This window comes from Dermacentor silvarum, chromosome 8, assembly GCF_013339745.2.
Source record: "Dermacentor silvarum isolate Dsil-2018 chromosome 8, BIME_Dsil_1.4, whole genome shotgun sequence".
Taxonomy (NCBI): domain Eukaryota; kingdom Metazoa; phylum Arthropoda; class Arachnida; order Ixodida; family Ixodidae; genus Dermacentor; species Dermacentor silvarum.
In genome coordinates this window covers 82,832,733-82,935,765 of record NC_051161.1, presented here as the reverse complement: position 1 = coordinate 82,935,765, position 103,033 = coordinate 82,832,733, and the positions used below count along the sequence as shown (strand labels likewise).

Here is a 103,033-nt window from a genome sequence, read left to right as displayed (position 1 = left end):
GTTGCTCTGTCATCTTTCATGCCCTGCGTTTACACTACTAGCTGCGGGCTCCATAACTCATTTCACCTCAACGCTGATTTATGCTAAATGTTTCATGCTGCACAGTGTGCACTGCAGCGGCTGCCTCGTGTGCCAGTGGTCACACTTTGCATTGTAGTATGCTGATGTTCAGGTGGCACATTTGGTTCGAGCACCAATCTTCAGAAAGGAAGGATTCACGTTGGTGGCCTAATAAATCTCGTAACAGTTACCAACAGAGCAACAACACAGCCAGTGGTGCACCGACGGGGGGGGGGGGTTCGGGTGTTGTATCCCCCCCCCCACGCGTCCAGCCACCAGTCCAACGTGTAGCTTCAGTGCTCTGTTCACATTGCCATTACAATTCAGGAGGTGGCTTCAGGTCGAATTTTCCTCAATAACAAAAACACTCTATCATTGTCTTGTATTTGTTCATTCACTCTTACATTACTTTAAGTAAAACACTGAAGAAATAAACATCGTCAACATCCTTGGCATCGTTATATGATTATAATAATTAGGCATTTTATTTGATGTTGGATTCCTCTGGCTAAAGCAAGGAAATTGCACACTATGCAAAGTGCTTATTCCCCCCCCCCCCCCCCCCTGGCAGAGATCCTGGGTGCGCTACTGAACGTAGCCATAGAGCAATCGTAAAATGGTAACCATGCCGCAGCATCCCTAATATCTCATTTGTCTCACTTTTATTGCCAGTGCCATGCTAAGGTTTCGATTGTAAGTTGACCCCCCATTTCGGATTTTCAAATTTTAAATATACATCCTCTTATAATTGTGTAAATGCTGTAATGCCTGTGGACCCTTGAGTTTGAATGGTAACATCTCGTAGCAGATGCACAATCATTACGAGATGCTTACACAAGTGGTTTCTGTGATATCCACCATCTATGAAAGTGACCACACTGTGGCTTAGAAGGACAACGCTAGGGGCAAAAACAGAATCAGTCTAGACAGTTCAACGCTTTAAGTAAAACTGATATTTTCTGGATGTATACACAGACTCTGGAGACACAAACACTTGTTGCTAATCAACAGAAAGCTCACACTTCATATAAACACAATGTTTTCATTTTGTCAGACCTGTATTCTGCCTGAAGACCTCACATTTTACTTCCACATCACTTCAAACAGCCAACTAGCCAAGTTTTTCAATGTAGGAGTAGAAGATCTAACAGTAAGTTACCTGTTGTAAACTGCAGTGAGGACCCGTGTGTACAGATGACTAATGAGTGATTCTCAGATGAACTTGAAACACTTTTGCTGGTTGTGCGGTATGCGGGTTTTGAACAGGATGGAGTCAAGCCTGAACTGGGTGTACAGCAGGGGCATGTAGCCGTACACCTTGACGAAGAAGTTGAGGCAGATGTCTCTCTCATGGTAGTGCGAGTCATCAGTTGACAGCGACACTGTGCAATTCGAGCACCGAAATGTCCACCGTGTTGTGACCTAGTATGGAGGGTGAACAGACACAACTTCAAAAAACTGCACAACACCTTTTAAAGAGAGTGTGGGATGCCATGTGGTATTAATGGGCATTACCAAACAAATATTTTAAGGTGACATTTGAAAAATGTCGCAGCTTTGCCCGAAAGGCGAGCATCAATTTCGATAGCAAATTAGTGGATAGGTATACAAAGTAACGATAGTTTTATGGGTTGTATAAACTTGTAAATATAGACACACTAACTAAATTACCAGCCATGATGTCACACGCGCACAAGCAAACATGAACGCATCTCATTTGATGACCGCGAAAACTCGCTGGGAAAATGCTGGACTGAGTCAACGCAGCAGCAGCAGCGAGCGAATTGAGCTTCGTGCCGGCGCTCGTATCAACGCAATCTTAGCCTCGAAAACCCAGGGAGGACGGACTCTGCCCCCGCCGCGGATGCCTTTCAAGATACAGCCACGTAGGTGGGCACTCGTGGCGCAGAACGTGCCCCCCTGGAGGCTTCCATACCGGCGAGACCCCGCGGCCGCAGTAAATCATAGCTCCTCCATCTGCCGCCCACCCTCCCCCCGCAGACTTCCGGCCCGGCGGGAGCGCATGGCCGCAGTATAACGCAGCCCCTTCACCTCCCTACCCTCCCTCCAGAGCATTGTGCATGACTGGAAAACTGCACGCTTCCTTCCTGCATTTGTGTGCGCGAGCCACGAGTGCATCACATGCTTTCACTCGCATATACGGCACGCGGTGACGATTTATAAGGAACCTCACAGCGATGACTACAGCGGAAATTCGCCTTGACTGTCCATATAATTGCTATCGCAATAAAACAACATGTTTTTTAATGCTTTTTAGAAAAATTGGCAGTAAGGTGCTGACGCTTCCCCTCCTATTCAACAATGCAACTGTGCGCAAAGCTGTGCCGACACAGCACAATGTCCATGTTGCTGCAAGTTGTGTGTGAATGAGCCCTGCATGTCTGTTACAATGTGCCACCTAAATGGCCGATCGCCATTCTTTGGCAGTGAGGATCAACAGAGCAGTCCTACCTTGAGGGGTGGTTTCCGGGTGATGTGTGAGACTAGGAAGTTCATGGCAATATCCTCGCAGTTCATGTACTCGTCTACCTTGTCCCGGATGGCTTGAGGCATCACGTAGGTGTACACGTACGAGTAGTACTGCGCACGTACAAATGGGAGAGATATTTCACTCTACGGAAACACCAGTGCACGGAAATGCGTGTGCACACTCACATTTCACTTGAACTTGCATGCAACCTTGATATGCCAGAAAAACGATGGGTCACCACATAAACTGCACTCTACATTTTGTGCTCACACTTGGTCTGACTATACAACACGCACACTTATGAACTGTGATATGGACGAATTGCCCAACATAGTTGAGTAGACAATTAATGCAAGCCTCGAATATCTGTGTGAGTGCAGCTACTGGCCATTGCGTTGACATGAACTGGCAACATACCACTGACTGAGGCCATCCTAGTGGACCTTCAAAATGACTTAATAAAAATAGGATTTTGATATTCGAGGGCTTAGAAAGATTCAAAGCACCGCTATGAAACTTGAATGCATTTAAGTTGCTTATTTCTGTCTCTTGCCTTATTGCTTGCTGCAAGCATAAACGGAAAAGAAAAAAATACAAAATTTAATTTATCAAAGGCAACATTTTTTAAATTGCTTTCAGCATCATATACTTCATTTGTAACTAAGGACTTCATTCTATCTAGTATTAGTGCTGAGACATACATATGCTAAACCTGGGTAGCACAACACAAAACCAGCAAGAACCAAAAGCAACTTTTTTTGGTAGCCACATGGGCTGCACTTTAGTGAGAAATGTTGCACCTTTTGCTTATGTGGTCTTAGCGTTCGTAACTTGATGAATACGTTCAGTAGCCATACGCATTTCTCATCGGCTCCCAACATCATACACTGTGTTTGGCAAAAAAACTGTTTTTATCGTTTTATGGCCACACTCCGATTGCAATACCGGCGCGATCGGAGATCATTGTTCAGAGTGTGCACTTGGTTTTGCCACGCCGATGCACGGACACATTTCTGGTGACGTCAAAATGATGACACGCTCCTGTCAATCATTCTGAAACCGAGCACGTCGTCTGCTAGGAGCAGAACACGACGAGAGATGTGAAGTTCGAGCGGTCATGTACTTGTTACGTGACCGCTTTGCATGGCACGTCTGGTGATTGGATTGGATCCAAACGGCGGCTGCGGAATGGCATGTTCGGATCCAATCCACAGTCTAATTCGAGAAAATGGTGCTTGCAATGGGAGCTTCGGTTGTTGCGTTGGCGTTGCTTTGACTGCCGAGATAGAATTCGTTGCCGAAAGTGTCTGTATCTGGGGTGTTCGTATCAGACAAAGTTGGTAGGTGCATCACGTCGAGCATAGTGGTGACGTTGCATCCGTAGACCAGACGAAAAGGAGGAAACCCGGTGGTTTCTTGAAGCGCAGTGTTATATGCAAATATCACATACGGGAGCAGTTTGTCCCAATTTTTATGATCCGTGTCGACATACATGGAAAACATATCTGCAACCGTTTTTTTGAGATGCTCAGTTAACCCATTGGTCTGGGGGTTATATGCAGTTGCCGTACTGTGCGTTGTACCACTCGGCTGCAGAATATCTCGGACCAACTGCGCGGTAAAGGCTGTACAAGGGTCTGTGATGACAACAACTGGAGCACCATGTCGCAGGATGATATTTTTGACAATGAAGTTGGCCACATCTGAAGCAGCAGCTGGCTGAACAGCTTAGGTTTCGCAGTATCTAGTCAAGTAATCGGTGGCGACAACAATCCAGCAATTATCAGCCGAAGACTTGAGAAACGGGCCGAGTAAATACATCCTGACCTGTTCAAAAGGTGAGCAAGGAGCTCGTACAGGCTGAAGCAGACCGGCTGGTTTCACAGGTAGAACTTTGCGACGTTGGCAATCTCGACAACTTCTCACGTACTGCTTCACGGTTTTTGTAAGCTTCCGCCAGTAGTACTTCTGCTTCATCCTTGCCAGAGTACGCGTGAAACCAAGATTCCCGGACGTTGGTTCGTTGTAGCATGCACGTAAAATGTCGTTGCGGAGAGAAGCCGGAACAATGAGCGCGAAAATGGTTTCCATTGGATGAAAGTTCCACTTGTAGAGGATGTCGCTGCATAGCCAGAAAGAGGACAAGTGATGCGCAAACTGCTGCGGGGGTTGTTGGCGGCGTCCTTCAAGGTATTCAATCGGGGATTGCAGCTCTGAATCTTGGCATTGCTGTTGAGCTAGGTTTAAAGATCGAAGAGTACAAAGAAAACCACAGTCCTCGTCAGTATCTTTTGGTACGGGTTCGACGAGGGCACGGGAGAGACAATCAGCGTCAGCGCATTTCTGACCAGACTTATGGACAATTCTCACATCAAATTCCTGCAGCCGAATGGCCGAGATGGCCTGAAGGTTCTTAAGATTCGCCAGCCAACAGAGAGAGTGGTGATCACTGACGACTCGGAAGGGGCATCCGTACAAGTATGGCCGGAACTTCTGGATAGCCCACACGACCACCAGACATTCTTTTTCAGTTGCTGAGTAGTTTTTTTTTCACGAACAGACAACGTGCGGCTAGCATAAGCAATAACACGTTTAATACCAGCTTGAAATTGTATGAGTGTCGCTCCGAGACCGACATTGCTAGCATCAGTATGCACTTCTGTGTTGGCCTCTGTGTCAAAGTGACCAAGGATCAGCGGGGTCTGTAGACGTCGCTGAAGGTCGTGGAAAGCGTCATATTGTGCCGCGCCCCAAACAAATGTGATGTCATTCTTAATGAGTCGTTGCAAAGGTTCAGCAATCTCAGAAAAATTTGGCACAAAACGCACAAAGCCCTAGAAATCGGCATATATTGTGCTTTGTCTTCGGTATTGGGAACAAAGCAACTGCCATGGCCTTGTCAGGGTCAGGGTGAACACCGGCTCTGCTGACAATATGACCCAGAAATTTAAGCTCCTCGTATCCAAAGTGACATTTTTCAGGCTTCAGAGACAGGCCAATGGTGTGAATGGCCTGAAGAACCACCTCAAGCTGCTCGATGTGTTGCTGAAACGTGGTGGAAAAAACAACTACATCGTCTAAGTAGACTAAACACGAGTGCCACTTGAGGTCGGATAAAACTGCGTCCATCATGCGGTGAAATGTGGCGGAGCGGAGCACAATCCAAAAGGGAGGACATTAAATTCATAGAGACCGTGAGGTGTTATAAACACCACTTCTTTCCGGTCCCATTCGTCAACTTCAATCTGCCAGTACCCACTACGAAGATCGATTGCAGAAAAGAAACGGTGATCCAAAGAGTCGTCAATCCGAGGAAGGGGATAAACTTATTTTCTCGTGACCTTGTTCAGTTTGCGATAATCGACGCAGAATCGTAGTGAACCGTTTTTCTTCTTAACTAGTACAACAGGTGATCGAGAAGCTGGCGTGCGACGCCAACTTCTCAAAATGGTGAGGTCACCTTCGGCGATGCCTATCTAGTTGGTGTAATGGGCACTAAACTAGGACGAAATGCTACTTAGAGGCGGTAAAGTTACACAGTCATCGACCACATGTAAAGCCACGTGATGCTGTTCATCCTCCACATCCGAATCCAAAGAAACATAGAAAAAGACATGAAAAAGTCACGCAGATTAAAGGGACACTAAAGGAAAATATTAAGTTAACGTGGAATGTTAAAATACGATCACAGAAAACGTGCCAAGAAAAGACCTACTTTATGAGAAAATTGCCTCTGAAGCGTCCACGTACTGCTAGCGCCATTCAAATGCCCTCCCACCCTCCTGAGTGGTGACGTCACGGTCTCACAGTGACGTTGTGCTGCCAGTAAGTTAAATGTTGCCCGCAGACGGCGCTACAGTTTTTTTGCGGAAAACGCAGACACGCGGCCTGAAACAGAGCCAAGACAGAGCCGACGGAAATGCGAACGCGGGCGTCGTTGCATACGACGGCGGCCTCGACACTGGCTTTTCCGAGCGCAAATGCAGCGGACCGTTCGGCCATCCCGCGACATCTCGTGGACTTTCTGCTGCTTCCAATTTCAAGTGCGAATTTAGCAAGCCAGTAACACCTGCGCAGCACTACGCAATGATGGAACTACTGAAACTTGAAAGCGCATAGCACAGAGTAAAGGAAAAACAAAATCTCTACACCCCCCATGTCGTTACAAAGGGTAACGCTAAAAAGTTATTTTTTCTAAGAATCTAATAGAAGTAGACAAGTAGCATTTTCTTCAGTCTTATAATCCAACGAATGATCTTTTTAATCCGAGTGGTTGAGTACTAGCCGGATAATTTTTTTTTTTTGAGGAAAGCCTTTGTCATTGGGTAAGTACCTGAATGTCCCTGGGGAATCTCTTATCGTATCGTGCATTTACCTCAATTTCTCGATTACTAAAGCTCTGTTCGCGATTATATTGATGCCTTAGACATTTTAGAGCATTACTCTATTACTTTGGCTTGAATTTTTATTTGCCTTTAGTGTCCCTTTAATGATCACCCCATGTTCTTGAAAAAAATCCATACCCAATACAGTATAGACTACTTATAACGTAACCGCTTATAGTGCAGGACCGGATATAGTGCGGTCTTTTCAGACTACCGTTAATTTTCCCATAGCACTCTATGTATACACGTATCGCTTATAGTGCAGCTGCCTGGGAGCAGCGGAGACGGCGAACGCTTCCCTCAAACGGGCGCCCCAAGGAGTGCTCGAGGAAGAAAGAGACGAAGTGGAGGAGAAGGGCACGTGGTGCAAACGAACAGCCAGCGAGGCTGAAACCAGAATCTTGAGTGCGAGTCGTGAAATATCACGGTGCGCATAGCGAGTGAGGGCCACTAAACTGCCAACGCCGGCCAACGCTCGCTTCATGGTAACAGCAGTAAACGAAACTTCAGGGAGCGGGCGGCGCCGGCACGGCACAGCGAAGGGCGCATGCGGAGACCGTGGAATGTGAGGAAGGAGGGCGGCAGGGAAGCGGATTTCGCCTCGGCAACTCCGCCGCTTCGGTGGCTCCCCTCGCCCTCCCTCGTAGTTCCCTCACTTTCGACTGCCACCGTGCGCGCCTGCCGCTGTGCAGGTGCCGCCGCTCCAGCCGGCCCGGCGCCAGCTCCCCAAAGTTTCATTTTCTGCCGTTATCGGGAAGCGGGCGTTTGCCGGCGTGCGCAGTTTCGTTGGCCAGCCTGGGACACCGCCGCTGCTCCCTCTGCACCGTAGCCGCAGCATGCAAGGTCAACACGTGACTAGAAAGTAGAGGAAGCATAAAAGAGAAAGAAGGGTTCACTGCCATTTTCTACGCGTGGCTACGGTAGTGTGGCTGAGACGTCGGCACGTACACGCATGTTCTGGCGCAACGCAGAACCGGCGACCTTGCCATTTGAGAGCGGGCGAAATTTCCGCCGCATTTTTTTTTTCTTTTTTTTTGTTTCGTTCGCGCGCAACATTGAGGGGTCTCTCCTAACCTTTTACTCTATGGCAGTGCCGGAGCAATGCTGGTCGGAGGCGCTGCCGCGTGATTTGGTTCGAATTAACGAGATTCAACTGCAAATTGAATACAAACGTTCTAGCCGCATTCCTCGACTGTTGCATACATGTGGCGGCTCGGTGCACATGTTTTGCATATGTGCGGCCTTGAAAATTGTTGCTTGGGTTATAGTGCGGTACCGCTTATAGTGCGGACATTTGCGACTCCGGCGACTTACGTTATAAGCGGTCTACACTGTATAACCAGCCGAGAACACTTGGGCAGCACAAGGAAAGACGCTACGAAGGTCGACGTACAAATTGTAAGTCTGGCGGTACATCGTCCAATGGGTGACACGAGGTGTCCTCCAGCCGTGATCAGATGTGAGCCGTCCCAGGCTGTCAGCACCTTGCGTAGTCGAGTGGCCAGTGAGGCACTCATAACTGAGTAAGCTGCTCTCGTATCGACAAGTGCAGTTACCGGATAACAGCCGACGGAAACAGTCGGCGGAGGATATTTGATAGTTCGCATTACAACGGCCTCGTCCCCTGAGGTCTTCGACCCCTGCAGGTCGTTGAAGACCTGGCCGTCGGTACTGGTAGCCGCGATACAAGTGTTCAGCCTCTCCGCAGTGGTAGCACAACGGACTGTTGTCAGGAGCACGCCATACCGTGGACGTCCCAGACTGAGACGAAAGTCTGCGTGCAGAGTTGTGCGGTGGATTAGACTTGTGAAGCGTTGAGGTAGCCCTGCTGGTGGCTGCGAGAAACGGGCCGTCGACGGCGTCCGAACCCGAAGAGCATCTGCATATGAGAGCGTGGGAGGTTCGGTTCGCGTTGGTGGTGAGGGATGAACCATCTGCTTCATTTCCTCCCAAATGAAGTCCGTAAGAGCCGCGGCACTCGGATGTGCAGGTGCCGATGCATAATGCTTCTGGAGTTCTTCTCGAACAACCTGCCGTATTAGTTCAGTAAGGGACTCCTTGTCATCATTTGGTGGTACAAGCGAGCATACAGCAGTCATGGTGACCTGATGTTCATACTGCAATAGCTGCTGCCAAAGCATGCGTTCCATGACTGTTGATTCATGGACGAACTGAGACACTGTTGTAGGAGGATTGCGCACGAGGCCCGCGACAAGTTGTTCTCTTACGCCTTGCATTAACAGACGCACCTTCTCGTCTTCTGGAATTAGCCCAAATTGAGTCATGTCTTCCACAAACATGGCAACGGTTTCGTTCAGCATTTGCAACTTCGAAGATAGTGCCTGTTCGACTTTTTCTTTCCTTTCGGGGGTGCTGAAGGTGTCGCGAAGCAGTCGGTAAAACTCCTGCCAGCTGGTAAATGAAGCTTCATGGTTCTCGTACCACACTCTTGCTGAGTCTAAAAGGGAAAGGTAGACGTTCTTTATCTTACGGCGATCGTCCCAGTCATTAAAGGTGGCGACCCAGTTGAAATGGTCTAACCAGTCTTCGACATCTTCAAAGGCGTTGCCGTGGAATGGGTTAGGCGTGCAAGGTGCGTTGACAATAGATGATACAGCAGCGTTTGGGATCTCCTCGGTTTGGCTTGCGGTTGTTGACGTTTTCCTCACAGAGCTTGTCAGGGGACTGTATTACGGTGGAAGACCTTGGAGGCGACGGCTGCTTCGATGGATTTCTGCAGTCCCTGAGGTACTGGCGTCGGTAGCTTCTGGTTCAGAACCAGCAGGCATACCCAGCATGTCCACCAGTTTGCCGCAAGAGGAAAAGGCAAGCAGTCAGTTCTGAGTGAACGGCTGTTTACTGTTTTTGCAGCAGCAACCACCACACACTTCTTTGTCCGTGTCCTCCAGCGTTACTAGCGTGTCACAATATAAAGGTTTTATTCATTGGAAGGCGAGAAACATTTCGTTTTGTAGTATATTGTCTGCAAGCCGAGGACAAACGAGGCACATAATCTTCCGGGGAGGTCACCGCTTGCCAATTGGCTGCTCTCGCTCCCCCGTTCTCACAAAGTTTCCATGGTACCCACTTTGTGACGTTGCAGCAACTGAACAGAATGCGTTTTGAACAAAGATCTCCGATCACGCCCCCTGCACACCATAGAAGTCCAAACTCGGCGGCGGGCTGGGCAATAAAAATCTGCATGCGGCCCACAGGCTGTATGTTATGCAGCCCTGTGCTAAACAGTCTTCATATATTTAAAGCACTCAAGGTTCCATAATAAATTTAACTGGTTCATAATATCAAACATATGATTGTTGTATAGAAACATTGTGATACTGGCATGAAATGAAAACGAATCATGAAAAATGCAAAAAGAGCCCACAAAGACATGGTCCCATTAAAGCCAATGGTCATGGCAAGAAGAAACCATGTATTATCCAGAATTCTCATGCATCTTGAAAATTGCACTGCTTGGCAGTGCTATCATCTGTGAGGGCATGTTCCCAGATAAGGTAGCCTTGGGTAGCTTTATTCAATTCACAGGAATGTCCCACATCTTTGCTGAATTGAACAAAGTACATACTATTTGTTTACTAGTATTAATATGTGTGCGAAACAAAAAGAGGTGTAATGCATATCATCAGAATTTCATTTGCAGATGCTCGTGTACACAGTTGATGGCATGTTCCTAGGTAAAGTAGCCTTGGGCAGCTTTTTTCAACACATAGGAATGTCACGCATCTTTGGCAAAATGAACAAAATGCAAACTATATGTTAAAGGGACACTAAAGAGAAACCAAAGTTGAGCTTTAATCGTAAATTTTTTTTTTATGATCATAGTCATACCATTCTTACTGCAAACAGAGGTTTAATAAGCGAGAAAATAGCGAAAAACTGAAGGATAGGTGCCCCCCCCCCCCTGACGCCCCTTCGTATTTTCAGCACTACACGTTCGTGACGTCGGAGATCACAAACGCAGCCCGGTCGCGATTGGTCGAGAGCGATTTATCGCTGTTAATAACACGCAAAATGAAATAAACCTTAAACATACATAAACAGCATTTGCCAACTTTTTAAACCGTTTCAAGTGAGGAAATAACTATAACTAAATAAATAAAAAGAAAAAAAATTACATGGCGCTACATGCGGTCGTGATAATTTTGTTTTTGCTCCATGCATCATCGCGCGCGCCTGTTCCACTCTACAGTGTTGCAGTATTTGGTTGCATGGCTTGAAAAATGGTGACTTCATGGGAAACTGCCAGAAAATGCCTCGTGTGTGAATTGTTGAGGGCTGCATAAACGGGCCAAGGTGCTTGCTCAGGGGCAGCGGCAGTGTTAACCCGACTGTGTCCTTTTATGTGGTGCCGCGCAATGAGCCCCGGCGTTCATAATGGCTCAGTGCTCTGCCGATGATAAAATGGCAGAAGAGCCAGAGGAACCGATGGTGTGCTTTCTGCATTTCTTGTCCTCGGATTATGTATATAATCCTGCCCTTGGAAAGTCTTTTGACGTGCTCCAGAGGCCAGTCCTTTCTCGAGCAGCTCTGCCCTCAATGTCGCATTCATCAAATCCCCTACTGGTACCCCTACAGGAGCAAACTGGCGTCTCGATGAATGGTGAATGTAATTTAAAAAAGCCACGAAAAAACTATACCGAGTACGCGCGCAACCTTCTACGATTGTTCTGTCGGGAATATCGTCGCCTGGCAGACCAGACGCCTCGCCTTCCATCGACAAAAACAAGGCATCGCTTTACGCGGGCTCAGCCGGCGGCTCACCGTCATCGTACGCGGAAACACCTGCCGCGCGAGCACGGAGGATGATTTCGCGCTCCGTTTCACTCAAGTCGCTGAAATGCAGTCCTGCTTCCCAGGCGAGCTCTTCGTTGCAAGGTTCGGCGTCAGCAACGGTATCCATCGCGGCCACGGAACACTTAAGCAAAAGTCAAAATGAACGCAAACGCAGCGGCCATGCGGCCGTTTACGCAAGCGGTGACGTATCATGGCGCCCTTTGATTCGCTGAGAGTACGGTGGCTAGATGGGTAGATGTGCCGACCGAGCATAGTTCACCACTTCTCCGCATCATGACGCAGAAGTGGCGCTGCGGACAGTATAACGGCTGAGCTGCGCGTAACGTCGCCTGCGCTGGGTAGACGAGCAGCGTGTTTGATAATATCGCTGCCTCTGCTCTAGCTTTGAAGTACGCGTTTTACAATACCGTTTTGAGCAGTGTAGGCAAAGCCAGAATGGGGAATTTGTTGCTGTCGTCTAGTCAGAAGACACGATATGCTAAAGTTAATTTTCTAGCTTGGCGATTGGTCACATTTTTTGGTATAAACACGGCGCTCCAGCCCATTGCATTTTTTTCCATGCATAAAACAATACTGCAATGGTTTTATACGGTATATGGAAACATGTTTACGCGATATTTAGTGAGTTCTGACATTTCAATTTCGAGAAATCCAGCTATTGTGTTTATTGCTGCCTCAGTTACGGTATTTAAATTGTTACGAGACGAATTGTGTTGGTAAGTGCATATATGGTTCACTGTTTGGTTGCAATAAAATAAAGCAATATGTCTTGGGCTAAATTCATCAATATATTTAATATACAAGAAACGCTCTCATAACTTGAGTCAGCAGACGCACCAATATAAATAGCCTAGCGCCAGCAAGGCCGCAAAGTTTGTCCACCACATCATAACATTATTCACAGCACACGCCTCCACTTCAGGTGATTCCTCTTCTCCCTGTTGCTTTCGCGCGCCATCTTCTTGCCTTTTACAAGAAAGTAAAGGCGCATAATTGAATAGAACTTCACAACATCGTTTGTGAGCTCTTTCTTGTGCCACTTACAGCCGATCAAATTCGGGGAATTCAGCTGCAGAAAGGATGGAAAGTCGGCGATACACTGTTCCTTTGTAACTCATTTAAATTGAAGCACAGCTTGAAGGCGTCTTCGAGCGATGCTACCAGTTTTTTTAGTGCTTAAGAAGTGAGCAACAGCCCTGACCTACTCATTTTGTTTAATTCAGTAATCTCCCTGCGCAATCGGGGCACTTGGTTCTTTGCAGGAACTTCCTTGCTACATAGCCTGCTATATATAATATCAGCCTAGAGTCATTTTTCTTTTCCCTGTAGCAGCGCAGCGGTGCTCATGTGCGGCTTGCAAATTTCCAACGTTGAGGAGCTCATGGACGTACACTTTTCGGTGTACCGCTTGCTCATTAACGTCGCTGATACAATCTAGCCACTGTACCGATACTGAGCAAGCTACTGAGCAGCTTGGGGCGAACATTTCCGCTGTCTTTCTCACAAATTCAGAGCCCGACTTGCAGTTCGAAGCGAAACAGTAAGTCTCCTCGGTGGTCTTCTTTGGTGGAGCAATGCCGCCGCTAATCTCGCCGGTCATTTTTCCGACCTGGAACATCCCACATCGCTTAGGAACTTGCAAACAGTACGAGAGACGCGGAGATCTTCACCTTTGAAACTGACATGAACAGACGACATACAACTATTCCAATACGGGGTTTATTTTTTTTTGCTCGCCGCCAGTCCGCCAGCCCCTTGTAGCAGACGACGTGCGCTGCGGAACCGTTCTACTGACCGCAGCGCTAATTTTGCGTCGTAACGCGGAGAAGCGGTGAACTACGCTCCAGACGCGCCGGTCGGCACAGCTACCCATCTAGCCACTGTACTGAGAGCAATGAAATCTGTGACGACACTGCTTCAGCGCCGAATCTGGGGTGAGAGAAATTGAGGAACTATTTGGTCTTTGTTTACGAATTTCTCCACTAATAACTCATATTTTTGCACCCAACAAAACCTGCATGCATTCCTGAAGGTCCCTCTTTTATTCCAGCTGAACTTCCTGTTTCTCTTTGGTGTCCCTTTAACTATCAAAATGTGTGCGAAACAAAAAGAGGTGTAATGCATATCATCAGAATTTCATTTGCAGATGCTCTTGTGTACTTTAAAGCTAATCTATTCACTGCTTTAATGAAACATCATTCGGCACCAGGCTCCAAAAGTGATCTTTAGAAAAGGGAAAAATTGTTATCCATCTGAAAGTAGCACAAAACTAAAAAAAATGCATATTGGTTTCCTCTGTGACAAAGTTTCACAATTAAAGAAAAAGTTGTCCTATTCTCAGTCCGAATCCAGGACCAATGCCTTTCTGGGACAGTCGCTCTACCATCTGCGCTATACAGAAGGCTAGCAGATCGCACAACAGGGCTGAATTGATTTGCATAACTTGAAGTCCTAGGACAGCAAAAATGGCAAATCAGTTCCATGTAAATTTGCAAGGCGGAGAATGTTTCACAAAGGAAAAAAAAATTTTATTCATTGAATTGTAGCACAAAGCTACAAATAAAACCCATACGGCTTTCTAAGGGAGTTTCGCAGGTGAGAAAACATTTCACAGATTCGGCCGAAAGGCGAAGCATCAATTGCGATAGCAAATTAGTAGAGAGCTATACGGAGTAGGGATAGTAGTTTTATCGGCTGCATGAACTTGGACACATTCGCTTACTAACTGATTAACAAGTGCGGTGTCAGCACGCACAAGCAAACATGAATAGATCACACTCAATGACCGCAGACAACCACTGTCAAAACGCTGGCGTGAAGAAGCGCAGCCGCCGCAGCGAGCGAAGGTTTATGTGGTCCATCGCTTCAATGGAAACTGAGCGGCGAAAGCACAGCGCATACAAAAGTCAGAGCCGTCTGCAGATCGCTTTCAAGATAGGGTGCGCGTAGCAGCTTGCACCGGCACAAAGTACGCAGTTGTTAGAAGAGTAGAAGTCGCCCCCCCCCCCTCACTCCTTGTGCTGCTTTCCCGCTTTCCTTCTTTCGTGTGGGAGATTGTGTCGCCAGTTCCCTTGCGCCCAGTTGCAAGATACGCATTTGGTGCTGCAGCACAGCGTCACCCCTCCTCTCTCCCTACCCTATCCCCACAGCCTTTCGCGCGACAGAGGAAGTCGTATTTGCTCTCCGCCGTGCATTCGCTCTCCGTGAAAGCGCACGTCCCCCGCGCGCTTTCACTCGCAAATACGGCGTGCGGCGACGATTTTATCGCCCTTGGACTTTATACAGAACCTCCCGGCGGCGACGGCAGAAATCCGCTTGAAGCGTCCTTATAATTGAATAAAAATGTCTGCTAGCCTCCTGGTTAGCTGAGATGGCGGAATGAATGCCCTGGAAAGGTGTTGGTCCCTGGTTCAGCCCCTGAAACTCAGTTAATGAAACTTCCTCCACCTCGTGGATTTCAGCAGAATTAATTTGCCATGCATACCTTGTGGAAGAAAGCAGCTCCCATGAGCACCATGGACAGCTCACAGGAGAGATTGCAGTTGTAGTACCACGACTTGTGGTTGACATCCCATGCATGGTAGCGACCTGGAAAGCCCACAATGCGGTCCCGGGCTTCACGCCAAACCCTGTTCCAGAAGTGGCAGAATTCATGTGAGTGGCTGTACAGACCCCACTACTGTCAGTAGCAACATGTCTTCAACGATTTCAACAACGTCGAGCAACAGCTGTAGCATCGCTGCAATCACACGATCATAATACAGCCGCAAATACTGACATATCCAGCACTGGACTGAATTAAGCTCATTGTAGCATATAAAAAGAAAGTTAAACAAAACTTTTCAAAAATTGCCATTCAGGAAAACTCACAATCTCTCACTTTGCATCAAGTCGTATGATGCAAAGCAGTACATTTAAAGGGGCCCTGAACCACTTTTTATCGAAGTAAATAAATGCATTTGAAGTTAAATTATACTATTGCAGCAATACTTTGCCGCAAAAGTTCTTCAATGCGTTCAGCAGAAGCGGAGTTATTGGCAATCAAGCATACCGCTCACAATGCGTCCACTCCAATGATTTGCACTGCGAAGAATATGGCGGAGCAGGGAGGCTAGTTGAGTGTTCAAGACTAGTCGAAATTATCGAGACTCGACGGCTACGACACTAATAAGCAGGGTGGCCAAAGTTGAATTCTTACGCGAGCGGCCATGACCGAGTGTGAGCAGATGATAGCTTCTTCCGGAAGTACGTAATTACAGTTAAACCTGAATATAATGAAATTGACAAATTCCCGAAAAACTTCGTTATAAAGAGGATTTCGTTATATGCAGGCTCGGCACGAAAATTCAAAAAAGAAACGCTTACCGTATTTACTCAATTCTAACGCGCCCTCGATCGTAACGCGCACCTGTTATCCGTGACCAAAAAAAGAGGGAAAAAAAAATCCTTTACAGTACCATGCACCTCATGCTTTCATACAAAAATACAACTATCACTCAAGATTTACTCCCAATACACTAAAATTGCGATGAACAAAAAGTTCCAGTTTCGCCCGAAAGGCGAAGCATCGATTGCGACAGCAAATTAGCAGACAGGTATACGAAGTAAGGATAGTCGTTTTATCGGCCGTATAAACTTATAAACATTCGCTGTTTAACTAAATTGGTAGACTAATGCTTAAGCACATGTACTACAGCACATGGTCGAAGCTACGGGAGCCAGGCTCGAAGTGCATAGGAGGCGACCATATTGAAATGACGATGGCAATATGGTAGAGCAAATTTAGGGTCGTACTCGATTCTAACGCGCAGGCAATTTTTGGACTCGTTTAACGGAAAAAAAAGTGTGCATTAGATTCCAATAAATACGGTAAGTAAGCAAAAGAGTAACAGACGGCAGAGCTCACCGAACTCATTTATTTCGCGGTAAAAAACTGCGTGATTTTGCTTTGTTGTTTGTTCATGATGAACGGCAGCACTGCAAGATCACCGGGTCTTAGGATGCAAGCCCGCCTCGCACACGCACGCACACATGCGCTCGCTCTCGTCTCGCAGTCGCCATGAATTCAAGCGCGCCGCCGCCGTTTCGCATCCCATCGCGGCAGAGAAGGTGCTTCCGGTTGCTGCTCGCACAAAAATGACAAAATTTGGGGCAAAATCTCTAGGTTGTCGGCGGGGAAAATTCAGTATTTCGAGCGGGTCTCCCACTGCCACTTTGTTACGTAGAGGTCTCAAATACACGAGCTTTTATGGAGTAACGGCGGGGAATAGAAAAACTTTTGTTATATCCAGGAATTCGTTATATGGAGGTTCGTTATAAGCAGGTTTAACTGTATTATCAAAATTCAAAAGCATATTTTCGCTTACTTCAGCCTGTTTATTAACCTGCGTCAATAAATGTACACAATAACAGTAGGAAGAAGTGCACTGATCCAAACACCCTTCTTGATTGATGTCGGCTATTGGCCAATAGAAGCCATGTATGGGAATCTGCTATATTACGAAATAAAGCGTCCAGAAAAGAGTGAGAAGCAGGCTTCTGTTGAACAGAGAGCGTTTGAGAGAAAGGCGACTTCACGCTTCACTTGCAAGCTCCACGCACCGCGCATGGCTGCAGAACTTGGCTAGGATGTTCATAACGGTGTATGCTATCCGTGGATTGTGTTTTTTCACCAAGCCCAACAGATGGTTCAGGGCCCCTGTAATGCTTCTTGGCGTGACCATATAAGCGTGGAAAGCACACGAATCGGAGAAATGTGGCTGAAGTGTTGCACTGTAAAGGTTATGATGCCGACTATGACGTCTTTAAATTATTTAATGGGGAAAGAGTGAAACAGTTAAAGGTCACTGCAACACCCACCAACCGCACACACCTGAACCCGAACACTATTTCATCATGACGGAGATAAGAGTCATCGTCGACTGAGAGCACGGCTTCGGTCTCGATAGAGGAAAACGGCAGGAAGCGGTTGTTCAGGCTGTTCTTTTTTGCACGCACCACCTGGCATACAGGCAGAAAGGAACAGTATGAGGAAACAGTGGTGGCACACGACCGAGGTGGTGAAAAATTTATGTTCACGGTACGTTTTTTCATTTAGTGTGACAGAAACCTAACTGTCCGAGTTCCCCAATCCCACAGCAATTACACAGAAAATGCTGCACAACATTTTACAGCAGAGCTGTATATGGCTAGGGTACCATATAATTTTAGTGTCCACACACAAAAACAATAATCAATGGCTCATACCCCCGTAAGCAAGCAAAAAATGCAATGCCTCACAGCCCTGTGAGGCAGAGGCTACAAGCACTCAGCAAAGTACAGCAAACAGTGCTTACATTTTTTGTAATCACGAATACAACATACAGAACAGCACGTCGAAAAGTGTCATCGATCATCAATGGCTCATACCCCCATAAGCAATGGCTCATACCCCCGCCAGCAAGCAACAAATGCAATGGCTCATACCCTTGTAAGGCTTAGGCTACAAGCACTCAGCAAAGTGCAGCAAACAGTGCTTACATTTTTTGTAATCACGAATACAACAGACAGAACAGCACGTCGAAAAGTGTCATCATCAATGGCTCATACCCCAATAAGCAATGGCTCATACCCCCGTAAGCAAGCAAAAAATGCAAAGGCTCATGCCACCATAAGGGAAAGGCTAAAAGCACTCATCAAAGTGCAGCAAACAGTGCGCCACCAAAGATCATGCCTGAGAGGCCGTCGGTAAGCAGCAGCCCAGACAGGAGAACAGCTGTCGCGAATTGGGGAATGCGGCAAAGAGATGGAAACGTCTCTTCCAAGTCAAAATGCGATGTCGAAAGGTTCATGGCTACACGCTTTGCGTGGGTTAGTTTCCTGACACTACCTATCTGGTCAGTGATTTGAATGTGGATGTGTCGGGACTGAAAAGGGAGTGGTTTACGTATTGCATGTTGGAGACATTTTGCTTGCGATGCGACACTGACCACCCAACGGCGTATGAGCATCCATTTGACATTATCAAAGAATGTGTCTGCAGTTGCAAGCATGCCAATCATTGTAATGATAGCGACCACAAAGCCATTGTGACCATCGTTACTAAGTGACAATGAGTGATGCAATAAAGTCTTTACCACTAGTTTTATTAACACAACGTTTACAGCTCCGCTGGTCATCCACCTTCGCAGGGCAGAATGGCCTTGAATTTTTTTCATAAGAATTTTCCTATGTGTAGTCGAAACTGTCTTTATGTAGTCCAATGCTTAAATCAGCGATAGGTGAGCATGACAGTAATTGTACACTGACATTAGAGAAGTCGACAACCAATGCAACCCCATCCGAGAAAAATCCATCTTTTGTTGATTGATGCAAACTTCATATATTGGCTGGCTTGGACAATCTGCCTCATGCGGCACGTTGCAAATGGAGCGAAGTGTGCTGCGACTGCCTCGCTAATCGGGAGATCGCGAGAAGCAGCGTGAGGTTGTGAGGCACCTACAAGCCCACGACATGCAAGATTTGGCCTGTTCACAGAGTATCACAATGACCAGATACAACACACAAATATTGGAACGAAAATCTAGATAACAGTCACACTTGCCTCAATGGGAACACCGATATCAGGCCAGCGCAGGTCAGAAGATGGCGGCTTCAAGCTGTTCCACACGACAATGACCTTGTTCAAGTGCGGAAGGTTGTGCAGTCGCTGAAGCGAGTCAATCAGCACTGCCTCTCGCTCATATGTCAGCATCACCACTGCATTAACACAATGATAGGTTGAGTCCCTGCCCATGCAAATCCTGAAACAACACAGCTTACAGACAACTCATTTCTGCATTGTTAGTTCGCTAAGATATTGTCACGGCATAGTGACAGTGAAGGAGCACAATGACTTCTAGAATGAAAGAATAATGAATCCAACTTCTTATTGGAAGAACGTGTGCCCGGATAGCAAAGCAACACTCAAATGACAACAATAGCAGTGAGTAGAGCCGTTGATTGCCAAGTCTAATCCTATGGCTGTAGTCCGTCAACTACTCATGCATGTCTCACCACACACTATAGAGTTCACTGACACTCACATAGATTCAAGAATGTACAACACTATTCGCATCACACTTACAAAGCAACAGAGATGCAACATGAACATAAAGGAATTCGATACAGCTATATAGCTGTCAGTTTGGTGAGAACATTTGCAAAGTTTCCGATGCAACAAGCATGTCTTGTGTGAGAGCGAACACCTAATGACAGTGGCAGTCTGGTGAAATCAGTAACGGACAAAAAGTAAAGCATGCATGCAGTTGTGATATTTTCCTTTCTAGGACTGAATGTTCCAATTTTCTTTATGAATCTTCATCACATTCTCTGGTTTCTGTCTGAAAACGGTGTTCGTGTCACTTTAGTGGGTACCTGTTATCCACACAAATTTTCCACCACGGCAATCTTACCAAATCTGGCAGGTGACAAGACAGTGCTGACCTGTGAACTGCTCCCTGGGAACGTTTCCACCAAGAACTTCACCAAACTTCTTTCCAGAGCCACCAGCGCCTTGAGCAACCGGCCTGAAGCCAAAACCAGAGCCTGCAAAAGAAAATACACATAGTTTTCGAAAATTGCTCTGGGATATGAAACTTAAAGGACTAATATTTAAAATTTTTATTTTTTCTATGTGGAGTCTAAAGCACCTATTGAAGCTGCGGAATGTTGCAGGTTTGAATAGGGTTGCCACCTTTGCCGAAAACACGAACCAGGGCTGCTATCTTGTACGTGTTCGAAAAGCCAACGTCCGGTTTGGCCAATCGCGTGAGGTGAAGCCGAACGTTGGCTTTTCGAACTACAGCACAGAGAGTTTAATTTTGTTTGCATTTATTCATGCAGTAGTACCTCCCCAAATTGGTGCTGGGCCGCTATCTTGCACGCGTTCGCAAAGCCAATGTTTGGTTTCACCTCACGCGACTGGCCTAGGCTGCGATATCAGCACGACCTGGACCCAATTGCGTGAGGCGAAACGGAACGTTGACTTGGTTCTAGTAATGTTGGCTGTGACGGCATTCGGCTGAAAGGCATGTTCACATGTGCTGATTTATGAAATAAAGGGAAAACCGGCAACTACGGGGGGGGGGGGGGGGGGTCAAACCGGCAGTCGGTATGGTGAAGTTCCAGAACACTGGCCAGGTGGCAGCCCTAGGTATGAAAAACCAGCACCACTCCATAAGCCTTACTCAGCAAGAACATGCATCTCTGCTGTGCGCTACTTACTCCTAGCGGGATCGACAATTTATTTTCAGAAAGGCTGAATGGTCGGATTGAGCCATAGCTTTCTCTGGCCTTCTACTCTGTACTGGGTAAGAGGAACAAAAATGGAGGGAAGTGATGGTGATAAAGAAAAGGAAGGGTGATATCCCCTCTTTAAAGGGCTGCCTTTAACCATAACAGAGCATTTAGACATAAATAAAATAAAATTCTTCCAAACCTGTTCTTCCCCCCCCCCCTGTTCCTGTTCTTCCAAACTCACCCATGAACTTTGCCTCGGAGGGGAGAATAGGCTCTTGAACCCCATACGGGTACAAAGTGTGTGGGTCGAAATCTTCATTCCACACTTTTGCCTGGTCATTCAGGGTGATGCTGAAGTTCCTCTGGTATGTCAGTGAGGGAAATGGTGGCTCAATGGGACCTAGCATTTCACCCGTCTCTGTTGTATTGGGTGCCGCTTCAACGGTGAGTGGGTGAAAAGTGCTGTTGAACACGCTTGGCGATGGCTCCTCATGCGACGGTGGAGCAGGAATCCCAAGCCGTGTGCGGACAAGAGAAAGCACTGCGTTGATCATGCGGGACGTCGTTGAGAGATAATTTTCCCAAAGCAGGCGGCCACGGCGTCGTAGCTCCGCGATGTCAGCGTCCAAGTAGGTCCGCAGGATAAAGTGGAGTTCAGTGACCCGGGCCAGTGGCAGCAAGAGTGCTGCGCGCGACCAGTCGACAAACTCAGAGAATGGCAGCTCAACGGCATTGCCACCGAGAATGACAGGGATGGCCCCGTTTTGCAAACTCTCGCGAATGCGCACCAGGAATGTGGGCGTCGACACAAAGTCAGTAGGAGGAGTGAAGACAATTGAGAATGTCGACTCTTGTAGCAACTGGGCACGACTTAAGTGGTCGCCACACAGCAGCCAGTCATTTGGCACAGAAGACGCATTTTCAGCTGCCAAGCAGCTGAAAGTGAAGTTCAACTCATTGTCGAAGCCTTGCAACATTTTACCGAGAACGTTGACAATCATCTCATTTGCGCGGGCTGCTAGGGTGATGTTGGTGTCATGTGCGAGTCTCCCCTGGAAGCTCAGAAGGTAGCGCCGACGTGCGGGCAGTATCACCGGCGCCGACTCCCATGGGTGTGCTAGTTCCTTGCCCAATGGTGCTGGTGTTATCGTGATGTCAAACTTTCGCCTGAAAGTCGCCGCCGCTGCAGATGACTGCACCACGATGGCTCGCTGCACATGCTTTTCGCTGAGGATGGTGGTGCTGCCAAGGTTGATTACAATGTGATTGCGTCCGCTGCCATTCCAATGCGCCAGCTGCTGAAGGTAACTTGCCACTGACCACGATGGCAAGTGGCCACCGAGGATAACCACATGAACGCACGCCGCACTTTGATCAAATGTGGTGTGAACATTAGTGTCAAGTATTCGGGCAAGGGATGCACGTACATTCAACTCCAGAACCGATTCATCAGTAGGATAGAAATGAACAGGAAAGCCAGATGTGAGGGAGCAGCGCGAGTAGTCAAAGCACGAATGCATCTGGCACTCTGGTGGCTCTGGTGTTGGCAGGTACAGTTGACTGCGCATCTCCTGTCAGAAGCTTCAGAGGTGGTCGAAGAAGTGGTATGTTTCGGTTTTCCAGCTCTTCTCGAGCATAGGCGGCTTGTTTCAAGGAAAGCTTGATGCGATCTAATTCGAGGCGTTTTTTTGTGTAGCCACGCTTTGATTCTTCAGCACTTTGTGTCAAGTTGAAAATTTCAGCCTGCCAAAAAGAAGTGCAAGAAAATATAAACGCCGTGCACAACAACCAGTTAGTTACACTAATACAGGCAACTACAAATATTTGAAATGGCTCGTAGCTGCAAAAGCTACTTAGCTGCATGCCTCAAGAAAGCAAATGGCTAAAGTTGTGCTTGAGTGATTAAACTGGAAAGCAAACGTGCCTGTCTGTATTCATGAAGTTCGAATGCACAGCTCAGCTTTTGTTACAGCATTCCTCGGTCAGCCAGGACGTCAATTAGGCACTGATATCCCATTATGATCACCTGCAGTCTTTGTCGCTTGTTTTCCAGGTCTCGAAGCTTGCTGCTCACGGACAATTTGATACGAAGTAATTCTTCAATCTTCAGCTTTAGGTCCTCTGAAACATGAATGTCGTCTAGTTGGAGGCGCCTCTGTAGGTCCGTCGCTGCATCCACTGTGCCCGCAAACTGCAACGAATTTCGAAATGAATGCTCGGCAACAAATGCAAAGCAGCAACCGGTTACAGGTGGATTTAGGTAGCGGTTACAACCAGACGGTCAAAACATCGTCGATAGACCGTCGCTGTCATCGTTAACAAAAAGTGCGCTACGCGACTGTTACAAAATGCACGAACAAGCAACTTTCGCTAAGCACTGACATGTAAAAAAAAAGCGAGCTCTAACTGGATGTCTGGGGCCGTATTCTGAAACGTTCGCCTAGGCGAAATTTCTTTTTTCGCTTTCAGGCGTGCGCCGATTGGCTGTTTTAGCAAAATTAGTTGAGCTGATTGGGTGGTTGAGCCCGACGTCATTCAATTTGCTCAACCAGCCAATCAGCGCGCATGCTGATTTCGCCTAGGCGAACGTTTCAGAATACGGCCCCTGGCTTCCACCCTCTCCTCATCGTACTTAAAGCAAAACAGAGGACAACTATACAACCTTTTCCACATTCACTCAAACGGTGCAGGGGATGAGGGGAACACACCACAAGATATAAATGCAGTTTCGGGCGATATTTCGAGACAATGAATTTCCTAGGCGCGAAATAATGTAGGAATACGAACAAATGATAGCAACAAATTACCTTTGAAATGTAGTAATGCGTAAATAGCGACATGACGATTAAAGCGAGAAGCGCAAGCCGTATGAACCTTGTATCAACTCTGGCAAACCACGCCCGCAGATGCTTGCTATTGAGGCTACACAAATGCAGCCACTGTCCGCGATAGGCCATTCCTCAAGTCTTCAGTGCGAGTCTGCGGATTATTCGGGGCGAGGAAGAACTCGCAAAAAACGTTTCGAACGACATCGGTTCTCGATCCATTGGGACATGGGCGCCGCCATGTTAACTCTCGCCCCTCTCGCCGAATCACGTGAGGCCGCAGTGGGCCAAGTGGGGGAGAGTTGGCCTGTCATATGATGGTTAGGTGTGCGGACGGTTTGTGCTGATGGTAATGTTCGCTCCTGTGCGGTTTCTTTCTTGTTCTTCACGTTTGTGAACGTTGTGATCGACGTGAGGCGTAATTCATTCCCCATGCGTGCTGCGTCTTCGATCGCTTGCTGCTTGACTGTGCGGACCTGGGCGTTTACGGCGGCGGTGACGGCAGTAGCCTGCGAACGGGGCTGTCCGCAGCCGTCCTGTGTGTAGTTGCTGGTTGCAAACGCTAAGACGCGTAGTTTTGCAGTGCCGCTCGGTTTTGGCGCCGGTTTCGGCTTTCCTTTTTTCACGGCGTCCTGCCGTGCGCAGCTGCTGCGTCCGCTCGCCCGCCGAACCACGCGGCCCTCACCACCGCTTGTGACCGGGGCGGGCGAGCGAGCCGTTGTCAGAAAAAAAGAGGCGTTATTGCAGTTTGAGACGGTGTTTGCCCACCCCCGGAAGAGTGCTTCGTTGCATCTAGCGATCTCTTATAAATTTCAGACAGTGACGGCCGTGCTTTGACGGCGCTTCGATGTCGTTTCAGTCTTTCGCCGAGGACGAAGACGGCTACTCGTCGAACTACCACGTCGGGTCCCTGCCGCGTGATTATGCCTACGGACCCGACGACGTTGAGGGCGACCCGGCACATGCCACGCAATGTGCGAGGAAAAGAAAAATCCTCCTCATGGGGTCCAAAGGGTGAGCGAGCAGAGTTCGCCTCTCCGGTCCTTCCTTTTCACCCTGCCTCTTTAGCGGCTTTCTTTCTTTTGCTGTTCTTGTGGAATGCATCAGTTCACATTCGTAAGACCACAGTTTGTGTGCCCTTTCTGTGTGGATTTCAGGAGCGGGAAATCATCCATCGAGAAGGTGGTTTTTCACAAAATGTCACCAAATGAAACACTGTTCTTGGAGAGCACCAACAAGATAGTCCGAAATGGTATGCCTTTGCCCCATTTTCCTTGCCTCGCCCTGACTTCTATTGTCTTCTTTGAATACGTGCACGCATTGAATACAGGAGCACAGCAGCCTGTCACCACACCTGACCTAGCCTAATGAGAATATTGCAACTCAGTACAACTTGGGTGACTATGGAGCTAGAAGAATGCTAGAGTTATGGAACTTACGGCTGGGCTGGTCAATGCATAGTTCTGATGGAAAACAGCAGCGTCGAGCTAGAAAAGACAGCATCACAGACAAGATGGCACGTGGAATTATTAGCAACATTTGCTACACTTGCAATGCAGCCCATTATCTAAAGGGCCTTGGGCACCTGAAGTGATAGGGAGGTCTTGGGCATGGTGGTGTACTGCCTTGTTTTATGCTGGCTGGATTGCATTTCAAATGTGCTCCAAAAGCTTGTAGATGTATACAATGTTCCCATTTGCAGCTTCTACTGCATTAACACTACAATATGTTAATGCACCCTCTGCACTATAAACATTTGAAATGGTTTGTAGATGTTACTTCATGTTAAAAGCAGTATGCCGAACAACATTAACTTGCCTGGCGCATGGGGCACAGAAGTGTGGTAAAACTAGGTACATGCCTCTTCGATATTTGGTCAAAGCTTATGTAAACAGCCCGACTTTCTCCCTCTCAGAGCTGTATGCGTCTGTGTTCCGTACTTAAGTAAAGACTATTTGACCTTCGTTGCCTTGAGGCATATAACAACCGCCTTTGTCACCACACCACTAAAAAAGTTGTTGGCATGCCACTGGCATTTAACATGCTTGTTTTTTTTATACTAATTTAGAAGTTAGCATTGTTGTTACTTTTTAGGCTCACAGCCTTTTTATAATGTTGCTGTTCATATAACAGTTGGGCGTAGTAAGCTCCTCCTACTACTTATTGGCTTGGTGATGGTTAATTGTGCCACCAGAAACAATCTCGTGTCTTAAGCTTGCCAGAAGCTCAGGCTCTTAGATGGTATGCATGTGAATGAAGTCGAGCAAGTAATCAGGCTGTTAATTTAGCAAGGACTTGTCATCAGTGGGGTCAGTGTTTTGGTGTGGAGCCATAGTTTAAAGCAGACTTGTGCCAAAGCTTCTGCTCCTTTGCCTAGTTCTCTCAATATCATGTCTTTTTACTGACGTGCACTATACGCACTTACTGCAAACTTTTGTGCCTTTCAGACATATCAAACAGTTCATTCGTCAAGCTGGACATCTGGGATATCCCTGGCCAGGTTGATTTTGTTGACCAGGTGTCCGACTTCAAGAACGTCTTTGATGGCTGGGGAGCCCTTGTATTCGTAATTGATGCTCAGGTATGCTTGCCATTAATGGCAGATGTCCTTTGAAATGTTAAGCCCCGTCATTATTGTACAGCGGGTGTTTAAGCAAATCTGGGCAATAATGGAACTCTAAAAGGCAAACATTTAATCAATCTGGTATGTTATATTACCATTCTAGGAAACCCTCAAAATTTTTTTCATGCCAACAAGTGGCTTGCAGAGAAAATTGTGATTGTTGCAGCCACACTGTTCTTCCATAATTAAAATCACCTGCAACAAATGGGGTTTCTTATGTAGTCATGCCTGCAATCTCTAAGCTCATTCTCTGCCAGCTACTGCCTGCTTCAAGTCAGAGGTCTGCACAAAGGGATTGACTAACATAATGAACACTTTCGTTATTAGGGGGTCGACTGCAGTTTTTCAGCCACCAACTGGGCATGTTATGCAGTGGAATTTGACTGTATATTCACAGCGGTCATGGCAATCCTGTCTTACACTTACCTCATTTTCTTGCTTATGAAAGCTACTTATCAGTAAAAGTGATTCTTTGGGCACCTTTTAATATTAAATTAGTACTTAGCTGTAGTGCCTCTCAAGGATGATTATCACTGGTTCCCCCTTGTTATCAATGAACTGTGTGGCTCTTTACTATACCAGGAGTCAATTTAAGACCACAAAATTTTTTTTGAATTGCCTGTGCCAGCTAGTGCAATTCAAGTATTTGAGCTGGATTACTGAGAGGTGGACATTGCTTGAACGAGAAATTGAAATGCGTAATCAACTAATTAACAAAATTTTTTTGATTTGGTTCCTAACTAATTACTTCGTGGCACATTTACTAATTCTAATCGGTGAGCTTGCAAAGCGTATTCACTTGGAACGGAATTTCAGGAAGACACTCGTTTCGAGATATTAATTCCCAAACTATGCGACGAAATGCATTGGCATTCCAGTTATTTTTGTACTTCAATGCATAAAACAGCATTTTGTTAAAAAGAGTAAGTGAAACAACAGTGCATATTTACCGTAATATTGATTGTGCATATCCAGAAACTCGTGCCATCCTCAGAATTTATTCCAAGTGTATATGTCTTGCAGTCTCACTGGCTGTAGTTTATAAATTGCAGTATGGGCCGTAAAGTAATCAATTAAAAATTAGTGAGATTTTGTAAATTACACAATTGTCCATTTTAATTTATTGTACAACTAATGTCTGCTTGCTCGAGCATTCCAGTTCAAAATCATTTCTGTATAATCTAAAAAAACACGTGGTATAGAGGTGTTATGAATTATCTGGCAATATAATGCTTTGCAATATAGCTTACGGAATTTTCAAGTACTGCTGTTCTGCAACTTACATTTATGTATTATTGGCCCTGTGTAATATATACAGAGTGTTGCAGATCTTTATTGCTTGCTGCAAACTATGACGATGGTTCAATGGCTATGACACGCTCATGCGGAGTGCAAGGTCACTAGTTCAGCCTGGCTATGTTGCAATGAGGGTGGAACGTGAAACTGCCAATGGACTGAAATTTTGTTGTACCTTTAGTGGGACACTAGAAGAAAGCACATGAGTCAGGCTAGAATGGACTACAAAACTTTCTGTGTGCTTGTTTGGCAAGAAATGGTGGTGTATTAGTGGAGAAAGCAAATGTCAACCTTTCTCATCCCTCAATGATCGTTTCTTATATGGTATCCCAGACGGGGAGATTTACATTCACTGCATGCATCTAGCATCTCTTTGTCTTAAATTTGCATCCCTCATAGCTTAGGTGTATCAGATGGCAGATGCGCTAAATGACTGAATGGCAGATGCACTAACACGACATGCAACCCAAATGTGCAGGACGATTATATGGAGGCGCTGCAGAAGTTGAACAAGACTGTGGTGATGGCAACCAAAGTAAATCCAGACATGAAGATCGAGGTCTTCATTCACAAAGTGGATGGCCTCTCGGACGACCACAAGATTGAGATCCAGAGAGACATCCACCAGCGGGCGACAGACGACCTTGCTGACAGGGGCCTTGACAGCGTCCAACTCAGGTGAGCATGGCACTTATGCCACTGTACAGTTGCCATGATTGAAGCACACTTTAACGAGGCAACCCACACAGATGAGAAACAGACATAGGTGCAAAATGAACACTGATTGTTTGTTGAACAGAAACATGTATACCTGTCAACATTTACTATTTTTTCACAGAGTGCCTGATTTTTACAGCTTGTTTCTGTTTGTCATAATGACACCAGTAACTTTATGATTTTTCGTTAGCATCAAATTTAATGCAAAATTGATTTCAAGAGAATGCAGATACAGTCACCAACAAATTTTTTAGACTTTTAGTTTTTTTAAATCGTTTAGTTTATTGTGCGCTGTTTCTAAGTGTAAATCATCATTAATAAAGCGCGCATGTATAGGCACCGGGCGCGGGATGAGTTTGGACCGGTGGCGCCTTCATGCGGCGGCGCCGCGAATGTAATGGCATGTGGCGGCCGGGCTGCGCCTAGCAGGCACTGCCGTGAAACCAAGTCTGATCAAACATGTTGCGTTTTTGGGTGCACCAACAGTTACTGAAACATGACTGAAGCTGGTTAGGCCATTCAATTCAATTGTTCTTTATCGTGGCATCACGTTTTTGAGGCGGAAAGTCTGTATATGTGCGATCTGTATGCAACAGCGCGTACAGTGCTCAGCAATTGAAACGCGATACTCGAAACGCATGGTCACCAGCGCTTTTTGCACTGACTGTAAGCGCTGAGGACACCAAACTGAAGCATTGTGGCGTAGAGTGGAAGCGAGAATTTTTGTAATGCGTGATGACTGCATTTGATCCCACGGCGCTCACCTGTGGCGCGAAAAAAAAAAAAACGGCGGCAGTCGTGCGCTGCCGGCGCTTCAATCACTGAGCACTGTGCATTTCCGACACTGATTTGCTATGGTCTAGTTGTTTTAACATTAATAAAGGAGCCGTTCATACGCAAGAGCTTCGTGTCCGACTTGCCTGTCTTCGCTGTCGCAGTGTAACGGCTCCGGAGCTTGGGCACCGAAGGCGAACACTCAGATTTGTAGTCATTTTGCCGTCTTATCAGTTTATCAGTCTTCCTTTTAAGGTATATTTTTCTTCCTAGCGCTTCCCAACTCTGGTTGCGCCCGGCACATGACTGTTTGCTGTGCACCGACTGCGAACGCAAATGCAGCGGCGTATTCACCCTCGCCGCCACCGACGGCTGCCGTCACGCTAGGCTGTGTAGAATGGGCCATGACTGAAGATTGGGCTAGCTTATAAGACATTAAGAATGGGGAAGCATTGCATAGATAAAAGAACTGCAACGGACAGAGAACGGGAACTTGCTGACAGATGTGCAATCGGTGAAGCAGCTCAAGAAACAGAGAAATGGAAACGTACATCGCCTTTTTTTTGTGTGTGTTGATAATTTTTGTGTTCTTAGCCTATTTACATAATTAAATATTTCGACAATGTTAACGCGCGCAGCAAAATAACATCTGAAATATAATTGCTGGAGTTCCACGTCTTAGCTTGCTGTGGTGAGCTCCTTTCGCGTGGTGCATTTGCATCGCAATTCGCACTTGTTTTCTGCTTTATATACTACCTGATGCCATGAATGTGATCTGCCTCATCCAAGTGACGACCTTTCTCAAAATAAGACATACGAAAATGCGTTTTCCGGTACGTCAGCCCTTAAAACCCGCAGTGCGAAATCACTGGAAGCACAAAACGCCTTTGTCCTGCCGTCTGCTTCACATGCCAGTGCTCTGACAGTTGCCATTTGCGGCGCTGTTCGCCAGCACATCGCTGGCGCCTTACGACGGCCGCCCAGTGCCTATTCCACAAAATGTGTGCGCTCTGGGTGAAGTAAAAAAAAAAAAAACGCCCAAGTACTCGGTACAGATGGTTAACCAGCGAAGCTGAAACATGCGGCCCTGGTGTTTATCACTGGGTTAATCCTGATGGTTCATTAAAGTATTTCTCATTTATTGGTTACGTCTTTGTGTTTCTTAATGAGGTTACACATACGTTCGGCTGTGACGCAGAGAACGACGCCACTGACGGTATGCCTGCAGTCCACCTATGTCGCTTGCATTCTGTCTCGAGTTTGCTCAGCGGCGTGGTTAGCAGCATTTGCCCACCATTGCTGCTTGCGATTCTTCGAAAATTGCTTCAAAGTTAAATCTGTCTGTTACGTAAGACAATGAATGGCTCATGCCCCCTTAAAGCAATGGATCATGCCCCGTAAATGTGGTCTCCCCATTACGACAACAGAAGAGTAGTGAAATTCTACGCTGGAATGGTGAGCGGCAACGCAGCCAGCTGCAGAAGAAGACGCGACTCTCGAGCCAATGCTAATGATGATAGTTTTCTGTGGACAGGCGACTAACACACGCTTTTTCGTTTTGCCTAGCCATATATAAAGCTTCACCTTAAAATGCATGTGGTACCCCCCCCCCCCCCTTCCACGTTCCCCCTTTCCGAAGGTGGGGCTGATGCAATTATAGTTTAAGTGCAACATTGCAAAATGTAGCGCAAGTTCTTTCATGTTCATTACCTGAAAGCAGCACTGCAGGTGACGCGGGGGTCAGAAATAAACACAAAGGGCGTTCCGTCTTTGTGTTTCCTTCTTTGTCTCCCCATGTCGTTTGATTCTTTCATTCTGTGTTCCTTTCATGCTATTTGTTTTCTACGACGTTAATCAACCAACTCGCTGTTTTGATACTGCTTTCTGATAGGGGATCAGAGAATTGACTCTGTGCAGTTGCAGTGGACTGATAATGGGTGTTTCAAGCTGTGCCGTAACTGCCCTCTCACCACAGTTCATGAGGCTTTTGGTAAAGTTCTCTTTTTATTATTTTAGTTTTTTTTTTTTTTTGCTTGCTTGTTTGCTTGCCAGTTTGCAGTTGGCAAATTCTGTGAAGCACATATTCTAATGGAGAAAATCTTGGCGTTACAAACTGCGCTTACAAAGAAAGCACAGGCAGTTAGTTTATCTGCCATATCTTATCTGGCGCCCTGAATAGTTTCCTGCTGGGCGGCACCCTGCTCATTGGGGCTGAAGTTGTGTCAGTGTAAAATTTTCCAGGGATAGCTAATCTTCGTCCCTTCTGTGGACCGTGACAACATGGGCTCTCCTTGTCATGTGAGGTGACTGTCGTACCAGCCAACTGTGTCATTCAGTTGAGAATACAGTGTTCTGCTACAGGTGGAAGTAAACAAGGAAAGGAGGAATTTCCTTGCAGATATGTCTGGCTTAGTGCTGTCTTGTGTGAGTAGTGTTATTTACAGTGTGTCGGAACGATATTTTTGATTAGAACGAAAACGTAACCGAAATGTTTATTATTTTATTTCGGAGTGAAACCAAATTATTTTTCATCGGTTTGCGGTTCAAGGGGAAAGTCGGCAATCCGAAACAACCGACGTCAGGCAACGTCAGAATTAGTGCATATTGACACGTATACATGTTTATCTTTCACCGGTAGCCGTTTTCCACCGGCTAAAAAATGTTAAACGTTATCGCTCGGCGCAGGACGCACCTGCATCGGAAGCTTCTCGAACATTATCGATGCTTCTATCCTTCCTCTGTCGTCACCGACGCTTATGTAATCTGATTGTATGAGCGACGCGAGTTGTCTAGAACTTTCTGGAAGACACGCGGGTATCAGGGATTAATCTGAAACCTTCGATGACTCGGGTATAAAAGCCAACGCGTTTCGTTGCTGATCAGATTTTTGACGATCGCTGACTGAGTTCGCCGCTGTCATTCTGCTTCGAGTGTAGCTTGCTTTTGTGGGCATCGGTTCGCCCAATAAAGAATCAGTTTCGTCATACACAGTTTTACGACTGTTTACTTCAGCGTCACTACTATGTGACAATATCTCAGTGGTCCGCATAAGCACGTATCCCAGGCAGGCATAGTGGGAGCGATAGCTGCTCGAGCGCTCCACTAATCTAATCCTGCCGCTTGGTGCACTAGCAGATCTGCATCCTAGCAAAACCCAGGGCTTGCACGCCAACCAGGGGCGTAGCCAGGGGGGGGGGTGCTGATGGGGCTTCAGCCACCCCCCCTCCCCCCCCAAAAAATTTTTCCCGGCGCCCCCCAAAACAGCCACCGGCGCCGGGAATCATTCAGGATTTTGTCTACAATATCTTTTTCACGCTCGAAAAGACATTTCGGCACGAACATTGCGAAATCGGGCTGGATTTCATGGTAACGCTTCTGCGCTTGCAGTCGCATAACGCAAGGAGCCCCATCTGAGCACAAACCTTCAAGGGATTTTCGATAGCGAGCGGGTGTGTTGCAGAATCTCGCAGCGGCCTTGGAATCTACCGAACGCATGGATTTCAATTCCGAACTTTGTCGGTATAAAATTCTCATTAACTTTTGACGTGAAAGGTGCACTGACGTGAAAGGTGCACTTTACCAAAGGCGTGCTTTAGATTTTCGATTCTGGAACATTACGGGTTTAATGTTCTTATAAACTTGGGCCAAGAAGCGTGCACTGGAGCCCTCGTATTCACGCCGTTCCAGAGATGGAAGCACGCGCTCGCAATCTTCCACAGAGACGAAAATACTAAATATCGCCGTGACTGTCAGCTGGCAGCTGATAAATTTCTCTAAACATTTTCAGGAAGCGAGCCCAATGTGATCGATCAGCCGGACCAAGGCAGGCAAAGTAAAATAAGAGAAAACAGAAGAAAGTTAGCGGCCTATTATTGAGACAGTTCTTTTTTACGGGCGACAAAGTCTGGCTCTCCGTGGCCATAGGGACAGTGGTCCTATGGATTAAAGCAAAGCCCCGGCTGGAAATACTGGTATTTTCAAAGCGCTTTTTCGCATGCGAGTTGATTGTGGAGATACATATCTGAAGAACCATTTGGAAAGTTGCCCCAGTAATGGCTCGTATTTAAGCCCAGATGTACCAAACCAAATTATAGAAAGCTGTGGTGAAATTATCAAAGAAAGCCTAGATGCAAAAGTAAACGCTGCAGCCACTTCTCCGTACTTGCTGACGAAATGACGTATATTGCTGGAATCGAACAGCTTACTGTTTGAGCAAGGTACCTAAACAAAGATGCCAACGACATAGGAGTGTTTTTAGGTTTTAGCACCGGAATAGATGCCCTCTCTCATTGTGACTGGAGGTTCTATGTAAATGTGCACAAACTGCTGCAGATTCTAGTCACCTCTTCCAGTGCAGAGATATTTTCAAACATGAGATTACTAAAAAACTACTTGCGCTCTACAATGTCTGAGGAATGCATGGTTAGGCTGGCGCTTCTATACGCCCACACAGTCGTCGGCATCAACGTGTCCGAAGTCATTGAGCGCTTCGCTAAACTTCCTCGCCGAGTGAAGTTTGTCCTTTAGATAGCAAAGCAACGAAAATCAACGCAAGTAAGAAGCTCTGTTCCTTCAGGTCCATAAACTCGTAATTATGAAAACGTATGACTGCTCATTAGCTTTTAAAACCGCAGAAATTTTCACCATTTATTGTAACAGTTAGCATTATGATCAAAATTTCATGTGAATACGAAAATTATGAGGACATCAATAACCAATTTTGACCGACCTTGCTCATTGAAAGCCCGGCCCACGTAGCGTTTCACAACAAACACACTCGGATATTGGATAGTTCAACTTGCCGCATCATCTGTGGCTTTCGTTTGTCCTTTCCTTTTTGACTACCTGCTTTTACTTCTTTTTTGAAACAAAGCAATAGCCTTCTTTGATTTTGGGTGCAGAATAATTGTTGCCGCTGTGCAGGCAGCTAAAATGCACATTTTCATACTGATTTCTGCACCTTCGTCTATTATTCTATCCATATGGTGCTGCCGCGACCGCAGCATGGCCAAAGTACATATCACAATTTCTGCGATCATAGTATTGTTCTTGCCTGGATCGTCTGTCTTTCTATGCGTAAAGTTTACTATCTGTGTCTGAGCAACATGTTTATTTGTCTTGTTTGACGCATTATATACAGTGACGTTTGCTTAGATACGTAGATTTATTGCAGACTTATACGTAAATTTAAGTTTGTTGCGAGGAATTTCGTGTATACAAGCAGTGAACTTTGTTTCTGGTGACACTTTTTTGCCCTTTATCAAGTTGTATCTTTGCATTTGTATATTCCATTCTATCTTCGCATTTCTAATGTACATTTTGCAGAACTCCTACTTTTTATATGTACTCACTGTTGCGACTTTAATTTCTGTACAATTACAATACACGACCGGCAAACAAAAGCTGCTCCTGTGCAATCCATTGCAACGAAGGACAGCGTCATTGAGGTTTTTCCCTGGACGTTGCATATGTGCAAAAATTTAAACAAGATTCTTGAATGATATAGATCTATCAAAATATTTGTCCTCAACTTGTTAATTTCATGGCATTTACGTTTTTCATATCAGCTGCATGCACTGCGTTGCGGGTTTTTATTTATTTATTTACAAGTACCTTACAGGCCTCGCAGAGGCATTGTGTAAGGGGGGGGGGGGGGGGGCGATAGAAATTAAGAACAAAGTAAGAACAAATTGGGTTAACATCAAAGCCAGTAAGAACAAGCAGAACAAAATGAACAACAGCAAAAAAATGTCCAAGTAAAAAAACTAGTGGTATGTATGTCATATGAATAGGCAAGTTTGAAACACAAAAGAAACTCAACAGCGTGTTGGACAGATCGAATGAAGCGCAGTGAAAGACTACGCAGTTTACTGGTACTAACTGGGATAACAAACAGAACCTAATGCAACAGCATCACTCTGAAAAAAAAAAGGGGGGGGGGATGCATGAAACATGGGAGCAAATGGAGCAGCTAAGCATTATCTGTGAAATGATATAGTTCTGATGTAGTTCTAAAGTTGGCGTGATATTTTCTGCACTTATTAAATGGACAAAAAGAAAACGCGGAAGCATTGATATCAGTTATTTCTGCCAAAATTTTAGGTACATACGAATATATTTGTTATGAAAAAATACAGACGTATTCACAGTGCGTAGCGTTCAATAATTCGTTTGCAGCATCTAATAATAATAATAATCTTTATTTGCACTTGAAGGGGGAAAAAAAAGGGGGGGGGAGAGGAGTAAAGAGAAAGAGGGGGATCGCCCTGGGTGGCATGCTAGGCGTGGCAGATAGGTACAAACCCGTACGCGGAGCGCCTGCCAGCCATCCAAATATACAGTGGCATTGGCAATGGAGTTATTATTCGCGTATTTGATCCCTCGACAAATTCTGTAAGGTTTAGGCCGCGCTTTAACCTGAGCCCCCCCCCCCCCCGAACAATATTTCTGGCTGTGCCACTGGCGCCAACAGCTTATTGTTTCGTTTTCGATGGGTACAACGCTTTGTTAATGAAGTTTTTTTGTTTGTTCGTGTTCATTTTATCGGAACAGCGGTCTCGAATTACGGCGAGTACACTCAATGACGTGCTGCTTCTGAGATCATGCTCAGTGCCTTGACTCAAGGCACTGGGCATGATATGATCTCAGAATCCAGAATTCACTTATTGAGAAAAATTAATGCCATGTTTTTATTGTTACTGTGCTTCTAAAACTTTCGCATGCGAACCAAAACCGTTTTGAACCGTTACGGATCATTCTTTTTTTTTCTTTCCGGAGCAGAACTGGAACTAAATTTTTTTCAGTGGAACGAAACTAAAACCAGAACGTAAAACATTTCATTTCGAAACCCTGGTTATTTAGCGTGCGTTTATCAATAAAACTAAACTTACTAATTTAATTAGCTTTAGCAAAGTTATTGACATTTGACCCTTTCACGGGCAAATGTTTTGTGCACAGCACTACGAAAGCTGGCTGAATTTCAGCCAATCAGGAAGGCGAGCTCCTCCACCTTGTGTTAGTCTGCGCTCGCCTTCAGCCATGGCCTAATCGGTTGAACGCCCACATCGTGAGATCGTGTGTGTCTCAGCAGACGCAAGTTCGAATTGCAATAGGTCCAGCTGAAAAAAATTTTTTGCAGATTTTTTTTCTTTGTTTTACATTTATCTTTTGTTGCTTACTAACGCCAAATATGCTGCACCGCACTGTTTGAGTCGTAATTTTGTTCGTTTGTGTTCTTTAGCGTGCTTACCAGGTGTTCGCGATGTACGATTTCTCCTCATGGAAGCCGATAAAAACATCTGAAGGTAGCCCCTTTCTTGTAAAGTTGGTTGTGTTTTTATGGCTGTTGTGTCTTTTTACACCGAAACTGTATATGGCTCACACCTTGGAATTTCTTCATGGGTGGCACGTCAGCAGAAAACGTTATGCGGCAAAGCCAACTTTCTTGCGAATGCCTTGTAGCTCTCGATCTAGCTTCGAAAAAATCATTGTGCAAAAGCCCGTTAAGATGACTCTAACGTTACGCCAAATTTCATTTACTTGTCATAATTATTTAGATTACAGTGGAACACACATCACATATATTCAGCCAATCTTGTTTGAATAAAAAGTCGCAGTGTTGCCCGAAAGGTGAAGTAACGATTGTAATAGCAAATTAGTAGACAGCTGTACGAAGTAAAGATAGTGGTTGAATCGGCCCCGTAAACTTTTAAACATTCGCTTACTAGCTAAATTAACAAGCACAGTGTCACACGCACACATGTGAACATGAACACATCTTGCTCGATGACCGCGGAAACTTGTTAAAATTCTGGAGTAAGGGAGTGTGGCAGCAGCAGTGAGCAAATTGATCTACGTGCTGTCTCTTGCTTCAACGCAAACTCAACTTCGAAAGTACAGCACATACTAAGCTATCCGGCACTAGGCGCACTTTGTCAACATCGCAGATTGTCTTGAAGATGAGGCCTGCGCAGGTGCACACTTTGAGCTCATCGGTTTCAAGATACGGCAGCCGCGCCGTATCTCGATGTAGCAGCCGGGAGAACACAACAGTGACAACGTATCAACAGGGTTACACTATTAGGAATTCTTTCTGCTAAACAAATCAATTTTCTCTTGGTTTTGTGTATGTTTTAATGATACGAATTCTGGGCGATACAAGTATTTCATGCAACCCCGTGAAATTTGCATCACCGAGATTTTACTGTACATCCATTTTTGTGGCAACAAAGGACATCACTGCATCTTTAAAAAAAAATTTTACAAAGTTTTTGTAAGATGGCAACACATTCCCCTGGTGGGATTAGCACTTCCCACAGCCTTTTGACACACATGTAAAAGGTGTGAAGTACACTTCTCGCTGCCCATGAAAGGGTTAAATATGCTGTAAACCTGGATATAATGAAGTTGAAAGAAGAGCCCAAATTATACTTCATTATTAATCTTTGCTCTCATGGGCAACATTGCCCGACAGTGGTTGGGGGTAGGCATAGATAGTACTGCCGAAGCAGCAGCCCACTATGGACTACAACGTAATTTTTAACGAGTGTTGCACCAAACCGGAGGCTTTCAGTGCTTTGCCAACACATGCAGGGAACTCCAGTAAACTGAGTGATTTTCATGAATGTTAGAAAAGGATGCAAAGCTGCAATACCCTCAATAAGACATGCACAGCTGTTTATTGTGGTCATGGTTCCACTGCACAGTGTGTACCTCAAGCCATGCACTCCACTATTCGTGTTTCTTTCCAGTATGATAGTGCACAACACTCCCCCCCGCAACCAAGGCTGTCAACTCGGCAGCACAGCCACTCTTGCCTGTTGCCAAGTGGCTGAAAATGCGCAGCAATTTTGAACTACCGCATCGAACGAACAATTAGCAGCATTGCGTGCTGCCGTATTTCGGCCTCATGAGTGTAAACGTGACAAATCTTCCTTCTGAAATGAAATAGGTTTTTTATATATCCATTGCTAGGAAATTTTATATTCATGCTTTCTATGGGAACTTCAGGCAGGATTATGATTAATTCCTTCATCGCCTCGTCGAGCAAGGACACGACGTCACCTTTCAGTGGCTCCCTAGCCACTGTGGCGTAATGGGCAACGAATATGCCGATGAAGCTGCTCGATCTGCTCATGAAGACGGCGCACAGGAACCAATCCTGCTGTCAAGAACAGATGCAGCAGCGAAGCTTCGAGTGCTTGCAAACGATGCTACACAATCGTTGTGGAACACACCTAGTTTGCAATACACACGTCTGCATCGACTGGACCCCTGTCTTCGACTTCGACCTCCACCTGGACTATCCCGACCCGAAACAACAGTACTTTGCCGATTGTGGCTTGGTGTCGCATTTACAGTCATTTGCTTTCCGCATCGGATGGGAGGATAGTGCTGCATGTGACCACTGCGGCGACGAGGAAACAATCCAGCACGTACTGTGTCACTGTCCCAATACAGCGCACATAGGCAGTCACTCGCGACCGCGCTGGCGCATCTTGACGACCGGCTGCTTTCGGAGCAGACATTCTTGGAACACTGGCCTATACAGTCGTCACACATGTCAATCAAGACACTCTTGAAGTTTTTGCGATTGAGTGGACTATCTGACAGACTGTAGTTCTCACAGATGTTTCCAACCTCCTCTTTTTTTTTATTCCTTGAATTTTTTTTTTCGTGACTGCTTTTTCTCTTTCCTATTTTTTCCGCCTTTCATTTCCCCTTCCCCCAGTGCAGGGTAGCAAACCAGAATCTTTTCGGGTTAACCTCCCTGCCTTTCCCACCACGTTTCTCTCTCTCTCACAATTAATTCATTAGTATCCATTTGTTTCTAATCCGTTTGATTATAGCAATGTTTGGCTGTAGCATGAAATACGTAAAGTTTGTAAGGCTTGAATAAAATATTTTGTGTGATGTTCATTTATTTATTTGTTCATTTATAGTGCTGAACACTTGGAGTGATGAAAAGCGCGAAAAAAAAAAAATAAGCATCGTTTTGTATTAAGGCTGGTCTTATGCAACTTGTGTGATGTACTAGGAAGTGAGTGGCCATCAATATAACTACTAATTGCTGTGAGCGCATTGCACTGAGTAGTATTGTTCCAAAAGATTTCCTTCAAGCAGAGCTGCAAAATGCTGAAGGATAGGCTCATTGTCCATGGAAGTGGCCATTTGCTCTAAATTTTGGGGTTGGTTATGGATTTCTTGCCTAATTCTTTCATATACCAAACACATTCATTGGTAAGAGATGCCAATGAATGTCTGCACCCACACTTCGGCGCAATAAACTTTGGGAAAAAAGTTTTGCTAAGCTCACTGGTTAATTTCCACAAGCCGCTACTTTGGGCTATGCATTTGCTGTTTTCAAAAAGATTTGCATGAAAATTCTGTGCTTTGTCTTTTCTTTTTTTTAAATACAAATGTTTTGCTCATCTTTTGTACTTGATGATCAAATACAAAAAGCCTTAGTGTGAGTAGTTTTGTCATGCCTGGTCGTAAACCAGCAAACGTGACTTTGAAAACAGTGTCCCCTTTAAAGTGATTACCTTTTGATTGTGTCGCTAACAGACTTGGTATGAGTTCTTTGTAGTTCTCGACTGTCAATTTAATGCCCTGCATGTCCTTGTTTTGCTTTTTCCACAGTTTCTATCTAACCAGCATATACGACCACTCTATTTTCGAGGCATTCAGCAAGGTGCTTCAGAAGTTAATCCCTGAGCTGCCAACGTTAGAAAACCTCCTCAATATTTTCATCTCGGTGAGTCCTGGCTTGTCAGCAGATACACCTGTTGAGTTCTGTAATCTTGATAATTCGTCAAGTCGAATCTTGATAATTCGAACTTGAAGGGGCCCAAAAGTTTGTTCGAATTAAATGAAGTTCGAATTAAAGAAAGGACCTATTTTTGAAGTGTTCGAGCACTATAGCATGATGCACGAACGGTGCGAGTCTTGAAATATCGCGGCGCGCCAGCACATAAAGAGCGTAACTGCCCACGCCGGCCAACGCTCGATTCCTGATAACAGCAGAAAACGAAACTTCAGTGAGCAGACGGCGCCGGCATGGCGACGGGAAGGCGCGTGCGGAGACCATGGAATGTGAGGGAGGAGGGCAGCAGGGAAGCGGATTTGGTCTTGGCAACTCCGCCGCTTCGGTGGCAGTGGCTTTGGTGGCTCCCCTCGCCCTCTCTCCCAACTCCCTCGCAGATCCCTCACCTTTGACGGTCTCTGCACGCGCGCGCCGCCGTGCCGGTGCCAGCATAGCCCACTCCCTAAGTTTAGTTTTCTGCCGTTATCGGGAAGCAAGCGTCTGCCGGACTAGTCCTCTGCCACTGCATTAAGGGGTCTCTCCAAAGCTTTCGCTCTATGGCGGTGTCGGAGCAATGCCGGTCGGAGGTGCCACCACGTGAATTATTTCGAATTGACGAGATTCGACTGTAAATTGAATGCAAACGTTCTAGCCGCATTCCTCGACTCTCGCATACGCGTGGCGGCTCGGTGCACATGTTTTGCATATGTGCGGGCCTTGAAAATTGTTGCTTTGGTTATAGTGCGGTACCGGTTATAGTGCGGATATTCGCGACTTCAGCGACTTACGTTATAAGCAGTCTACACTGTATATAGGAAGCCAACAAAGACACCAAGAAGAGCATAGGGGAAATTACTTGTACTTATTATTTGAATTAAAGGAATGGTAAACTAATGAAAAATGAAAGTGGTTGAAAGAAACAACTTCGCTGTTTTTATCAATTACCGAAACAAACGATTTTAAAGGGGCCCTGAACCACCCCTTGGGCTTGGTGAAATAACATAGTCCGCGGGTAGCATACGCTACTGTGAACATCTCAGCCAAATTTTGCTGTCGTACGTGGTGCATGGAGCTCACAAGTGGAGCGTGAAAGCACCTTTCTCTTAAAAGCTCTCGTTTAAACAGAAACCATGATCCTCACTCTCTTCTGGGCACTTTATTATGTAATAAAGCACAGTCCCATATGCGGCTGCTATTGGTCGGCTACACTGCGACAGCCGCGGGATCTGCCACGAGTCCACTGGCTAAGCGCACTGCGGCTCGCTGAGGACAGCCGTGTTTGGCTTATGTTTAGCGCGTTGTAGGCACCAGAATCAGCGGAAGTCATGGCGACTACACTAACATCCAAAATGAAATTTGAACTACGTGCCACGGTGGCATTTTGAAGGCGGAGCGTTGTGGCCCTGCCCCACTCCGTCGTAGCCTTCACAGTGCAAGGCATTGAAGGAGGAAGAGGAGCACAGCAGAGGCCGTGTTTGATTGCCAATAACTCTTCTTCTGCTGAACGCATTGTAGTACGTTTTGTGGCAAAGTATTTCTGAAATAGCCTATGTTCACTTCAAACACTTTTCTCTTGTTCGATAAAAAGTGGTTCGGGGCTCCCTTAAACAACGAATAAAAATCAGGCCCTCGGCTTCCTTTCTTCTCAATTATATGTATTTTTATTATTATGTAATAAAAAGTTGGCCCGGAAAGGTTTAACGCTTTCAAGGCCGCACTTTTCGAGAAATGCGACTCCCGGGGTCAAACTTATTGACGTTTTAAATTCTTCAGTGACTTATTTCAACAAAAAACAAGCAAATGAAATAATGTTTTTAACCGACATGAAAGCGACAACGTTCTTAGCGACAAAAAATGTAGCAGGTGAGAAACTTGCACTAATCAGTTGTTCGATCGCTAGACCAGATTCGGTCATTCCTTGCACATCTCACCAAAAGAGACGTACACGCTGCCGTATTATCTCTCTGTAACACTTTTTGTGATAAGAAATGAGACAGAAATGCATTGTCCCAAAACTCATAACTCTAAACTACATTCGCGAGAATGCCTAATACAGTAGAACCCCGCTGTTGCGTTCCCGGGTGCTGTGTTTTCCCGGCTGTTATGTTGTTTTCGGCCGGTCCCGGCACAGCTCCCATAGAACCCAATGCATTGGTAACCCTGCTGTTGCGCCGCAATTGTGGGACCGTTCCCGCATCATAGGTTGTAAACTGTCACGCCGCGCCGGCCCGAGCGGCCATTTTGACTTTTCATGTCGCTTGGCTTGGTGGCTTGACGATCGCATTGGCCGCCCAAAGTGCCAAGGGCGACAACTATGACATATTTTCGGTTTCTGCCAGCAAAAGCATGGCCCTTGAGATCCATATTTGCTATCTAAAGATGGTGTCAATGACCCGTTGTGACCCTAAAATTGGTTTTGGCTCATAGATGTTCCGTATAAAGTCCAAGAGCGATAACACCTCGCGCCGTATGCTGTATGTGCGAGTGAAAGCATGCGAGGGGAGCCGACGATCGCGTCTAAATTTCATGCGCATGAAAGAAAAGCAGGGAGGAAGCATGCCTTCTTCCTTTGCGCTCGAGGCACCGGCGAGGGAGCGAGGGATAGCGGGCGGCGTTGTACTCTGGCATGTACTCTGGCATCAACTGCGTACTGCGCGCACTCACGCGGGCCGTATCTTGAAAGCAATCTGTGTTGGAGGCAGAGTCTAGGCAGTGTAGGTGCGTCGGCGGCTCGTAGCTTTGTGTGTGCTGTGTGTTCTCAGCGCTCAGTTTGCGTTGAAGCGATAGACAACAGCACGAAGGTCACTTCGGTCGCTTCTGCAGCGGCGCTTCCTCATGCCAGCGTTTGACAGCGGGTGTCCGCGCTCACCGAGTGTGATGTGTTCATCTTTGCCTGTGGACACTGACACCATGCTTGTTAATATAGTTAATAAGCGAATGTTTACAAGTTTATATGGACGATAAAACAGCTATCTTTACTTTGTATGGCTCTCGGCTAATTTGCTATCGCAATCGATGCTTCGGCTTTTGGGCCAAACTGACTTTTTTTCACACGTAAGAATTAAAATAATATTGTGTGCAGTTCAACACTACTCCCATTTCTCAATTTTTCCTGTTTCTCGGCTCTTGCGTTTCCCGGCTCTTGCGTTTTTTTTTCGTTTTTTTACGGTCCCATGAAAAACGTATCAGCGGGGTTCTACTGTATAACGTGCACAAGTGTGGGCGTGGCGCACTTTGAAACTAGGCGAAGCGGGAATAGGGCTAAACTATTTCACTGGCAGCCACCATAGAGCGCAGTGAAGAACCAGTTCTGGCAGAACCCAACAGGCAGCAGCACATTAACAAAGTCTTTTATATGTTGCGGAAAGTTGCAGCACTTCCGGAGCGATGTGAGGCAGCACTTCATTCAGAAAGGGCTAGTATTTTTTTTTTTTTCCGTTCGGACGTTGCCGTCAATGTTCTATACTGACTCCCAAAGGGTTGATTTTGTGTCACTCACCACTTTTGTTGGTCTTTTCAGCTCACGTACATAAATTTGCAAATCCTATTAATCAATTAAATGTTCCGGATTTATCGGGTTATTTGTAGTCTATGCTCAGTCTGAGTCTTTTCCACATGAAAGAGTTGAAACATAAGAATTCACATTCAGTTTGGATAAGATAAACTTGTTGGGAATGTCTTTGCATAAGTGAAAGTGAATAATTGTGCTTACATTTTTCTTTCTTTTTTTTTTCGCAGAATTCTGGGATTGACAAAGCATTCCTGTTTGATGTTGTGACCAAAATGTACATTGCAACTGACAACTCGCCCGTGGACATGCAGTCTTACGAGCTCTGCTGTGACATGATTGATGTCATCATCGACATCTCATCCATCTACGGGTGAGTTGACTGAAGAATGGTGTCTGCGGAACTGCAGTTTAGATGTTGGGTGCTACTTGTGCATCAACCCTGAATTTAGTTAAGGATGCACATATTATGAATTAGTTCGATACACTGAAAATATGCATGTAATACAGTTCGCATGCTTTTCAAGTTTAGCGAGCAGTCGAACTCGTTTGTAACGAACTCGATAGTTCCACGTTTGTAAGGAACTCGATAGTTCTGCGAGAAGTGGTCGTGATATCAATAGTTGTTATATATGGACTCGCCCTTAAAGGCTCTAAAAAATTAACCACACTGAAGCTGGCGTCAGCAGTTACAACTCGATCGGCAGCTGTATCTTTACTTCCATTATAATTGTTTTTGGGTGTATTACATTGGAGTTGCTTGTTAGTACTCCACTGGGACCACTTTTACTGTGATAATAACTTTACGTAGCAATAGTGTGATAATAAACAAAAGTTTTGGCCAATATAAATGTATGGGCATCGATTGGGATCGAATTAACCTTAAAATTGAATTAGTCAGTCAAATTAACAAATGTCTAGTGTAGTTCACTAAATTGTTGCTTCTGTCTTGACACAGAATTAACGCTAGTTGACATGCGTGCATTGGTTTTATAGACAGATACAAGTTATAAATGGCGACAGGTCAGACATTGCATTCATCCTGCAGTGTGACACGATGTTGTGGTGAACATTTACTTTCTTTTGGCAGCCACTCTTGTGCTTATCGATTTAATTCGTCTCGCAGGTTGCATGTGGCAGGCATACCATGCCCGGTGCCTCATTGATAAGATGCTTGGTTGGGCGTATTTGCCGTGGCCCTCCCAATTTCTAGACCTCTTAGAGGTGGTAAATGATGTTGAACCCTACAATGAAAGGAAAAGGCCTCTGCTCTTTACCGTAGGCACGACTGCGAATCGACCCGTGCAGCGCCAACGATGGCTATACGCGAACCACTGATTGAGTCGCATGATGCGCGGTCTGCGCTTTCGTCTGTCACACAGATTGGCCTTCACAAACTGGTGATAACTCACAAAACCCACCTGCCCGTAGAGCTGGCAATTTTAACACCCTTCTTTATTTTGGAGTAAAACTGTAAAGGACAACTTTTTATGCAATAATTTCAGAATATTGCCATATTGAATACAGCGGTCTACTGTTAAACTCAAGATCTCATAAGATATGCAGTAAAATATAACTCCCCTGTTTCTTGAGCTTCGGGGAAGAAGATTACTTGATTCTATTCAACAGACATTCTATTGAGAAAAAGAATATACAGTTAAACCTGCTTATAATGAACCTCCATATAACGAATTCCTGGATATAACGAAGTTTTTCGATTCCCCGCCGTTACTCCATAGAAGCACATGTATTTGAGACCTCTACGTAACGAAGTGGCAGCGGGAGACCCCCTCGATATAATGAATTTTCCCCTCCGACCACCTAGAGATTTCGCCCCAAATTTTGTCATGTTTGCGCGAGCAGCAACCGGAAGCACTTTCTCCGCCGCGATGGAATGCGAAGCGAGCGCACGTGTGTGTGCGTGCGTGTGCGAGGCGGCCCTGCATCCCTCGACCCGGCGATCTTGCGGGGCATGACCTTTCCCCCTCCCTTCATTCAAATCTGATCCTGCCGCTTGCTGCAGCTGGCCTAGCCCGCCAAGCCGGCACTCTCTCCTTTTCCAGCTGATGTTGCCGACGCGCTGGTACACGCTGTGGCACATCAAACTCGATGAGCGCGGACACGCGCTGTCAAACGCTGGCGGCGTGTGGACGCGCCGCTGGAAAAGCGAGCGAAGTGACCTTCGTACTGTTGTCTATCGCTTCAATGCAAACTGAGCGCCGAGAATACACAGCATGCAGAAAGCTACGAGCCGCCGACGCACCTACACTGCCAGACTCTGCCCCAACGCAGATCGCTTTCAAGATACGGCCTGCGCGACTGCGCGCCGCCCCGCTATCCCTCCCCTCGAGCGCAACGGAAGAAGGCGTGCTTCCTCTCTGCTTTTCTTGCACGCGCGAGATTTAGACGCAGTCGTCGGCTCCCCTCGCACGTTTTCACTCGCACATACAGCATACGGCGCGCGGCGACTGCGTTATCGCCCTTGGACTTATCCCTCCCCTCGAGCGCAACGGAAGAAGGCGTGCTTCCTCTCTGCTTTTCTTGCACGCGCGAGATTTAGACGCAGTCGTCGGCTCCCCTCGCACGTTTTCACTCGCACATACAGCATACGGCGCGCGGCGACTGCGTTATCGCCCTTGGACTTTAGAGTACGGCCACGCTAGCGGAAAAAACACGCGGCAAAAGCGGCAGGAATTGGGGGTCTTGCGGCGTGCCGCGCGAAGTGGGTTCGCGCAGCATGCCGCATGCCGCTAGATTAAGAACCAATCATGAGCACCGAGGGTGACGTCACGGAGCCATCACAACCGGAACGCCGCCGGTCCGCACCGGGTTTTCAATCGACGATCGTCGTCTCTCGCATGAAACAACGAGCCCTCGCGGTACAGTACTCGCGGTGTTGCTCGCCTGTTCGGAGAGCGCGGGAAATCTTATCGCACTGCCGCGCGGCGAGACGCGCGTGCCACGGTGGCCTCGCGGCAAGGCGCTGACGCGCGGCAACTTGCCGCTCGCTGCATGACGCGCGTTTTTTGCCGCTAGTGTGGCCGTACCCTTATATACGGAATATCTGAGCCAAAACCAATTTTAGGGTCATTACAAGTCATAGACACCATCTTTACATAGCAAATACGGATCTCAAGGGCCATACTTTTGCTGGCAGAAACCGAAAATACGTCATTGTTGTCGACCCCGGCACTTTGGGCGGCCAATGCCATCGTCAAGCCACCAAGCCAAGCGACATGAAAAGTCAAAATGGCCGCTCGGGCCGGCGCGTGGTGGCAGTTCGCAACGTATGATGCGGGAACGGTCCCACAGTTACGACGCAACAGCGGGGTTGCCAATTCATTGCGTTCTATGGGGGAGCTGTCCCGGGACCGGTCGAAAACGACGCAACAGCCGGGAAAACGCAGCCCTCGGGAACGTAACAGCGAGGTTCTACTGTAACACTATACGACGCCATCGTGACGCTCGCTCTTCGTTTCCGGTGCCTCGCGCTTGTGCGAAACGACACGCGTCCACGCATCCGGTACCTGGTGTGACATTCCGAGGATGAGTGCTTCGACGAAAACGGAAAACGGGTGCGGGTTACAATTGAGGGCGCGTTAGAATCGAGTAAATACGGTAAACGTTTATTTTTCGAATTTTCGTGCCGAACCTGCATATAACGAAATCCTCTTTATAACGAAGTTTTTCGGGAATTTGTCAATTTCGTTATATCCAGGTTTAACTGTATTTTCCAGGCCTCCATTTGGTGTTCCCTTTATTAAAGGGACACTAAAGCAAAACACTAAATCATTTTATACTGACAAAGCACTCTTTAAAACCTCTGTTGCCGTTAATTTCGCAATATGTTTTATCATCAGAAGAAATGAAGGTCAAAGTTCTTTTTTTTTTTTTTTTTATTGTGTTGAAACCCCTGCTTCGGTGCATCAGTGTGAAGTCACGGATTTCAAAGTATTTTTTTGGGGGGGGGGTTTGGTCCGCGTTGGCTTACTAAAAGTTTCCGAAACTTGCCATTTTTAGTCTTTGTATCCTTTAGAACATCTTTGCCGCTAAAGCATCAACTAGGCCCTAGCAGACGCCATCAAAATCTGACGTCGCAAAAAGCTGGTGCGGGAACCTCAAGGTGGCGTCGCCACTCATCCTTTTTTTTCTGCACCTTTTCGGGCTTACCAAACGTCCACTTGTAGTAAGAATGGCTTTTTGTGGTATTCTAGAAGGGTAAATTTCGTTTGCTAATACTGGTGAAATCGTTTTTCACTTTAGTGTTGCTTTCATAAGAGTAGACCATACTGTACATCTCAATTACTAAGTACCTAAGTTACTGATAGCTTGCAACATTCTTCCTGTGTGAAGTTAGAAGACTCCCGAGCATGTGTAGCACCATGCTTTCTTGGACAAAATTTGTGAGCACTAAACTTCCTGATAAATTTTTTCATAGTTGATATTCAATTAGAAGTCTACTATTCGGTATTCACACACCCCTAGTGTTAACTCCTCCTTATTCAGCTGTTCATTGGCCGCTTTCTTCTGCTTTATCTCATCAGCTTGCAAGCTGACGGCGAAGGGAGCACCTTTGACAGCGAGTCGGCCAGCATCATTAAGCTGAACAATGGAACAGTGCTGTACCTGCAGGAGGTCAATCGGTTTCTTGCCCTTGTCTGCATACTCAGGGATGAGAACTTCGACAAACAGGGTGAGTACATCACGGGTGACTTAATTTGTTGTCTGCCCAAGGTTGCATGAAATTAGGCAGCTTGTTAGCCATGTGAGCAGTTCGTGAAAGCTTACTTTAGTATGGTAGGGTCTACAGGCTGGACGTTTGGATATCATAAAGTGTGCTATTTGGTAGTGCTGATGGAGTTCTAAGTGCTGGTCCTGAACATCATGCCACACATGACCTGAACTTGACACATGAAGGCGGATGCCAGCTCTAGTTTGGTTGAATTATCCGGCAGGTTAAACAAGAGGCAGAAATAATGCTGATTAATTTGCCAGTACTTGTGCCAATTCTAACATGTCCCCAAGTAGACGACGCACCCACTTCTTTTGGGTTAAAAGTAGAAAACTGGCATAGAAATGACTAGAGCTCCTAAACAAAGTAGAAATTGAATGTGCACCCAGTCTCTTAGCAAAAAAAACGTAGCATGCCTTCACAAAATGTAAATTTATTTACTATATGTCCATCAACATCACTGTCAGACAGCACTTTATCGCTGTCTGTGAAGAACCACATTGTGTCGTCCTCTGTATGGTTCATAGCTCATTTTATATTGCACATATATCAGACTCCACTACAATTGCAAATGGGATGGTGGCCCACCCTAGACTAACCACTTTGCTAGTCAGTCCTGCGATGCATGCAATTATCCGGAATGCCAAGAAGATGTGACACAATTCGTTGCTGCTAGCCTAACATGCAAAATAGCTTATTGTTTGTTTGCTTTCGTAATCTGACTGAAAACGTTGCATTGTTGTTGTCATGCTATGTGAGGACTTGTTCTGCCACCATCCATGGTTGTCATCTTGTAATGGTGATCATGCTGGCTAGGCTGTTGTGAACACCGTGAACACGGTTTTGGTTTTGGATTGGATTGGATTGCACTGCACACGCAAATTCCTGGTGAATTTTCTTGGGGAAAAAGATGGCTTGCATTAGAATTGGGTAAATACTGTAATAATTCATTTTGAGCTACCGCTATTGCTTTAAATTCTTCCTGGACAGGCTGAAAACAGGTGTTTTCGACGCAAGATAACTTTGTGTTTGCCGCATTCACTGTGCTCCAAGTGCCACAACGAGATTCTGGCGCTATAGGAGTCACCACTGCGGTCACCATTGAGATCATGCGTGTGCGTGCTAACCAGCCAAGTTCAACTTATTCGCCAAAGGCCCATTTCATGATAGAATTAATGAAGCTTTAGGACAATAGCGATACATGGGCGCTGGCCAGGACCGAATTAACCGCAGTATTGAATGTTGTATTCAAATATCTGAGCAAGAAAACAAAAATTTATTTAGAGGGAAGTGGGGTTGGGTTGTTGCCTCAAAGCAACACTCAGCTGTAAAGGGTTAACACCCAACACCTCAATCAAGCCTACTGCTTACACATTTATCACTGAATGGATGCTTTGACATTCCAACAGAGTTTGCTCAATGGTTTCTGCATCGTTTTCATGCACTATGGATGAGTCATCTTCATCTGAGAATTTGTTCGCAACTAAGCATTCTAGCTACATCTACACTGCGTTGCTAGCACCCTCTTTGTGCGAGTGAATGCTTTGCATTTACACATCTGACCCCAACGCTCGCCTTGCAGGGCTCATCGACTACAACTTCCAGTGCTTCCGCCAGGCCATCCACGAGGTGTTCGAAGTACAGTGCCGGACATCACAATCATCCGGAACGCCAGGTTTCAGCAACTCCGTAGACCTTAACCTCAGCAATGGCTACCCGGAAGCGCGATGAGCTCATCCTTGTCTGAGCACCTTGCTCTCCTTGTTTGTGTCCTGTCACCTTTCTCTCATGTACATAAGCCCCTTTTGCGGTGTGGATGTTTACGGACAATGATGATTAGGTCGCAGAGACTCTATACCCCCAAAAGATCACCTGCCTGTTCTTAGGTATTGAGTCCTCGCGTGCCATTGTCAAACACCTACTAAAAAAAAGCTTTAAGAAGAGACGTTTTTAAAGTTAACCTAAACGACTCCCTCTGCCCCCTCCTGTTTTTGTTTGTTCGTGTTTTGTCACATACTAAATTATGGGATTTGCGTTAGTTGAATAAAAAATGCTATGTTTCATTACAACATGGGACTTGGGTTGTGTTATTGTGAAGTTGGGTGATACTAGGGGCCATGCGGCTGATCCCAGTGATATTGGCTATGCCTGGGCCACTGAAAGTGAAATTACAACCCCTTTAGGCTGCAGGCTAGCGCTGATATCTAGGGTACGGTACTTGCCTTCAGCTATCTCTGCGTTGTTTACTTTGTTACAGTATGCTTCAACTACAAAGCACGTGCAGGGGTGTAACTTCCAATGCAAACGGACTTGCAAATGCAAGCTTGCATTGACTTTTATTGTTTTATAATTACTTTTGTAAATGAAATACGACAAAACACAGCAATGAGACATATTGTACTTCCTAAACAGCTTTTTCCAGCACTCAAGCTTCATTTACCGCTTGGTAGCAGTACAGTTAAACCTGGATATAACGAAATTTACAAATTCCCGAAAAGCTTCGTTATAAAGAGGATTTCGTTATATGCAGGTTCGGCACGAAAATTCGAAAAAAGAAACACCGTTATTTACTTGATTCTAACGCGCCCTCAATTGTAACGCGCACCAGTTTTCCGTGATCAAAAGAGAGGGAAAAAAAAATCCTTTACAGTACCGCGCACCTCATGCTTTCATAGAGAAATACAACTATCTCTCAAGAGTTACTCCCAATACACTAAAGTTGCGATGAACAAAAAGTCCCAGTTTCGCCCAAAAGGCGAAGCATCGGGTGCGACAGCAAATTAGCAGATAGCTATACGAAGTAAGGATAGCAGTTTTATCGGCCGTATAAACTTGTAAACATTCGCTGTTTAACTAAGTTGGTAGACTAATGCCTACTACATGTACTACAGCACATGGTCGAAGCTACGGGAGCTAGACTCATCAACTGGAAAAGGAGAGTGCCGGCTTGGCGGGCTAGGCCAGCTGCAGCAAGCGGCAGGATCAGGTTTGAATGAAGGGAGGGGGAAAGGTCACACCTGCGGCGGCAAGATCGCCGTGTCGATGGATGCAGGCCCGCCTCGCGCACGCTCGCACCTGTGCGCTTGCTCTCGCCTCACAGTCGCCGTGAATTCGAGCGCGCCAAGCGCGACGCTGCCGCTTCGCATTCTGTCGCGGCGGAGAAGGTGCTTCCGGTTGCTGCTCGCGCAAAAATGACAAAATTTGAGGCGAAATCTCTAGGTTGTCGGCAGGGAAAATTCGTTATTTCGAGGGGGTCTCCCCTACCACTTCGTTACGTAGAGGTTTGTGCGCTTCTATGGAGTAATGGCGGGGAATAGAAAAACTTTGTTATATCCAGGAATTCGTTATATAGAGGTTCGTTATAAGCAGGTTTAACTGTATATGAATGGAAGCACATTTGTAGCAGACACTTCACAAGTAAACCTAAGACAGGTGGGCTGAGCAGATTTAGCACGGGTGCTACTTTTATACCCCTGACACATGTCCTTTAGGTAAGGGGACATCTACTGGAAAGGCGTTCAAGCGCAGTGACACACGACAAAGGCGTATCTCCCTCCAGGCAAAGTTCCTTTGCGGGAAAGGTCGGGCATCTACTTTTCGAGCGGAAAGGTGTACTCTCGCATACAGCGTGCACAACTCATCAATAGAAGAAAACCTGTTACATAACTACGGTGTCCCGTAAGTATTTTTTTTACCTTGTAAAATGTTTACATTTTAGTGGTAATTCGATTTGTCTAACAGTGAAGATTTACTCTAGCTATACTCTCGAAACGCCCGCACCACGTCGCTAGTGCCGCCATGTTAAATTCCAAATATGCGCATTATAAACTATCAAAAATGGGAAAAAGATGTCTTTAGGTTCTACAATCACTAAATTTAAACTACATGCGCAGCTTCTTGTAAATGTTTTCTCTCTTGCTGCTTTAACAAGCAGTGCTTTTTTTTTCTTTTTTTTCGGCGTTCATTTGAGGAACCACCTAAAGAAGTTAGTGGGCTGCCGTGTGTCATCGGCGCAACTCCTTTCTCCAAAGGGTCCTTCGGAGTAACAAAAGGGGTTTCCTGCAAAGGACTTTACTTTTGCCCGTGTGTCAGGGGTATTAAACTGCCTTCCAACACCTTTTAATAAAAATAGGTGCAAAATGCCACATTAAAGAAGATTACCCCACAACTGTTTTCCATCCAAAAGTTTTTTTAATGTACTCTACATGCATAGAGTCGTCAACTATCAATTGCCGCTCCTTTTATTATTCCTACAGGGCTCAATGTTGTACTACTGTGCACACGGTGAGAGATACCTGCATTGCTCAATGCATCATTGTGCAAAGTTCTGGCTTGGCCTCCAAGATATGCAAGATGCATTACCACACCTAAATTTGAGATAAAGTTCAGGACGAAAGCAGCCTTGCGTGTTTAATTTTTTCTGGAAGTACTATTGCTGAAATCCACATAGTTGCTGTGGACAGGAGGCTCCATGTACAGAAGGCAGGAGTGCAGTCAGCCATAAAACAGTTTACGGACCACGGCATCTCGGAAACGTTCAATTCTCGAGCAACCTATAGCAGTAGCCAGTAAACTGTATATGACAATGTTATCATATTCTAATTGAGGCCCGAAATGCAAATACCAGGCTGCGTTGTGAGGCTGTGGAGATATTCAGCTTTTTCTCAGATTTCATTGTCCGTACTATTTTGTGGTTGACTGTACGTATTCAACCGGTCTCCCCGGTGTTGAACAACATTTTATGGGGCCATATCAACGGGAAGCTTCAGGATCGGCTAGCAGGGCTTACTGGTAAAATAATGTCTTGAAAAGGACAACTATAGTACAGAGGTCATTGTGCTGAACATATTTTTAGAACATGGCCTGGGGCACAGTGGAAATGAAAGTAGATGAAAGACAGTCTTCCTGAGCTAGTTGGTTAGAGTGGGTGGAGTCACTGTGCACGGGCATTCCTTTTGCGTCGCCCTTCGCGTGAGGGGAGTACGAGGAGCGTCGTCAAACTGCTTAAATTTTTTTACAGTACGTGCTGACGCGCGTTCCGAAGGACATTAATAAAGCTTTACCATACCATACCATCTTTGGGATTGGCCCACATTTTTAGACTGCACATACCCACGGGAACTGGCCACGTTTGAACGGCTTTAGACTGCACTGCCTTTGGGATTGGCCCACGTGTTGACTGCATGTACCCGTGGAATGGCTTTAGATTAAACTACGTTCAAGATTGGCCCACATTGCACTGCACTATTCTGGGATTGGCACACATTTTTAGACCGCACATACCTATGGGAACACCTTTAGACTGCGATACTTTTGAGATTGGCCGACATTTTTAGACTGCATATACTCATTGGAATGGCATTAACTTCACTGCCTTTGGGATCAGCCAATGAAAGGGGCTAGAAACGCATACGCCATACTGAAAAGTGTGGGTAACTCGCCAAAGAAGACATTGTCTTCAAAATATTGCAAAATCGAGGAATTTCAGCCAACCTTCATTATCACTAACAAAGAATTTGCCCACCTTCAAAGCATGTGTCACACTAGTGATTACTAATCGTACTGTTCACCACTTTATTTTCTTTTGTTCACTCCTAATCAAGTGGTCTATGTAGCATTTCTTTTCATTTAAATAATTCCAGTTGCGAGTCTGCGCTTGTCCTAGTCAATCCTCTTATGCTCATCCTGTTAACTGCTCAGTTTTCAAGAATGTACAGGAATATAGTTTGACTCAGATTTTCTAGTGAGCATAGTCAATTGGGCAGATTTATTTACCACACCCGCAAGGAGGATAACGCCGAGTAAAAAATGAGGCAGTTGCACTGGGGTGAATTGGAAAAAAAACATGCCAACAGCAATAGGACGTAGAAGTATGGCGTTATCATTGAAGGGCCTCTCACAAAATGTGGCCATTGCAGACAAGCACGGCACATAGATCAAGTGGTGGCAATCATATCTTCAAAGTATCAAATGGCTGGACAGCGCGTAAGCGGCTGAAGTTTCAAACAGAAGTCCGCATGCTCTTTTCTCGAGGGAACCTTGCTTCCAGCCAGAGCCAAGGTCACTCGGACAAATGCCTCTACGTAAGACTCATTGCCTGAAGCGTCATTGACTATGGCACGCGACTTCGTTAAATCATTCAATGCGGAACATGCAATACCGCCACTGGGAGTACCCAGCACGGCAAAGGAGGAAGAAAAAAAAAGGGGGGTGGGGCGCCATGGCAATGTGACGTGGTTCCTTGGCTCCGATGTGCAAGGAGGCAGGTGAAGGAATGTCTGTGTTGGCAGTGAAGCTCCTCCTGACAGCATGGCAAAGTGAGATTTCAATTCCTTCTGAATTCTCTAATAATGAACCAATTAAAAAAAAATCCTTGCAGTAATATGCTCCCTAAGAGGTGCCCTGCAACTTCCGGTGTATAAGTAAAATTTGCAATGGGGCCTGGTGAGGTACCCTTTAAACGGACCAAGAGTTTCATAAAAAGCGAGAGGTTAGATCTGTTACCGGGTTGGCCTACACGTGGGTAAATGCAGTATTCGATTTGATATCCTTGGCTCTGCTTAAGTCGTATTGCAAGCTTGTTTGGCATGCAGTTGAGCAACATCTTGCAGCCTTGTGCTTGGGACTATCAGCCACCAGAAAGAAAGAACAATGGCCCCCCTCCTGTAGATTGCTCGACACAAAAGGAAATGCAGAACATAGAAATTGACTACTGCTGTTATCACACCCCACTCGCCTGTCTTTGTTCCTTCACGAGCTAAACACGCCACTGGCGATAAATGTCCATTCTCTAGCCAAGCATGTGCTGTACTGGCGCAGTTGAGATAGTTTCCTGCCTTTCACTCCTGTCAAGTGCATTCGGGAATGCAGTTTCTCCCTTGTATCACCTGTACAGTCAGCGTAAAAAGTTTACGGGATCTGAGAAAATTTTCAATTTCTTAGTAGTATGTTGCAGAAGCGAGTAAAAATGTGCAACATTATGTTGTTCACTCATACTAACAAAGGCTGAAAGTCTGAACACCAGGCTGCAGAAATAATCAGCTTTTTCTCAGGTCCCATAATGCTGTAAACTTTTGACGCCAACTGTACCTGCTAGAGTCATTGTTTTCATGCACCCATGTCAAGTATATCCTCTGTCAGCATCATTACCATCAGCCTATTCTATTTGCACTGCAGAATGAAGGCCTCTCTTGAAAATCTCTAATTACCTGTGTCGTGTGTCAGCTAGCCGATTCTATCCTATGCCTACTAATTGCATCACCGCACCTACTTCTCTGCCGTCCTCGACTGTGCTTCCTTTAAAGGACCGTCCTGCTTTCTGTAATACTCTCCTGTTATCCTACATAATACTACTTAATTTTTTTTGTATGTACTGCACTTATGTCTCGGCCTTGAGTAATACACCTTGGCAATGCCTGCATTGAGAATTTGGAAATCGACTCTCCAATCATGCATTTTGTTAGGTCTCTCGGAACACTTAAGATAAATGTCCATACATATCCTTTCGAGTGCTTTTTTTCTTAACTATGGGCACCATCCCATGTTCTATCTGCTTGGCATCTTCACAATTGTTGCTCAGGAATTTTGAGTCTGTATGTATACTTTTTTGGTATGCATATATTCTGTTTCCATTTGCAGCTGCATTTCAATCAGTCTAATGCATGTTATACTTACTCTGCATACCAAACTTGTATAATCCTTTTGCAAATGCACACAACTTGAAGATACATTGGCTCATTTGTTTATGAGTATGTTGTGTCCAGGATTGCTAAAATTTTTATTTCTTGGCATTACTTCATTATACGTTTAACATGCTGTTTGTCGTACGTATCATGATTGCATTGGCTTCTTGAACAATTCATATAGCTTTTTAATCAGCCGCACTACACTTTTAACTTCGTTCTGTTGCTCGTAAGTGTCCGATAAGTACAGTCCACTTCCGCTAGCCCAGTCACAACAGCAAACATGCTTACATGGGCAGTGGACATTACTTAGCAGAGCAGCAATTATTATTGATAAGTATTAATTGCATGCAATAAGTGTTCCAGATTTCCCCTCTTTTGTACCTCATTTCAATCTGCCAGCAAAGAACCGAGCACACCAATATGCAGGTAACCTTTACATGCAAACTCATCCTTTAAAGCAAGCATTAAATGGAAGTGCGTTTTCAAGTATTGTTATGTCCACTCCTAAACAACTTGCTAACGCAGCAATATTATAGAGGAGGTAATTCCCGTTAGAGCGAATCAACACTTACAATAGAACAGCTGGGCAAATACATTTCTTGAATGTTTTAAAATAAACACACAGAAAACACATGTGCCTGTTCATCATCCCAACATTACCAGGGTGCTAGCAATATTTCTTCATCCCTCCATGCTTCAGAAAATTGTGCCCTTACAGATATGCCACTAATCAGTGGTGCACAGACCGGGGGGGAGGGGAGGTTTCGGGTGTTGTAATCCCACGCGTCCAGCACCACCAGCCCGTGTACCTTCAATGGTTTGTTCACATTGTCATTACAATTCAAGAGGTGGCTTGAGGTCGAATTTTCTTGATTAACAAAAACACTCTATCACTGTCTTGTATTTATTCGTTCACCCTTAAATTACTTTGAGTAAAACGCTGAAGAACTAAACATCGTCATCATCCTTGGTGTGACTATATTATTATAATTATTAGGCATTTTATTTGCTGTTGGATTCTTCTGGCTAAAGCTAGGAAATTGTATATTATGCAAAGTGCTTGCTCACCCCCCCCCTGGCGGAGATCCTGGGTGCGCTACTGCCACTAATGCAAAGAGGAGGAACCACAGCGAGCAGGCTGCAGTCACACAGCACATGTGTCAACAGTCAAAATTGTAAGGTGTGTAGGCTGAAGACTGTACAGACATTGCATTCATGCATTTAAAATAATAGGTTTGCTTGGAAATTTACAAAGATAAAGATATAGACATATGCCTAATATGATGCAATAAGAACTTCTTGGCTTTTCCTTTGCTGACAGTATTTGCAGACACATATCATATTTGCAACACTCATATCGGCTATTTGGTATGAAAATATCCCATTGACATACTTTTACAACACCTGAAATAAAAAAAAGTAAATCAATAAATAGGAGTTACCGGCCAATAATTGAGTCCATCACGAGTGGTAGGACTAGCATACTAAAACTCTACCTGCAAGACCAATATGTAATGTACCTTTATTGCAGCAATGCCCAATAGATCAAAGAACCAAATGCTTGACTCCGCATTAGGAAGAGAAATCACAAGGTTCAGAGATGCCCAACATCCACCTTTGTTGGATCAATATGCAATGTTTGCCCTACAAGCAGCATTATACAAAACGCTTGGCTAAAATATGGCATGGCTGCCTTGTTTACATGTGCTTCAATACCAACATTAACTTACTTCCGTACTTACTCAACATTCATGAGCCATTCCACTCTATGAAGGTGGATGACCAGTGAAACGGTTTAGCACACGACACAGAGGTGACACAGAATTTTGAAGGCACGAACACATTTATTGTCTTGATTGGTGGTCATTGTGACGATAGGTACACACAAACATTGTCATATCACCTCTGTTATTATTATATTAATTCCATCATATTCACATGTAGTCCGGACTCCCAAGGAGCAACGCGCCTACTAAGAGCGACGGCAGGAACAGAGACAAGAATGCAATCGTTGCCAGCGGGCGGCAAACACCACCAATGAAGATTGAGCACAAAAAGGGCAAGTGCATGCAAGATGTTGCTCTTCATAGCCTGTGTTGCTCCTCGGGAGTCCAGACTATACGTGGCCTCCCCATTACGACGACAGAAGAGAAGTGAAATTCAAAATGGAGAATGGCAACTTGTCTTTGTTTTTTTTTTATATACATCCGCGTAGACGACAGGATCGCCGCCCCGAGGAGCCGGAGGAAACTAGACGCGTGATGTTTCGACGGCACCGCCATCACGAGAGTGGAAGGAAAGGAAACTAGATATGCAAGCACTTGGAACGCCGACAATGAGAGGGCAGTGCGAACGTAGATGTGGCTGACGCAGGTCGGCCTTTTGGGCTAAGATCTGATGGTTCTGTCACTCTGTGGCGTCATTTCCATCTGCCCGGGGCCTTGCCAACCACATAAAATGGCATGAAAAGCAGGACGCTATGGCGTGCGCAGCATGTCGGCGAGCCCCACAGCCTGCTCCCGCCGAGCCTGTCCCCGAGGCTGGCCGGATCTCCGGCAGTGTTGCATCACCTGGGGAGCAAAGAGAGAGAGCCCTACCAGGTACCTGGCATCCAGTGGGCCAGGCTCTTCGTCTTAGGAGCACTCTGGCAATGTCAGCGATCCTTCGTCAAACGATACGTTGCTGTCCCTACTCCCTGACACTTCTGGCTCTACTGCTGGGGATGTGTCTGGACCACCTGGCAGTGCGGCGACAAACAACCCCGACCAACCTGCTCCCTATGGTGTCAATGACGGCTCGCCAAGTCCAGAGGTCCAGGACCTCTGTTCTTACCCTTGTGTGTAATCCGGAAGGCGAATAGCAAAGGACCAACTAAGAGGGGAGAAAATGCCTACACTAGCCTTGTCGTCCGAAGCATCAGTGGCTATTATATTGCTTATTTCCAGGTCAAAAAGGTAATCTTGTAATTGGTCATTTAAATGTTGTAATTGAATTAATTTAGCATTTGAAGAGAAAATATCGTCAACGTCAATCTGAAGGCTTGTCATCGATAACTTGTTGGGTGAATTTGTTGAATTTGCACATACAATGGTGTTATCTGTGCCTGTACGAATACAATCTGAGAGGTGCATAGTCGTGACCAATCATTAGGAGGATAGATGCAAGGGATGAGGAAGAAGAGGAAGACTAGAAATTATCTGCTGGCATATGTATATGTGCATTTTCTTTGAAGGGCCACTGTAGTTTTGACCTGTCACCAGCTATAGTTTGCATGTGATCACTATGAGCTAAATCAGAGTCTGGCTAAATGAAACCTTGATGAAATCCTCAACTGAAGGATCATAGATTCATTGGCCACATTGCCTCAAGCACTTCTGTGAGTTTCCATCTTTGCCTGTGTAATCTCAAACTTTACCTTTGCAGTGGTAAAACTGAGAGCAGCAGTACAGAGCAGCAGTTTGTCAAACTTGGCAGGTTTGCAGCCAGCTATTATGAAGCAATGAGGTGGCCGATGAGGAAAGGGGGGCTTGAAGTGGCTCTGGCCCTCCACTTGTGGGCACCATTTGTGGGCAGAACTGCCAAAAATGGGTATGTTTGAAACAAATAAAAGCATGAAGTTTACAAATCCATAACTCCGCACCAATAATAGATATCGCAGTTCTATATACTGCATCCGTTAGAGCATCTGAAGCATACAAATTTAGTCTATATTGGATTTATTGCTTATGTGGATTTCTTACAATGTTTACAAGGGTTTTAAAAAACTTCTACTCACAATACATTTCAAAGGGTGTGTGATATAGGTATAAATTTTGTCCACTTTAGCTACTAAATGCAGTTTACATAATTTTTATATTGTTTTGCATTGCTGAGCATGATAGTTTTCGTTTTTTGAAATTTTGCAATGTTCAACAATTGTTATTAAAAAATTGGTGGCCTAAATCGAAAATTTGTTACGGTCACTACATTTTAGCACGCTTATTTTAATGTTTTTTTTTCTTTTAAATGCTGCAAATCTAACTAAATTTGGTGCAGTAGTTGCTGTGAAAAACAATTTCTCCTTTCCCATGTATTTAGATGGGAGCCCCTGAGCTTTATAAAGCTTCCTCTTAATGGATTCAAGACTGATTTTCTGAAGCTTAATAGCCACAAGACTTCATACTTCAGTACAGACTTAACACAATTGTTCAGCTTAGCTTCTCATCAGAGAGGCGCTTTGGTTTACTGTATCAATGTTTATTAAACCAAGGAGAGCTAGAGCTCAATTGTTTTCAGCACTAGGAATTAAAATAGCTTACAATATTGAAAAATTTGAATGTGGATGTTAAAACACATGGTAGAGCAACAGGTGTAGGGTTGCGACATTTTTTAACACATTTATATTGTCACAGGGTGCTGCCAAAGAAACTAAGGACAGTGCTGAAGATGACGTAGAGTGATTCGCATTGGGCTTCGCCCACCATATGCTGCGCAGCCATTGCAAATAACCAGTAAATATATTTTCTCTCTTGTCTCCCCATAACAATATAAACACATGCATCATGTAGAGAATGCCATGACGAGCATCTTTCTCAAACGTGGCTACGCTACCTACGTGCTGCACGGCAACGACAAAATATATAAAACAATTGCGTGCTCCTCTCCGAGCTTTCCTGATCCCTTCTTCATATGTCGCGTTGCCAACAGGGTCATGTGCATGATGATGTCACCCGAGTAAAAGCTATTCATTGGTCCATCTGCGAGCAATGTCAGTTCTGACCTGCCTGCTGGCACTGTTTTGCCATGCAGTGGCATGTCCGCTCTTCCTTGCCTCGCTTGCCTGCAATGAGCAATCGAGTGATTTCACCTCGTGCAGTGCGTTTTGCACTGCGCTTGCGACAGCAACCACATGTAAACTAAAAGCAAGCTGTCTTGGTAACTGGAAGTTGATGGTGCTCTTAGACAATAAAAGAGTGTCAACGTGACATGCGGTATTCCTAATTCATGAACACTAATATACAGGCCCACCCCTCTAAGGGAGAAAGAGCAAGGGGACTGTTGTCTACAGCAAGGAGGAGTAATTGCTTGTGGGGAGAGTAGCGAAGGTGAGAGGGAAACTGCTCTCCTACAAGCTCAGAGTGGTTAATGTAATTAAATTTTGTAATGCTAAGTTGGTTCTGAATGTCAGATAGTACATAATGAATTTGTTCTTGCTGTCAGACATTCAGCTCTTGTAATGCCACCACAGTGCAAACAAAAATTCTAGAATATCATCACCAATGCGGCCATGAGCATGCAGGTAATTTCAATGAAGACCTTCTTCCCATGGCCCTCCCATGAGTTGCAAATTTTCTTTTAGTAGTAATACACGCAAACTTCATGATGGTTGTCTTTTCAGAGTAAGATGTAGAAAGCACAGTAATCGTAAAGAAATAATGTATTGAAAATTTATTTTAACACGGAAACAATACAAAAATAACACTAAAACTCACAACTTTGATATGGCAACAAAAACAACTCTGGAATCGGTTCTGCAGGCGCAAGTGTATAAAAAATAACATGCTTTTCATGAAAAAAAAAAAAAGGCTCTCTACAAATTCGCGCTGCAAATGCCTAATACGGCTTGGAGTGTGCGCACGCAGCAAATAACTTTGCTTTCGCTTTGCCTACAGTGTTTTCAGAAACATCATATTCAAGACATTCATATGGTCTGTTTGATATGAAAATATCACATTCACATTCATAGAACACCAGAAAAGAAATCTGCTGTAGAGCTGTAGTCACTGGCCAATGATTGAGTGTCATGAGTGGTAGGACTAGCATACAAACACTCTAACTGCAAGACCAGTCTCCACGGGCCAACTTATAAAATAATATGTAATGCACATTTATTGCAGCGATCCCAAATGGGTCAAAGAACCAAATGCTTGACTCCGCATTGGAAATAGCAATCGCAAAATTAACAGGCACAAAACATCAGCCTTCCCTGAACATAAATAAATGATGTACTGCTGCTCGCCCTAAAAGCCAAGTTTTACAAAACACTTGGCTAAAATATGGCATGGCTGCCTTGCTTACCCGTGCTTTAATACCAATACTTAGTGGTTACCCTGCTTACGATTCAGAGCAACATTTTCATTTGTTAGCGCATACACACAAAAACAAAAATGTGACCGCAAATCAAAGCAATCGCAAGTCACAGCGCAGTCATTACTCAAATGTAGGGGTGTGCAAATAGTGATTTTCGAGACCGAATCAAATACAAATCAAATAGTTCCGGCAGCAAATTGAATAATTTTTTAATAGTTTTCGAATAATGGACGCCCGTTATCACAATTAATATAAAACAATGTTCATATCCTAGTGTCCTTAAAGTTAGCAAGTTTCTGTCATTACAGATTGGGTTATGTAATGTTCTTTATTAAAAGCACAAATGAAGCATTAGGAGCAAACAAGTAGTTTCTTCAGCATGCACAAGATTCTTCAGATGAATGATGATCGCTGTATGCCTGTAGTAGCCTGCTCCACTACGCAAGTTCTCTCTTTTTTTTGTGTGTCTATACTAAGCCAGTGGCAGCAAAAATTTACCGTACTTTATCTCCAACTTTATGTTTATTTTGGCGCAGTTGACGTGTTGCAATATTCCGAATCGAATAGGATACTATTTGAATCATCATTCGAAAGTATCAAACATTTGCACACCCCTACTCAAACTGTAGGAACATATATATATTTTTTTCAATTCTTGCACATGCAAGCATTGTCATAGCAAAACGGCATCACATTACACAACATGGGCAGTGCTAAGAAACAAAAAGCAACATTATGCACAGGTCAACCACATGCAAATTGTGCAATTACCGTAACAGTATGAGCTCTGAAACAGGAGTCGCTTTCTTCCATCTCTTCCTTTACGAAGAGCCAGGGTGACCATGTCACCGGCAGAAAAGTTGAAAACGCTGACCACTAAATGGTCACACATAGCGCTAGTAGCACATCAAGCACTAGTAACATGCATAATTTGACTTCAAGGACCTGCTTTTATAAGTTTTGTTATCCTTAATAGTTGGTTCGGAGACCTGGTGAGGACAACCCGAGATGTTTTTTAAAAATTTTTGATGCTATTCAAAGGCATTTTCTCCATTGCCCTTTCCTTTTTCAACCTTCACATGGTTATTTGTACGATTTGAATAAATACAGTAAAATCTCGATAATTTGAACTCGGTTAATTCGAAATTTTGGTTAATGCGATGAATTTGAGCGGGTCCCATCATTTTCAATGCAAAGTCTACCAGATAATTTGAATAGCCTGTGCGGCTCTATCCTCATAATTCGTAGTTTGAGGCTGGCAGCAACGTGCGACTCATAGGTTAGGGCGCCTCATACAGTCGCCGACCGATTTTCCAGACTTCGCAGGGAGCGAAAAATAGTCCGAGAAACTCATCTAGCCAAGAAAAAAGTATTTAAAAAATCTCCAATAATGCCATGGAAAAGCGGGCATGACCTTCGAGACTGGAGAGTGGCCTGCACTCTCTATTTTTTTATTTTAATTGACAGCGTGCGCCTCTCAATCTAGGAGTCTATAGCGCGGCCCACTGGAAGCTAAGCCAGCGGAAAATCCAACATGGCGGCCTCCAAGATCAGGTAGCGTGGCTTGGAATGAACGATTTAGTCCGGAAAATCGCACTTTGGGGCCTCAATTCGTCCGAAAAATCAGGTGCAAAAATGCGTTAGCTCAGTGGGAACCTTGACGGTGTGCATTTTAGAAGTCCGAAATATCCAGCAAGTCCAAAATGTCCGAGTCAAGCACGCATGTGCCCGCTTTAGCAGCGATTATCAATTCCGTCAACATCATCCGCAGCTTTGTTGAGTGCAGCGGGGGTGATATTTATATGCTACGTGTTGTGAGCCAGCTGGAGAATATGGCATGTGGGGCGGCGGCGCACTACCGCGCCAAGAAATCCCGCATCAGTGATTACTTCAAGTAATCTTTGTCGGACATGAAAAATAAAGGAGATTCCTTTTTGCAGCAGGTTCTTGCTTTTTTTTTTTTTTTCATTTCGGTTAATTCGAAAATCCGCAAGATTCAACGAATTTTCGTGGTCCGGCAGCCTTCGAATTATCAAGGTTTTACTGTACACAATTGCGAGTTCTTGCATGTATTATTTGCTTTGTGATGTCTCCGTGCGTTATTAACGCTTAAGTGCAAAACGCTGCAAGTGAGACTTTCTTCGTGCTTACTACTACATTGCAGTGCTACTAACGCTCGTCACATATTGAGAAATTGCTTGATTGTCAAAGGCTAAACCAATTATAATGTATTCTGAATGCACTCCATTGAAGGAAAATGACAGATGACCTGCATAAAACTCCTTTGTCCTAAGCCAGTTTTCCGGGCCACACTAATGTCGCATACACAACTTCGAAAAGCTTTATCAACATGTAAAAGCAAGCTCCTTTCTCATCGAATGAAGGCAGAGAGACTGGTCAATGAAAAATGGTTAATGCACTCTGCGATGTGCCTGTTTCAACAATACTGCACATAATGACACACTGTTTAAGCAGTGTGCGTGTGTACTTGTGTGTTTGTGTAAATGAATGGTTGGTGCACATGTGTATAGTGCAATGTGATGTCATTGGGCTACGTCGATTAACTCTCCAAACTCTTAGAGCCTACTAAAATCAATGCCACTCGGCGAAATTGGCAAAATGCCAACGGGTTTTATAGGGCCAGCTAAGTTAGTAAATCACTAGTCAGTTTGCTTGTGCATGTAGGCTACATAGAAAGAAAAAAGAGTGTCAACAGTGTTCCAAACTATTATGAAATTATGCAAGAACAATCACAACAAGTATATAGTCTCAACAGGTAATAATACAATGCACACGATGCAATGCAGCATTGACAGGAGCACCGCAAACAGCATTTCAGCAAATGATGAACACCATTCAAAACGTCATGGCCTTGTGTCTTATCAGGAATAAAGCTGAAAATGGGCAATATCTTTGCAGAATGCAACAGAGACAACTGGCACGAGAGAATCAAATGTCAAGTTTCTCATAGAAGCAGCACAGTTATAGATATTGCCATGCCCCCGTTCATAAAGTACTTCGGAACGCTCCATGTATATATTATCGTTCAACAAAAAAGTACTCGATTCAAAGCACAGGTGCTTGTGCCAACACACACACACAAGATTTTGTAATGTAAGAGCGATGTTGGACAAATCAAACAGCCTCGCAGCTCATCAAGTGCTATAGACTGAGGTTGGCTACAGATGACAGAAACCTAGGTATTTGCAATTGCTGTTGGCGGTGTGAAATGTCTAACACAGCTTGCATCAGAGCTCCTTTAATGGGACGCTGTGAGAAATATTAGGTTAAATGGATATATCACACTTTTGGGACTGCAAGTAGGTCATTCTTACCATGAACAAAGGCTCTGTAAAGAAAAGATGCAAAAAAGAAAGAAAGCTAGGCGATGTCACCTTGAATGTGTTGCACCAGATCCTTCGCAGGGTTGCATATTTCGGCAGCGTCTGGTTGGTGCTAGTCAAACTGTTCAACAATATAAATGAATCGCATCGCGTTACACGAGAAAAGAATAAGAGCGCAAATTTTGGTAACATTTTCTCCATAGAAACGTCGCTAAAACCAAGGAATTGGACTGATCTAATCGGTAGTGACAGTTTGGGCATACAATTCGAAAGGAAAAACGTTTCGCCGTTGTTCTCTCCGCCAATGATAAACAGTTTCTCAAACTGAAGTCAAAAGAAACCTTAAAAATAATAATCAACCAGTCTAAACCAATTCAACGTTTCTATTTAGTGTCCCTATAAACAAGTGGGCCAACAGTGGTATGCCCCTACTCTACTTCAGAGTCGCATATCGAGTTCAAATAACCTTCTAACTCCGGGCACTAGGCAAGGACTAAAAAAGAAGAAAAAAAAGGGGGGCGGGGAAGGAGAAAACAAAGTGATGGTGCATTCGGTGGGGCACCGACTCATGAGCTGCCCTTGACAGCTTGCTGCTGCAGTCCATAACGCAAACGCAGCAGGAAGTTGTACAATGCCTGATGCCACAGGATGGGGTTGTCCAGGTAGGCCGGGTGCCTGCCATGGGGTACTTCAACGGCCACACTGTTGGGCAGGAGGTTCAGCAGCGCTGAGCTTGTGCTCCGGTCATGCTCACCAAACACCACCATCGTGGGCACCTGCGAGCCACCGAGATAATATGCTTTATTTGCTTATTCTAACACACACTTTTTTTTATGTACAGTGCAGTCCACATATAACGATACCACATATAATGATACAGTCGACGTCCGATTTCCCGGACGCCCGAAATTCCGGACATGCCTGATTTCCCGGACTCATCTGTGGCACCGTCAAGTTCCCCATAGAGTCAATGTATTAAAAAGTCCGAAATTCCGGACGCTTATAGCCTTCGCCATCTGATTTCCCGGACTTTTTACTGTTAACCGCCGACCCAAAGTCACCACCGACGCCGCCATTTTGGTTGTTTTCATATCCTCGAACCCACCATACTCGCATCGCAGGTGTGGCCAGCAGCACCGCCGCACCGCGCCGCGGCTGCCGTAACCTCGAAACCGCACGTGTCAATCCGTTGCCAGCCGTAGCTTAGCCAAGCCAAACCTCACCGTGTTCGTTCACGTGTTGTTTTGTCAGCTGTGCCAGCTCTGCGGTCGTGTCTGCGGTTGATCGTTTGCTGCTGCGCGCTATCTTCAGTGATCGCGTTTCCCGACCTTCAGCATCCACCGAGTTCCTAGCTGTTTCGTGCTGCACTTTTCGTCGAGCGGATTCGACGTTTACAGCGATGGCACTGACTGCTCCTTCGTCTTCGTCCGCGCCTTTGAACGAACTGCCATCCGCGAACTGCCCTCCGTGGACGAATTGACGAAGTGACGAACTGCCATCCGCGGACGTTGCCTTCGACGATCTGCGCACTGCCGGCGTGTCGATTCCAGCCGGGATAACCTTTAAGGGCTTCGCCAACGCTGACAAAGACCTCGAGCTATGTGCGTGCGGAGTTGACCGATGACGAAATCATTCGTCAAGTTACGGAGGATTCCGACGACTCCGACACCGAGAACGAAGAGCCAGCTCCTACACAGCCAACGAGTTCGGAGTTGACGCGAGCACTGATGACACTGTCGTCGGTGTACAGCGGCAACATGACGTTGACTGAAATTGAGGCAGACATGATCGCGGGCAAGCGGACCGTGCAAAAGAAAATAAGCAACTTCTTTGCGCCCAAGTGCTGACCTATGAGGTAGCGCCGGCCACGTCGTATTTTTTTTTTTTTTTATAAACGGCTCTTTTCAGAGCCACCTAAACGATGCATTGGCTGAATAGCAATGAGAATCTTGTACTCCGGCCGTTACCCTCTCCGTCAGCGAAAAATACCTACCAAAAAGGTGCGTTTTCACGTGCATTCGTTTTTCCGGACTGCCCGATTTTCCGGACGTTTTCGCGGTCCCTTGAGGGTCCGGGAAATCGGACGTCGACTGTATATCGGTTATAACGATGAGTCGAGCTAAGAGTATCAACTTATGAATTAGGAATAAGAGAAAAAAAAACCACATATAACAATATGGTATTCACCGCATATTGGATATAACGATTGAAATTTCGCTTCTGGGCGGCATTTTTCATGCAGAATAATCGTGAAAATTGCGTTCCTACGTTGCCCTTAACCGAGACGGGGCGAAAAGTTTGCCTACGCGAGTTCGTATCTGCCGCCATTACCGCGCAGCGCATCCCACCCGCGCGCCGATTGCGAAAGCCATGGAGAGCATCGCAAGTTGGTGCAACGTGCACAAGATGGCGCCAGCTGCTTTGCCCCTGCGTCACCAGCGGTCGCACGAGGAGACGGCGGAAGAAAGGCGATAAGCGAAGGCAACGCCTCCTCTGGCGAGGGGCGCCTGCGCTCCCTGCCGCGCTCTCTCTCAACAGAAGCAGCGGCAGGTGTGCCCCTTGAGACAAAACTGATTTTGCAAAAGGGGGGAGAAAGTGATAAGCAAGCGGCGCCTGCGCTGCCTACCCTCCCTTTACAATCTCCCTCTCAGCGAGCGCGGAAATGCACCGCAGAAGCAGCGGGAGTTGTGCCGACAAAGCGCAAAGCTGCGTCTCTCGAGACGAAGCTGCAAATTTTGCAAGACGAAGTACGAGCTCGCGCAGTGGATGATATCGACGATTATGAAAACCGGAAGCGCCACGATCATGAAGGCTAGAAGCAGTGTCCATGCCGATCAAAGGAAAAGGCAGGCTTCGTGCGCCACGACGAAGCCCCCATGGGAGAAACAAACACGGTGGTGTGCGAACTCTGGGAGCACGTCGCTACTGACAATGTATAGGTGGCGCTTCGATGGAGGAGCTTCTGAGTGCAAATAGTGCTGCCTCGTTCTGCGAAGAGAACTCCGACGGGGCGATCGTTGTCGCGACAGACGGCGCCGTTGTGCGACGGAAGCGACGACAGCAGCAGCAGTGACGACGAGATTGACAATGGCCCGTCTCTGACACCGACCCCAAGGTTCAACCAAAGCGCAACGTCGTCGATCGAATCACTTATTGAATTCATGCACGCTAAATTATAGCCGCCAATGTTCGCGCAGCAGATGGACGCCATGCACACGGCAGTTGTGAATCCGAAACTTCCGTGAAAGCAAGTGCAGATTTCTATTTCAGCCTGCCTAACGATTGAGACGCTATTTAGAGGTATAAATAAAAGCTCAATTTTTCACGGCCTACTTTCTACACGTCAATTTTTTTATCGCAAGTGGCAGTTTCGGTTTCGGGACTGCAAAGGTATATTCGGCATTTTTTTTTCCGGCAGTCCAGATATAGCGATGATCGGTTATAACGATCGGATTGCTCATTTTTCTCGATATCGTTATAAGTGGACTGCAATGTACCAAGAAATTATGAGCTCTTTAGATATGAGTACAAAAGCAAGACTACGATAATGACAAGCCATAGTCTTTGGCTTCTTGAATATTAATTGTCTAATATTAGGATGTCATACCGGACCCGAATCAGAACTATGGCTGTAACCAAACCTATACTAATATTTTTGAAGCATGCCTTAACCCAAACCGAACCTGAACAAACAAAAATAATGTTTACAGTGGAACCCCCGATTATACGACTTTGAGGGGACCATGCAAAACCGTCGTATAATCCGGGCGTTGTATAATAAAAAAACTAAGAATATAATCAGTGACTCTCAGTCTTGCCCCAAAAACGGGTACTGACCGCCTGAATAATCCTGCGGCATAACCTTGCACTGCTTCCAAGGAAGGTAGATTAAATTATTAAAAAATTACCGTATTTATTCAATTGTAACGCGAATTTCTCATTTCATGATTTTTTTTGCTTGGACTCGACCCTCGCATTACATTAGAACGACAAAATTGACCATTTTAAAACAAACAATCTAAATCCGGCTATTTTCAGCGTTACGTTGGCAACCTGCTACTTTACGTCTCGATCCAATCCATAGACAAGTCGACCGAAGTCATGACTTGTTTTTGGTTGGAATCATGGTTGGAATCGACTGTGCTTGTGGCTAGTTATAATGCTGCAATGCTCTGTGGCATTTTGCGGTTCGACTCTGTTCATTTGCAACGTTATGACGACGCAGCGCATTCGGTATGACGGTCGCTTCGAGAGACAAGCAATTTTGACGACCGTGGAGCTGGGGAAGTCCACTGCGGCTTGGTGTCTCGAAGTTGACGATTTGCGGATGGCGGGACCAGCGGCAAGCCCACTTTAAATGGAGGCCAGTCAGGCAAGCTATGTGCAACTTGAAGTGGCTAGGTACTGACCCCGAATGAAATGACTGTGTAGCATTTTAAGAAGTACTATTTAAATCTCAAACAAGCTCGACGGCACGGAAGATGACGATTCTCGGGCGATCACCTTTTGGAGATAAGTTTCGCTTTCGCGAGACTCAGCTTGTACCGACACTGAACCCCTCGAAGTACTATACAGCCGACAGGTCTCTTGGCACTGCTAGCGAGCTTAGGACAGCGCCAGAAACACTTGTCGCGATTGCTTTCAGTGCCGAGTCATGCAAAATTTCGCAAAAGTGAAACTATCTACGAAAGTGATTGCCCAAGAAGGCCGCCCAAGGAAAGCTCCGTTTCCTCTTCAGACGACCGTGATGAGTGAAGAGAACATTTTCGAATTGCAATTCCTTGAGTAAAGGTACCATTTCGTTTTCCGTTCATCTCGTGTTACATTAGCGGCTTTATTTTTTTTATTTCGCGTGTCTGGAAAGTCTCCCTTCATGTTACATTAGGGTAAACATGGTATTGCACACCCGTTATCAGCCGGCTGCAGTGTGCTTACGTGCCAGAATGTGTCTGCTTAGAACCTTTTATTTTTCTCTTGGACGGTGCCAGAGAGGCGTCCTATGAAGCGGGTTGGCGTAAAATTGCGTCATATAATCGACGTTATTAATACATTATTTTTATGGGGGTTTTGCCCGAACCAAACCAATTCGTCATAAAATGTGGGTCATCGCATGACCGGGGGACATATATACGAGGTTCCACTGTACTTGTTTGGCATGAAACAGTTCAAACGTATAGGGACACAATGGGTGCTCAAAAGTGTATTATCCAACCAAATCGTATTATCGGGAAAATAAACGTATTATCCCGAAAAACGTATTATGCAGAATCGTATCAACGAGATTATATTGTACACTGGCTCTATGGGGTACATGGCAGTGCTGCAAAAGTTTCCGAAAGGTTGGTGTTCGACTGTAACTACGAAAACACAACTGACGACCACACCCTGCTAGCCACAGTAACCCACCTTGATGCAGCTCAGGTTGGGAACCTGCTTGGGCAGGTGGACCTGGAGCGGTGGGTACACCTGGGACACATCCACTGGGGCCTCTCCAGTGTTGCACTGCACCTGCTCCAGCACATTCCAGCCGACAGGGGCCACAGGAACATAGCCAGCCATCTGCTGCCAATGCTTGACCAGGAACGGCAGGCTCAGCTGGCCACTCAGGCTGGGGCTCACAATCACCGGGTTATTAAGATGAAGGGCAGCCAGAAGGTGCTGCACGAATGCTGCCTTGTCGGAGATTGTTCCAGATGGGGAGTTGCCAAACCCTGTCAAGGACAGCACAGCACGAGAGCATTGGAAACAGTGACTTATAGGAAAAACTCAACATTTAAAATGCATTCATTCCATTTTTTTTTCTTTTGTCCACAGGTATACCATGACATCACTAATGAATTCACAGTCTTTGACACTGCACGCTTGTCCTGCGCCATTTCCCTCACTGTGTATATATTTCACAAGGGACCAGTGTGAAAATTTACAATGTTGAACGGTAATCTGGTTTCCAGCTGATTGTATGAAATTGACATATTTGTGCATCGTGTTAGCTGATTATCAATGCCATTGTGAAAACATGGGTAGTGAGCATTCTCTCAAGATTACACGCTTTCATGATGAGTTAATGATGATGTTTCATGATGAGATTGCAGGGAGAAGCCTTTGTCCTGCAGCGGACATAAATATAGGCTGATGATGATGAGTTGTTGCACGATACACATCAGCCTTTGGTCACACAACTAAAACGCATGTTGGCATTCAAGAAAACCCGCCAAGGGTTATAAACGGCAGAGCTCAATAAACCTGTTCTGCTCTCCAACATCCCACCTTGCAATTTCTCTTGCCAAGGATATGGCGAGCGGAATTTAAAACGATGACGATACAGCAACCTTTTACAGTCTACGTATTTGTGTGGCGACTACTTACACTACTCACAGCAGTGTCAGAGCACAACTCAGCTTGAAACCTATGCCCAGCCAATAAGGGCAATAAGGGCTTTGACTGACTGAGTGACTCATTCACGGGGTTATGAGGTATGCTTTAGAGAAGAGCTCCGGATTAATTTTGACCACCTGGTATTCTTTAAGTCCAAAATCAAAAAAAGATGGCTGACTAATGGAGTAGCACACGAGGAATAAGGATTATAAACAGGGATAAGGTGCCTCAGAAAGGCTGGCCAACGTTTCGATAGGAGGACCTATCTTCGTCAAAGGCGGCCTCGTCATCCTCGGCTGGTTAGTTTTAAAGGGTTAGTGGAGTGACGTCACGTCGATGTCCGCTGTGGCTGTCTGTAAAGGGAGAGACTGAAAAGAAAATGAGCGCCGGCGCTTGACTGGCTAGGCGCGGTTTCTAAGACGAGGGGACAAGAGTGGGAGAGCGAGAAAGTGGCAAAAATAATTTATATATATATATAAAAAAAGAACAAAAAAAAAAACACCGTCAGAGGGGGTTGGGGGAGCGAGAGGCGAGTGAGCGTTCAGTGGGCTATGGTACCTCATACTACGTCAGCACTGGCTCATTCACAGAAAATGGCAGAGAGGAAGGTCACATGAAGATTAAGTGAATTCGTTCGTTTTGATGCGGGGAAATTCCAATTAAGGACCAGCAGTGGTATCTTCGGCAGCAATTTTCTGCACGGCAAAGTCACATAACGGCACACAGAAAACGATGCTAGACTTCTTGACAAATAATCTTTCGACATAACTCGGGTCAACATTTTCCTCTAGTGTCCCTTTCACGTGCACCCAAGGCTCAGTATACAAGTGTTCTTGTGTTTCGCTCCCATCAGATTGTGGTGATTGCGGTGGGGTACTTAACGCACAGCTACGTGCTCGGCGGCAGAACACCGTAGCCAAATAGCTACTACAGTGCGTGAGGAAAAGCTGCAAGTCACAAAGTGAAGGCTCCAAACTGATCTCAGTCCGCTGCGGCTCATTGGCTAGGCATTTCTGCACAAGTCTCACTTCAAAAGCAATTGCTCATACTAGAAATCAACCATCAATATCCCATTCTGCACAGTGATGCAGCAGCAAGAGCTCCGTACGAGAAAACATATATGTGACATTAACAAGAGAAACGACCGGGAAAAAGCTACACATGTAAAAACCGCATGCCACATGCATCACTCACCAGGCATGTCAATGGCAACAACTCGATATCCCATCAAGCTCAGACTGCCTAAGGTTCCGAGGTTGTACCAAGTTTCAGATTTGAAGGCTGCACCATGCAGCATCAACACAGAGATATCAGTGTATGCATCTTTGGGAGTTACCTCCTGGTAATACACAGTGAGGCCCTGCAAGGAAGCAAGCAGCATTTCGATCAAAAAGTGTTACCACCCAATTCTTCCCAAATACATGTTGTCAGATGGTCTGTTGTAATATTTTCTCTTTCATTGCGAAAAAGAAGCCCAATAACAATGTAAACAAAATAAAACGCTGGCAAGTGCTTTTTTCTTTAACCATTAGAGGGCCCCATAACCACCCTCTGATATTTTTTACACGTTTGAAACAAACATGTGAATCATGCACAGAATTAATCTTTGGCAATTGTGACAGTGCTATGCGGCGCGGGGCTGCCACAAATTAAAAAAAAAAAAAAACAATTCCGTGCTTCTAAACTGGCTTATCCAGTGCCTCCTTGACGTGCTGTGATGTCAACAGGGTGCTCCAGGTTACGTCATCAGGAGGAAAAGGTGTCGATTGGTCCGCCGTAAAGGGACAACAATGCAAGAGCCGACTGTGTGTTCCGAGAATGGAGCCCATTCTGTGCCACTGAACTTTTTATGAAACTTCCATTCAGTCGGTGTCTGTCGCACAGGGGGCAATTAGGGGCAGACAATGAAGGAGCCTTTCTTCCATGTGTTTTGACACGACCCGTAGCTTTCACGACACTGCATGGAGTTGGTGAGCATACGCGGTGAGGAAAGAGAGTGCCAGAGGGGAGGGTAGAAGAGGCAAGCGAGAAACTGTGGCAGCCGCATAATCATTAATTGAAAGCCTGTAGCTTTGCTATTACTGCACCATTAAAAAAAATCTTCCAACTATACATTCACTGCACACTAGTACACATAGGCCACTATGTAACTAATTTTCGAGCCTAGGGTGGTTTAGGGGCCCTTCAAGGTGTCACTAAAGAGCAACAGTAAGTAAGTTTAGACTTTCAAAACCCATTTGCATTCATTTGTTGGAAAAGGTCGATAACTGCAGGAGAAAATGAGGGCAAAGCTTCCCTCTCAAATTTCAAGCCACAGCCTCGGCAACAGTACATCACCATTGCAACACGTATGTTGGAGTATACTCTTGAATTTGGCTCGTTCTTGGGCAAAAAAAACATTTCTCTAGTCCCACAAGTTTGAGTCCTTACTTCCTTTAGGGTGCAATGCAGTGCTCCTTTACTGACAAAAGGTTGGCTAAACATAAGGAGACACTGTCAAAACATACGATGTCACAGCAAGCTGGTACGGTACCTTTAAGATGACGTCATCACATGCCTTTCATTCATGTGCGTTACCCGATTGACCAAGCTTCCTCTTATGATTAGAGTGGCAACTTTGCTATTGAAGAAGCATAATTTTCTAATACAGCTTAGATGTCCTTTTAAACATGAAATTAACTTTGCTTTGCAATCTAAGTTCAATGCTTTTTATGTTGCCTCAGTGTGCTGCTTGGTTTATCAGAGCAAAATACTCCTAGTAGCTATATGATCATCACACTTAAGCCTGTGTTTGTAGCAAAGTACATACACATATATAGGTGAGGAGACTACAAAGCTGATTTTTCATCAAATACCACATGTACCTGCACAACGCAATGACTAAATCAAGACAGTTAACTCACAGCAAGTCAACAACAGAGAACATCTTGCACAAGTTATAAGGATACAAACTTATAAAAGCTGCTTGCCACAAAACTAAAGACCACCTGCTTATTTTATATGCTGTGACACACAGTAAAAAATGTCACCCTCTTTATCTTTTCAACAACACAACTGCTGTGCTAAGAACACTTCAAAGAAGAGGCATACATCAGAATTTGCACAATATGTAGTTGCCAATACAGTTAACTTCCGTTAATTCGATCATGACGGCACGGACGAAACTGGTCGAATTATCTGGCGGGTTCAATTAAACAAATGGCAAAAAACACCGAAGCGCCGTCGATTCACTTGACAGGCAGCCTTGCCTTTGAAATTAGCTTCGCTGCTACACAGCCATGTTAAGCGGCAAAGCATACCAAGCAGGGGGAAAGGTGCTACTGTTACGGTCATAGCACATGTTCCTTAATTTACACACGCACATGCGCCTTCTCCGGTCACATTACGAGCACCGAGACGCCTAATAAGTTTACTGGCAGGCCTTCAGAGTTTTCGGTAGACCCCAGCACTTTTGTTTGCTATAAATGGCCCCTCGACCCCCCTTTCTTTCTTTCTTCTTCTTTTTTTTACCGCCTTCCTTTTCGATAGCTTTCCCAAAATACAGATGGTTTTTTTCTCCGGTTCTCGGTGCACCTAGAAAGGAACCCGTACGAGGCCCCGTTAACGGTCTCCTATACGAGACACGCATGGTGGGCGAAACGTAGGCATCTCAGTGCTCGTAATGCCGGAGACGGCATGTGCACGCCTTTATAATTACACGTGTACTATGTTCCCTGATGGTGGCGCCTTTCCATTCTTGGTATGCTTCACCACAATAAACTGTGTATTCTGAACCGTTTAATACGGCTGTATTGAGGCGAAGGTGACCAGTCAAATTTTAATTATCCTGCGAAGGCCAATTTCGAAATAACGGAAGTTCGGGCCCATAAACATGTATGGGAATCGAATTGACCAGAGTTGAATTAACGGAAGTCTGCTGTAATCTTATTGACTTTAGCAGGCATTGCTGTAATACAGAAGTGAAGCTTATTAGTACTAGCAGCGTACCCTTTGGCTATAAACTTTCTGCCTATTACTAGTTTTGAGAAATACATTAAAAAATGTGCCGTGAAATGCTGCTGTACAAGTTAATAACTTTCTATACTGCATCTTTTCAGAGTTTGCAGTTTCATAAGGAGTTACAATGCTTCAATATAAATCACCATTGCCACTCTGCTTTCCTGCATGTCTTTATCGAATTAGTTTGACAACTGCGAGCCGCTTAAGGTGCGAGAATATCGGCGGGGAACTTCACTTGCAGCATGTGCCTGTAATCGATTTTCTTTCCATCTCGTGCACACCAGCAAGTTTAGCACTGAAACAGTCCCAAGTGCACATGGCGATAACGGTTTTGCACATCCGCACTGTGAAAGCCCCAAACAAAGCTGTTAATGGTTTACCATAAACATAAAGCACCCTGAATGCGCGCGCTCCTTTCGGGGGACCACTTACATCAATGATGACGGTAGATTCTAATGGCTTTACTTGACTGGCTCCACTGCTGATGCTTGCTGGTACGTTGAGCTGCTTGTAGTTGAATGAGCGCCAAGGAGTTTTGACGTCGGCAGAGGACGGCAGGTCGCAGTCCCCACACGGGGTGACGGTGCCTTTCCCCTTCGGCGAGCCAACGGTTGTCTGCCCTTCTTCTGGCAAGCCGACGAAAATTCCGTAAAGAAAAATGCCAAATAAAAGAAATACCCCCACAAGGATCTGACGACCTAGCAGGAGCAGGGAAGACGACACAGGGAGGAAGAACAGCTTGTTGCGTGCACACTTCACGTCAGTCTACAGACAAAGGACACAGCAGGCACTGACAGTGAAATGAATTATGGTAGTCTAGAGCACTGCAACGGGTATAAGAAGACAAATGTACCACAGGCATCAAAGACAAAGAATGAAATAAGGTGCACTATAGTATTATACCCTCTGTATCTTGTTTTACAAGTTATAGATTACAAGCTCAGCACTATCAAAGTCACGCACGAACAGGGACACCCATCATGGGGATGGAAGGGGTAAAACCCTTCTACATAATACTCAATGTTGTAAGGCAAATAATCAACCCCAATGAGGGGGAGTGGATGTGACTCCCCCCTTTCTTCTACACCTATGACTACACTACTCTTACTTGAAACAGGAGAATCAAGTGTTCTCAAGTTGTGCACCGAGCTCCTCAACTCGGGGGCTAAAGTGCGACACAAGCAGTGTCATTGTGAGATGTCACAAATTTCATGCTTGTTTCATAAATCTGTGGCCCTTTTCAAGCAAGTTGTGTCAACAAGTGACAGCTTTACAAGTTACCCAAGTGCCAACACTGTCACTCGAAAACTCGAGTTTTGTTCAAATAGCACAAAGGCAACTGTCAAGTACAGGTTCAAAGCAATGGTGCAAACTGCCACCGCCAAGTCCATGACACATAACCTTTACTAAGAGCACCCATGCCAATACACTAGTGTTGCTTTGAATTGGTCATGTGTGATAGAAGTCTAGTGACTAGTTCCTCTGCGTGCACATAAGGGGTCAGCAGACTTTCATTATGGTCTTCTTTTTCGGTGCTCCAACACTGGAACAGAAGAGCTGTCTGGCACAAAAACTGGGCTGGAAGGGCCAATAATGTAAGGATTCCTTTCGCTTGGTTCTATTGCTTTCTTATGAGCCACCACTTACGGATGACCAATCCTGGCGATAATGTGGGTGGAGAGCAGCTCAGACCACTGACAAAGCACAAAAAGGAATGGCATCGGAATAGAAACATTACATTATTCAAGCATCGAACATTTAAAACATTGGCAATAACTCTTCTGCCAAAGTGTCAATGCAGCTTTTAAGTCAATTCAATCACAGTATGGTTCATTTAGAAGCATTTGCAGTGCCAGAAATGTTGGAGGTAATGATCCCACCATTCGAAAACGGGGTCTTGCACAGCTGGCCATTTACAGCTGATGATTTCAAATGAATGCAACTTCTATTAGAGGGCTGCTTGAATGATCACTTGACTGTGATCAAAATTACCTATGAATGGATGGTTGAGAGAATAGCATCATACCTGCCTACGAGACATGTCGACCTCTGCTCAACAGAGGTCGACATGTCTGACGCTGCGACGCAATGTAATAGGGACTGATGGGATAGTTCCTCAAAAGCTGAAAAATCACACACAAATGCCTATCTGATCTCAGTGCCTCCAAGGAAGGCTGCCCTAGGCATGTTACCTACCATTTGGCAGTGTATAACGACTGGCTAATTTTGGAAACTATATGGCAAAAAGCCACAAATGTCACAGCAACATGACAAGACCATCTCCACCTGCTTGCCCAGAACTATGCAAAGAAGATGCTAAACAGATGACCTACAATGTTTTACTGGGACACATTAACAACCCAAGCTTCATGCAGTGCTTGACGCAACATGAAAATAATTACATCTGCATAAATAATGTTCCTTCGAAAGAGATGAAGCTTGATTTAGATGATGTCCAGTAGATGGTCAACTTTGTTCATTCTGGCATAGCTTTTTGAGCTGATATGAAGTGTCAATACTGTATCTGCCGGCACATCAGGCAGAACTCCGCTTACTTGGGCGCCAGAGAGAATTCAAACGTCTTGCCTACAAATGAGACTTCCATCAGCTTCCACTTGCAAAAGTGTTGCACAGGTGGCTTATTACTATGGCACTATGAACAGGCTGTCAGGAGTCACTGCAAGGGTCTGTCGTTTCAGCCACAACAATACAGTATTTTTGCCTAAGATCACTGGTCTTCTTGTAACAGAAAAGTTGCCGCTTGCTAACACTACTGGCTACAGAAAGTTCAAGAACAAGGCACTAAAGAGATATGCATCTTCGACAGTGCAAACTATGTCAACTTCATGCATCCCTTGCCTGTCTTCATTTGTAGATGAAGATGATTCTCCTACCCTGTATTGATGGCAGCACAAGCTTGATGTACTGATAGGCCTATGCCACACAGTCTAACTGCCAGAAAATAACACCATCATTATTTTCCAGTTCACAGTATGCAGAGGTATTGAAGTGACACTCTCAAAGCATCAGAAACACATCCATAGTAAGAAATCACACCACAAAGAGTCTTCTGAAGCAGTGAAGGATGCATTGGTTGGAGGGCGGAAGTAGCTAGAGTTGGCACCGAGAGCTTCCCTGCCACCAATTTACAATTAAATTAGCAGAAATTGCCCTGTCGTTGCATGAAAGGATTCACCAACGCCCGATCACTGCCACTACATGCGAATGGGTAGACGTTGCAGTGGAGTTTCATAACCTTCAATACAAGACATGTTCCACTGATTCAGAGCATAAGTCTGGCATGACAGTGAGTACTGACCACACTGTTTGCCTTCAGCCACTTCACTGCACAGCACCAAGTCCCTGTAGAATTTTGCAGGTGTACAAGAATGGAATTGCATCCCTTTAAAGAAGTACCAACAGATATTTTCAAAATTGTAGAGACTCTACTACACACCTTTCGCCTGGAAAAAAAAAATGGTTCAGCAAGTATGAAAATTTGATAATAAAGTTGGCAGTGAAAGGCTGCACCTGGCTTATATGACAGTGTGAGGTCATGAATGTGCAGCAATGATGATGCCGTTGATAAAAAAATAAAAGTGCTGCATACGTTTTTTTCTGGCTGTGTTTGCATGACCGCAGGAATAGAGCAAGCCAATGTATCATGACAAAATAATGCATCCACCTACTAGTGCCACAATCAAAACTGGTTCATAGAAGCAAGTATTACAGTAAGCTGTTCATGGTGCTCTGATGCTTGCCAGTACATTTTCTGGGGCTTAGAAGGCGTGTACCTTCATTTATTGCAAACAAATGACAAGTTGAAATCTTATGTCAGTACTCCTTAGGCAGCTCCGATATGGCAGTATGCCAGTAAGCTGTTCATGCTATGGAAATTCATTGTTGAGAGGCACATGGTAGGGTTGGTGATAGGAGTGCCTGATTCGCTCCACAGAGAATGCGTATAAGTGCTTCACTGGACAACAGCTTTCATTACTGAGCTGTACAAAACTAATAAAGTAATCAGTGACAGGCCACTCACATATCCCTTGACAGCAGCCCACAAGTTTCATGTTTCTTGTCTAAGTGCCAACAAGAGGCTTCCCTCCCAAAAGCTTAGACTAGGGTTGGTTTGCAAAGCTATCGTTCCTCTCACCAACGGCTGTCTGTGAACAAAATTCAGAGGAGACGGTAGCAAACAGTGACCATATTTACTGCCGATGTGGTCGGAGCACTACCACCCACTCTCTCTCAACTGTCCCTCAACCAAGGTAAACGTCAACAGAGCAACTCTGCCATCGTTCTGTAATCTGGGCAGCATGGTGTTCTCCATTACTGGCAGGAGAACACAATATATTTCAGGTTCTCTTCGTTTATTCCAGTACTGGTTCTATCACAAATCGCACTGTGCAGAAATTACCATCCTGGAGGTGTCACACAGGTCTCAGCCCCTTCGAGGTCAACAGAAATTGAAACCCAGAAAAGAGAAACCCCACAGCTTGGCCACTAAAGAAAATGTGATTGACGACGCACTGGAGCACACATGCCATGAAGAGGATGGCTCAGCTGGGCCTAACTGCTGTAGGTTAAACCAGCGTGAGAGAGACGCTTCACTTAGAGTTCTTGCCCGAATATAACATTTGCAAACATTTCTGTTGCACCTCAATCTGTTATCACTGCACTTAAATATGTGCAAATGATTTGTCGTTCACTAAAGATATTCAAAAACTCCAGTTTTCCCACAATACAAATGTGCACGAAAAGGCAACGAAACACTGTGGGAATCTAAAAGTGCAGGAGCATACAAATATGGCTGCATAGAGCAAAATGATGTGACGAACAATCAATGTTCATAAAAGACTTGAGTTGTATAAAAATTTCTAAAACAGGGGGGCACACAAACGACGAAAAAAAAAAAAAAAAAGAAAAAGCACAAGAACCAAGCTCAGCTACTACCATGTGTAGTGCTCTTTAAACGAGGGCAGATATTCCCTTTGCCTTCACCTTGCACAATATCGTGATCAGTACACAAGTCATCGGTGGTGATTGACGCAGATGACTTCACAAATGCCCATTAATGTTGAATCATAGGAGTGCAGAGAGCAAGAATTTACTCCGAACGTAACGCTGCAAAGTTTGCTGATCTTGTGTCGAATTTTAACTGGACTGTTGTAATGAAAGAGACTGACTCTAATAAGTCCTATAATATCTTCATATCTTCATTCATGTCCCTATATAACCAGTGTTTTCCACTGAAGCCTCGGAAAAAACGCAGAAAACTGCGAAACCGTGGATAACTACTGAACTATACGAAAGGATTAAATTTCGGGAACGCCTCTTCCAACTGTTCTTAAACACAAAAGATGAATGTGATCTTCGTGAATATAAAAAGACGCGTAATAAACTGAACAAGGACATTAAAAGAGCTAAAGCTGAATACTATATAAATAAATTTCTTAGTTCTGCCAGCAATTCCAGAGTCTTGTGGGATACTTTCAAGGAAATAGTAAACAAAAAACCAATGACCAGAAAGATTCATTTTGAGAAACCTGGTGTTACTGAGACGGAGATCTCAAACTTGTTCAACAAACACTTTCTCACAGTGGGCTCCTAGTCAGATGCTCAGCCTGACATACCGTGTGAAAATTACATCGCTGTAAATTGTCCCTCAACAGTCTTCTTATCCCCAACAGACCAACATGAAGTGCAGAGCATAATTATGTCTATGAAACATAATTCCGCCTCTGGCCCCGACGAAGTTAAACCAAAACCACTAAAAGAGGTAAGTGGTGTAGTTGCAGTCCCACTGGCACACATTTGCAACCTTATTATGACAACAGGCGAGTTTCCAGACAAAATGAAGCAAGCAAGAGTTTCTGCCCTTCATAAAGGAGGATCCTTTGACGACTTAAACAACTATAGGCCGATTTCTATCCTCTCTATATTTTCAAAAATAGCAGAACACATTATTAACAAAAGAATAACAGGCTTTTTAAATACTCACAACATAATCACGAAGGAACAATACGGCTTTTGTAAAAATAAGTCGGTGGAAACAGCCCTTCTTGGAATTAAAGAAGGAATTCTCGAAAACATAGAAAATAAACTATACACACTAGGTATCTTTTTAGACTTTAGGAAGGCGTTTGACTGCGTGCAACATGAACTCCTCTTGCGTAAATTACCCTTTTACGGTATCCGAGGTATAGCACTTCATCTAATTCAAAGCTACTTAACATCTAGATCACAGTTCACAGTAATAAACAAAGTCAAATCGGAGAGGGAAACTATTAAATATGGAGTACCCCAGGGATCTATTCTCGGACCTGTACTATTTTTACTCTATATAAATGATATTGTAAATATTAAAGGACGTAAAAAGATGGTGCTTTACGCAGATGATACAAATGTATTCTTCTCAGGAGTAGACGCACATGAAATATGCGCTGAAGCAAATAAATGGCTTAAAAATCTAAATAAGTGGTTAACATCAAATAAAATGCAACTAAATATAGAAAAAACTAAGTATTTGTTGTTTAGGTCGAAAGGACCAACAAATGTACCAGCCTTACCTTTGGAATTTCAAGGAGTACCTATCCAACACACATCTACGATCCGATTTTTAGGTGTCGTGTTCCAAGAAAATTTATCATGGTCCCCTCAAGTGGATGCGTTAAGAACCAACGTATCTCGAGCCATTGGAATGTTAAATAAACTAAGATCACTCCTCTCGCCTGAAGCAAAACGCAAAATCTACTATGCACTTGTACACTCTCGTCTGATTTTCTACTCCTTGGTATGGTCAACAACAACCGAGACAAACCTTAATTATCTTTTATCGTTGCAAAAGCGAGCTATACGAGCAATTGGAAACGTCCCCTACACGGAAAGCACTGTATCGTACTTTACCAGATATAGCATACTTCAAATAAAACAATTGCTGAAACAAAAATTATCTCTGGAAGCCCTACGTCAATACCGAGAAAACAGAATAAATTTTCAAGAAACCTATCCAGTTAAGCAGTCCCCTTATGAACTACGACACAGCTTAATAGTTAAGACAAGATCACGCACAAATTATGGTTTACAGAGGCTATCGTCACTAATACCAGAACTCCTCAATAAGTATCCTGACATATTAAATCTAATCAATTCTAGAGTTTCTCTAATTCAATTCAAAAAGCAAGTTAAAGCCCTATTACTATTTGAGCAGATGTGAGATGTTAGTCCCTGAACCAATTCTCGGTATTAATCTTGTGTATTGTGTTGTATTTCATTGTGTATTGTGTAGATTTATTTCATTATGTGTGTGCATAAGTATTAGGTTTTGATTCTCGTTCCAAAAAAGGAACTGCATATCTCTCTGTATTTGCATTGTTGTTATTGTATTTGGGTCGGCCTATGACGTGTAATCAAAACAAGACTTGCTGCCTACGCTGTCAGGGTGGCACAACCTAGTCAGGCTCTCTCCGGGCCTTTTGTTGTGCCTCCTGAGCCAATTTGTATGAAAATTGTCTCGAATAAAAGAGAAAAGAAAGAAATAGTAAACAAGACGCTCTGCTGCACTGCGTGACCTAGCCTGAAGAGACGAGATAAGCCAGCTTGGCCAAGACAGGGCGCTTAATAACAGTCGCAGGAAAAACATTTATCCCCCGTTCATTCAACGCGAGCTCCTTCCGAAATCGTTGCCTCAAAAGTGCGACTGCAAATGTTCACGAGCAAAAATTGTCACGCTTAGCGAGGAAACCCCTCTATAACCTAACCTTCTATAGGTAGGTGTGAAACTTGTGCGCTGCTGGCGAGCACGCCAATGTTTATCCGGGTTGCGCCGAGAGGCCCTTGGCACAATGCACAGAACAGTTTTGAAATCAAGGGCCAATAGTATGGTGCAACTGACTGCTTTTTCCACAGCATAAACAGCCAATTTGCCGAACATCGAAACTGCTGAAAAGGGGGTCATTTTGGAGGAAATGGGGTTATAGCGCACCTGTTCCGAAAGCGCAAATGTCATTACAACGTGTAAACGTTTCAGAACAAGGCCACCTGTAGCTATTAGTACTGCTACACAAGGCTCACTCGGCAGGGCAACATAAGTTTGCGCTTGAAAACACAATACACGCAAAACGGCTCGCAGTAAAAAAAGAAAGAAAAGAACAGGGGAAAAGGGCGTGAATTTCCTACGGAGTTTCATATTAACAGTCAGAACCAACTCTTATGGTCAGAACTACACAAAGAAATTACCTGACGCCATGTTTCTCTTTCTCGGCGAGTGTAGCCACTGCAGAAGCGTTCCTTTGATTATCGCATACAGTTAAGAGATAAGTACGGAGGAGAAAATGTTGACACGTCAATTATGCCAAGGCAGGCGAGTTCAATGAGCCAAAGCTCAGGAAGCTCAAGGCTATCCACAGCTGCTAGAACCAAAATGAGCACACAGAACCGGCCGGCAACGGAGACAACTAAAATACGGATTGGCTTGGATGCAAACGAACCGCTGCGGGAACGGGAGTTTCCGCAACTGGTGTTTCTGTCGCGGCAAATTCAAATTGAGTACCCAAATGAGTGCCCACCACAAGGATACTTTGGGAAGTAAATATCATGCGCCAACTAATGTGAATTAGTTCCATGTTAGAGGTGATGCACAGTCAAAGTTTGTTGGTTAATATAACGATTTGTAATAGATTCCTTATGCAAGTGCTCGAATCGAAAGCGTCAAAAAGTGGGTGTTTTTATTACGGTCGTTCTAAAAAGTTATTTATACAACTGCTCGAAAGAAACAGATTCGATGGAAATTGGGTTGTTGCTGTGCAATGTTGCACAGCAACATGGCGGAACTTGTCCTTCTTCATAGGAAGAGCAAGCGCAGGAGACTGAGGCAAGCACAGGAGCCCCAGCCATATACGATTGCGGGGGGCTCGAATGTTGCACAGCAATGTTGTTTTAAAGAAATTTCACGCTTGGTCAGTTATGGTGCACGCTCATTCGACACGTTACGTAGGGTTCAGAAATGCCGTGCAGAGACTCTGGCATCAAGGCAGAAGAATATCCTTTGACCATGGCGGAACTTGTCCTTCTTCATAGGAAGAGCAAGCGCAGGAGACTGAGACAAGCACAGGAGCCCCAGCCATATACGATTGCGGCGGGCTCGAATGGCGCAGGGCATATATCTCGGGCGCCACCAGCAGGGTGGTAATTTGTGTACACTATAGTGCCCAAACAACCGCTCTGCAAACAAACGGGCCCACTACGAATGGAAAGCGAGCACGATAGCAAAATTAGACCTTATAATCATGTTTTTTAAGACGTGAATAAATTTTATTTGTGTAATTCGTTTACGTCATTTCCGCGTGCTTTAGTGCCCTCTACACAGCACGTACAAGAATTTTCACGTACCACACTAGGGCTGCGTCCGTGATACAACGCCTGCCTATTCTTTTTTTCGCAAGGAGAACGGACAGAAGGCATTAAAAAGGTCGTTCCAAGGACTCTCTTGCCAATTGTGATTTGTATAAACACACAGGGCGTACATTTCGGGACACATATGGACTCAAGAGATGGGGATGACATATATACGATGGCCTCGATTTTTTTTTATCAATAAAATTAACTGTCGTGCAAGTGAAGCTATACATAACACACCTCGCGGGTAAAAGGCATGTTATATCAGCGCGTATCGAATCAAGCCATATAGGCTCAATTGTTCTGTTTTTGCGAGTCAATGAAGGTGTAATAATTGACCTTTCAGAACTGTTCACGTAGCTCTCCCAAGAACCTGTTGAAAATTTAATCGTTTGGCCAGATATAATATCCAGGACGGGCTTCGATATAACTGCTCGAATGCATTAGTCATCGACGATAAACAATTAAAGGATAATTAAGGCAACTCAGTTAATTGCATACATAACTGCGAGAATTACTCATTTGGCTACCACATACGACATTGGGGTAAATTTAAGGCCATCGTTATTTACATTGTCCAGTTAAAAGTAACATTGAAGGGCGACTGAAAAAAAAGTAAGAACGAAAGCTAACGCTGCATGACATAATTCGCTTGCTGTGCAGGGTGTACGCGTTCAAAAAAAAAAAAAAAAAAAAAAAGATCGGCAGACTCTTAATACTGCTTACGTGTGAGAATGCGAAAGCATTATAGACCCTTTGGTGAAACCTTTAGTCAGCCAGATGGCTGCGACATGACGAGTGCAATGACACACGCAGTAGGCCCACCTTTAGTCAGCCAGAACCATGGGGGTGGTGGCGAAAACATTTATTAGGCTATAGGAGGGGCAGGAGGTATGCTTGGACCAGCTCGTAAGTGACTGGTCCGTAAGTTGGAGATCCCTATAGTTGGGGACCCTAGTGGCGGTAGCCGCCGCCCGGGCGCGCCCGACTAAGGCCTGTTGGACCTGTAACTCATAGCAGCCGAGCAGGGTCGCCTCCCAGTCCTCCCGGGTAGAGTTACTGTATATGCTCCCTACGTATATGCTCCCTTTGGTAGCATATACAGTAACTCTACTCCCGGGGTGGGTTGGGCATGGGGGGCCGGGTTGGAGGGGCAGACCCACACCATGTGATAGGTGTCTGAAGACACCGCAGTATAGTGTGGACAGTTGCCGCTAAAGGAGGGGTCAAAGTGGTTTTGAACTGCCGGGCACAGCAAAGTATTGGTGAGAGGGCGAAAAAAGTACGTGCCGCTCATCCTCCGTCTTAAAGACGATGACTGGATAGTATGTTGTAATATATGTAAAGGTATAGGCCCATAGGCGGAAAGTTTTCATTTTTCCGGGAGGGGGGGGGGGGGGCTGGGACCTGACCTGCTTTCCGAACGCCACCCATGTATGCATATATATATATATATATATATATATATATATATATATATATATATATATAACCTTTACTAACGATTCCACTGGAAACTTCGTGTGGCCTCGAAAGATTGGTCACTGAAGTGACGAGCTCAACCAAGAGAAGCGATGCGACAAGCGGACTGACATCATGAGCCGGACGGCCGGTGTACCGCGTCGCGGTAGAGAGGAGACCGATCCTCAGGTCACGTGGTTGCAAAATTCACGTGACCAAGTAGGCTAGGCACTTAGGTATTTCTCTGCCTAAAATATAGGGAACGCCTAGGTACAACTGGTGCCCTTAAATATTCGAAAATGGCATAACTGTGGCTGCTGTGAAGGGATCGGTACTATAAACGCATCACCGTTTTGATGATCCAAATATAATCTCACTATCAGGGAGGGAGCAGTCTACCTGACTGGAGCAGTATTTTTTTTATTTGGGGTGTTGCTACGCTGCGCTCCGCAACACCCCAACGACCGCCGCTTCGCGTCGGCGCCCGGCACCACGGCTTCCGCCGTGGCACCGGGGTTCAAACGTGAGCAGTATCCGCTTGTGCAAGAGCGGACGCTTGCATCGTCGGCGGCCGGACGACTAATAGGTCTTGATACAAAATGCAAAAAAAAACAAGTTTCAAAGTAGTCAAAAGTAAGATTCGAACCCACCTCCAGAAGATCGCATTACCATCTGAACGCAGCGCCTTTTACCGCTCGGCCATCCTGACAACACGAACCCTTCAGCACACACAGCATCCCACAGGAAATCAGTTTACGACATTTGTGGCATTACGGTATCTTTAGAAGCAATCGTTTTCAGGGGTGGTTATGTGCTACAGGAGTGTTGCGGAACAATAACAGCTATTCTTATTGCTCCGTGGCGTACACTGCAGCATGCAAAGAGCGATTTTGTCGGCACGTCGTGCCACCATCGCCGTGCCACGTCGTGCATATAACTTGTCTTGTCACAAAATTTGCAGCAATGCATCACGACGCGCGAAGTAGACAAAGCGGTCCTAAGCGTAGCGCTTTCACAGCTGTCCAACTCAGTGCGCAAGGCAAGAGTGACGGCGGCGAAAGTGGGCGACAGCATGCGAAGCTCTAGGTACAGAGTACCTAGCTAGGGCGGCATTGCCTTTATTTTCCCTGTTCCTTGAAGCGGAGAATTCCCTGGAAAATGACGTTTCGAGGATACTTTCAACTAGTACACTGTACTTTCAACCGACCAATGAAAACGAGGATCAGTCTCCTGTGGATACGGCCTCCGCCGGTGACCCCGCTGACGGAGGACATGGCAGCCCGCGCTTCGAGCTGGGCCGAGTCGCGTCAGCGGGTCTATTCCTTTGGTCGCGGTGGTAATCGGCTGCTGCGCTTCAGTGGTCAGAGCGGGCGCATCTCCTGTCTTCTGAAGTTATAACCAACTTTTTTTTTTGTACTTGCGACGCGCGAAAGTACGCTGCGCGAAAAAATTCGCAGTAGAGCGCGATCGGAATCGCGCTGAACGCGATTGCTTCTCGGTTTGATTTTTAAAAACACATTTGCTTTCAAGTTGGGGGTGCGGGCACTCACACGGATTTATACGGGAAGAATCATTTTCGTGTAATTGTCGTATGCTTCGCTATCATTAAAACTGCTTGGCTTTTCCGGCAAAGCTGCAGCCTTTTTTTTTTTCCTCTGAGTCCTAGTAGAGGCTCTGCTGCGCACTGCTATTGATTCTTATTTCGAGTGAATCTGGCTTGGCCTCACTTCGGTTACTAAGTTAATTATATATATATATATATATATATATATATATATATATATATATATATATTGTAAAGGGTTTATTAGAGATCAGCGCAGCGTCGACAGTCGAACGAGACGGCTTTCAAGCACGAGCGCCGTTGCGAGCAACAGCGCTGGACCCACTAGCGTCTGGCAGACTAGAGCTGGACCCACTAGCGTCTCTCTTCGCTACAATATATATATATATGGCCTCTGCATGCACGTTGCGATGTTTGCATCCCCAATAAATGTTGTAAATTATTATAAGTTTTTTTTTTTTTTTTTCACGAGTCCCTAGCATTACCTACTGGAAAGAGAAGCAATGCTGAGACACATTTCATTCCCGTGCATTTCACACACCGTTGATAAAAGACTCTGCCAAAGGGGTCACTAAGTCTGCAGGTCTTTTTCAGTGTCAAAAAAGTGCGCAAAGCAATTTGTAGCGAGTTGAACATACAGCAACATATTGATTCTCTAGACATAGGCTATCCATATCATTAGAAATAATTGTTAGTTGGATACCTCTTTTTCTTTCAAAATATCATAAATTTTGTCCTGTGTACACATTGAAATATAATGTTTCTGTGCATGGTGTTCCCACTGGAAATTAAAATAACATGCTGAAGGGTGAAAAAATACGGATGACGGAGCCGCCGTTGGTGCTTCTAATGCGCTTGTTGTTCGAAACGAAATTATAAAGCGAAATTATAGCGAAATTATAAATAAAAGCCGTGCACTCCCGCGTCAACAATGATGCAGTTAGCTTTGAGCCACAATAACATTTTAAGGGCAAATGTAGAGGCAACTCAAAAGAAACCATAAACGGTTTGGGTAAGAGGACTAGTCTGGTAATGGCATTTTAGGAGCAGGCAGGGGGGGGGGGGGGAGGCTTCGACATCGCCGGGGAGGACGACGAGCGTACGATGTCGACGTAGTGACGACGCCTGAACGACGATGATTGTACAACGACGACTGTATGATGATGATGATGGAGGGACGAAGACAACTAGACGACGATGGCACATACCTAGAGGCATGACGACATGCCCAGTAGCATATACCCACCCGCTGTGGTGGCGTAGTAGCTTTGGTATTGCACTGCTAAGCACGAGGCCGAGGGAACGAATCTCGGCCGCGGCGGCCGCATTTCTGTGGGGGGCGAAATGCAAAGAACACCCGTGTACCGTGCATTGGGAGCACGTTAACGATACCCAGGTGGTGAAAATTATTCCGGAGCCCCCTCCCCCCTACAGCGTGCATCATAATCATGTAGTGGTTTGGGCACGCAACAACCCAGTGTCTAATTAAAAAATTCAGAGCCCTTCCCCTGTCGAGAAAATGGGGGTAAGCGAAGCTTGTGGCAAGGCGACGCTGTCGCAGGCGTTCCGTTTCGTTTGCCCTAAACCCAGAGTCGGCGGCTCTTCGCTTACGTTTCGCCTGGGCTTCGGAAGCCCTCACGCTAGAATCGGCCCGGCGACGACGAGACCTTTCCCGAGAGAGTTCACGGTGCCTTTGCTCAAACGCAGCCTGCTCCTCGGTGGAACGCACCACGTAGTGCCTTCCCATTCGGGCGCCGAAACTGATCTGAGGCGAGGGAAGCCCGGCGTTGCGCGCGCCAACCCTTTTCCTCCCCGCGACACACCAAACGACCCTGATTGGTCGCGCGCGACACGTGATCCGGCGCCGGCAGCGCTTTCCCCGCACCTCCTCTACTCTGGAGCAGCCGGGTTTTCTCTCTTTCCTTCTCTCTTTCTTTCTTTTCCCTGGCTCATACCTGCACATTCATGGCTCATACCCGCATATCCAATGCGGGTATGCGCCACACGTGATTTTATTATCGTTAATCGTGACGTAACTGACGAGCATGTGATGTTATTGATGTCATGACCTATCAGTCATGTTAGTCATGCATTCGTACCCTTCCATGCAAATTTTGGTATATACCAAGTGAACGAGACGCGAGTTTTCGACAAGTTTTCGATAGGGTTTTAGCGCGACTCTACCACCACCACCACCACCACCACCCCTGCCGACACTTGTGAGGCAATACAAGCTTCGCTTGAAAAGGTAGGTAGCACATACCCAGCGGCGCATACCCATGTGAACTGACTGTACACTGCACTATTTCCGGGAACGGCCCACCACTGCGGATGGCATGAGCCGCCGCAGTGGTGAGCCCTTCACTGTACGGTGTATCTCACAGTAACTGTGTTGCTTTGAGAAGTTAAATCAAGTCAATCAAACTTCTTCCTTGATTCCGATTGCTTCTTCCTTGATTCCGATTGCGAGCACAGGTGTGGTGTGGAGAAAATGGAAAAGAAAGAGAGAGAGAGATAAAACAAGAAGAGCCGACACCCCTCCCCCCTACGGCCACAGGGATGCTCCCGCTACTCACAACGAGGTGACAAAATTTTTCTACATGTCCAGAAGGGTCTTTCCACCCCCTCACCCCGAATTGAATAGGGCGCAAGCTGTTTCGCTTAGACTTTTACAGACCGGCACATATCCGTGTCTGGCCGTTCTGCACGAAGTTTACCCTGACGTATATCGCGACGACGCCTGCCCATCCTGTGGGCAGACCTCCACTCTACCACACATGCTCAGGGAGTGCGGGTCGAGGTACCCCAAGTTCAGCAAGGATGAGTGGGACTCGCTTCTGCGTAGCCCCGCTCTAGACAAGCAAATCCTGGCTGTCCGGTGTGCCCGCGACCGGGCTGGTGGGCTAGACCTGCCGGTCCCGACGTGGGACTAGCCGGGTGCGCGACGAGTTCGCGTCCTCGCCGGACCTGTAATAAAAGTTATTTCACTCACTCACTCACTCACTCAAAACAAGAAAAACATTCTCGCAAGTATACATAAATACATCCTTCAATTTATCATGTTGCAGACAGATTCCGTTATATCCGGTCACGCATGTAGCTCTGTTCCTGTGCAATGGCGAGCGCACAACGACAAATGTTTGACGAGCAAAAAGGTATGCGTGTTTGCGAGGCGAAAACATTTTCACTAGGCGCGAGCAGCTGTGCTTGTTTGCAGCTCAGCGTGCACATATGCGGGCCCCAGGCATAACATTTTTCCGTTGTGGACTCCGAATACGGACAGCAGCCATTTGATTGGACAAGAAGAATAAAATTTTCTCTTTCCATTAGCGGTGTACGTCTGTGTGCGCTGTGGCCTTGAAACGTTTTGAACGAACACGTGCGTTAAGAGGACTGGTAGAAACAATGACCGATATATTGTGACTTCGCCTGAAACTATGAAAAAGCGGGCTCGAGCGTGGCAGCTGTGACTGTGCAGCAATCAACTTGAGCGGTGGAGACTCCCTTTCCCGTTGACACTATAGGGGCGTATGTGAGAGGTACAGCGTCACCTCAGCGTACAGGATCCGGCTGCACGGAGTACAGAATGAGCAGGCGCGGGGTTGCGACGCGTTGTTCGAGGGCCCAGTCAAGATTGAAGATTAATCTTATCAATAACTGTTTTAAGTTCCGGCTTTCGGAGAAGGAGTGCTTCGGATAGTTCTGTTATGTGACGTAGCTTATAACACCGACACATTGCAAGACCACGGCTCGATCAAGTGCAGCGCGGGAAGTCAGTGCAGGTATACGGGCAGGATCGACAGCCCCCAACGACAGCCTGCTGCGGTACACCGTTTTCAATATAGGTGCAAGCGCAGCGTTTTAAACAATATGAAGGGAAAGTATCAAAAGTGCGATAAAAGGCCAAACAGAGAACCTATACAACCACGAAAGATATAGCCTGCAAGGACCAATATCAATTAAAGACAGCTGCATGGAACCACTTACGGATGCGGAGGCCGATGATTACCTCAAGCACCTCGGAGTCGTCCGTTCCGGCCAGGTGAACCGGGAGTACCTCGACGCCCTGATCAGAGCCCACTTGGAGCGAGTGACTTTCGAAAACCTAGACGTCGTTCTCGGACGGAATATCCCACTGGGCCCCAATGCCGTACTCAGCAAGGTGATGCGGCGTCGTCGCGGCGGCTACTGCTTCGAACTGAACTCGCTCTTCGGTCGCCTGCTCATGACGCTCGGCTACCAGGTAAAGCTTCGCGCCGCCCGATTCCTTCTCATGATGCCGGACCATTTGCATGCCAAGACGCGCCTCTCACACATGACGCTCTTGGTCGAACTACCGGACGGGGTTAGCTGCATCGCGGACGTCGGCATGGGCTTTGTTGGTGTTCACCGGGCCCTGCTTCTGCAAGGTGACGCGTCGCCGTGCCGTGTCCGCACATCAATTTCTGGAAGCGTGGAGATATCACTCCCCACGAAGAACGCTGGTTGGAAGGTTTTCTACCTCGTGGAGCCGTACGACCTTACCTGGCAGGACTTCGAGTCGATCAAATGGTACTTGTCGACTAAGCCGGATTGCGCCCTACGACACATGGTTGTGGTGGGACGCCGTTCCCCAGTGGACGGCTGCTGGCTGCAGCTCGTCGACGATCGGTTCATCCGCTGGTCTCCGGTTGACGGTATCGTGGAAAAACGGGTGATGCGAGATGCGGACGAGATTCTGGAATTGCTGCAGACGACGTTTGCGTTGCGCCTGTGCCCAAAAGATGACGTCGAGGCCTTGCGCTTTCGGCTTAGCGAAGTGCTACGTTCATCGAAACTCGCTGAAATTGCCTTGGATGGGATGAACTTATGGCCGGAATGATATAATGCTTCAAAATAGTGTCGCCGTAACTGGGAATATACGTTCCAGATTGTTGTGAGATATATCGGTGGTGGTGCACGCATACCTTGGTGATGGGTCCGTAGTAGACCCGCTTAAGCACCTCTCACTCCAATCGAAGTTATTTCACTCACTCACCTCTCATGTGTTCATCCAAGACTTGGTGATGGGTCGGTATAGATGTCCCGCTTGAGCACCTATCACGTGCTCATCCTAGACGAGTAGTTTGGTATCATAAGACGTCAACAGCTGATGTTTCCTGCACACATGGTTTCCTGCGCTCCCCGAGCACTCATGTTCCAGTTGCCTTGTAAAAAAAAAAATCACAAACTTCCTCGTTCTTCATGGTCTACGAGAACCTTTTGCTCAATTTGAAGGCTGATATGGGATCACCGCGTCAGTATATAGCGATATACAAACTTTCAATTGTCAGTAGCCTTGTAACTGCTCAATTTAAATAGCCTAATTGTAGTGTGGTTAAGTAATTATCGAGAAAATTAGAACACATACATAACCTGTTTCCGGACGTCCGCGTTTACGCTAATTCGGTTTCTAGTAAATCGCATTTTTATCTTAGGCGACAAATGTTTAGGTGTTCTCGGCAGTCTTCGCAAAAATACCCGGTATAATAAATAAATAAATAAATAAATAAATAAATAAATAAATAAATAAATAAATAAATAAATAAATAAATAAATAAATAAATAAATAAATAAATAAATAAATAAAGCGAGCGTAGCACTCCGGTTCCGGACCACCATTTGGGCCTTTCCCGAATCTTTATCATCACTAAGGCAGGGTGCGGAGCACGCTTTAAAAGTGTCTTACTGCAAGTTGCGGAAACCCGATGAATCGAAGTGTTCCACATTGCCCACTTCATTACGCAGATGATTCTGTTGTTATGATAACATAATTCCCTTGAACACTTTTTGGGGCGAGGAACTCCGGCTGTCTTAGCTGCTAATGGTATTTGTAATGTGTTCCACTCCATTTCTCTTCCAGCTGTTTGCATTTTAAAACCGTGATTCCTTTTAAACAATAAACCGCAAGAAACGTTGAAATATTGCATGTCTGTGCTGCAGCTTCATGTAAGTGTAACATTTGGAAGATGTCATCGGCGATGCCCTTCAAAATGTGTTTCAATTTGTCATTTTCGGGCATAGAAGCATCCACACGTTTGCATAGGTCGAGAACCTCTTCGATATAACAGGTGAATGTTTCACCGGGTTGTTGAGCTCCCTCTCGTAACCGCTGCTCGGCGCGCAACTTGTGGACGGCGGGGCGACCGAACACTTCAGCGAAATTGGTCTTGAACGCGGACCAGGACTGAAAGTCGGCTTCGTGATTTTTAAACCACAGGTGAGCCACTCCCGTAAGGTAGAAGATGACGGCATTTAACTTGGCGGTATCGTCCCAACGATTGTGCAAGGTCACCCGTTCATAGGTAGACAACCAGTCATTGACGTCTTGCTCATCCGTACCGCTGAAAACCGCGGGATGGCGGAGCGGGAGAGCGCCAGAGCAGGCAACGGAGGGTGGCGGCGACGTCGGCTGGGGAGAATCAGGCATGACGGAAGGCAGAGTCCGAGACCGGAGTTCCAGGGTGTAAATGTTCTTGAATACCCAGCACCTCCACCAATTGTAACGGGGTGTACTGAACAGTTCAGATGGTAGCATCTGTTCGTAATTGAAAAGGCAGGTGACGCAGAGCAGGAACAGCTGGTTGCACGAACGGCTCCCACTCGTGCTAAGCACTGGCGATCCGGCTGGCCTACTGGTTGCACTGCAGGCATTGAACAGTCGATCTGGCTGGCCTTGTCCGTGTGCTCTTCTTCTTCATTACATAAGGAAGGAAAGAGTGGAGAAGGAAAGGCGGGGAGGTTAACCAGTTTAGCAAAACCTGTTTGCTACTCTACACATGGGAGCGGGAAATAAATTGAGGCCCCCTATGGTGCTACGTGCAACACCTTGCCCCCTCTTCCCACCCACGCCCGACCCACGCCGAATTGCTTGGATTTCGATGTGAAAATGACTTCCACTTTTTTTTTTGGAGGGGGGGGGGGGAGGGGTACCACAAATATTTTCATTTGGATATTAAATTGGTTAATTTTGAATTAACGTAGTTGACTCAGATGAAGAGGACACACCGCGTTCATCCTTTTCAACGTGTGTCTTTTTGTGTAAGACATTTCCCCCTGTTACTACACTATAATTCACGTTTTCTTCCCCCTTATTTGTGACTTACGAATTGTCTTTCCGCAAATGTGCGTGTTCTAGCAAGGTTGAATCCTAACGAAAGTAGCCGTTAAGTTTATGAATAAGCTATTAAGTCATGCGATTTTTTTTTTTTTGAGAAAATGATGTTTCGGAGGTGTGCAGAACGACGCTGTGATACAGCCAGAAGACGCGTAAACGTTTTCGGCTACACAATATTCACCCAGGCACACATTAGAAATTACCCTATACATATCAGAAATTGTATGCCTTGCTTTTTTTATTGTTGCTTGCTCTTGTCATTACTTCACAGATGTCAAAAGCCATCGCAGAAAAATATAGTGCATTTTTTTCTTTTCTTTTTTTTTTTTTTTTGCTGCTGTATTTCTACTCCACGCAGCAGGTTGAATTGTGCACAAATTAATATATTGTCAGCATGAAATGAGACTGGGAATTATTATTGTAGTCTATACTTCAAGCGATTTATGCGTTATCACGTGTTTGCACTCCGCCTAACGGCACAGGTCACAGCACTTAATTTTGTGACCATGTTGTCGGAAGGCACGTAATGTTTGGCGAAGGACTGCTACTTACCTCCGCACGATGACACGAAAGCAAGCTAGACGTACGTGATTTGGAAAGAGCGCGTCAGAAAATTACAGGGCCGGGATAATACAACAACTCTATACAAATAGTAATTCGTTAGGAACATCACCCAATTCGCGGTGTGTTTGTTTGTCTGTCTGTCCGTCTGTGCACGCCTAACCTCTTTCCCGCCAACTTGGAGTCACTAGTTATAATGGGTAGAGCATCGGGCTGATGCGCTGAGGGGACCGTGTCTGAAATCAACCGTTGAATCAACCTAATTGAACCAAATAGTTTTTCCAGTCCAGTCCAGTGTGCGCCGCTCTTCAACGGACCTCTCTGACGCCAACTTGGGTCACTGCATGGGTATACGACATTCTTAAAATTTCCCCAGTGCTAGGCGGCATCCAACCCGCGTCATATATATTCAGGCAATCTTGTCTGAATATATGCATTTGCACACGCGCCCCGCGCAGACTTCGCGCGGCGCGGCTATAGACGGCGCAGCGTGTCTGTAAGGATGCATACACGCGAAGTACATGACGCGTTTCAGTGGTGACAAATACAGTGTGTAGCTACATCGCTTCAATGCTAATCTAATTAACGTCCACATTCATCGTGACAGGCTTTCTGCCAGAATTTTTGGGGGCGGCTTTTTGGGAAACGCAGCGAACGCCAGCATTGACGACCAAGTTACGTTTTGGAGAAACGGGCGCAATCTAAAAAAAATGAAGTCGCGGTATAGTTTTGAATATCACACCGGCGATCCGTACTCCAACTTCGTTTTATTCATATATGATGATGATGATTTAATGGCTTCCCCTTTGAAACGGAGGCAGTTACAAATAGTCACCTAGCCTGCTTGATTTAATCGGGTATACTATACATGTTCCTTATCTAGCATTTTACAGTGAAGCTGCTTAGGGCTCACTCTTCGATGGTCGCGTCCGGCAATAGAAAAAAAAAAAAAAAAAAACATTAGCAGTGGCTCAGCTCGGCTATGCCATTTCCAGGATATGCGTAGCGTGAGCTAAGTCGGCCACATCGTTCAGAACCGGTAGACGTGGTGGCATGGGCGGGTAACGATACCCATTGGTAACGCTAAAGAGTTGAATCTTCTGCTTAACGAGAAAGTTCTTGCCCGTTGTACAAACCCGCGCCACGGTTTCACCCCACTCAGGCGGCGCCGCTAAACTCAACGTTTCACGCATGGCACTACTTACCGGCGTCAGGCCTTTCAAGTGCCACAGTCTTTCACACACGTCGCACACATATCCAAACGGATTGTTTACGGAGTCCGTCTCGAAGGTCCGAGTCGCACTGGCGCTTTCGCGAAGTTTCACCGTGACTATCGGCGAGCCTTGACGTCATCGACGGCGTCTTGTAGTTGCTTCTGCTGCGATGGTCGGGCACGTCGCTCAGCCTCCTGGCGACGCCGCTTTGCTAGACGTTCCTCCCTTTGCTCCGGTGTCTCCGCAGCACGTTTAGCCTTCCTCTGTTCGTTCTTCCTACGCTCAACCGCCAATTGCCGGGCAATTACTTCGGGATCCGATGAGTTAAGCTTCTCCGCTCTTCTGCGCCGCTGAGCAGCAATTTCGCTGGACTGGCAAACGCCCAGCGCAAACGCCGGGCCTGTGCGCCGTGCGACGTCACTGCTCCTCATGCATGCGTAGCACGGCTCTCCAGGAGCCACGCGTAACTGCTCAACCTCGGCCAGTGTAGCTCACGCTACAAAAGAGAGAGAGAGAGATTGTGGTTGTGAAGAGGAAGCGGCGCTATTTTCTGCAGCCCTTTAAGGCTACAAAGAACAAAAAAAAAAAAAAAAAAAACTCTCTCATTGGCCGTATGCCTTATGAGCGAGTGAATGCGCGCGAGGGCGAGAGACGCGCGCTTTCACGGGGAATGAACGCACGGCGGAGAGCAAACGCGACTTATGTGCCAGTGAAGAGCGCGAAGGCGAGAGACGCGCGCTTTCACGGGGAGTGAGTAGTAGCAGTAGAGGTTCGGGGTGGGAAAAGATGCATATTTCTGCAGCCCTTATAGGGAGCACGGCTCAGCATCTGAGGGGAGGGGAAGGGGGGGGGAGAAAGAAGGAAATAGTGGGAGAAGGGTGGAAGGGAGAGGGCAGTCGTCCTCGTCTCGGGCAGGGTGTCCCTACAGCCGGTCAGCCAGCATAGTGTCCGCAAGGTAGCCGAGGACCACCTTGAACACTTGGCTGGGATTGCGGGCTGAATGCAGCAGGTCCGTGCTGGTACCAGAAGGTAGGCCCATGCGGCGGAGTTGAGCCACCATGATGTTGCGGTGTTGGTCGAGTGCGGGGCAGGAACATAGGAGGTGCTCCAGTGTTTCGTCTGCCCCGCACATAGAGCAGGCTGGGGAGTCTGCTCTTCCCAGGCGGAAGCTTCGGGCGGCTGTCCAGCAGCAGCCAATCCGAAGGCGTAGTAGGAGGGATCTCTCCCTTCTGGTCAGTCCCCTGTCAGGCAGCCGTGTCGGAGGGCTCCGCCTTGCCACGCGTGCGTCGGGGTGGCAGCTCAGCAGCAGTCGTTGCAAGGTGCTCCTGGAGTAGTCCGATGACACGACCGCCTGGCTGGGTGCCGTGTCCGTGCCGTGTGCCTCCTTGGCCAAGACATCTGCCTCTTCATTGCCCGGGATCCCCACGTGAGCAGGTACCCAGTGCAAAGAGACATCAGTACCACTGGCACGGAGGGCGTGAAGCTTCGTCACCAGGAGGGCTGCACTGAAGCCAGCCCTCTCCGGGAGGCACACAGCCTGGAGAGCAGCTCGCGAGTCGCTGGCCACTGCGACCGGTACCCCAGGAGGCTCGGCTGCCAGCAGGTCTGCGGCCAGGTGGAGGCCCGAGGGGGAGTGAACGCACGGCGGAGAGCAAACGCGACTTCCCAGTGGAAGGGGAGAGAGGGGCGAGGAGGGCATCGAGGCACCCTAGACTGTGCGACGGCGGCGGCGTTTTGCCCGCGTTCGCACCGAACGCGCGCGGAGTTGGTGACGTGTTTATGAAGAACGTGCCAACCTTTGCCGTACACCCTATGGCGGTGTACCGTAGCGACCTTATATAAGGCCATGGTCCCTGTGGTTACTAAATAAATGAAGACCACCAGATCATATATGTTTCTAATTCTTTAATAGTTCAAATAAAGAATTACACCATCACATCTTAATAGTCATAATACATAATTCATAATTCATAATACATAATTCCCACCATAGTGCAGCTTCGCTTGTCTTCCATCTCCACCCAGTGGAAGGGCTGACAGTTTTTTGTATACCTCTCATTAATCTTTTTGTTTTCATTTTTTGAAAATTATATATACCTTGTACCGCTACTATGATTTTAAGAGATCAGGTCGTATCTATCTCTACCCTCCTTTTTTTTTCCATCAGTACTCTAATCCTCTCTTGCTTATCTCTACGGCTGATCGGTTGATGTTTTCTTCTACTTTAAACCCAAGCGCTTCTGGAAGTTGTACGTTACCTACGGTTCTCGCAGGGTGAATCCCTCCGCATTCCATTAGGATGCGCTGAGTGGTATCCGGATCTTTACTGCAGCATACACATGCCTCATCTAGTTCCGAATATTTGCTCCGGTATGTTTTAGATGCGGAGCATCTTATAGCGGCGGCCTGTCCCGCGGCGTCGTTGGCGTCGGCGTCGGCGTCCGTCCGCACCTCTTCTCATTCTCTCCACGCCAGCTGTGCGATAACGCCTCTCCCCCTCTCCACGCCATCTGTTCGATAACGCGCTTCTCCCTCCGTGTCTTCATCCGCCACCTGTGCGATAGCGCGCGCATGCGCGCCTCTGTCTCTCCTCCTCCTATCCGCGCCAGCTACTTATATAAACCCGGTGCATGCACCGCTGCCTCAGTTGCTGCTTCGGTTTAGTCACGCTGCGCCGTCCGATGCGCTGAATGGACGCCAACGAATCTGTCAACGAACTGTCTGGCACATCTTCAAACAGCAGCAGCCAGATTCATTAACAGAACCACGAGCACCTCTGAAGACAAGGCTGCGCAGAGAAGAGCTCGGCGACGCAAAACGTAAACGTCGGCGACGCGCAGCGGATCCAGATTCAGTTCGCCAACGCGAAGCCGCTTCGAAACGTGAGTGTCGAGCAGCGGATTCCTAAACACCAGATCGCTTAGCGCTCATGCGTTAGACATTGAGCGAGATCCGGTGCTCAGCAAAGTGGACGTGCTCTGCTTTACGGAGATGTGGAACGCCGTGAACGTCGACATTGCGGGCTACGCTACGGTCGCGCGTACGCAGGGGTTTCGACGACCAAACCCCTGCGTGGAAATCTACGTGGTGTGGAAATCTACGTCAAGCGTTCCGACAAACGTTCCGTCAACGCGCTGGACCTAGAACTGCGCCCCACGGCTGACCAACGTAGCAACGGCGAGCATTGTGCCGCTAGCGTCTACGGCGTTAACGTCATGACAATGTACCTCGCACCCAACCTCTCACGCACAGCCGTGGAGAAGTACATCGACGAGGCCATGGGTGAATACCGAAAGCAACAATACACAGACACACAACCTTTCATGCTCATTGGCGACTTTAATGTCGACATCATGAAGAACGATTGGATGGTTGAGTACATGTCATCACACCACTCGCTACAACACGCATCACACGACGACCGCAAACAACAGCCAACTACCATTCACGGAACATGCATCGATCAGGTCTTCAGCAATTTCAAGATACAACCTACTGCTACGAGATCCACTCACAGTTCATTTCACCGACCACAAAGCCATCATACTCAAAGCAAGTGTACACCTCAAATAGACGCTGCTCAATAAAGACATTCGTTAACCGTTTCACCTTCTTCTACGCAATTTCATTACTCTTCTTCAAATAAAATTAGACCATCTTCCCGAGGGGAACCATGGGCTGATGCGGAGCATCGCGGTCGTTGTAACGGCGTTCACGCGATGTGATGGTGACCAACGCAAGTTAACACGTAATAAAAACGTAATAACACCAAGTTAACAACGTTAATAACACTGTAATAACAACGTAATTAACGGCGTTATAACGACCGCGATGCTCCGCATCCGCCCATGGTTCCCCTCGGGAAGATGGTGTAATTTTTTATTGTCCGCTAGTAGCCCTCTGTCGTCTGCATACATCAGTCCAGGGACCTTCTGTTGCACTATTTGTCCAATACGCATGTATGATAAATCAAACCCTAATTCGCTGTCTTCCAGTCCTCTTTCTATACCCTTAGCATAAGTGTGGTAAACAATGGGGACAGAGGAGATCCTTGCTACAATCCTTGGTGAATTCCCACCATTTAATTACTTTTTCGACCTTCCCATACAACTTGTACTCGGTTGTCTCTCTCCCTCAGCAGCTCCACGAAATCATCCTCTATGCCTTCGTGCTTATAACAAGATCCCATAACAATTTCCTGTCTACTTTGTCATAAGCTCCTTCAATATCTAGAAATGCTATCGATAAAGGTTTAGTCTGAGCTACTGAAATCTCTATGCACTGACTTAGTACAAACATAACATCCTCTAAGCGTCTGCTTGGCCAGTGCTCTACATAGGATGGATGGATGGATGCTATGAGCATCCCCTTTGAAACGGGGAGGTGGGTTGCACCACCAAGCTCTTATTATTTTGCCTCTACCTTTATTTTTGAGAAAACACAAAAATACAAATAATTACACGCATCAAACTTTTTGAACCATTACTGGGAACTCTGTTTCTGCACGTTTCCATTGTTCGAGGTTTCCCTACTTTTCTGCCACCAAACCTCCAACCGCCTCTTACTAATCTCTATAGTGACCATGTTTACTTTTCCCCCTCTATCCCTGAAGCCAGGGGCTTCAAGGAGGTCAGAGGAGCCTAGACTGGCAGCTGGATAGATTTCTTCACATTCCAACAAAACATGGTCCATCGTTTCCCTATAGCTTTACCGCAGCAGGCGCATGCGTCTTCTTCCATGGTGTACCTCGCTTTATAACTACACCTTCTACGGCATCCTGATCTCGCTTCGAAAAGTAAGGAGCTTCCCTTTGAGTTATCGTACATTATTTCTTTCCTAATTTCGTCGTTTCCTTTGAGGTAGTTAGTCATAGCAGGTTTCTTTTCCATTGCCGCCAGCCGTGACATTGTCTCAGCCTCTCAGTTTGCATTGGACGTTCTTTGTTGCGTGTTGCTGATCATACCGGTCGAATACTTGCTGGTAAGCTTCCTAGTTCTTTTCCTCCACTTTAAGTCAATGTTTTGCCTGTACAAATACCTGAACACCCCCATCCCCCCTCTCTCTCTTGCACCCCATCTACTTTCTTCCATATTCCTCAGTAGTTCTTCAAAATCAATTTTACTCTGAGCCTCCCTTACATCAAAATTTGCCCAGCCCATATCACCCTGCACAGCTTCATTAGTAGTCTTTCCGTGAGCGCACAACGCGAGGCGTCCCACTGACCTTTGGTTGCCATCGAGTCCTGATTGTACGCCTGACTTCAAGCAAACAACCGCATTTCCAAATGTAAGCCCTGTTGGGCTGCTGAGCACGAGGTCGTGGGATCGAATCCCGGCCATGGCGGCCGCATTTCGATGGGGGCGAAATGCGAAAACACCCGTGTAGTTAGATTTAGGTGCACGTTAAAGAACCCCAGGTGGTCCAAATTTCCGGAGTCCCCCACTACGGCGTGCCTCATAATCAGATCGTGGTTTTGGCATGTAAAACCCCATAATTTAAAATGAAGTCCTGGAACCATTACACCTTTCTACATTACCCGGAGAACCTCGTTCCATGTTGTATCCGCATAACGCTCTGTGCTTCATTATGGCCGCATTTCTCTTCCCTTTTGCTATTATTGTTTTTTCCTGTGTCTCCAGATCTCTATCGTCTTCGTTTATCCATATACCAAGGTATTTGTATTATTTTACCCGAGGTATTTCCTGGCCCTGTATAAACACTGTCTATTCACTGTTTTCATTGAATACCATAAAAACTGATGTCTAACGCTAAATTTTAATCCTAAATTCTCACATTCTTCTCCACAGATATCAGCCAGACGTTGCATATCACTTTGCTTGTTAGCAAGCAACACAATGTCGTCCGCATAAAATAAACCTGGAAGCTGCTGCTCAACTATTGTGCCGGCTTGTTTGTATGAGAGGTTAAACCCGATATTG

General features: G+C 45.8%; 4 protein-coding genes across 5 annotated transcripts; 2 read left to right on the top strand and 2 right to left on the bottom strand.

The window, feature by feature from the left end:
• Nucleotides 1-1,203: 1,203 nt before the first annotated feature.
• LOC119461515 (exostosin-3-like) lies at nucleotides 1,204-24,094 on the bottom strand. Its single transcript, XM_037722854.2, is given in 10 exon segments — nucleotides 1,204-1,482; nucleotides 2,533-2,661; nucleotides 15,236-15,380; nucleotides 17,624-17,751; nucleotides 19,334-19,488; nucleotides 20,215-20,316; nucleotides 21,251-22,545; nucleotides 22,547-22,752; nucleotides 23,036-23,200; nucleotides 23,817-24,094. Coding segments are annotated over 10 exon segments (2,685 nt in total). The 5' UTR covers nucleotides 23,967-24,094; the 3' UTR covers nucleotides 1,204-1,272.
• A 15-nt stretch (nucleotides 24,095-24,109) lies between these two features.
• LOC119461513 (ras-related GTP-binding protein C-like) lies at nucleotides 24,110-50,357 on the top strand. Its single transcript, XM_037722851.2, has 9 exons — nucleotides 24,110-24,183; nucleotides 24,694-24,848; nucleotides 24,992-25,086; nucleotides 26,282-26,415; nucleotides 28,232-28,431; nucleotides 39,886-40,000; nucleotides 43,787-43,929; nucleotides 48,101-48,249; nucleotides 49,871-50,357. The coding sequence occupies exons 1-9, from the start codon at nucleotides 24,181-24,183 to the stop codon at nucleotides 50,017-50,019; spliced, it is 1,143 nt and encodes a 380-aa protein (XP_037578779.1). The 5' UTR covers nucleotides 24,110-24,180; the 3' UTR covers nucleotides 50,020-50,357.
• Nucleotides 50,358-61,403: 11,046 nt separating this feature from the next.
• On the bottom strand, nucleotides 61,404-84,209 carry LOC119461514 (putative protein-lysine deacylase ABHD14B). Of its 2 annotated transcripts, none has more exons than XM_037722852.2 (5): nucleotides 84,002-84,209; nucleotides 76,193-76,458; nucleotides 72,956-73,121; nucleotides 70,793-71,097; nucleotides 61,404-66,162 (listed from the first exon to the last, which is right to left on the bottom strand). In XM_037722852.2, the coding sequence occupies exons 1-5, from the start codon at nucleotides 84,009-84,011 to the stop codon at nucleotides 65,953-65,955; spliced, it is 957 nt and encodes a 318-aa protein (XP_037578780.1). In that variant the 5' UTR covers nucleotides 84,012-84,209; the 3' UTR covers nucleotides 61,404-65,952. The 2 variants fall into 2 exon arrangements, with proteins under 2 accessions (XP_037578780.1, XP_037578781.1); XM_037722853.2 differs by having other exon boundaries at nucleotides 61,816-66,162; nucleotides 76,193-76,386.
• Nucleotides 84,210-92,157: 7,948 nt separating this feature from the next.
• Nucleotides 92,158-93,045, top strand: LOC119462240 (arylamine N-acetyltransferase / N-hydroxyarylamine O-acetyltransferase). The gene has a single exon (XM_037723585.1). The coding sequence runs from the start codon at nucleotides 92,158-92,160 to the stop codon at nucleotides 93,043-93,045; it is 888 nt and encodes a 295-aa protein (XP_037579513.1).
• Nucleotides 93,046-103,033: the final 9,988 nt, after the last annotated feature.

What these genes read in the sequence shown, in the direction of transcription:
- LOC119461513 (XM_037722851.2), top strand. An exon ending in CTCCTCATGGGGTCCAAAGG is followed by an intron (nt 24,849 to 24,991) that starts GTGAGCGAGCAG and finishes TGTGGATTTCAG; the next exon opens with GAGCGGGAAATCATCCATCG. An exon ending in TATTCGTAATTGATGCTCAG is followed by an intron (nt 26,416 to 28,231) that starts GTATGCTTGCCA and finishes CCAAATGTGCAG; the next exon opens with GACGATTATATGGAGGCGCT.
- LOC119461514 (XM_037722852.2), bottom strand. An exon ending in AATCTACCGTCATCATTGAT is followed by an intron (nt 73,122 to 76,192) that starts GTAAGTGGTCCC and finishes GCTTCCTTGCAG; the next exon opens with GGCCTCACTGTGTATTACCA. An exon ending in TGTTGCCATTGACATGCCTG is followed by an intron (nt 71,098 to 72,955) that starts GTGAGTGATGCA and finishes TGTCCTTGACAG; the next exon opens with GGTTTGGCAACTCCCCATCT.
- LOC119462240 (XM_037723585.1), top strand. Translation starts at nt 92,158, where the DNA reads ATGGAACCACTTACGGATGCGGAGGCCGATGATTACCTCAAGCACCTC.